The 115,224-nt window shown below is 42.4% G+C and overlaps 5 protein-coding genes across 5 annotated transcripts; all 5 read left to right on the top strand.

Annotated features, from left to right (window-relative positions):
• The first annotated feature begins 5,539 nt into the window (after nt 1-5,539).
• LOC118786927 (zinc finger protein 770-like) lies at nt 5,540-11,583 on the top strand. The gene is made up of 5 exons (XM_036542284.1): nt 5,540-5,557; nt 5,867-7,547; nt 9,519-10,531; nt 11,099-11,280; nt 11,565-11,583. The coding sequence occupies exons 1-5, from the start codon at nt 5,540-5,542 to the stop codon at nt 11,581-11,583; spliced, it is 2,913 nt and encodes a 970-aa protein (XP_036398177.1).
• A 12-nt stretch (nt 11,584-11,595) lies between these two features.
• Nucleotides 11,596-13,446, top strand: LOC118787430 (zinc finger protein 770-like). Its single transcript, XM_036542988.1, has one exon. It carries the CDS (start codon nt 12,143-12,145, stop codon nt 13,379-13,381), a length of 1,239 nt encoding a protein of 412 aa, XP_036398881.1. The 5' UTR covers nt 11,596-12,142; the 3' UTR covers nt 13,382-13,446.
• Nucleotides 13,447-15,692: 2,246 nt separating this feature from the next.
• Nucleotides 15,693-65,584, top strand: aqr (aquarius intron-binding spliceosomal factor). The gene is made up of 36 exons (XM_036542951.1): nt 15,693-15,796; nt 16,311-16,402; nt 16,830-16,886; nt 16,972-17,012; nt 17,205-17,240; nt 17,321-17,441; nt 17,903-18,043; nt 18,556-18,624; nt 18,851-18,951; nt 19,079-19,155; nt 19,830-19,894; nt 20,836-20,952; nt 21,840-21,953; nt 22,562-22,665; nt 24,688-24,790; nt 27,326-27,446; nt 27,732-27,873; nt 28,152-28,330; nt 30,335-30,502; nt 32,770-32,939; nt 34,900-35,141; nt 36,164-36,316; nt 37,240-37,309; nt 38,626-38,736; nt 40,849-40,958; nt 44,245-44,380; nt 45,202-45,411; nt 47,678-47,815; nt 48,115-48,186; nt 49,201-49,388; nt 49,507-49,678; nt 53,285-53,455; nt 57,204-57,289; nt 62,581-62,755; nt 63,989-64,102; nt 65,118-65,584. The coding sequence occupies exons 2-36, from the start codon at nt 16,328-16,330 to the stop codon at nt 65,355-65,357; spliced, it is 4,389 nt and encodes a 1,462-aa protein (XP_036398844.1). The 5' UTR covers nt 15,693-15,796; nt 16,311-16,327; the 3' UTR covers nt 65,358-65,584.
• An 11,944-nt stretch (nt 65,585-77,528) lies between these two features.
• LOC118786552 (actin, alpha cardiac muscle 1) lies at nt 77,529-80,821 on the top strand. Its single transcript, XM_036541661.1, has 7 exons — nt 77,529-77,557; nt 78,426-78,570; nt 78,853-79,177; nt 79,316-79,477; nt 79,681-79,872; nt 80,202-80,383; nt 80,521-80,821. The coding sequence occupies exons 2-7, from the start codon at nt 78,442-78,444 to the stop codon at nt 80,662-80,664; spliced, it is 1,134 nt and encodes a 377-aa protein (XP_036397554.1). The 5' UTR covers nt 77,529-77,557; nt 78,426-78,441; the 3' UTR covers nt 80,665-80,821.
• A 1,777-nt stretch (nt 80,822-82,598) lies between these two features.
• LOC118787330 (gap junction delta-2 protein-like) lies at nt 82,599-84,360 on the top strand. Its single transcript, XM_036542853.1, has 2 exons — nt 82,599-83,008; nt 83,512-84,360. The coding sequence occupies exons 1-2, from the start codon at nt 82,938-82,940 to the stop codon at nt 84,353-84,355; spliced, it is 915 nt and encodes a 304-aa protein (XP_036398746.1). The 5' UTR covers nt 82,599-82,937; the 3' UTR covers nt 84,356-84,360.
• The last annotated feature ends 30,864 nt before the right edge of the window (nt 84,361-115,224 follow it).

Below are 115,224 nucleotides of genomic sequence, written 5' to 3'. Positions count from 1 at the left end.
TGGGAAGGACTAACCACATTGGGATCTTTTGGTATTAAATGCCTTATGCATGATTGTAGAAGAAAAAACAAAGCACATCTTTCTCTCAGGTTGGAGCACACAGGAGGCATGTAATTACTCTTGTCTTGGATGGATGGATTATTATTACCATGTCATATCATTAAACAAGGATAATACAGTAGTTGAAAACCGTTAATTACAGAAATTTGTCTGGTGGCTTGTGTACATTAGTCACCATATACATTAATGACATCATATTTTAAATCTAGTTTAGTTGGTTGCTAGCTGGATGATGAATCTAGATGTATAATTAGCTGTCGTGACTAGCTGTTTAGCCAGCACTGAGTTTAATGTAAAGGAACAACATGTAAGATCAAACTTAGCAGTGTACTAGCTGTCTTGAGTGAGTCAGCTACTATTGCAGCAAATACAGATATTATAATAACATGGACACCTCATAGTGTCTTGGCTTTTTGAGATATTTTCAATCTTCCTCATTACTAATAGGAAATGGTTCTCTTATTTAGCAGCAGAAGGTGATTTCAGAAGAAACTGAACACTACTGGTTGTGTCCCACTTAATATCTCCTATGTCGAGCTGTGCGAATTGTTTTTGTGAGAAGTTATTGCCGTTCACACCAGAGGAAAGAAGTGGCGTAACATTTTATCCGTTCCCTGCCGCGAGCAGACGAAGAGATCCGTGGGTCCTCGCTGTTCACCTTTACGCGGAGCTGTAAAGGTTACCAAGCAGCAGGAGTGGAACGAGTGCCAGAGGGCACAGGACAGCACCGGGGCCAGCAGTGCCACGCTCGCACCGGCCACAAAGGCCCTGCTGCAAGGAGGAGGGCGCGCAAACAGGCCCAGGGTCAGCTGAAGGAGATGGATGCAGTGCTCTGCCCTGGCCTGGGCAAGGCCGTGCAGCTACGCCACGGCTGATCTGAGACCCACCTCCCCCTCTCGCTCAGAACCAAATCCTCAACCCTGCCACCTGTCCTTGCTTTATCTTATCCTCTCTTTCATCCTCTGCATTCAAATCTCTCCCCCTCCCTCCAGCATGGATAAGAAAGAACCCTGATACTGTAGGTTTAACGGTCTGCTACGCAAGCATTTTATCTAATCCTTTGATTTAAGGCTATTCATTTGTTTCACATAATAAAACACACAAGAAGATTTTTTTTTAAAAAAAAGGAGTTGGTGTCATCCCTTCTGCATTTTGTTAAATGTGTCACAGTGTGACTGCATTTACTTCACACAGCAGTCCCAGGTGTCCCTTGACACAGCAACCAAAGACTGAAAATGAATTCTTATAGCGAATAGCTTTTCCAGATATTTTGCTGTCATGACATTTCACAAAAAAACACAGCACCAAAAAACTGACCATCTCGCACTCCATAGAAGTGGCGCCCAGCGATGTGAGAGCGATCATGAGGTCAGTATGAAAGTCCCCAGAGGACGTATGAGTTATGACACACCTCACCACGGTTGAATGGAAACAACATATCTGTACAACACTGGTTGGATCAGTGCCATCGAAACCTTATATTCACAGAGTGACGGCCTTCATGACGATGAGAGAAAATCCAACTGGACAAAGGGGATGGGGGCTGGGGGTTTTTTTGAGAGTCTGACAGAAGATGAAGACTGTCATTTTGAATTTGGAGGAGAATGAGCTATAAGCTTGGAGGACAATAAACACTGTCCTGATTTTGGAGGAGAATGGACATCTTTTTGAGTTTGAAGGAGGATGAAAGCTGTCTTTCTCGGTTTGAAGGAGGATGAATGCTTTATTTTAAGTTTGGAGGAGGGTGAAAATTGTATTTTTGAGAGTCTGATGGAGGATATTGTTAATTGTTTGTGTCTGATGAGCAAGAATTGACTCTGGGTGGGATGTGGGTGTTAGGGGTGTAACAGTCAGCGACAATTTTCATCTGAGAACTGTGGCAACATCTGGCATTTTCACACATTCCACAGCACTCATACCGTGCACATCTGCTCAGAAAATAACTGTCTGAAACTTTGATGACCGTCTGGTTGAACTAGAAAAAAAAAAATCCCTTGGTCATTGAGTCTGCACTGAACGCACTGAACACTCACTAATAACCTCTACTTGGCCTGAGCCTTAGAACTGGTAAATCACTGTCTTAGAGATTTGAGGACATTCGTTTGGGAAAGAAAAATAATGGTATATATGGTATATAATAATGGCATATGGTATAGTCAAATACTTTTGACTATAGTAACAACAAAAGGCTCAACATTCCATGTGATTCAGTTCATCATCAGCAATGTCTTCATTGTTTTGGATTAAAAAACTACACTCCCCTGTGTGTGAATGCAGGGTTAACACTACTTTCTCAACCATGATGCATATCCATGCATACAGATTTAAGGCAACCTAATTACCTACTATTTTATGCAGTGAATCTGTGACATAACAAATGTATGACAATGAATGACAAATGGTATATTTTGTGTGTTTTCATCATTTATTATTTGACATCTTAAAACCTCTACGAACTATGTGACTCTCAATGACTGTTTAACATTCAGATGGATTTTATGACAAAATGTCATCATGAATGGGTAAAAACTACGCCATGATGTCACACAACATCAGAAAAAAGCTAAACTCTGGAGCCCTGCCTCGACTGATGCATTTTGACAACGTCCTGCCTCATGCTGGGAAAAGCAGGGATTTTTCTTATCATTTACTAAACATAACCTAAATTTGCTTTTAAGGAAGGCTGATTACTACTCCTGTTTAGAATACAGCTTCAGAATGTTAAATGAAAGGAAATTTTTAATATTCAACTGAAATATTGTATTGCCTTTTCCCATAAGGCAGTGCAACTTCAGTGACAGCTTGAAGATACTAAATTTGACAAACATTATTATTTTAAGAGATGTGTGGATGAACACAACGGCGGTCTGTAAGACTGTCACTTCTTAAAACTCAGTCTCTGTATTGACTGCAGCGTTTAATATAGTGTTAAAACTAGGAAGAGTCCATTCTTTCCACAAGATTCTCCTGCATTTCTCTCTTTCGCCACGTGAGGGTACTGTTTCAAAGTGTCCTTTTTGTCTTCAGAAAACTGTAGAATAGATATTTGCTTAAATTAATTCAAAGGTTAGTGGTGTCATTTTAGACACTCGTTATATAAATATTATTTTATTTAAAGGGATCTAAGCACCAGCAGAACGAATCTGCGCTTTTCGTATCCCTACCAGCGGACTGTGAGAATATGTGTAAAATTCGTGCTGCCAAGATGTGCCTCGTTTTTGTATTAAGTGCAAATGCGGTTGGTAGGAGATTTTGACAATATTAGTATTGGGTATTAGTAATATTTTATGTATGCAATTCCTTGCCAATTAGTCCAACAGTATGACATTTCCTGTATCCCTTTTATCCCAATGATAGAAAATCACGTATGCCAAAAGCCAAAGATATCATCATCGCACTAATATAATACATCGTGGAACTAGTTAAGTAAATAATATACATAATGTTGTCGTCGCTTATAAACAAGAAAACAACTATAACTACCACTACTAATTTACAATAAAAATAAAGTACCTTTTAGAAAGTCATTTGTACTTATTACAAATATTAGTAATCAAAATATTAATCTAAATATAATGAAATTTTGAAAACCAGGTAAAACAGATAATCCTATACTCGAAACCTCAATTATTCCAGGAATGAGATGGTTGGTGTCTAGAAGCAACATAGGTTACTGGTAGAATAGTTTTGTACAGTACAGAAATCAGTGCATTGAATATTCATACCGACCTTATTAATATATCTATTATTAAGGCTATTACACTATCCAACTATTTTTTTTATTATTAAATGTACACTAAAAGAAGGCTTAAAGTACTTTTGACTGAGGCTAAATGTAAGAGAGAAAAACGAAGGTAGGAACCAAAGCGTCTAACCATGTTTCCATCCGTTCAGAAAAAACTGTCTGGACATTTGACGTTTATTTTGAGAAATGTGAAGACAGCGAGCGGTCAATCAAGCGAGTGTGATGGATACAGCTTACCTAAACACGCTGTTCTGCTGATTGACAGACATGATCACACTTGTTTACGAGCTGGTGAGTCACGTATAGCCATTTCTTTACAATTTTGTTGCCAGTTGATCCAGTGGTGGTATCTGTTTCCGATATGCAAGTAGCCAGGGGAAGCTGGACAGCATGCCAGGTATCGACACACACCACGAAATATCAAACGTTACTAACCGACAAGCAAGCTTTCCCTGTTAGTCGCATGTAAGGTAATAGTTTGTCACGTGTCACGCCTTTGGTGCTGTTTCGCGTTCACACAAGTTGCATTAATAGTCACTGATATTTAAGGCAGCCCATACTATATGTGTGGTAAGATCAGATCTACTCATCTTAGCATAGTTTCAAATGCTGCAAGAATTTGATGCACAGCCAACTAGCTGTACAGATAGCCTCTGAATACATTAAAAGTAGCCGTTGTGAAAGATGATAAGTGCAGAACTCGTCATACATTCTCTGTGATCTCACCAACCACCGTATCCTGTAGCTGGTGAGTTTTCATTATCTGACGGTAACGTTGGCAAACGTTATCTGTCATGAAAGGCAACCCCGGATGCGTTGCCCACCCAGTTTTATTCCCTTGCATAAATAAGTTGCAGAACCTTTTCGTCTGTACTGTGAGGCTTATAACTCCCTTTGTGAAACGATTGCATTGTTTTATTAGATGCAAATTTCTTATTATTTTCTTATTCTCAAATTTCTTTCTCTGCATATTAAGTCACATGTTGGAAAAACAAACCTTTTTCTCTCTGTTTTATTTTAAGCTATTGTTTTAATTTGCAGAGAATGTCGTTGATTATTAATGGAGAAATTTAATTCTGATATTTGTCCCCCCAGGAGGAAGTTGCTAACCCACCACACTTAAAATGCAAATGTATTTTATGTCTTGAGCAGGTGGAAATTTCTGCAAGTTAATTGTTGAAAAATATATATCTTCTAAGTGTAAACTGGTGTGAAGGAAGATTCCCACAATCAAACTCATTGAAAGTTGACACCATTTATTTTGAATTACTGTAACATATTCCCTCAAGAAACATCTAGGAACTAACATAAGGCATGTCACCTGCTTTATGGTGTCAGAATGAGTGAAAAGATTAACTTCACTTTCCACTCTTCATTGTCATGTGAAATCAGTATAGAAAATAAAACATAGTAAAGTCTTAATTTAAATATTTAAGCATTTTGTGGTGATTGTGCATTAATGTAATGAGAGTGGTTTGTTATAACTTGTATGGATTCTCATTTATTTCCTAGGTTTAACATGCAAAAATGTCAAAATGAGGAAGACACAAGAAGAAAATAAGATTCTACCACTTTGTCATCAGGGACTTTATGAAAGGTACTAGCAGTAGCTATCAAACAATGATAACTCATGCAATCACCCTCCCTGAAACTGGCAGTGGTTTCCAAATGGTCAGTCGTTGTAGCCACCATTGACCTAAAAGGTAACACATGGATAAGACTGAAAGCAACACAATGGCCCATCAGTGCTCTGTGTGCCTGAAGATATTTAAGTGTGCATCCAAACTACAGCGTCATTATCTTATACACACTGGAGAGAAGCCGTTTATCTGTTCAGTGTGTGGAAAAGCTTTTCGGCAAGCCATACATTTGAAGAAGCACCTGGAAACACATACGGGAAACCAACATACATCTTCTCTCATTCCCTTCACAAGCAGCCTGAGGCATTTTCATTCAGTAAATAAAGGTGAATTTGCACCTGCTACATATCCAATAGTCCAGGAGGATACTGGCTTTAATTATGCTCCCAATATTCCATTGCAGCCTTGTGTCTCTTCTCAGGAAGGTGAGCTGGAACAGACAGAGCACCTTGGAGACTATGTTGTGGCCTCAAACTTTATTGAACAACCCAAGTTCAAACTGATATCCACCGATGGTGTGGTAAATGCTGACTGGTCATATCTAAGTACGAAGGAGACAAAAAAACAAGTTGTCCAGGAGCATCAATCCAGTTCATCTGAGGTGAAGAATGCTGTGTCACATACAGACAGAGTCCACCAATGCACAGTCTGCCTGAAACCTTTCAGCTCACTTGACCAGCTTCAGAGGCACCTCCTTGTTCACAGTGAACGGAAGCCCTTTGAATGCTCTATATGTGGCAGAACTTTCAGACAAATGGCACATTTAAAATTACATTCCCAAACACATGCTCAAATTGATTTGTCTCAACAAGTTACAGAGCTGAGTCCTGCAGCTGAAATGGTTTCTCAGTGCAACAAAGGAAAGATGAAGATAAGCCACCAGTGCCCAGAGTGTCCAAAATCCTTCTGTTCACCTTCCAAACTGAGGAGACACTGTCTTATTCACACTGGTCAGAGGCCCTTCCGCTGTTTGGAATGTGGAAAGACTTTCAGGCAGCTTTCCCATTTAAAAACGCACCAAGAAACCCACAAAAAAGCACTTAGCATACAGAGTTCTTTGTATGAAAAAGAGACTGTTTACCCACAAAGAGCAAGACTTGAGGATGAGAACCATGACATAAATCAGCCTTCAGACACCGACTTGCCCTCTTTCATCTCACCACCATCTCCCCAAGAACATAAGCCATTGGATTCTCATCAGCTGTTAAACACAGATTTTTCATTAAACATGACCTTTAGCCAACAATCTCTGCAGGTGGGACAACAACATGAAGAAAATACCTCAGCAGCACAGTATAAAAATGAGCAGAACACTAAGGAGCATCACATAACTCAAAAAGAAGCATTAACTCAAGAAGAAATGAGACCCCTTCAATGCCTTGTCTGTGGTATAACATTTCAACAGATATCTCATCTGAGAAAGCATCAATGTAAGCAGCTAAACCAGGACAAGTTTACAAGTCAAGATAAGGACATAGCGAGTAGTTTGTCTCTATCTGCTGAGCCTCACCAGGAATTGATGGAGCATAATAACGCAGAAGAGGTAAATGCTTTTGATCTCAATATAATTGTGAAACAAGAACACTGGGTTCCAAGTAACAGCGGGGATCAAGCTGCAGTGCCTGAGGGTGTAACGTCACCCAAGCAATCACAGCTACCGCCAGCAATGGATAACTTTAAGACTAAACAGACCCTCAAGAGGAGGACCCATCAGTGTGCTATGTGCCTGAAATATTTTCCAACTCCTTCCAAACTCCAGCGGCATTTCCTTATTCACACAGGGCAAAGGCCTTTTGGCTGTCATATTTGTGGGAAGAGATTTCGTCAGCTGGCACACTTGACGTTACATTCTCGCACACATTGTCGTGCAGGTCGTGCGAAACTGAAAAGGCCTATCATGCACAGCGGCTCATCTTCTTTCCAAATCAAATATGATCATGTGTCTTCAGCAGCATCATTCATGTCTGATTTTCTCCTGCATGACGACACAATTGAAAAATCTGAACCCGGAGAGCCTCTTCTGAAGAGCACTGACCTTAGAATGCCTTCAAAGAGAAGACTTTACCGGGACAATGCGATTGACTCTGATAAAAATAAAAATAGTATAAAACACCAGTGTTCGCTGTGTTTCAAAAGCTTTACATGTCCTTCCAAGCTTCAGAGACATAATCTGATACACACTGGACAGAGACCTTTCCGATGCTTTCTGTGTGGGAAAACATTCAGACAAGCTGTACATCTAAAAGTACATCAGCAAACCCACAATAAGTGGAGGTCTTTCAGAAGACTCTTATGGCAGGAAGAGGTTAAGACAAACAGATCTAGAGGGCAGCACCAGGGCAGGGAGTCCAGCTGCCAGGAGCAATATACTGTTGCTGCTGAACCTCCAAGTGATTTGCCTATATTCAATGGTCCTCAGCAGGAGACAACAGAAGAAAAGGATAGGTATCACAAAATGATTAGCTGCCAAGGAGAGCACATTGAAACTATTGTTCCTCAGAGTGATTTGACCCAATCCATCTCTCCTCATCGGGGAACAACAGGGGATAAAGATAATTCAAATCACCAAAGGAGTACTTCTGAACCTGGTGTGGATGCTCTTTCTGTGCGAATTGACGTCAATGCAGGAATTAAATCAGAAGACTGGCTTCCTAGGAGTAATGGTGGTATTCGGGGTACACCATATGACATTAGGGAGGGAACAACATCAGCTGAGCAGTGCCCACCTCAACTGACATCAAAAGATGATATAAATAAATATCAGAAGCTAAAGAGGAAGACATATCAATGTGTCACATGTATGAAATGTTACTCAACCCCATCCAAACTCCAGAGCCATATCTTCAGTCATACCAGACAAAGACCTTTCAGCTGCTATGTCTGTGGAAAGAAATTCAGTCAAATTGCACATATGAAATTCCATGTTCGCACCCATAATTGCCCTAGGCTTATGCAGCAGAAAAAGACCAGTGAGGACAGAGAACTATTTTCATTGCACCAAGGTGAACCTGACCCTGTGTCTTCTGTACCAACTGTAAAGTCTGACCTCCCACTGCTAAGCACTACTAAAAATCTTGGACCAGAGAAGCCTCTTGGGAATAATCTTGACATCATTTCACCTTCAGAAAGAGGATTGAATACAGACAATGCTGTCAGTAAAACCATAATAAAACACCAGTGTTTGTTCTGTTTCAAATGTTTTACATGCCCTTCCAAACTTCAGAGGCATCACCTGATACACACTGGACAGAAACCCTTCCGGTGCTTTCTGTGTGGGAGAACATTCAGGCAGGCTGTACATCTAAAAGTGCATCAGCAAACCCACAACAAGTTGAGGCCTTTTAGAAGAATGTCTCAGCAGGAAGAGGTTGTTAACACAGACATAACAAACAGTAGAGAGCAGCCCTTGCATAGGGAGTCCAGCAACCAAGAACAGTGCGTTCTCTTAAGTGCTCCTCAGAGTGATTTTACCACAACTGACAGCCCTAATCAGAGAGAAGTGAAGGATAAAGATTCAGATCATAAAATGGATACTTCTGAACCTAGTAGTGTGGATACTGTTGCTCAACAGTTTGTTCGAGATGCAGTTATGAAACCTGAAGACTGGCAACCTAGAAATAATGATGATTTTAGAAGTACACTACATGATGGGACATCAATTAAGCAATGCCAGCTACAGCTGTTATCAAAAGGAAAAGTAAATCAGTGCGAGAAACTAAATACGAGGACTAATCAGTGTGTCACATGCCTAAAATGTTTTTCAACCCCTTCTAAGCTCCAAAGGCATATCCTAACTCATACTGGACAGAGACCTTTCAGCTGCCATATTTGTGGAAAGAGATTCCGTCAGCTAGCTCATGTGAAATTACATATTCACACCCATAATTTGTCCAGACTTACTCGACAGAAAAAAAACATTGAGAGCATTTACTCATTTTTCTCACACCAAATTCAACATGACAGCTTATCGTTATTACCAACGTTAAACTCTGACCTCCTTCAGCAGGAGAATACACCTGAAAAAGGATCAGATGAGTCTCTTCAGGTGAGCCTGAGCTTGAGTGCACCTTCAGGAACAGGGCTGAACAATGAAGCTGCTTTTGATTCTGAGAGGAGTTACAGCCGTGTAAAACACCAGTGTTTGTTCTGTTTCAAATGCTTCACATGTCCTTCCAAACTTCAGAGGCATAATCTGATACACACTGGACAGAGACCTTTCCGGTGCTTTCTGTGTGGGAAAACATTCAGGCAGGCTGTACATCTAAAAGTGCATCAGCAAACCCATAACAAATGGAGGCCTTTCAGAAGAGCTTCTCGCCAGGAAGAGGTTGTTAAGATGGACACATCCAGTGAGCAGGAGCGGAATAAGCAGTCTAGCTCTAAAGAAGAGTGCAGTATCACAGGTTACCCTCAGAGCAATTTTGCCACATCTGACAGTCCTCATCACGGAACAATAGATGATGCACATAAAGATTCAGATTGTAAAATGAGTATATCTGAACCTGACTTAAATGCTCTTGCTGAGCAAGTTGAGCTCAGTGCAATCATTAAATCAGAAGACTGGCATCCTGCTAACAGTAGTGGTACACAGGGTACATCCAACAATGGAACAACACCAACTAAGCAAAGCCAGCTGCAGCTGCTATCGAAAGAAAAAGTAAATCAGTGCCAGAAACAAAATACAAAGAGTAATCAATGTGTCACATGCCTGAAATGTTTCTCAACCCCTTCAAAGCTCCAAAGGCATATCCTGACTCATACTGGACAGAGACCTTTCAGCTGCCATATTTGCGGGAAGAAATTCCGTCAACTAGCTCACGTGAAATTGCACATTCACACCCATAATTTGCCCAGACTTACACAACAGAAAAAGGCCAATAAGGACAGCAATGCATTTTCCCGGCACCAAATTCGACATGACAGCTTATTATCATTACCAACATTAAACCCTGACCACCTTCTGCATGAGAATACACCTGAGAAAAGAGCGGATGAGACTCTTCAGGTGAGCCTGAGCTTGAGTGCACCTTCAGGAACAGGGCTGAATCATGAAGCTGCTTTTGATTCTGAGAGGAGTTACAGCCGTGTAAAACACCAGTGTTTGTTCTGTTTCAAATGCTTCACATGTCCTTCCAAACTTCAGAGACATAATCTGATACACACTGGACAGAGACCCTTCAGATGCTTTCTGTGTGGGAAAACATTCAGACAGGCTGTACATCTAAAAGTGCATCAGCAAACTCACAACAAGTTGAGGCCTTTCAGAAGAGCTTCTCGTCAGGAAGAGGTTAACACAGGAAGATCAGGAGAGCAGCACCAAAAACAGCATATCATCACCAGCGTTACTCAGAGAAGTTCTTCATTAAAAGCAGGCTTGGCCCAGTCACAGTGTTCTGGCAAACAGGTTCCAGATGAAAATATTTGTGCTGGGAAAGAGATGCAAGAGGAGCATGAAAATCACATAGACATGGACACTGATATGGAAGGCATCCGAGGTCCTCAGTGCCTCAGTGCCCTATCCCAGCTAAACGGGCGTAACCTTGTTCACAGAGACCAGAGACCTTTCAAATGTCACATTTGCCACAGGGCCTTCAAACATTTGGCTCATTTAAAAGCACATTACAGCATTCACATAAATGCGTGTGCTCTAAAGAACAACCCTCCTCCTATGAAGAATGCAGACCACCAGGAGCAGACCAACAGTGCTGGGCTGCTTGAGAAAGCAGTGAATTATGGTTTAGCAGAAGAATCTCAGAAAGTCAACTTTTCAGCATGTCAACCAGCAGGCTTTTCCACCCAGCAGCTGCAGGCTCCCGGCCCGGAAACCACTGCCATGTCAGAGCCAAAAGAAAACAATCCACAAGATCAGACTTCACACGAATACTCTGACACTGAGGGGAAGAGCAGCCAAAGATGTGTCCATCAGTGTTGCTTGTGCAACCAGTGTTTTGACTCTCCATCAAAACTTAAAAGACATTACCTCTCGCATACTGGGCACAAGCTCTTTGGATGTCATGATTGTGGCAGGAAATTCGAAAAGCCAGTACAATTGGAAATGCATCAACAAACCCACAGTGAATTTGTTAGCTCTGTACAGCCCAGTGGGTTTTGCCATACAGGTCAGATCCTTACATCTAACACAGACCAAAATGTGCAAGGAGGCTCAGATTGGGGCATTCTTTCCGAAAACCAAAGCCTTAACCACTGTGCATCAAGTACAACTAACAAGCAGGAAGATGAACTTAACTGGAAAGGCTTTGCTACAGTGGATCAGGAAGACCAAGAATGTGTGATTATAGATAGTAAGGACACTGCAGAGGTGGCAACTCCTGTCACATTACGGAATACAACTAAAAACGCAGGAATTACATCAAATGTCGAACATACTTACCAGTGCCCTGTGTGCTCAAAGTGCTTCACTGAATCATCACAGCTCCAGCGGCATTCTCTCATCCATACAGAGCACAAACTGTTCAACTGTCACATTTGCTCCAGGGTGTTTATACAGCGGTCTCATTTAAATGAGCACCAGTGCACCCATGAAGAAGGGAGGGGTTCTGCCAACTACTCTCTGAGAAACACAGCACAGTCAGAGGATCAAACCGGACAGAACCTGTCGATCTGTGATTATGATGCAGATTTCACAGCTCAGATTTCTGTCCTTCAGAGTCTTAATCAAGACCAAACTGAGACCGTAATGAACAGCTGGCATCCAGTAGCTCCACACTATAGCTCAGATAGCACAACATCAGTCAGCAAGGACAGGTCCGGATCAAACAGCTTCACATCTACGAACAAAGTGAAATGCGCTAAAAAGCCCTACCAGTGTACAGTGTGTCAAAAGAACTTTGATACCCCTTCTAAATTATCCAGACACTTTTTCATCCACACAGGTGTGAAACCTTTTAAATGCAATGTCTGTTGTAAGTCCTTCAGACAGCTGTGTCATTTACAAAGTCACCAACAGACCCACAAGGGAAGGACAAGCGGGGATGCCAGACAAAGGGATGGGGAGAACCAATGGAATTCTGCAGAGAGCCCTCCTCCAGAGGACCCTTTGCCTGAGGAACATTTCCCTGCTTCTACTGTTCCACAGGAGGAGGAGCTACACGATGCATTACAGCTGCCAGACTGCACCTCACAGCCCTTCAAACCCAGCTCTATACACCAGTTAGCTATTAATGATAGCTCAGATCACACAACACAGAACACAGTCTCAGCATCCAATGGAACACTGGACCTAATCCCAGCAGGAGAACTGGAAATCAAGATCAAACAAGGAAAGGCAGACTATAAATGTTCAGAGTGTCAGAAAAGCTTTGTGTCCCCTTCCAAACTTGAAAGGCACAGCTTAATCCACGCAGGAGAGAGACCCTTCAAGTGCTCTGTCTGCGATAAGGCGTTCAGACAGGCAGCGCATCTGAAGGTTCACCAGCGAGTTCATGATAGAAAGTCAGAAGGCCCTAGTTCATTTTCACAGGAAATATTCAACAGTGAGTCTCACACACACAATGTATACCACGTTTACCAAATGGGAAACATCGCTGAGACCGATCAGATTTGTGGTACGAGTGAGGACTTTGAAGAAGGACAGGATAGTCAAGTTGCGGGAGTGGAGGTGTCCTTGGAACCTGAATACTCTGATGACTACTGGTGCAGACCTCTTGATGGGCTTTTCAGTTGTGAGGAATGTAACCAATCCTTTGTCACAAAGAAGAGACTGCGCACCCACAGGTGCTTTTCCAAAAGTCAAGCACTGAACACACGCTCTAGCTTTTATCAGTGTGCCATATGCTTCAAAAACTTCAAGTCTCCCTCTAAACTGAAAAGACACTATGTCATTCACACAGGCCAGAGGCCGTTTAAGTGCTCTGTCTGCAGGAAGACCTTCACTCAGTCAAGCCATTTGAAAACACATCAGCTAATTCATAAATAGTATAGAGATATATGTCTTATAATTAATTGCATCACTTTTTGTGATGTAAAATATGCAGTTCAAAACACCACCTGATGCATTTTTGAGGAGGTTTCTTCCTTTTACTTCACATTTTATACATTTTAGCACATTTATAGACACAAAAATGGACATCAGGTATAAATTAAGGCAATATTTTTTGTATGTAACTTTTTATCTTATTCTAAATGTGCATGTATTTTCTGTTACGTTGTTTTTGTTGAAGTTTGGATATTTCTGACGTAAAGGTACAACTGTACAGTTAATGTGACCATAACATTTGGATTTTAACAGTACTTTGGTTCTCTTGTGTAATGTCTGAAAATATATTTCAGAAGAATATTCTGTCTTTGTTTTATTTGTATTTAATTGGATTTGTGTAATTTACACATCACTACAATTGTATCTACATTAAATGCATGAAAAAATGTCTGTTTTTGAGGGGTGGGGCAAGATGTTCCATCAGAACCTTCATTGAATTAGGACTGATTTGACTGTTAATCAATGCTGATCTTTGTTTGTTATCTTAACATTTAAGCTGCTATTGTGTCAAATGTATTTTTGGAGGTGTTCGTTTTAGAATTAACACATTTCCAACAGCTCATCTGTAAAGAACAAATAGCTGATACATGAGGTGATGTTTAACTCCGATCAGTATTAAATTAACAGCTCAGTCAAACCTAATTAATTGAGAAATAAGCTGGAACAAAGACAGTGGACATGGCAGATCCTTTGACCAGGTTTTAACTAATGCAAGACATTTCTTTGTGCTATAGTTTGACTAAAACAGGTATAATAAGGTTTTGGTTACATTTCTGGCTCCTAGTTAATCTTCCATTACATTATTGGCATTTAGCAGACACTCTTACCCAGAGCAACTTACGCCAGTTATAATGTTATCCATTTATACAGCTGGATATTTATTGAGGGAATTTGGGGTTAAGTACCTTGCCCAAGGGTACAACAGCAGTGCCCCAGCAGGGAATTGTCCAGGCAACCTTTTTGTCACGAGTCCTGCTCCTTAACCACTATGCTACACTGCCTCCCTTGTAGTTATAGAACATTACATAAAAATGGGCATTTGATTTTTATTTATTCTTTTTGTTCAATTGATTTATATGTATGTGGATTTTACTCCAAATAGATATGGTACACAATGCACAAATATGTCATGTTCCCTTATTCTGTATAAAATACATACACAAAATACATACTCTTAAACAGTGTTCCATGTTGTTAGTAATGTATTTCACAAGCACTTTTCCTCTTTGGAGTCCTGTGTGCGTTGTTTTATATATGCTGTACATGTGAACATGTTTCATTTTATGCTGAATACTATTACTAATCAGTAACACAACCTGATGATAAGGCATTTGTTAGCACTCAACACTGCAGATGAAGTGGGCTGGTGAGCTAGAGTTTTTTGAGAAGGTGGATTGAAATCAAGCTGTTCTCTGACCGAATGAACCCAGAGTCAGACATGACTTCCACCAACAAATTCAGGTACCCTCATCGGGTAGAGATCCAGTCCAAAATTATAAGAGCATGTCATATATCAGATTTGTATTCTGTAATTATTTCTTCAAGCAATTAAACCATGTCCCAATCTTATTCCATGTTTCACATTCCATGTGATAAATGTCCACATTTCAGCATTATAGAATTAGTTGTAGAATGTGTTCAAAGAATGCTATATCAATAATATTATCTTGTACTTGAATTTGGATGGCATGTATGCCATCCAGCCAGATTGTGGGTATTGAGTTCCAATAACTATGCAGGACTGAGTAAGGCCCTTTTTCGGCAAAAATAACAACAATGTCCTTAATGCCTGAGGCCATAAAAATAACTTTTGTCTACCTTCATTTAAACACAGTATTTGGATACAACTTTGCAAGTCTGCACTATAAATGTAAAACATATAACTCTTTGACTGCCCTTTGCCATTGCAATTTCCTTGCCCTTTTTGTACATGCTAACTTGTGGACAATATACTGTATGTTTAGCATGCATGACAGTGTGGCATTTTTATACTTCGAAGGCATTTTTTGCATATATGTATTTGATGAGGGTGAAGGAATCCCAATGGCCAGTTCTATGATTGGTGCTGTCCTTTGAATTGTAAACAATTTGATTATAAATTAAAAGTATGAATGAAAGTAGTGAACGGATGTACAACACACACAACCACAACAGACCTGCAATTAGAATCAGAATTGCAGCGTCTAAAAGAGAGGAACCATATGACAGCCTATGTTTCTGGTGGGGCACAATTACGCGTGCACAGGAAGTTTGCCATTGTGAAGGCGAATGTACATGCTTTTGCGTGCGGTATACGTACCGCCAAATAGACTACATGTAGCAGTTTGATTGAAATTTGGTTCACTGGCTATCACGGTGAGTTATTTCATGACTGGATTCTTCATTTTATTTGTGTTTCTCTGGGTAAATTAATTTCCGAACAATTGCAACCTATGTCGTTAGCTGGGTAGCTACTTCATACCGTAAATTGACCACATATGCTACCTATTCAACAGGTGTTGAGTGATGCTGTCTGTGTTTTTATTATTATTATTGTTGTTTATTATTCATATGTTTCGCTAGAACCTTGAACATGAGGCTACAAATGGTACAACCCATGGCTAGCTTGTTTGCCTGGTTACAGCTAACTAGCTAGATGCAGCATATGAAAGGGCTTGCTTACTAGCTAGCTAGCTAAATAGCCAGCCAGCAAACTAATATGATGAAAACATTTCGCTAGGAAGGTAAGAGCCCCTTTTGCGGTTCTTTGGGGAACCTGGATGCGTGCAAACGGGGGATTCGAGTTAGCGATGCTTTGTTTTCATTATTACTGTTAACTAGTGCTGACATTTACTGTGCGAATTAGCAGTAGGCTATTTGTTTTTCACAGGAAAATTCTTCAGAAACATGGATAAAGTCACTAACGTGAAAAAGGCGTCCGCGCCTTCTGTGTCACAAATCAACGCGGAATATGTTACGCAGGTAAATATTAACTTCGTATAATAATTATTGCTTTGATGGACGTAAACAGCTAGCACTGCAACATTTTGCATTCACCTAACATTAGATATTATTTATTTCAGAGCAGTTTGCCAAATCTATCACGGGTGTTGTATTTATTTAGCAAGCTTGCGAGTAATTTATAACATTACAGTACAACGGGGCACTGGGTGATTCCATTTATAATGAGGTCTCAGATGGCTTCAACAAGTCCAGCCCCTTTCAAGTTTCAAGAAAGTTATCAATTTCAGATACGTCAACATTAGTTTGTTGTATTGTTACTTGACGGAGGTAATTTAATATATTCGTATGCCATTTTGTGAACAGCTTAAACAATGTTTTCTGTAAGGTTATTTTGGTAGGTCTTTGTTAGAATCAATAAAACAACCTGTTTCATCCTTGTCTACAGCTAGCAAATAAATATTGGGCCCCGCATGTCAAGAATAAACTATCCTTTGATCCAAAGGTAGGTTTTTGCCTTCTTCATAAATCAGTTATTCATCAGAGTGGGTTACTGTAATTCTTATGTGTTGCAATTTATCTTCATCAAGGTGATGGAAGATATTTATCAGAAGGAAATTCTTCAGTCCAAGTGAGTAAAGCCAGTCAAACAGAGTCAGACCATGCATTAGGCTGTAATGTTTGAGTTTTGTGTGTGTATGTGTGTATTAAATATAAATAGAATGTATGTGTGTATCTGTGTGTCTGTGTATCTTCTGGGAGCTGTACAGAGTGTTGATGGTACCCTAAATTGTTCATTTATTTTATTTTCTAACATTCACAGATTTGCAATAAGAAAAATAATGCTTCTTGAATTCAGGTATGTTGCAAGCTTTAAAATTTCTTTTGAATTCACAATTCAAATAATTTGTGACTAAGAGGCTTTTATATCATTTTTAGTCAATGCCTGGAGAATTACCTGTGGGTGAACTACACTCCTGAAGTGTCCAGCTATGCCTATCTCATGTCCATTTGCTGTATTATCAATGAGAAGTTCAGAGAGAATGTCCCTGCTTGGGAGGTAAGAGATTGTTTTCTTCAGGTGTTACGGTAGAAATGTCTAAACTTACCTAAAGCTAATGATTGTTTGATATATCTGTATTATGAATGTGTTTCCTTTTCCCATAAATCCCTGTGAATTAGATTTTTTTTCTCTCCAGGGGTTAATGATGGTCAGTAAATGTTGTTTGTGAGGTGCTCACAAGTGCATATGTCTTTAATTTGGGAAGCAATTGAGCAAAACAGTTTTGTATGGTAAACTGCAAAAATAACTAAATAAATAATGATGGTGACCACTGTACCTAAATTGTTGGGTATGTGTTCCAGAGGTTCTCCCTGGGTGTGATTTTGGTGATACCACAATGGTGTAAAAGTAGGGGTTCTATCAGTGTACTACAGTCAGGATGCAGGGAGCCATTATGTCAGCATTTGTTCTTTTTATCCTGTTTATATGCAACCCTCTGTATAATAATGTGTTTCCAGGTTTTTAAGAAGAAACCAGAGCACTTTCCATTCTTCTTCAAATGTGTAATGGATGCGTCATTGACTGAAGAAGAGGCTGGCCTCTCTCTGCGGGAACAGACAGTTTTGCTCCTCTTCCTTGATCACTGCTTCAACAGCCTGGTATGTACAGAACCACACGCAACCTTGTGCTTGTGACTGAGCACCCCTGGTCTTGAAGGGGCATACTGGCCTCTCTTTTTCATTTTTTGCAAACCCTTAATTGTGTCTCTTCAGCAGCCTACATTAGTTCATTAGGTCTATAGACTGTATGGAATTTAGCAGTTATTAATATTGGACGCACTCGTCAGTAATCAGGGTAAAGGTGGCTAACACTTGGATGTAGTGTGGGTGACCAGAAGTTAAGGGCGGTGTGCTGCTACCCCAGTGTCAGTTGTTTTATACCAACATTAATCATTTTTCTTGTACCAATGGTAGATGTGATCAGAGATGGTTAAAATTGGCAAAAATCCTGAAATCCATATTACATTACATTTATGATACTCAAAGACGTGTATTTACAGGATGTCTCACAGACTTCCAGTATGTGGAAAGAGTTTCCCATTGAATAACTGATAATCCTTGAGTCTTGTCAAAACTTGTCACCTGCATCTATGTATTTTTTTCCACCACAGGAAGTGGACTTGATCAGAGATCAGGTGCTGCAGCTGTTCTCCCCACACATGTGGATCTGCCTGCTACCAGTAAGTTGCTGAAATATTGTAAACACCCAATAAAAGTCCATTCTTCTTTTGCTGTTATATTTTACGTTAAACTTATAGGAAATGTAGAGGGTTTTTTTACATTTCACTTCTGTGCTCGGAGCATGTTACACCGCATTCTTTCTCATTACGTTCCTGCCATGCACACACACAGTCCATGTGGTGTGTAAGATGCGCTGTTAACGGTCACCCTGGCTCTCCTCCCCAGTCGAGACTCCAGCAGGAGCTGAAGAAAGTGCCAAAGCTGCAGAAAGTCTGGAAATCCATCAAGAAGAATTTTGACAAGCTGGATGAGAAGGCAGCAGCGCAGTAAGACAGTTCATCCTTACTTTGCATGCTCACACAACCCCTCTCCAATGTGTTTACTCATTGTTTTTCAATGGGAAGAAATGGATGACTTAGACTGAGTATTAACTGCATGTCATTTGTCTTCCAGGGCTGATAAAGAGAGACGGTTCCTCTCGTTACTCATTAAGAAATTCCTCGGAGTCCTGATGTCCATCTCACCATCAGGTGCCTGATTAATGTTCTTTTAATTGCTGAATAACATAACCCCTAAGAACATTGGTGCAGTACATAGTGCAGAGTAATTAATCTCATTATAAAATGAGCAGCTCTCACCCTTTACTCAGAGGTGCAGTGAAAGCATTGAAGCCCCACTTAAGGTTCCTTCTGTTTTGGTGATCATCATCCCTCCATACTCCTTACAATGATAGTCTTTATTTCCGACATGACCCAGCTTTGACTATGTAGCCAGTCCAGCCCGTGGCTGTTCTCCCAGTGCAGTAACGCAGGGCGACATGGGCACCCCCCACCTGCGCTCTAAGAATAGTGGCAGGGGCCTGATGCACAGCATGGCGAAGAGTCACGCCGGAGCGAGACTGATCTCTTCTGTCAGCCCCTGCCTTGGCTTCGGACCGGGCCCACGTTTCCCAGCATGCCTCCGCCTGTGAGACGGAGCGGGGTCCGGGCGAAGAGGTCGCTCGCCGGCTCGGCAGGGTCCCCCTCACTTACAGTCGCAGCATGGGGCTATTCCGTGTCTGCACTTGTTTGTTGCTCTTGCGTCAGGAAGTTGAGATTTTCCTCCCCACCCCTGGCCCTTGACATGATGGCTTTGACATATTGTCTCCCCTGTTTCTGCACTTTGCGCATGAAGCACCAGGACTGAGCTTTTGTGTCTCCTTCAGGCCCGATCTCCATGGAGAAAGTGCATTACTGTGAGAGATTCGTCGAGCTAATGATTGACCTGGAGGTAGGAAAGAACCTGTACTTTCGTGTTTTTGTAGTAGAAGTACCTGCACAAAAATGCTTTCAGCTTACAAAATCCCAGGTTGCTCACACGCACAAAGCAAATATCATCTGATAGGTTGCAAAAACACTAGCCAAAACATTGACAGTGTCTGCCATTAAATGAAAAATGCAGTCATATTACATTAAATGATCTGAGCTATGTTATTTCACACAAACTGAACTAGCACTATGCCAAAGTGAACCCACCCACTGTTTCCTGAATTCTTATGTGTAACATGGCATGTGTTTATTCATCTGAAGAAAACATGCTTTTATGGCTTCCATTTGTTTTGTTTTTTTTCCACATAGTTGGAACCAGACTGCATATCATTCATTTATTAGCTGTCTCTTTCTCCTTTCCTCTGTATTATTTGTCTGACTTAAAGCATTAAATTTCACTTTAATACTCATCATCAGAAAACACTTCTACTCTTTGCATGAAGGCTCATTGATTTGTCGGGTCTGGTGACAGACTTTCCCTCCTTCATGGCACAGCTTCTGCCCTGTCATTTTAAAGAGGACAGCTTGAAGCAAAGTTCATATCTCCTGAATGAGATCTGAAATTTTTCAGTGAAAACTTTCATGTGCTTTTGTGTTGAGTGTCACTGTCTGGGTCTTAATATGCCTCGCGGAATGCTTCCATAGTTGACCAAAAACCCCTGACAGTTGCCTCAGTTACGCTATCTTCCAACTCAGACAGCTTTGTGCTTTTATTATTCTGTACTAGTCTAGCTAGTGCTGGCATGAATCACTGTAACCACCAAGTGATTTAGCATTAGGTATACACGAATATCTAAAGCGCTACACTGTTTACGTTTCTGTTCATTCGTTGTCGATACATATTTTAAGAAATTTGCATGAGGCAAATCGAAGGGGTTGAATTTGACATTCCCTCTCTGGCAGGCTCTGCTTCCAACACGCCGCTGGTTCAACACTGTGTTGGACGACTCCCACCTGGTGGTCAGCTGTCACCTCTCCAGCCTCACCAAGAGGGAGAAGGAAGGGCATCTCTTCTGCCAGGTGATAGAAACAGCAGAATAAAACCTTTGGTTGAATGCGGGTCGTCAGGGGCTTTAGTCTGGTGGAATTGGGTGCTTGTCATCTTAAATTCGGGCAAGGACTATATAATCAAAGCAGAATTGATCATGTGTAAAGAAAACAAAGTGTTGAATCAATTTACATTTAACATCATATTGCATTTCTATTTACTGAACAGATACTCAGCCAAGGTAACCTTCAGTTTTAGATTTTAAATCAATGAAGGAAAAAAATAAAACAGGCAATGATATGTAGGAGGTGCCTCCCCGAGCTAAGATCATTAGGAAGGCCCATCTGTTTACCGTGGGTATTCGGGAAATACATTCTTTAATTTTCGCATGTATGTACACTTGTAAATTGCTTTTTGCTTTCCTTGACAATGGTGACAACACCAAGCGACAATAAACAAATGTTGCGCTGTTCAGTTTCTTCAGTATCTTACTGTGTACAGAACAAAATGAAGAAGTGAACATTTGAACACGTTCAGTCGCAGTGGATTATTGGTTCTGACTGTCAGTTAGAACCAAATACAGGAGTACTAATCTGTACAAGTAAATTAAAAAATGCATTAAAATCTAAAATAATGCTCACATACACAGTAATATGTAATATAATCATTATTTAAAAATGAGCAAAAGCATTTCCTGCGAATGGCAGTTTGCCAGTGTGCCAGTTTTAATGTTTTTTTGTGATTTTTATTCGCTTGAATGTAACTTGATCAGGTGTGTTCAGATTTGGCTACTCTGTCACTTCAGCAAGCTCCTGCTGGAGGCTAACACAGGCCTTGGAGGAATGACCTCGCTGTGCTCTCCCACAGTTCTCTGGGTTAGTGCAAAGTGCAGCGTTAACGGTGTGTGACGTGTTTCTAGCTGCTGGACATGCTGAAGTTCTACACTGGCTTTGAGATCAACGACCAGACCGGGATCGCCCTCACAGAGAACGAGATGACCTCGCTGCACTACGAGCAAATCCTGTCTCTCCAGGTAAATGGGTCCAGCATAAGGCCTGTGTGGTTTGCTGTCAGTAGCTCCACTTCAGAATGGAATGGTCACGCCTCGATGGTGATTGAACATATAATTAAATGTTCCAGATACGTTTTCCTTTCTGCCTCAAATCCTCAGCAGTGCTGTAGGATTCAGGAACTACTTTGGGGACCATGGGCTGTGTCGTCCACTTTCATATTGTAATTGCATAATTTAGCCCTCCATCTGTGGCTTTCTTTAATCAGATCTACAGAGAGGCTGTGGCAGTCTGATTAAAATTCGCTCCCCCTGTGGAAGTGTGACTGCGCAGACAGATGTTGGATTAATAAATTCAATTAGAGAAATCAAAAGGTTGCTCACATTGCTGTGTGTGTGTGTGTGTGTGTGTGTGTGTGTGTGTGTGTGTGCTCTGCACCTGCCTTCTTCGACTCAAAGTCGTATTTAAACACAGGCCTATATAAGGTGATGGTCTGAATTCAGTGGAAATTGTTTTAGTTTGTGATTTCGTTTCATGATCGGTGGCCCTCAATGGCTGTCCCTTTAGCACAGTTGTTTGTAAGTGTTTGAATGAGGCGGACGCTGAGGTGTGAAAATCGTGTTTGTTCCAGAGGGCTGCTTTCGCCCACTTCCCCGAGCTGCAGGACTTCGCTCTGTCCAACGTGGCTGCAGTGGACACACGGGAATCTCTGACCAAACAGTTTTCTCACCTCAGGTATGTCCCAAATTCTCTTTTACCCACACCTCTTAACAACATCTCTTACAGCTACACCTCAGGTATGTATACAGTTATCGTGTCCACACGTCATACCCACACCACAGGTATGTTCATATCTCTTATATCCACACCTTGTTCAACCACACCTTATCCACACATCTTTTGACCATCTCTTATATGCATGACTTTCAACCATGTCTCTTATAACTATATGGCTTAACTATATGACATCCACACAATGGAAACCAGTCATCATATGCCATGTGTTATATAACCATATATCAAGTATGTCTATGGCTCTGAAGTCCACACAACATATAACTGCACTTCATATACCAACTTCATTCCCAGTCAGGTCCTTCAGCAGCGTTTAGCCTTTCGCCTAGAGGTGATAAATGACAAAATCGGGGAAAAACAGCATCAATGATCCATTATTTTCTTCCAGGCTGAGCTCTGACATCTGTGATGGTGGCTAACACTGCCTCCACTGAGAGCGATATAAATAGCACTTTTTAAATGGCATCTTTATCAGTGAATCATAACAATGGACAGATTGCAAAGTGAGAGCCTTTGCGTGTGCAAATCCTGAAGTCAGGGCGACTTTGTTACACCCCGTTAGAATCGTCCGGCAAGTTTATTTCATGGAGATGCTGAAGCTGGAGAGTGAGCTGTTTGATCAGCTGTGTTTGTCAGATCACATCAGTGGGTTGATGAGCCCCCTCTCTCTCTCTCTCTCTCTCTGTCTCACACACACACACACACACACACACACATACACACACACACACACACACGCTCTCTCGGGCCCACATTTCTGAAGAGCTCAGGTCCTAATGAGGGGCCCTGCTCCACTTTGTGACACATTTGTCTCGCTCAGGGTGTCACTTGAGCTCAGATGACCTGTGACTGTCTGCCGCTCCGCTGATTGCCCGCGTTGTGTGTGTGTGTGTCTTTACTGGGGGGGGGGGGTTCTGCCTCAGGCCACACTGGGCGTTTCACCACTAACGGCCTCCTGTCTGCACTCTGCTTGGCTGAGCATCTGGGCTCGGTGCTGTCATTCTCCACAGTCCGGTTCTCCTCCCGGTTCAGTGGTGCCAGGTAGCGCAGAGCTGTGCCCTCAGGCTTACAAGAGGCACAGATTCTGTCCTGAATTAGTGTGTTTCAGCTGAAGATGGAGCAAGCGCTACGTCATCAGAGGCGCACTCCCCTCCATCATACTGCTGTTAATGTGCGACACAGCCACAGTCTCTCCACCCTCTCCTCAGGGTCCAAAAACTCGAGTGGCATAAATATTCATTGCGCTATGCTTTGTGTTCCGATTCAAATGCGTCTGTTAGCTTCCAAGGTACGCAAACCCAGTGTGATTACACAGTCACATTGCTGCCCGTTTTCAGCCGGGTTTGCAGCTGGCTTTTCTCTGGGTTTTGGAGATGAGGGCCCTGTCACATGCAGTCCACACACGTGGTCGGCTGACTCGCCGCCCGGGTGCCTGTGTTGCCCGTCACGTGGTGTGGAGACGGGCCCCGGTCAGCGGCACGTTTAGGAGCTGATCCGAGGACAGCCGCTCACCCTAATTTAAAGTGAGCCCTCGGATGCTCGCACGTCCTCTTTGTGTCCGCTATAGGCAGAATTTTGTGAAGTAAGCATCACTCGTGAAGGAGGCTATAGATCATGACATCTGTCATGGGAAGGCCTTTGTCAAAAGCGCAGAAAACTCTGTGTCATCATAAGTCCATCTGATTAGCCTGTGCCTTTGCGGAAAGTTCTCTCCAGCTCTGAGGGATGCAAACTGCACTTGACTTAATAATCCTGCTACGCTGATGTGTTTGCAATGTTGCTGACCATGCAGGACAATTGTGTCAGAGCAGTTTGAGAAACTAACCGGTTGCAAGGGACAAAACAACTGAAAGGCAGGTGTGCTTCGTAGATGATCGCCTAACTGGCATTATTATTTGGGTACCAAAACAACCTGTAGTAATTTGTGTGGTGCTGAAGTCGGCTGTTCTTTTGTTTCTGCAGTCCCAACACTCTCCACCAGGTGGCATCCTACCTCTGTCTCTTGCCAGAACTGCCTGAAGGACAGGACACAACCTATGAGAAAGAGGTCCTCCTTGAAATGCTGGTAGGTACTCAATGAAGGATATCCTCAAATCTAGCAAAGCCTTTTTGTTGTGTTTGTAGGATAGCTGAGTAATGTGTGCAGTAGATGATTAATATGCGTGTTAGTACATAAAAGAAAAGCAGTATAATAGGATTTGCATGGCCTGTAAGCATTTGTTGAGTTTGACCTTGAAGTACATCATTCTCCTCTGTTCTTCTGGTTTGGTGGAGGAATATTACCAGAATGGCGTGCATCTATCGCTGCACACAGCTTTAAAGGAGGTGGTCTGCATAAGCCCCCCAGACAGTCTGCAGGGCTCTTCCGGAAGCACCCGGCAATAATTGAAGAGGCCCCTCAACATTAGCATCAGGAGTTAAAAGGCTGACCTCCTTTAGTCGTAATGATGCACTTGGGCCTTTTCAGAAGGCTGCGGAGGAGCGCACAATAATTAACTCAAGATATTGTTTGAGCCAATGTCAGGGCACTAATTTGTGTGCCCCGGGTTGCCCAGGGCAACTGAAATTTCATTTCGCATTCATGTGTATTCGCCAAGGGCAAACAATGGGGCAGAGCAGGTCACATGCAGGATGGATAATCAAGCTACGAGAGATAGCGTGCGCTCAGCGCTCGAATAATTGGCCTTCATCCCACATTTATGTAGCTCATTTTTAGAAGATTTTAACTTCCACTATCCGAATCATTTTTTGAAGATTTTTTAAATGATGTATTGTAATTCAAGATTAATTTAAAATTCATATTTGGTTTGCATATGTCAGCCAGGTGCCTCGTACTAGAAGATGAGTGAAGTGTGCTTGTTACTTGCAATCATTATTCATTTACTTGCGTAACAGGCACGTATATCCAGACGTGCTCACTGTTTTTATATTATCCAGCTGCATATTCAATGAGGCAATTCAGGTAAAGTACCTTTGCTCAGGTACGACAGCAGAGACTCACCAGTAAATTGGACCTGCTGTCTTAGGGCTACAATTCCAGCTCTCTAACTACTTTACTTCCTTCTGTGTATGCGCGTGTGTGTATACATATACAGAAACAGTGCCCTCCGTATACACACCTCATATGAACAAAAAATGTGGTACTATTGGAAAATTCACATTTACATTATTGTACACTATTTAGATCTATTGTTTAGATGGTAGTTTTAGATTTTTGTAGACAAAGAACCCATGGCTATTTTGAAATATAGTGGGCTTCATTATTGTTTTGGGGTTGTTTTGCATCTGCAGGTAGTTTTGAGCGTACCACGGCATTTTGGCCAGAAACCTGGTTCACTCTGCCAAGAAGTTCAATCTTGGCTAAAAATGGTCGTTCCTCGAAGCCAATGATCCAACGTATTCATCCAAATCTACAAAGAAATGGTTACCTAAGCACAGAATAAATCTTCTCAGCTCATCCCAGTCACCAGACCTGAAACCAATCAAACGTTCATGGTTCAAACTCAAGAAAGCAGTTCACAAATTAAGTCAAAATATATGAGGAACCCAGAGCAATTCTCTTAGGAGGAATGGACAGAAAATCTCCATCAAAAGTATCAGAACTTCATAAAATTCTGCAGGAGGTATCTTGTTTAACCATTCTCCATGCCCGAGGGGCATTTATAAAATGCTGTGTATAGGGGAAGAATAAATTTGACCTCCTTGTTTTCCGGAATACAGTTTATTATTTCGGAGTAATATGAGTTTGCTTTGTTCAAAGATGCTACAATGAGAGTGAACTTTAAAACATTGTGACCCTCAGGCCACTGTTCCATTGCCCTGAGTGCTGCGCATCGCAGTCCCAGCTGAACTAGAGCAGGGGCTAAGACTGTGTGTCTGAGGATTGACACCTCAGTCAGAGCTCCGTCCAGGAGGTGTGAATCTCTGTGTGCGCTCTCTCTCACTGCCAGAGAGATGATCAGGCTGGGAAAGGGATTGGGCCCAGGACTCATTTGAGCGATTATGGAAATCTAAATGAAAATCACTGTAAATGAAATATCTTTAATCTCTGCCTTTGGTTGAAATTTTCCAATTACAGTAATGGATCAGAGTGGAGGCTTTAGTGTGGCTACCTGAATCCCTTCCCCAGAAGTGTGTTTGAAGAGCCTCACACTTATAATTACGTCCCAAAGTTCACTTGCTCAGCTGAACTTTTTCACATCCAGTTGTCCATATTTTTGCAGAGTATAAACTTTTGAAGAGGTGTTTGGGTTGTCAGTTCATTCCATCAGAGCACCTCTGTGTGTGCTGGTCATTGGTTATCCCATCTGTCTGGAACAGGGTATATTCCACAGGTAGTGTACATGACCAATGCAAAGTCACACTCCAGAACTGTTTGCGGTCTCCTTTTGCTCTGTTCTGTGAATACAGTGGTCAGCGGTAGTCTGGTCAGAAATTGGGTTAGTGATGTGGGAGTTCTGTGTTTCGAGGTATGTTTAGATTTTTGGAAATGGTGGTCATGCTGTGACTTGTCACCCTGTGTTTTACAGTGTCCTCAGTTTCATTGTGAGAGAGGGAAGTGCTGAGAGCGTTGGCTTATGAATCTCATGTTTGTTTTCAGGTATCGCGGCACGAGAGGCGAATCTCCCAGATCGAGCAACTCAACCAGATGCCCTTGTATCCAACTGAGAAGATTATCTGGGATGAGAACATTGTGCCTACAGAGTATTACTCGGGCGAAGGTTGGTGCTCCTGGGAGGTTCCTCCCTCTTCCTTTTGAAGTGTATAAAAGAGACAGTACCACTGGGAGCACTGGCGTGACCTCAGATGGGATCTTGCTAAAGTGTTTGTTAGACGCCTCCTCTAGATGACATTTTAGTTTATATTTTTACCAGCCCATGGCAGAAGAGCTTATATTTGCTAATTCACAGTTCTTTCGATCAGCACGAAAGGTTTAATGCCTTCGCAGGCAGTGAGCGTTTGTGTATGCATGCATGTATGGTCTGATTTTATCTCTGAATTGACAGGCTGTCTCGCACTGCCCAAACTGAACCTGCAGTTCCTCACTCTGCACGACTACCTCTTGAGAAACTTCAACCTGTTCCGCTTGGAGTCCACCTACGAGATCAGGCAGGACATCGAGGATGTGGTGTCCCGTATGAAGCCATGGTGAGTTGGGGGTGGGGGGGGGTGTTTTTAAACTTATTACGTGGACAATTTCATGGAGTACTATGTAGGATTTACGCTTGCCCAGGATATTACAATGTAGAATTCTGGGAGCATTGCAGCAAGTGCCACTTCAGATTTGCTTTTGAAGGTGAGGTGAAGGTAGCTATGACCAGCAGGAGTCCTATTTAAACAGTCCTGTTCGGACATACCCACTGTCTGGTGAAATCAGGAGCCCCCCCCCCCGCCTGCAGTCGCTGACCGTGGTATCTCCCTCACAGGCAGTCTGAATACGGAGGCGTGGTGTTCGGCGGCTGGGCCCGGATGGCACAGACCATCCTGTCCTTCTCCATTGTGGAAGTAGCCAAGCCCAACATCGGGGAGAACTGGCCGGCTCGCGTGCGAGCAGACATCACCATCAACCTCAACGTGCGAGACGAGATCAAGAGAGAGTGGGAAGGTCAGTGTATCTGCGTTATGAAAACGTGCTCCGGCAAACGCTATAAAAATTTGATGTGCCACCTACAGAGATCCACAATAAATTGAGTCAGTTCAGCCCACTCTTTCCTTGACCTCTGCCCTTTCCCAGCTTTCTTTGCTCTTCATTTAGGGAAGACCTTCAGTTGTCTCAGGCACGTACTGATTTTTCAACAGATGTGCTCCCTTTATAAATTTCATTTACACCTCCTTCACACCCGCACATGAGTTTGTGAAGAAAGTGTCTCGATAATTTTCTCTTCCGTTAATATTGCAGACCAATGAGCTTTCAGGCACCTCTTGCACAACATATCGGATATTACAGATTATGTAAATTGTAAATATGCAGTAAATTGAGCAGACTTTACTCTGCAGTGGCCTACTTTAACATAAACACCACAGTGTGAGAGGCATGCAGAATCAAAAGAACCATCACTATTTCTGCAAGTATGTCCATGAAACAATATGCAGATGTCAGATGTTAATTAAGTGTTAAGTGATAATTTATGACTGTGATGGACTTGAGTGACTTTGACTGAAAGCTCTACACCCTCATTAGTCAGGAGTGATTTGGCACAGGCAATGAGGAGACTTAATCTGCTGCCAGATTTGAACCATAAAGAAATAAGAGCGCAGAAATGGTATTTCCCTGTGCAAGGCAGTGCCTTAATGCCACGGTGTGCTGGCTGCTTGGCTCACTGTCACTCGCTGTCCTGTATGTTTGTAGGCAGCTAATTCTTCTTACTGAACCTAACGCCCCAAAAAGGGCTGTTCTAGCTGCAGTGCACTGCTTTTGTGCTTGACCTAAGTGAACTTGCTACCTTGCTAAGAACATCAAGCTATCTAGTTTTAAGATTTGCGGAGATCCAGCCGGCCAGGAACATGTCACGACTCACTTAATATGCATTTATCCCTGCTGTCCCTGCTTCATAAGAACTCTCTGTCTACAGGTTTCCTGCCTGTTTTTTAGTTTGCATGTACCTTAGTACAGTAAATACTTATATTTCTCCAAAATCAAAGTTGCTCCTGTAGTGAATTAAAAAGCCTTACCTCCACCTGTGATTATGCTGTCATTTCAAACAATGTGGTATTCACTTCTGATAGGTGCGCATTTTTTTTGTGGATTCCCTCATTAGATTACCTTACATAAGATTATTTGTTTAGAAGATGCTCTAATTTAGACGAGCTTACATATCATTTATGTATTTATACAGCGTGATATCTAGGGAAGCAGTCTGGGTTAAGTACCATTCTCAAGGGTACAACAGCAGAGCCCCATCTGAGAATTTAACTGACAACCTTTGGGTAACAAGCCGAAACGCCACACGTACCACTACGCCACACTGCTGCCCATCTGCCCACACTGCTGTCATCTAGAAAAACACAGATCTGGACCCCTTAAAAGAAAAAAATGAAAGAAAAAAAGATTCTGTCCACTGAAATTAAACATTTCATGTTTCAGTGGACTGATGCATTTGTCCCAGGTATAACACTAACTTGCTCATTCATCAGCAGTACAGCTTGAAGTTGCCTCCAGAAATAAGGGTGAACCCCCATAATTTGTCCAGGAAAGCAATGCATAGTAAATTGGGTCTATTTTGTGTTCTGTTTTTTGTTCTATATTCTGCTCTGCATCGTACAATTTTGCGGTGGCTTTGCTTGTAAATTCTCGTAAACTTTGCTTCTGATTTTCTGATTTATTAATATGATAGTTACCCACAGCAGTACTGGTAGGGTGAATGTTACATGAGGGCATCACAGTGTCCTTGCTGGGTGCAGGAGAGGGAACCTTACTGCACCTTCTCTCCGTCTGTGCTTTAATGGCTCCGCATTCTCCTTCCCCTCTCTGTCTCTGAGTCCTGGAGGGGAGCGTAATTCTCTCTGCCCCCCTCCTTCCCTGTATAATTACAGCTTCATGTTTTAAAGATCAGCAGGTGCTGACGGTGTGCTTTTTTTTTTTTTTTTTTTAACGGGGGCTCCTTCGCAGGGCTGCGGAAGCACGACGTTTGCTTTCTGATCACGGTGCGGCCCACCCTGCCCTACGGCACGCGCTTCGACCGGCGCCAGCCCTTCCTGGGGCAGGCGGGCCTGGTGTACGTGCGGGGCTGCGAGGTGCAGGGCATGCTGGATGAGAAGGGCCGCGTCATCGAGGAAGGTAGGCCACGCCCCCGAGCCCGGCCGCCGCATGACCGCGTTCGTTGCAGCAGAGAGTTATCAGGCTAAACTCGTCTCTTCCGGTCTGAGTGTTACAGACGCCTGGAGGACCCCACGTATTAACCTTGCATAGTTATGGCCATTTTAACATTTGTGTGTCTTTATTGTTCGTGATTACATCACTGTGTGCTTTTTATGGTGCACGTTGTATGTTCCGAAGCACGTGCACAGCTGTTCTGCATCTGAACATTGTTTCACTGTTATGAGGGATACTGTGGTCCTGCGGTATGTTTTCCTTCAAATTCCTATCAGCATCAGTGTGTGGAGTTTTGCTCCTTCTTTCGATGTTCAGTTCAGCATGCGATGGGGGAAAAACTGTCTGTATGTTTTGGTGTCTTAACATGAGTGGTAGGAGGTCCTCTTGCTGACTACCCCGAAAGACCGTGGGATGAGGCACACAGCCATATGCTCCATTAGCTTGCAGGAAGGGGTGCTGGAGTTTTTTAATCATCAGAAAAGGAGAATGTTTTCCCCCTCGATGCCCAAAATGGCACCCGTGTTGCCAGACGGATGCAGGTGGAGGGTATCTGAGGTAAGCCGCAGCACAGGTCTCAGCAGGTTCAGGACATTCTGTTTGATTGGATATGATGTCAAAGTCACCTCCACTTTGCTCATTCAAGTTGTTTGTCCCTCCTGACCATGTAGTCAGGCGAAGATCACTCCAGATCAGGGAGAAGTCCCCTCTAATCTCACCGCATTAAAGATGCAGAAAGATGCAGACATTTGCTGTTAGTGCTGCTGCCGTGAAACCCAATGTCGAACCCCCACTGAGCACAGCTCAGTTTCAAACGCATGGACACAACATTAAGCACTAGCAGATACAGTGGTAAAGAAAGATAGTGTAATATCTCCATTATAAACATTATGTTAGTAGTCTGGATGAATCCTTGGGTTGTAGTCTTGGATTAAGGGTCCAGACAGGGACTTCATTTAAGCGTTAGTTAGCTGGCAATTCCACACCCAATGGCACAAATGCCTGCCGGTGGGTGAACACTACATGAGGAGACCTGAAGAACCCCGCCGGGTCCCGGGGAAGTCGCCTGTGCTAGTCTGACCTTGTCCCCACATCCACCCGCAGAACTGCAGAGTCATTTTGGGAGATGGGATTTCAGGGAAAACGCGCAGGGGCGGGATCCCGTTTCGCTACGAAACATTCCGCCGAGGCTTTGCACACCGCGGCATGTAGGCACGTCTCACCTCAGGCTCGGTGACAGGCTGGCAGACCTCGCCGCCGCCGCTCACCTCATTTATTTGTGTGAAAGGTATTAATAGACAGTAAATATATGTGCTGAGCGTGGGAGTCTTGCCCCAGGGGTCAGGGTAGGAGTGCTAAGCATTTTGGGGGAGGAGGAGTGAAGATATTTTGGAAATGCTTTTCAGATAGTCTTCCAGAATTGTTTAGGCATATTGACATCACTGAATACGTCTGATGTCATGGCCAGCGGCCTTCCCCTGAGCGTCACTTATTATGAAGAGGCTTGATTATATTTTACATGAGAACTACGAAGGGGATGGTAAATTAGTTCTTGATTGTAGTGTGAAAATTGTAAGAGAATTGAGTAAATTCTATGTAAATTGTAATCAAAGATAAGCATTCTGATCCCGATGTGCTGCTGGCAGATTTCCTGGGTCTCGTAGAGTGTGGGATCGTTTGGCCACATGGTCAGTTGGTCTGTTTCAATGTGATGGTTAATGGCCTGTTTCACAGTCTGAAGTAGCGGTTAAATTGTTTTACAAAGCCACAAATTGAAATTGATTCTTTTGAAGACTGAAGCTACTACGAGAACATTTATTATATGACGTAAATACTTAAGAGCATGCTGTGCACCACTCTTGTACATGTAGCTGAAAGCACTTGACCTTTATATATTAACTGTGTACTCCTATAATGATTACGGGAAAATACTATGACATATGATACATTTCTAAAGCAAGTTTAATTACATATTTTAGCTTGAAAGCTGTGGAAGGTGTTTTGGGAAGTGGTCAGCATTTGTTAGGTTTTGGTATGTTAAATAACAGTTTTCACAGATTGTGGGTTTCGTTGCTGTTTTTCAAGTGCATATCTTAATGTGAAACAGGCCTTGTGAAAAGGGTTTTGGCAACACGCTTATTCATAGCTTTTAATTACTGTAATAGGGAGAATGTGCCAAGAAAGATGCATTACTGAGATTCATCTAAATGATTGGTCATCTTTTCCCCATTGAGGTCCTGATCCGAAACCCAAGCTGAAAGGCGACTCCAGGACCTTCCGAGTGTGGCTGGACCCGAACCAGTACCAGCAGGACATGACCAACAGCATCCAGCACGGGGCAGAGGACCCCTACGAAACCTTCAACATCATCATGAGGAGGAAGCCCAAGGAGAACAACTTCAAGGTCAGTGGGAAAATCTCGCCTAATCCGTTCCCCAGGAGATCGCCGCGGGGCCTTGGAGTAATTCTCTCCGAGCCTCGGTGATCAATCATCCGGACTCTGCTGACAGCGGCCAGGAGCCGGGCCTGGAATCGCACGGGCTTCCAGCCTCCGGTTTCTCGCGGCGATCCAATCCGGAGTGCCACGATGGTGACCTTGTGCTCATCACACTCCAAGCATCTGAAAAGCCTCCTTATCTGATGAGATCGAGTTGCGCTCTGAGGGTGGCATCTGGCTTTGACAGCTTCCTAAAAGCGTTGTGTCCTCCCCTCAGAGGGGACAGGAGAAGCTGTCCGACGAGGTCTCCAGGGAAATAAAATTCCTGTTTGTGGCACGAGGGCTGGTCTCACAGACAACTGTGACAAATCCGTAGTGATTGATTCATTTAGGTCGCTAATTTAGTCCAAGTCTGTTGAACATTTCAATAGCGGTGCAGCATTGTTTGTGAATCAAACACGAATTTTGCATCGATGTAAAACCAAAAATAATAAATTCACCAAAACAGCACACAATGCTTAGACGCCCCTCATCCTCTCCCCCCTAGCTAAAGAGAATGGAGTTTTTTCCTTGAAGGTTTCTTGGAGATGGTGATGGTTCGGGAGGATTTCAGCAGCAGAGCTCGGGGGCTGGATCGAGGTCATCACGTGCGCGCTCTTCCGCAGCACTCGCTGTCAGACCTGAGCTCCCGCTCCGCACTGCAGGGCAGACGCCCTGCCACATTCGAAAAGGAGGCTGTGGCCAGGTCCCCTGCTCAGCCAATGTGTGGCCTAAATATAAACCGAGGGGGGAAGAAAAAACATTGATATTCATCCAATCGGACAGGAAGTCCTCTCACTGAAGATCTCCCTCTGTTTCTCCCTTCTCCCTGCCACTTGGGTCATGTTTGGTGCTTGTCATCTCTCCCAGGTTAATCTGCCCTGTGCAGGAGCCTAGTTTGCTCCCTTGCTCCTGCTGTGCTTGCCTTTCAGTGTGTTTAAGCTTTAAATTTAAAAACTATTTCGTTTTTTTTTGTCATTCTTAAGCTTTTTTCCCCCCAGCTCCAGGAAGAACAAGAAACCGGAAAATTTGACTTTGCAAGACTAGCAGGCAGTTACTGGAGTAGTTCCAGACATTAGGTCTTTAAGTTAGTAATGCAAATATTGTGTCAAAAGCTCTGTCAAATAACCAGTGTGAAATCCACAACTTATGATACAAGCACATTGCTCAGATCTGTATGTGTTACATAGGTGCAGTAGCACAGCTGTATGTGGCAATTGGAACTTAATGAGATGCACAGAGGCTAACGCAGTACACCAAATACTTTGAAGGATGTCACAAACCCGTATGGGTCAGCGTGCAAAAGAGCTGGGAGACTGGTAGACTACACTCTGCTGTGTAAGTTTAACATAAGGAAGAGATACTGTACATTCATTCATTCACTCATGAGCAACAAATTGAACAAGCTGAACTCTCTGTGAGCCTTTCTAAGACCTGTGTCCCGCACGTTTCATTTCCAGCAACCAGTCCTACCAAAATCAGAACTAAGAGAAATCAAGATACAGTACAAGTTGTTACATATAGTTTTCCACACAACGGCACCATTACTAGCTGTCCGATACACAGCATAGTTTTCATTCACGTTGCTGCCATCTCACCAGCTAAGAGATATAATGAATACACACATTCAGACTCAGCTGGCAGTCTGTGTCCTTGACTGTGAGTGTTGCAATTGTCCTCAGCATAAAAAAAGGTTTCTAAATACTAAAATAAAACTGAAAGCAGTGCCCACAAAAACAAAGGTCAGATATATCTCCCTCCATGCGACAATGCTTAATAATGCAGTCACACATGAATTCCATATGGTCTAGACTGAGGGCTCCAGTGAAGCAGACACACACACAGTTATCCCATTGATTAATGATTGATCATCCTTCTCTCTGCACAGGCGGTGCTGGAGACCATCCGGAACCTGATGAACACTGATTGCGTGGTCCCAGATTGGCTCCATGACATCATCCTGGGTTACGGGAATCCGGGAAGCGCCCACTACTCCAAGATGCCCAATCAGATCTCCACGCTGGACTTCAACGACACCTTCCTGTCCATCGACCACCTGAAGGCCTCTTTTCCTGGGTACACAGTGAAGGTCATGGAAGAGAACCCTGCTCTCCAGGTCCCCCCCTTCAGGTCAGGAATGCATTCAAAGGTGGAATGTGAATGTGCAGTTGGACCTCAAGCCAGGTTACATACAGTGGACAATATGGCTAGCGTATGCTGCAGTAATTAAGCTGGGCTGGTGTTCAAAGTTGGCTTGTTTAATTCCAAGGTGGGCATTGCCAGGGCACTTTAGAAGGAGGTACCTAATATGAATTGCTTCATAGATCTTCATATTTATGATGGAATACGGTATTAACGTAAGTGTAAGGTGACACTGATCATAAGGTGACATTTCTCACTTAACCTAAAAGTAAAGAAAGCTTCCTTTCTGGATCACTAATTCCACAATCGTTGCATCTTTCTCTTCAAAATCACCTCTTAGAGTTGGCATTCAAAACGGTCTGTTTGCCTGCCTCGTTGTCGTCTTGGTTTTGGTAACACTGTATTTTTTAGCAGCAGCTGAGTTGTTTGAAGCTTCTGCTTCATTTACTGCAATAATCTTACACTGGCATTAAAAATCCTTCTCAGTCCCTTAGTTTCATTTTTCCTGGGGCTACACTGTTACACACATTTCCACCACATCATACTGCACAAGTGCTATCTCAGAGTCACTGACACAAATCATATGAAGTCATACGTAACTCAAACATTTAATCCAACAAAGAGCAAAAACAATGAATGGTATGATATATGGAACAGTACAGTAATTTGGCACTCGCCATAGTTCCTGGACATGCACAGATAAACTATTTCAAAATCTGGTATCCTTACGTTTACACTGCCTGACAGTTGCTTTCACTGTTGGACCTGATTATCTGCATTCTGAGCCATTTTTAATACTGCGTAAGAGTAAAATTTCTAAATAATTAAACTGAAGGTTGTCTAAACTGTTTATCAAAATGAAAGTCAGAAGAAAATTCTAGTCCTGTTCAGTACAGTAACGCAGATCAAGCCTACATGTTAAGGAAATAATTTATTTCTGTGTGAAACGACATTTAGTAAACATTTTGACAAATATGTCTATATAAGGCCTCCTTTTCTCCTTCCTTCAGAATCAAATTCCCAGTGAGGACTATGAAAGGGAAGAAGCGGAAAGCAGACGAGGACGAGAATGCCCCGGAAGAGGAGGAGGAAGACCACACACTGGTGGTGGAGCCTCACGTTATTCCCAACAGGGGGCCGTACCCTTACAACCAGCCCAAACGGTGAGCGCAGTTCACACTGTCCCTCCACAGGTCAGTCACCGGGGGCAGGAGTCCCCAAAGCGGCGGTGTGTCACGTTCAGGCAGAGTTCAGTGCTCCTGACAGTTGAGCACGCTGCTGAGGTCAGGGTTTACCGTCATTACCGCGAGTCGGGTCTTACATCCTGTAGTGTCCATAGGCCAGTGATGAACCACCTGCCTTTTATTGAGCTCTGTCTCTTTGTACACACCCCTCAGCGTGCCCCAGTTTGGCCTTTCAAGCTCCCAGCAGCCACTTGGGCTTTTTTTTCTGGAAGGCAGTTTCAACAGACCCCCTGCAGCGGTGTGTCCGCTTTTCAAATCTGCCACGCTGAAAACGCTCACATATCACCCAGAGCGATGTCAATTTTACACTCCTTAAAGGTCCATTAACCTTCCTCCATGTACCGTGAGGATGCTCATTACACCATTAAATAATGCGGACACCTTCGTCTTTATCAGATGTAATCTTTGTGCTTCAAGTATTTCTTTAATGTTTAGAGATTGTTTGGTTAGAGGGATGTCCCAGCTTTTCTGCCTGGCCACATAGACATCTCTGTGAAAGTAGGTCACGCTGCACTTTGTCAGATTTAAGTGTTCTCTTTCATTTGATATCTCACTGTTCAGTTTTAACTGAGAATATATTTTGGAATTGGATTTTGCCATGATATTTATAACAAGCATATGTTCATTCAAACTGGTTTAATTTAAGTTGAAATTCTCTTAATTTATCTGGAGGAACAGTCCTTTTGGGTGCCAGTAGTTTGAATTTTCTTCACTGAATGTTACAGAATTACATCACAAAAGAACAAGTATGCAAACAGTCTTTATTAATTGAACCATTTTTTTCTGTGTTAAATATATTTTTGTACATCCACTTACGTGTTGGTTAATTGTTATTTTTACAGCAATACAATCCAGTTCACCCCAACACAAATTGAAGCTATACGTGCAGGAATGCAGCCAGGACTTACAATGGTAAGGAGCATATTTATAAGGTTCATTGTTGTTGTTTATGCCATTATATCATGATGCTATTTTAACATGGTTGTTCATTTGGTATACTGGACCTCACGGTTTGGTTAGCTAACCTTTGGGCTTCTGTTGTAAAGAAATTAGTTTTTTTGTTATTGAAAAACATTATTTGTGATAATCTTAATTTAATAGTATGTTTACCTGAAGGTTGGCCATTAATTAGCCAACTCCTCATAATGGCTTGTGCTCCGTACTGTTGTGACCTTATGCACTAAACTGAAATGCACACATTATTGTAGTTAGTCAAGGCAATGGAATTAAAATGTAGCCAGCTCTGTAGTGTACAATAAAATGGAGTATGCAGTTATCCAATGTGCAGTTACAGGGAGTGCACTGTAATTGGAATGTCACCTCTGCTCCACAGTGTAGTTGTGAGAGATGTCTGCCGGAAAAAAAAAGCATGTTTACTGGTGATTGGTAGTTGGCAAAAAAGCACCGCGTGTTATTTATCACGGAGCTGCCGTGGAGTAACGGGCAGGTTGGTTATCAGCACAGTCATAAAACAAGTTGACGTGCGGCCCTGTTTTCCTCCGCCGCACAACATGTGCTGGGATCATTAGCCGCCAAGGAAAGATTCCTGGATCCTTCCCCCCTTCATTCCCTGCCAAGAGAAACAGAATGGGGGGGGGCGGGGGGGGTTCAGGGAGGGATTTCATATACAATAGTGCAATATTCCCCACCCTCAAGTGCTGTATAAATGAGAAAATGAAATGGTACGGCCTGCCCTGTGGGGCGCCCACACAATGGCAGCTCTGCTGCGAGGGTTTAGAGCTGCTACCGGAAGGCCCTGCTGGGAGAGTTACACCTGAAAGACACCAGCATATTGTTCATTCGTATTATTTTACTATCCAATAAGTATCACATGCATGCTTTACTGGAGAGCTGCTGCTGAGATGACCATCTGGCTGAGGGACAGAGAATATAGGAACAACCTTTCCAACTTGAAGGTTTTTACGCAAAACCTCTTATTGCGCTGTGGTTTGGGGAGCTAAATGTAGTCCAGTTACGAGGCAGAAAATCCGATGACTGGCCCATTTTGCGGCTTTGTTCATCGTGGTCAGACGTCCTCGCACGGGGAAACGGTTCGGGTCTGCCCAAGCGCCTCTCTGCTCTGTGGAACAATTCCGTCTGAGCAAAGGCGAGTTTCTGGATGCAGAAGCAGTTGTGACAGGCGTGGGGCAGCGTTGTCAGAAGCAGTATGTGCTAAAGCAGGGCGTCTGTGTTACCTAACCCCTGCTCCTCCTCCTCCCTTTTTCTAGGTTGTTGGGCCTCCAGGTACAGGGAAAACAGATGTGGCTGTGCAGATCATCTCCAATCTCTATCACAACTTCCCAGAGCAGAGGACGCTCATAGTAACACATTCCAATCAGGTACGTGGCGGAGCCTTGGTGCAGAGTCTGACCTCTGCACCGAGGCCACTGCTGGTGGCCTTAACTGTTCTGTTGCTGTTTCTGAACTGTGGCTTTCACTGTCAAAATAGAGTGCCTTTCTTTAATTGTGTTTGAAAGTTTGATGTTTTTGAAGTGTTTGTTTATTGATGGTCATTGAAATCCAAAAATCAGATGCAGCTTGGGTTGTTTGAGAAATTCCCAGAGCCAAAGTCATTAAAAATCTAGTGAAGTCGCACCATGTGAGAATCCAAATATACCTATATCTAAATTGAAAATTTACCCATCTTAAGTATGTTGAACTGGTGGGCACCAATAATCTTGATGAATTATTTAGTTGAGCAGTCAGTGCTAGTCTCTGAATGATATGTTGAGTTTTGAATTCCCCGTACCTGCCACTGATTTATTCCTGAGAAGTTTGAACACCTCTTGGATGGGTTCGTTTCTTTGTCTTAAACAAGTCATCACGAGAGCACAATTCCTGCAGTGTATCATTTGCAAAGGAAACATGTGATGCGACTGAAATCATGAAGTTCAAATGTTACATTCCTGATTTCCTCTTAGCACTACATTTTGACAGCCAAACCGTTTGGTTAAACAGATGCTTTGTTTAACAGGCAGGTTAATTGAGCAATATGATAGTGTGCCACAATGGCAATCATGTGTAACAACATTCTTTGTAATTACTCAGGCTATGTACGGTGAAGATAAACAGCTGAAATGTATGTAAGGTGAAATTTGCGAAACATCTCCAAAACAGGAGCTTTCTCCAAACAAATGTGAGTGGGTAACAAAAAAAGACCAAATGCACAGCCAGTTAATGAAATATTAAAACCTGCAATGAGGTGAAGGTAGGTTATATGTCATATAGCCACCCACAGAGATATGGAGCCAGCAAACCCACAGAATACATCTAGTGTATCCATCCATTTTTAATTGAGTAAACCTCAGCTGTTCCGTGTGTGTACCTCCATTTACAAATGTGCATTACGCAAAAGAAAGGTGGGAGTTGATGAAATGCTTTGACGCCTTCATACATTTTTTTAAAGCAGGCTTGCCGATAGCATTTAAGAGTAAACTTTTAGATAAGAACATTAATGCTAAATTAATAACAAAAACGCATGAGTGATTGTCTAAGATTGGACAATTATTTGTCGATGATGGAACATGAAGTCAAACTGTTATATCACAGTGTCATGCGAGATTATTAATGGAAATGATCTTTTAATGGTAGTAAGCAGGCGTTCTCGCCAGCAGCCACAGTGGGTTTATCCAGTCATAACCTAACCATCATTTAATTACGTGCACATCTCCCAGTGATTCATTAATCAGATTAAAACTAAAGTGATGCCGTATGAAATCGAAGAATCTTCTCTGAAGTTTTCCTCTTTACTGTAGATTACATCAGCATTTCCCCACGCTACCGTTCATCTCGGTACAGTCTTTTAAGTTTAGTGTTTCCCCTCCCGGTGGGGATTGCTCCCAGTCTGTGCTCCTCTTCATAGCCCCTCAAACGCAGGCAAGTTAGGATCACATATGTGCAGATAGAGACTTTTAGTGCATTACACTCCTCCTATTAACAAAATGGTAGGTTAATGCAAACTATATAGTTGATGTGATTTGAAAGCAATTTTATCTTAAATCTAAAACACAACTGTAGCTTTAAAAATCGATACAAATATACCCCACTGTAAAAGTGAGAAAAGTATGAGAGCAGTTAATTGGAGAAACTTTAAGGTCATTCCTCGGGGACTACATTTACCACTACCCCCAAAGTGAAAAGAAGGTTTGAGTTGCTTGTAACATGGATTGGTCACTGTCTGATCACTTGCCATAAGTCCTTTCACAGGAGAAGTGTAGCACTTATTTCAAGCACAGTTACAGCACTCCCTGCTCGCCCCTGCCTCCTTTCTCATGGAGATCCTCTGGTGGTCTAATTTGGGAAATGCCCTCCACAGGGCAGGCTTGCTTTGCATTGCCAGACTGCCCCCCCCGCCCTGTAAACCTCCTCCCTGGTGTGAGGAGCAGCCTGTGCCGTACCAGCAGGGCTTCTGTACACTGAATGTCCCCTCTGTCCCCGTCACTCCCCCGCAGGCCCTCAACCAGCTGTTCGAGAAGATCATGGCGCTGGACATCGACGAGCGCCACCTTCTGCGTCTGGGCCACGGCGAGGAGGAGCTGGAGACTGAGAAGGATTTCAGCAGGTGAGAGGGGAGACAGGCGTTCCCTCACGCTCACACACGCACGCGCACGCGCACACACACACACACACACACACACACTCACACACTCACTCACACACACACACACACACACACGCAAGCCCAGCTGGCCAAACATGTAATTAGTCAAAGCAAACAGTGTGACAGGGCCACTCGATACCCCCCTCGGGCCTGCACCCATGGGGTTAGGACATGTTTATCTTCATTAAAGCCTCTACTCATCGGTCCGCTTGTTAGAGTAGCCAGTCGTTCCCCCCTGTCCCGTGGCCATTCGATCCCAGTCAGCCTGCTGCAAGCCTGCATTTGACCAGGCCAGGTGCAGGATCCTACATGCATATTTGGAGTTAATACGTGTGGACAGGTGGAGAAAGGGGAGGTGCTTTAGAGTTAGATCTTTAGAGATAGATTTTGTGTGTGTGTGTGTGTGTGTGTGTGTGTGTGTGTTCAGCAGAGCACTTTGCCACGGGTGGGGGTAGGCTGTGAGCACTCATGTCAAAACACCACCAGAATTATATTTAACTTCTAATGCTGTTGTAAGAAACATCTAGCCACTCACTTGTCGACATTTTTAAACAAGAGTCAGAACAGGTAACTTTTGCCTTGTTCCCGCTGGTTACAATCAGGTATGACTGAAGTGTTCATTTTTGACTCGGCATGGCTTTAATTCACAGGACCTCCTCTAGCCACACACACTTCTTTGGTTCCCTTATGAATACATTATGCATATCCATGGATCAAACTACCTAACAGACATGTTAGAAGGTTAGCTACAAGGCCATCACTGAGAGCATGCCAGACACTTTTACTGCACTGAAGTAAAGTGTGTGGTTTACTTTATCTGAGCTGCTGACCTCTATTTTTGCCATGTCACCCTGATAGTTGTCATATAAACTATTTTAAACATGCTATTAGTTTTTGGCTGGCTCTGCAGCTAATGTTTAATAAACATTTAACTGGCCAACCATAAATTTATTACTGTTGGCTAGCTAGCACATCAATCTTGTCTGCCATGGTTGTTGAAAACTTCTTTTTGAGTTGAATCGTAACTCAGTGAATTCTGGGATGTCTGTCCTGGCAGCATATATGTGCATGCAGGCTTAGTCAAAAGGAGGAAAAGAGGTAAAGCAAAGCTTCATTTGCTTGCCTGTTAACAGTTAGGATAGCCCTCAAGATGGTGGTCAGAGTAACTTGTGTGTATGCTGTGTGTAGAGGGTGTTGCAGAAATGCTCACCTTGGGATGAAGCACTGTACTTTGTGTGTACTCAGAAGAAAAACAGGCCACTTACTGGTATACTTTAATTCAGACAAGTCTAAATCCTGCTCTTATCTGAATGTTGTTAATAGTGGCCATTTCTATGGAAACCAATTTCTTCTCCATCCAGCAAGTGGTTGTCTGCAAAGCGATTGCTGCCAATTTTGCTATTGGCTATCACATTGGCTTTCAGGGGAATTGAATGGAGAGTGGTCCTTCATCGTGTAGTGCTTCTGCAGCATCAAAAGGAGCAGTCTCACCACTACTGCATGCCACTGCTATAGAGCAGGCAGAATCTGTTTCAATGTGTGATCGTGACTGTGATGTTTGTGACGGAACTCGGGGACCCAAAATTCAGCATGGCCTCTTCCGCTTCCTCACAGGGTGCTGCGGTTACGTCAGTTTGCCTTCCTCATTTTTCAAGGAAGTGTCTACATCACACTACCTAAAAACTCATTATGTTACGTAACAAATTGAGCCGTTCATGAACATACTAGAGATGTGCAAAGCATGTGACGTATCTTCAGAATTCAGCACATTTGTAAATGGAATTTCTTTCGGCGTATGTCATCATTTTTGTACATGAAAAAACCATACCTTTCAGTCCTCTCATTTTAGCTATTCAGCGCTAGCTACGTTCGCTATTCAGGCTTGAGCAACATCCTGAGCGTCTAATTTCGACACAATGGGAGAGTATTTCTGCACAAGCACGGAGTCGCGGGGGTTATTCTAATGCGTGGTCCCTTTTTGCACAGTGGGTGCATCCTGCGGCTCCGTGTCCCCCCTCTAATGGAAAGCGGCCCTTTGAAGGAGCGAGATTAGTGATGATGAATGTGTGTGACGGGACGCGCCTTTCGGAGGAGCGTGATTGCATTATGCAGATGGGAGGAAGCGAGCACAGAGGCGGCAGCCGAAGATGCTAAAGATATTCAGATTCCATTGAATTTCCGACTGAATGGGAAATGGGGGAAGTGGCTGGAATTTAATTAATGCTACATAAAGTGAAAAATGAAAGCCCTTTCAGATTACGGCGAGGGGAGTTTACAATGTCACAATTTGGTTCAGTGTACAAAGTCTGTGGCCCATTTTCATCTCCCCGAAACTGAATGGGTTTTAATGCGTGTTTTCTTGTGACGGTTGCGCACGTTAAGAAGAAATGAAAAAAAAAAATTGACCAAATTTAAAAATTTTTGAATTCTGAGGGCCCGGCGGTGTTCTCCAAGGTCACAGTGGGCTGTAGTGGTGAGCTTGGCCAAAACAAGGTCGCTGCATTTCATTTTAACACGTGCTTATAATTCCGTTTATGAGTCATCAACCAAGAGGCTTAGCGTAATCTTTAAATAGTACTACCTCAAGTAATTCTTCCTCTTGGCTTTGTGACACAGCAGGTCCTGATGGCTGTTAATCGCTGCTTTGTTGTGTTTGAAGCTAGCGTAGAACTTCTTACAGTGTACTGATAAGTAATCCGCGAACCGATATTGCATCAACTCAGATTTTACCTGAAATATGAGAGTTGAAATATGAATTTTTGCCAACGGCATAAGAACCTTGGGTGTTGAGTGATAGAAACAAAGTGAAAATAAAAAAATACACTCCTTTCCCTGGGATATAACATCACAGGTCTCAGATCTGCCTGCGGCCCCAGCCTATCACAGTGCAGAGAATTGGCAGTTCCCTCATAACAGTCCAGTGCTAGGCCCTGATCAAAGCGCACTGTCAGTCCTGCCCTGGGCGAGGGGTCTGATATTCTGTTTGCCAGTCCTCGTCTGATCAGGTCCGTCACTTCACTAAGCAGATCAGCCTTGTCAGTGTGGTGCAAGAGGCTATCTGTTCTCCCACAGATGTAGTGGGTTCAAGAGAAAGGCAACAGACATGTGGTGTAAGAGGGTGTGTGTGTGCTCTAACAGTGTAATGTGGACAGGACGGGGGAGTGCTTCTTCAGCGTGAGTAGGAAAAGGCAGCAGGTGTTTCAGCGCATTTGTCTCAGTGCATGATGGGAATGCTCTCTGTGTCCAGGTACGGGAGGGTGAATTATGTGCTGGCCCGGAGACTGGAGCTGCTTAGAGAGGTGGGCCGCCTGCAGGAGAGCCTCGGCGTGCCAGGGGATGTGTCCTACACCTGCGAGACCGCCGGACACTTCTATCTGTACCAGGTAAGACCACAAGTCTGAGCTCTGCAAATCTGCTCCTGTAGCATCTTTGAAACAGAAGTGTTCTTTCCAGTTAGTTACTGATCTAAAATTCGTCTGTGCAGACGTGCATAAAGCAGACCATTATCTATCATATTACATCAGAGGTAGGGATTGAAATAGAAAACATATTTCCTAAGAGTGGAAGCGGACTATCAGCTTGAGGGGCAGATACATTTACAGTAGCTTTGAGAAAGGGAAGGAATCTTGGCTGTCAGTAAGAAGGGACTGAAAGCTGAGTCGGGGTGTTGGCACCCTGCACACTTGGTTGGGATACCAGACATACTCCGTCAGCTGGAATATCTGGGTTGTTTATGGAACCCTCCCAGTAGGTGGGCTGTGCTCATGCCAGCCTTTCTCCAGCACCCTAAATCCTCAGTTCAAGCTTGCGCTTGTGCTATTTCATATTTTGAGCTCATTTTTATCTTTTTAATATCTCCTGGTCCTTGTAGGTCTTTTTTTTATCAACTTTTTGATCAAGTCTACAGGACAGTACCATCATAAAACCAGTTTCTGTGTCTTTGCCCTTTCAGGTCACAGTTAAAACAGGGGAGGTCCAACTAGAGTGGAATTTTTGGTCTTTCCATTGCATGTTCTATGAGAATTATGGAGCAACTAATCCTTGTAACATATGTCAAAAATATGAAAAGGTGTCACTGTACGTACAAGGCTGTGGAAAGGAGCAGCCATGGTGAGACAGGTTTCCCTTCCCTAAGGGCAGTGAGAAGTGTACACAATGCCGAAGGGCCAGCAGGTAACGCTGGTCACGTGGTCTTCCTGCCCAGGTGATGTCCCGCTGGGAGGAGTACATGAGCAAAGTGAAGCCCAAACCTGGCCGGCAGGTAAATGTGGAGGACGTGTCTGCGTTCTTCCCCTTCCACAAGTACTTCTCGAACGCGCCCCAGCCCGTCTTCAAGGGCCAGTCCTACGAGGAGGACATGGACATCGCAGAGGGCTGCTTCCGCCACATCAAAAAAATCTTCACCCAACTTGAGGTAAATAAGCCACACTTCCACCTTTTTTATGCAAATAAGCCACACCTCCACCTTTTTTATGCACATACGCAGTGTTCCCATAACCCAGCTGTTTGGGCAGGTGGGAGCGTGCATTACAGTGTACCCCTGCTGGGCACGGCTGCAAACTTAGGGTCATGATAATTGAACAGACTTTGACTACCCAGTGGGTGTCTTTCAGTCTGTCTGTCACTTGTCAGTGAGAACGTCCACACTTAAACACTCTGAAAAAGCTTGAGTTCACCCACAGCAGATGCGGACACCAGGTTAGTGTATTTTCCCAGAACTGAATGCATATATGAGCTGTATTTTTGTCTCTCTCTCTCTCCATCTTAGCCGCACGTCCCCTGTATCCGTCTGTCTTCCTCTCGTTCACTCTCTTTCTCTCGCGCCTCTGTGCTGTTGCCTGTGGGTGAGCTCGCTCCGTGTGAGATGTGGGCTTGAGTTACATGGCGATGGCTGTCATGTCATGTGCCGGTGCTCTGCTCCTATGGCTCTGACACATGGCCTGCCGTGTCCCCAGATGCACATGTAAGATTATAGGCCTGGCACACACGCGCCATTCCTTAGCACCCCCTCGGCCTCGGCAGCCCGTCTCTATATAGAGATAACAATAACATTACGGATTTATGGTGTGAATCTGAAGGCCTCAGAAAGCAATAAAGAAGATATTGGTTTGAGGTAATATCAGAACACGTATGTTTGGCGTGATTTATCTTCTGCTCTGATATTAGTATGGTGAACAGCCTCACTGCCTTACAGCAGCTGTGTTTTGCTACAGTTTTTTTGTCTCGAGTATTTTTTTTTTGCTTTATTTTTTTCCAAATACAAATTAATTAAGTTGTTCTCTGCATATAAATCCTATAATGATTTAGTAAACATGTAATAAACCAGTAACCATGTAATGTGTTTGATGAACTAGAACTTAAATGGTTGTGCATTTTCTGGAGTGAAAGCACATTTCACTGTCGGTTCAACTTTACAGCCAGTTAGTGTTTTTATTGGTAGACAACATGCAAGGGCACATATACAGTTCCCTGTTGAGTTTCTTGGAAATAGAGCTGTGGCATATTTCTTTCAATCTGCGAATCCTCAGAGGAGGAGTCAGGCCTTGTTTCACCCTTAACCATGGAAGAACCAGGGTTAAAAATAGCCTTATAAATATTGCATGGTTTGATCGGTTAATATTAATGTTAGAATAGTAACGCATCAAATATTTATACCGCGGTGCCCTTAGAGTTCTCTAGTCCTGACTGCGCCCGCGTCTTCCAGAAATAGCATGCCGGTTACCCACGGTCTCCCAGCACCGTTAGCACCATCGCTTTGATGAAAGTGTTCCACTAATAGAGCCATGATACCGTGCGGAGCAGCGGTCTGCAAGCCCCCGTCACCCCCAAAACCGACCAGATTTCAGCTTCTAAATCAGGAGCTGAAAGCAAGTGAACCTGCGCAGAAGTGCACACTAAGCTCGTATCGAGCGGAAAGCAACACCCCCGGTGCCAGGTCGCGTGGCCCGTGGCAGCCTGAGCGGGGAGGGGGGAGGCAGGAAACAAAGGGATTATCTTAATGAATCTTGAAACGGTTTGCTCATCAGAAACCGTGACCCGGGGATTCCCAAAGGGGGAGACGCCTGCAATGACAGAGGTTCGGTTACACTTGGAGACTTCGTATTTTGCAGTGTTTCAGTTCAGTAGCGCTTCATGGTCATAGCACATGCATGTGGTCCTCCACAGTTACTCTCTGAACACATGAATAATGAATTGATTTGGCAGAAAGCATTGTAGTGGAAGGAAATAGGAGTTAACTCAAACAATTAACTTGCTAGTGTCTCTGAGTGTTGGTGCCTTTCCCAGGCAACTTAAAATGGTAGGTGTTCAGAAACACTTTTTATATTATTATTATATTACGTATTTTATAGACCGTCTCATGGACTGCAGCGGTTTTGTTTTCATTCTATGTGCACATAATTAGAACATAAAGGAAAAAGATTCAGAGAGAGATTAACTTTAGATGGTGGTGTTATGGTTTAATCTGGAAAAAAATCCATATTTGTACAATGGGGATATTCACAAATCCATTAGAAATACTTGATTTACTAGCGGTTTGATAATCAGTGAGGCCACAATTTTTGTGCCTTGAATTGTGGTCTGACGCGGTCATTGAGCAGATGGCAGTTCACTGGCCTTTGAAGTCCCTCGTCGCTGGAATGAGCAGAGAGTGTGTGAACCCGTTTTGCACTGTCCTTCAGGAGTTCCGTGCCTTTGAACTGCTGCGTAGCGGGCTGGACCGCTCCAAGTACCTGCTGGTGAAAGAAGCCAAGATCATCGCCATGACGTGCACGCACGCCGCCCTCAAACGCCACGACCTCGTGGAGCTGGGGTTCAAGGTGAGCCAGAGCGAACTCGTGTACACCATGCATACACAAGCATGTGTGCACACACACACACACACACACCCACACACGCACAGCCTCAGCAAATATCCAGCTGTATAAATGGGTAACGTGTAAAATTGTAACTTATGTAAGACGCTCTGCTAAATAATGATAATTTAATGTAATACACACATACAGAGTACTGCAGAACACTGTGAAAACTGCTTCATACCCATCCAATCTCTGCAGGTGGATTTAATTTTTCAGTGTGTTGATTCTTAGCCATTCATGTTGTTTCTCATTTGTTCTAGTATGATAACATCCTGATGGAGGAAGCTGCTCAGATCCTGGAGATTGAGACATTCATCCCTCTCTTGCTGCAGGTAAATCACACCAGCAGCTTATGTAAGGGCCCCCAGCAGCTCCCGCTCCCTACACCAGCTGGAAGCCACACAAATTTCCTCAGCCCGCTCATTCAGATTGGACTTCATGGTGACAGATTGGTAGACATCTGTCTGCCGCCACAAATACTAACCAGGCCACCGTTGGGGTCGTTCGCTTCCTCCCCTTCCCGAAGATCACAGACACAAGCCTTAATGTCGCACAGTGAATTATGCAGGAGTTGACTGTGGTGGAACTGGGGTGCACATTCCCCATGCTTGATCAGCAGTGACAGTGTGCCAGTGGCCTGGGAAGGCATAGTTTTGTGCACCCCCGAGTCGGAATATTTCATTACCATGAGAAGTTCACCACGCGGGTAATCGACGGGTCAGGAGAGAGGGTAATGGCAGTGGGGGAACAGATGGCGTGCCACTCGGGCGGGTGAGCGACGGGCCTAACGTCCCGCCCGTGCGCGGAGGGAGATCCAGCTCATCTCCAGGGGCTATTAGCCCGGAACGAGCAGCTTAGGAAACATCAACGCCCACCCGATTGTAACGTGTCGTCAGACCGGGGCTCGCGGCTGCCGCCAGAGGCATGCTGAGCTGGTGCTGTGGAAGAGAGCTCCGCTGTACGGGAAGAGAGAGGCACCCGCTGATAAGCAGACATCACACAGCCCCACATCCAGCTCCTCTAAAGCATTGAGCTTCCCTGCTGCCTCCAGCATGTCTCCCACTCTTCTTCCTTTTGTGTTTTTGAGTTAAGTCATGGTCGTTTTCGTGTCTCACTCAGCAGTTACAGTATAGTGTCGCTTCCCCTGTGTTTGCTTATTTTTATGGGCTGTTACAGTTAACTGTAGGACATATTTGACATGTTTTTGTACATTGACTTGGAAGGCGTAGTAAATTTTGTATTGATACTTTTGGTCTGTATCCGGCCTAGCTGCTAGACTGAAAGTTGCACAACACTAAGTGGTTCTCAGAAACTTACATTCTGTTGTTGCTCCTTCCCCTGCGCAGAACCCAGAGGACGGCTTCAGCCGACTGAAGCGATGGATCATGATCGGGGACCACCACCAGCTCCCGCCCGTCATCAAGAACATGGCCTTCCAGAAGTACTCCAACATGGAGCAGTCCCTCTTCACCCGTTTCGTGCGCCTGGGCGTCCCCACGGTGGACCTGGACGCTCAGGGCAGAGCCCGGGCCAGGTGAGGGCTCTACACGTCCCGTTCCCCCTTCCCACGCTGCCCCGTGCAATTAGCGTGTTAGCCTTAAGTGTGAGCACTTAGCACTGTGTGGTAACGGCGGCCATGTTTGTCCCCCCAGTCTGTGTAATCTGTACAACTGGCGCTACAAGCAGCTGGGGAACCTCCCCCATGTCCAGCTCCAGCCCGAATTCCGTGCACCCAACCCGGGCCTCACCTTCGACTTCCAGCTCATCAACGTGGAGGACTTCAACGGTGTGGGCGAGTCAGAGCCAAACCCCTACTTCTACCAGGTATGCGTTTCCCCCCGTGTCACACCCAGGCTTGGAAGTGGCCTCGTACACGTTAATTATTCATTCATACTTAACTATAATGGATTCCTGACATCTTTATATGATGTATTAACTACCCCTCGTACTGAGGAGGGAACAGTTAAAAGTCACATGCTGGAATGGGAAGGATTTTTGTCTGCAGTGAGCCGTAAAAGAATCAGAGAGGTGTTGTTGTTGATGGGAAAGTGGCTTGTGGGTATGTGGGGGTTTTCTGAAGCTGCTCATTGTCCTGTAGAGGACCATGTGCTGCAGACATCATGTGTCTCTCTCTCTGTGTGCGCATCACATGAGACCCGCTGTGTTGCGTCCTGCAATTTTCAGGCGCCCGTGGGGAACAGTCGCGCATCTCCCAAATTCTTTCTCCCTCAGAAAGCATTTCTAAGCACAAGCGCGTTAGCAGAAAGGCGAAGGGGTCCCTGTAGAGGCGATAATGAAGGAACAATTTGTTTTGTGCAATGCTTGCTGCAGCTGTACCGGGCAGCAGGGGGGTTGAGCTACGCTGCAGCATGGCTCTCAGTGGAACGCCTGCAACACATAGGCGGATTTCACTGCCACTTTGTCACACCGTGTCACATGTTCTCTGCACACCTTTGTCTGGTGCGAACATGTGAACAATATGACAAAGGCGTCATAATCCCCTAAACTGGGCGGCAGTGTAGCATAGTTGTAAGGAGCAGGAATTATAACCAAAAGGTTGCCGATTCAGTTCCCCCCGGGGCGCTGCTGTTGTACCCTTGGGCAAGGTATTTAACCCACGATTGCCTCAGAAAATATCCAGCTGTATAAATTGCTAATATTTAAAAATTGTAACATATGTAAGTCGCTCTGGATAAAAGCATCTGCTAAATGACAGTAATGTAATCTAATGCAATGTAAATTCCTGCTGCTGCCTTTTCCCTTACTGCATGTCCTGGATAGTTTAGTTTTCGGCAGGAGCGCGGAGTGGGGTATGTATTTATAGGCAGAGCTGCCACGCACTGAGGCCTGTGTGTGCATTCTCCAGGCATCCTACAGTGATGAGCTCACTGTTGATTCAGTTTCTCTCCTGATCCGGACACAGTTTAACCCCCCCCCCTCATGCCAGGGAAAAAAGATAGGAGGCCTTCTCCTCCCTGGCTTCTCCACCATGTGCATTCCCAGCCACATGCCAGTCCTCTGCCGTTACACTCAACGTGAAGTAATGCTTTGAGGCAGCAGCGTCTCCATGGTTACCAGGACCTCTCGAGAGTTTCCACACATTGGATCCGATTTGTATTATGAAACGAGAGAAAACCAAAAAGCCATCCGAATGTCAGATCTGGTGTTTGTGTATGTGAGTGCGTTTCTGTGTGAGCGCGTGTGTGTGTGTACGTGTGCGTGCGTGCGTGCGTGTGTGTGTGTGTTTGAGAGAGAGAGTGTGAGTGTTGGGGGGTGGGGAGTTTCCGTCATTCTGTTTTACAGTTGTCAGGGATTCAGGAATACAGATATAAGTAGTAAATGTCACTCTTGTGCGCTGAGTGCTAACCAGGTTTAATATGTAGCTGTACACGTTAATGGCCGTGACCTCAATTGTCACTGTGACAAATGCACTTTTAGCTAGCTGGGCACTGAATTAAGTGTACAGTTTTTCCCTTCCAGCACGTTCTAACCTTTGCAGTATGTAAAACAGAGAGTAAGAATGTAGATACATTCAGAACATTGTCTGTTTTCTGCCCTGTTGGTGGATTATAAATTGCATTAATTTATATTCACACAGGTGAAGCTAACTGGGAGTAAATTCCCCCAGTGTTGTTGATGTGACATATCTGGCCGTAAAACACAGAGATTGTTTCTATAAATTATTACTGGAGGCATTAATGAGAAGCTTTACTGGACTTTAATTGAAAATATATGAATAAAACATAATGTAGTCTTTTTTGTGACATTTGGAGGGCAGAGCGCTCAAAAACAGTGCTGTTTTCTCTGGGGTGGGTGCAGGGAAGGAGCAGGCTTATTATATCTGTATTGAAAATCAACACATCACAGAAGAATGACCGCAAATGACAAATGATTAGGCACGCTCCCAGTCTTTTCTCATACATTTCCTGAGTAGGGCCCCAGTTACCAGTTTTCAACTGGAAGAGATTTATAGCAATGATGTGCATTAAAACGTAATATAAAGAAAGGCTGTACATGTGCCTTCTTTTAAAAAGTATATATACTGCTGTCATTTTGACCTCCGTCTAAATCTATCAGTAACATTGTTCAGATGAGTTTCTCAGTATGTCATGAGCATTTGCACAAAGCCTACATTAATTCAGTCTGCATGTGAGGGATCTGCATGTTGTGAAAGGCACTCTGTTAAAAAGATGCTTACTGCTACAGATGCTTGTGAGATGACAAAGTACTGCAGCTCAGTCATGGTCATTACAGAAACATTCCTCTGGTTGTTTGTCAGATGAATGGATTGTTTATTTTAAAGGGGAAACGAGAAGCTGGTGCTAACATTAAGGTTTACCTTTGGCCTGGTCTTTCAAGCCTTTCGGTTTCCGTACTTAAAGCTGCCGAAAAACCCAGGTGACTGTGTGTGCCCTGTGAATTATTTTTTAACCACTCAGAAATGGCATCAGACCCTGGTGTTCTCACTCTTGTGTAGTCGCCGTGGAATGAAAGGCTGTGTGCGCTCCACGGTTCAGCAGCTGGCCAATGAGGTGCAGCTCGGCACGTTGCTGAAGGCAGCGCTCACCCTCTTCCTCCCTTGCTCCGAGAATCATTTGTCTTCTCACCAAAATGAACAGCAAGATCAGCACAGAGGAGCAGCGGGAAGTGGGGCGTTGTGAGATTGGGATTGATTTGTTTTTTGTTTTTTCATTTCTCATCATTGCATTTATCAGATCGGGAGCTTGTGTGGTTGAGGACCCGCCACTTGGCTGTGGGGAAATTTAGAGTGCCTCGCCGCAATTGGAATTTGTTAATATCCTTTTTTGTCGAAAGTAATTACTTACCTCAGCAGTTAGCCAGATGGAATCCCTGTTTGTTTCCACACTGATAAAGCTGTAATATTTGCCCCCACTTCGATCCAACGCCCTCTTAATATGATACAGTCAAAGAGTCAGATTTATATTCTGCGTGCGTGTTACCAAACCCCGGAAAGTGTTGGGTGTGCTGGCAGCAATCCCTGTGGACAGTGGGATTTGCATTGTAGAAGGAAGAGTTTTCCTAGCTCGCAGGCCCTGCATTAGGGAGACCAGCCCAGAGCAGCCAAGCCATGCTGTGTACAGGGTTCTTCAGATTCCCCAAAAGCCACTCCATATGCTGTGTGCGCATGCTGTGCTGAGTCTGTGTTTTAGCTCTTCTCACTCAGGAAAAGTGTCAAATATATGGTCAAAGACTTATATGTAACGACACATATACACACAATATTTACATATATACAGTTTACATATATAGTGTTTGCTGTTGCTCTTTGCAGTTTAAAAATCATACATGTCTCTGTGTAAATGTGGCTAAGTCTTTCCACCCTGTCAGAGCTGTATGTGACAGTGCAGAGCCTCCGGGAGAGCCCCCGTGGTTTAACCTCTCGCGCGTTGTCTCCTTGCTGAACTGCAGAACCTGGCGGAGGCGGAGTACGCCGTGGCGCTGTACATGTACATGCGCCTGCTGGGATACCCTGCGGAGAAGATCAGCATCCTGACCACCTACAACGGGCAGAAGCACCTCATCCGAGACGTGGTCAACCAGCGCTGCGCCAGAAACCCCTTCTTCGGCCAGCCCAACAAAGTGAGTGATCCCGGCGCTGTCTTTCGCATTTCGCAAAACGCCAGCTGTGGCTATGTCAACGGTTGTATGTTGTGTAGCAATTTGTATTATCCACAGTCTACATAACAGGATAGCTAAGTGGAGTGTTTTAAATATTCTAGCCAATGCTATAGCTAAGTAGGAGGTAACTACATGGTGATAGACAAGGGAAATGTGCTGGAAAAGTGCAAAAAACCGTATGCTTCAAATTCAAAGCACAGGCCGGTGATGCTAGTAGCAACTATTAACACATAGCAACACACCAGAGTGTATAGCTACACGCTGAATATGGCAGGCTATTTTGTTGCCATGGCTGCCACACTAACTGCACCATCTTGCAAAACAGAACAATGAAGAACTGAGCTTGCAATAATATAAGCTGTTCAAAAAATGTCTACTGCGTGAATTTCGAGCTGAATATACAACTGCACAGATTCAACTTTTTTAGCATTACTTTGCTAAGCAGATGCTTTTATCTACAGGGACTTGCATAGCTTACAATTTACAAAATACAGTACAAGCTTACAAGTTTTTTGGCGTGTTTGTTTGTTCTATATTGTAACTTGCAAGGTATTTAAAACACTAGAATGTATTTCTGTTTTTTCCGGTTGAGGTTCAGACCCAGTTTTTGGCAACAAAATGCAAGACTGAAACAAGCCAAGCGAGTAAATATTATCATACTTAGAGACAGATGTTAGCTACAGCAGGAGGTAGGAGCCTTTCTGTGACGTCAAACCATATCACTGGCTTTGAAAATAACCTATTCTGTCATTTCATTAAAACAGGAGAACTGCCTCTTTAAATGTTGAAATTTGTTCAACTTGAACACATGTAAATATAGCTGAAAGTTACTGGAGTGATTCTGGAAAATTACTGGAGTGAATGGGAGTGTGCTGACAGTCTTCTTTTTTATTATCTGCAGTAATACCTGACTTGCCAGCTTTTCAAACTGTGTAACATTACCTTACATTACATTACGTGTGAAATGATTTTGAATTTAATGTAATGTAACATAACAGCGTTTGAACTTCATTTCCCATGTCAAAGCAGGAATAACAATGTCTTCACTTCAGCAGTACACTCACTGAGAGGGTTTGTTTCGTGAATTGTGTCTCTTTTTGTATTCACTCCACATTCATTTAGTTTGAGGAATTCCATTGTTGAATCCTTGTCTAGAATGAACTGCCCTTTTAATTCTTGCTTTTCATAAAGTATTCACATTTGACCGAAGCAGGTTAACACCAAAAAGTAAACGGCCGAGCGGAACGAGAGTCGCGTGTTTGGCATAGTGCACAAATCTCCCCTCCACTCCTCCCCGCAAATTCGATTTGCAGCGATAACGGCGCAGTGTCTGAGCGCACCGGAGCGGCGGGGCCATGTGCTCTTCATTACAGCGAGCGGTCACCTGCGCGGCCGGCTGCCGCAGATGCGCGCCTGACCTCTCCCAGGTGACAGGTTGTTAGATTCAGCAGAGAGGGCGGCTTTGCAAACTGCTGAGCCGGAGAAAGGTCACGCCGGCGTACGCCGGGCAGACCTCATCTGACAGACTGTCAAAAACACTAAAACACAATAAATGTCACATCTGAGAGGAGCCCACTAATTAAAAACCAAGACAAACACACTAATGAACTGGGAAATGTATTCACATTACAGCCCAGAAAACATCTGTGTGTGATTGTTTGGCATATACAAGACATTTTTAATTACGTTGGGAGCAAAAAGATGCCAGAGTAGTAGTCTAGGTTCTGCCAGTTGGTGTGATGGTTATTTTAAACACAAAAGAACTCAATTTTCTTTGTGTGGTACTAAACATAGCACTAAGAGTCTCCAAGAAATGCAGAATCACATTACTTCAAACTCAATTTGCAACAATGATCCCTGCACGGTTGTGTGGAAATTAAATTGACATTGATAGAATACTGAATGAATGTGATAAGGTTAATCAATCTTACCTATTTTATATTCACCGCCGAGCCAGCGCGGAGGGGATGGAATTGGACGTTAAGAGCCAGGGTGGAAATCAATCGTCTCTTTCCCAGAGGGATTCCCTAATTTCCTGGAAGCGTGCGGTGCGCCATCATTAGTAGAGGAAAATGGAGGTCTAGTTTCCGGGTCTGAACGCAGCGCTCTTTTAAATGTAATTGTTTGAAAGGGGGGAAGAAGGGGTCAGAAATAAGTGAGTGCAGTAACACAAAGCCGTGTGGTGCAGCTACCAGGAGACACAGGGCCATAGCAGACAGGCCTTCTCAATGACAGGGTTTCTCCTGCTCACAAGCGAAGCCCTGAGAGGCCCGTAAAAAATGGGACAATTAACAATTCTGACTTTGGTACCTTGAGGCGTCTGCGGATCATAAATTAGGCAGGGAGAGGGGCGCACTTGCTCAACATGCCGAGATCCTACAATAAATATTTAAAATTGGTGACCATCTGCTGAGACACAACTTGTCAGTTTTGTGACTAGGATATATCAGGGAGGCAGAGAAGGAGGGAAAAATAATATATTGCAAGTTCATCTTCTGTATCACTCCTTTGTAGTCATGTTCTGTATTAAAGTGTTCACTAATGATCTAGTGGGACAAACATTTCATCTCCAAGGTGTCAGTACATCTGGTCATCTGGTATTGAGAGGGGATTATCAGTAGATTTAGTCTTTAAAAAAACAGATGAATATGTATATGATGACATCACGAACCAGTCCAGAACAAACTTCATTCCACAGTGATTTTATGTAAAGCAGCTACTTATTAGAATGCACCAGAAATGCTGCTGCCAAAAGTTCTTTTGAGAGCTAGAAAATAATGCCTGACCATCTTGCTCTGAAAAAAATGTAGTGTTGGATAGAAATCGTGCACCATATTTGCCCCTTCAGATTTCAGGGGGCTGTGGGGGGGTAGCTTGGGAGTGATTTGGGGAGCATGGAGAAGGGGGTGAGAGGCAGAGCAGTGGTGGGGGGAGGGGAGGATTGTGGGAAAGCGGCGCTGTGGTATCTGAGCAGACAGATCGAGGCGCTTCACGCTATTGTAAAGGACATATTGTTGCTCCTGGTGCTGCACCTGTTCTGTATAGCAACAGGGAGCCTCAAATAAATATTGTTCTACTTCTTCATCTCTCTCCTCCATAAGGGATCTAGAAGGCCTGCTTGTGGGACTTAAAGTCAATGAATAGTACATTGCACCGGTGGGAATAGAGCGCAATGATTTATTTAAAGCGATTGCTGCTTTGCTTTAGACAAATATATCCCTTACGAGTGCCGTTGTTGCTGGCAGTGTATTGATCTGCAAGAATCACGAGTCCCATTTCATGTGCGCTTGTTTTGGGGCCTCAGCAGGTCTTCTCTACTTTGCAAAAAAAAATAGCAAAGAGTCGATGAGAACTAGAGGGCAACAATAAAGAAATCTGCCCTAAGTACGATGTCGCTGGTCTGAAAATGCAAGCAGTTTCATTTTGCTCGGTTTCCCTAAGTGCTGTCGACGTGGCCCGATCTGCCTGCGTTGTAGCCCGAGCCTTGAAGACTCAGGTAAACAGCTGGCTAAATACCCCTAAGCTTTATCCCCGCCAGCCAATGTGGTCTGTCATGATAACGGCAGCAGCAAGCCCCCAGCCGCTGACCGAGGAGACACGAAAGCATACAGTCTTAAACATTTTAACTAAATCCCCTTTAGCGGGCGCATCAGCATGGCACTTTGGGACTTTTGGCAACAGCGGTGCTAAATAATTTGTCTCCTTGTAGGTGACAACAGTTGACAGGTTCCAGGGCCAGCAGAACGACTACATCATCCTCTCGCTGGTGCGCACTAAAGCCGTGGGACACCTGAGGTAAGCAGCTTCATTAAGAACCCTTTACTCTTTCCAGGGCCACCTACAAGCTCACCAACGCACTGACGACCCTGGAGCAGAGACACCCTTAAAAGGATTTAAAAAAAGAGTGTACATAGTGGTAAAGCTAATTCTAATCACACGGAAGAACCACTTTGTCGGGAAGACCAGAAGAAGAATGCAAGCAAGTTTCTTGCTCGGTGTGAAGTGATGTTGGTTCTTGTTCAGGTGGTTCATTGGAAGGGCTCATAAGGAGAAATACTAAAAAAAAGCAGCTTCATGATCAGAGCTGAGTCTATAAAACAAGCAATTACAAGGTGTAAGAGATACAACTGTGAATGGAAATTTGTGGGTTCAGTTCGCTTGAATGCAGACAGAAAAAAGCTTTTCTTTTCTAGGCTGTTATCTGACTCTGAAAAGTTTTTATTATTTTTTTAATACAATGCATATTTAATATCAGACTAAGCACTGCCACAATATTTCGTCTGGTTAATACAGTGCTTGCGTCTGATGTGTATGGCAGCATAATGTGTTTATGTGGTGCACTGACAAGGTCTCGGGCTGGCTCGGCTATTGAGGCTGAAATTGAAGTCTGGCGATGAATAATTCATGCATTTTTATCTGTGCTCTTTGAGCTTAATGTCACTAAAAGCACTTAGAGGCTATCCAGAACACTGTGAGTCCCTCCTGAAAAACTAAATTGTTGGGGGAAACAGCACAAAATGCTCTGCAGATACAGTTTTGTCTTGTACGCTGTTCACATGCACACATGAGTGGTGAACGGGCCTCTATTGGTGAGAAAGCAAAAGCAACATGAATATTATATACACAATATATACACATCCACCTCTCTTGTTGCTCCTGTCAGGAAGGCTGGAACAGGTTGGCTCTTACAGCCTGCTGGTGGTCTCTCGAAAGCCGTCAAAAGGCTTGCGTTATTCACAGAGGAGCACTGGTGGCATCAGCGTTTGTTTACATCACCGCGGAGCAACACAGAAACTTTTTTTCACCTTGTTCGTGCGTGTGTTGGTGTCATTGGAAATGGCGCAACGTTCCTAACCGCGCTGACAGCTGAGCTGGCTCCTGCTTCCCTCCCCGTTCAAGGGCAGCTCTCTGGTTCACAGGATTTTTATGCCCGCGCGTTATCCTCTGGAGCTACAAAAGAGGCGCCTCGATCCCTTGGGTTAAGGCGCAGTGTGAAAGCGGGGCGCTAGTGGCCTCTCAGCCGGATTGATGCGCAACGCTCAGAATCGTCTTGAGCTGGAACGAATAAGACAGCAGCTTTGTTGCCGGCAGCTGCTATTCTATTCAGTACAGAGTTTCTATTATTTATCTCACTGTATTTGTCTCTGGTCGACCTCTTGTATGTGGATTACATTTTGTCCTCTACCCAGGATCATCCGAGATCATTTAGGTAGCACACTTCCCGCTGAAACGGGCAGGTCTGTGAATTCCTCCAGGTTATTTTTCCTGGGGTGATCAGGTGAAGCATTTTAATCAAGGTGAAAACAGCATACCATAACTTTCAGGCTGAGTGGCATACTCAGCCTTTCTTTTGTAACAAATATATTTGTAGAAAAGCACATTCTGCTTTTTCCGTGTGTTCTGAGCCAATCAGAACTGACTGACGCTTTATTAAGAGGAAAACCGCTTTCTCCAAATGTTGTTTTTGTGGTTGAATTATTTTGTTCCCTCATTTACTAAATTTGTATTTTCACAAAAACAGTGATATCCTGGGGTGAAAAACAGTTGCAGAGGTCCTGTTTTTTTACCTTGAAATTAGAAGCGCATCCTTCCAAGATGGTTTTGCATGCCAAGCTTTCTGTGATTAGTGAAAATAAGGTGTTGTTATCACAGGCTTATTTAGGTTCAGTGGTTCAGAGTTTATTTTATTCTGATGGGTAATCAACATATTGTGGATGCTTGAAAACCCACTGGTTCATGAGAAATTCTTTCAGTACTGCCTGTACTCTCTCACTAACACACACTGAGTTCACTCTCCCATGCAAAAACCTGTTACATCACATGGGACTCCCACTGATACCAAGTCATTGTTGTGGTAGTCAGAGGGACACACATGACCAGGTGACAAGCTAACCAAGGTCTGATCATGAAGGGCCCTTCCTGTGTGTGAACACTCCTGGTGAGCCCCATACCTCAGAGCAGCCCCAAGCTTTGAGGTGGCTTCTGATTGGTCACTTGAATGTCTGCACCCACACTGATTGGTGGCTTGGTCTACTGTTTGTTTCTGTGTCAGCAGCACTCTGGCTTTTTCACTGTTGATCTGTGTCCGTGTTTGCCGCTCGTTACTGTGGAGACGCTGCGGTTCAGAGGGGGGGTGGAGGGTGTGGACGAGCTTCACCCTCCGCAAGTTTGTTCCCGACATGGCTTTTCCAACATTTCTTCACAAATGCTGTCCTTCCTAAATCCATGGAGTTCCACATCCCTGTTTGTTTGTATGTTCTGGTCTGTTTGTGTGAGGATGCCTGCAGAGCTTCGAGGACTTTGACCTGTATTTGTTTGACCTCAAAACCACATTCCTGACACCTTGTTTATGAAAAGAAAGATGTTTTAGGGATGCAGTGCTGTGTCAGTATAATACTGAGCCAGGTGTAGGTATATGGTAAAGACTGCAGCATGCATGCATGTAGGCAATGCGGAGTCTTTTTAATAAGCGAAACAAGGTTCACATGTTCACTGTGTGGCTCCAATAAGAGATTGTCCTCACAAGCACAGTCCCTTACATTTCTAATGGCTGAGAATAAGTTTAAGATCTAATTGAATCAAGGCTGAATGTGCTGTCTTTAGAATGCCTTCATCAGATTAAGGATTTTTGCCAAAAATCCAGCTTGCCAGAAGAGAGACACCAGTGTTATATGGAAGAGGTCTACAAAAGGCCTGTTATTCATGGAGAGGATCAGAAAGGGTGGGGGGACCAGGGTCACAGTGGCAGTTGGACCACCACGTGGGGATTCTGGTCCCATTGTAGTGTGTCCATTGTGTAAAGTGGTGGGACATGGCATGGGTCCAGCAAGGAGTCCTGCTCATGAGGCATAAGAGTAGGGACGCTGTCTGCAAATAGACCACTGCCTGACTGCTGCCAGTTAATAAGTATTACTGCATAAATGATTAAATTAAAATCACGCTCTGTGAGAGACTGCCACTGATTTTATGTCTTACATAAACTTCAAGGACTGCAGTGTATGACAGGGCTCCAACACACTACTTGACAAGTAATAGTAGTAGTCAACCTCAAGGTGTGATCAACCAGTGACCTTCATAGTGGAAAGCTTTGTAGCTTCTTTTATTGCTTAATTGTGAATGCTTTTGAATAGCCATCCCTTTGATGTGGTTCCTTTAAACCTAAGGCCACCAGCAGGTCACCATGCCGCTGATGCTTTTGGTGATACTGTTTTGTCTGCGTTTCAGGGTTGGCAATTTGAGTGACTTTCAGTTTTCAGCCTGAGGTACAACCATTGCTATTTGTTCACCACTCAGCAGGTGAATGGGTCAGGCTACACAGGATTCAGAGCATTCTCTCAGCAAGAGCATAACATACTATTTTGCCTGAGTAGCTAAACATCACAGAAAGTATGTCTTGTTATTTTAGAAGTTTAACAGGGGTAACACTGGCTAATATTTTACGGATATAGTTTACCCCCTTTTTGGATTGAGATAAACACGCACATTAAGTATAATATGTAAAATAAAATGCAAAAAAATTAATGTTAAGTGTGATTCTAAATCAGTTGAGCCAGCCATGTGCTAGTATCTGTATTATTTTCATTACTTAAATGATTTGACAACAAAGGTAATATATGTACTGTTGAGTTAGAAGCTTTTACATGCTAAGAGAATTTTTGTTTCTTTCGTCAATTTTCCTTCCTCTTTTCCTAAGCCTCTGTAGTCATGTTGAGAACCAATGAGTCAAGGCAAGCAGCTTCATTAAAGGTACATGGCTGATCCCAGTGGGAGTGCTACAATAGAGTGAGGCTAGCTTAGTATTGTTAGACTCATTTCTGGCATCTTTGGAAGGAAACCAGTAACATGGAAAATGCTGGTTATCCACCAAAGCAGTCTCAAACCAATGTGAATTGGACAGCCGCAAATTACTGCTATCGAAACCGTTGCACAAAATCAAAATTCATGAATTCGACGCGTCCTGTTCTCTGTTAGGTCTGAAAGAATAGGTTACACGTTGGTGAGAATTCTCACTGGAACTGTCTGCGTGTTGTCGTTTTAGCCGTTTACACTCCTCACCGTTCAGAGCGCTGGATGAGTCCTTATCGCTTTAGAGCACACGCTTTCACGTGTTGAGCGGAGCTCTGTTTTCCACTGACTCGGTGAGGACGCGGGGGTTCGATCCAGCTTTCCCTCTCAGAAATCAAGCATATGGGCGCATGCAAGCTTTGAGAAGAGGAAGGAAGTTACGCTAAGTAAGTCAAAGCCAGTAGAGCGGTGGAAGCGGCTCGAATGGCTGTTTGCGGAGGGAAGGGGTTAAAATTAGAATTGAGTTGAGCTGAAACTCGGGTTGTCTTATCAGGGTGGCTGTTTAAATTAAACGGATTGCCTCTATTAATGTGCCTGTCCCCAGGGACCAGCAAGACCAGCCAGTGAAATCTTTTATTAAAGAGACCAGTTATAAATGGTAAACGGAGAGTATTCCTGACTGTGGAAAACCTCTCCGCTAATCCTTTAATTCCAGATGATGAAGGGAAAGGTAACCAGGCTCTCCCTCCTTCCCATCCCCCATTTTACCCTGTGCTGTTTCCCTTTCTCCATGACTGAGCCCCCCTCTCTGCCTCTATCCTTCTACACACACATGTATATATTTATATAACATGAATGTACATACAGTACCAGTCAAAAATTTGGACACACCTAATTAAGATAATGGGAAACATGCATTCAAAGACATTTTGATGCAAAGACTTATGCTAAAATGCTTGAAATGTATTCCTTAGACAAATATAGATAGTGAAGTTGATGCCTATATATGAACATCTTTCCCAAAAAAAATGAATTTTAAAAAATATTTTTTTTTGCTACTTTGAGGAATCTAAAATATAAGAGAGTTTTGATTTGTTTATAACATTTCTTTGGTCACTGCATAATTCTATTTGTTATTTCATGGTTTTGATATCTTTACTATTTTTCTAAAATGTGGAAGATAGTGGAAAAATATAGGAAGAAAAGTGTGTCCAAACTTTTGACTGGTACTGTATATACATACATATGTATGGTCTCACTCCTGTACCTCATATCTCTCCTGTCTTGTCTTTTCTCAACAGAGATGTCCGGCGACTGGTGGTGGCCATGTCAAGAGCCAGGCTGGGCCTGTACATCTTCGCCCGTGTGTCGCTCTTCCAGAACTGCTTTGAGCTGACCCCGGCCTTCAACCAGCTGACAGCCAGACCTCTGCAGCTCCACATACGCCCCCAGGAGTACTACACCCCGGGACAGCTGGTGAGACAGCCCCCCCCAGAACACAGGGACAGTAGTGCCCACTGTACCCTTATATCCTGTACTGAGATTGAGACTTCTGAGATTGGTTCTCTGAAGTGCATTATTGTGTATTCATTTTCACCAATGAATGAATGTCATTTCATTTTTTGTTACTATAATCAGGAAAAAATGGCATATTATTGGATTATGATTACATAATTGGTGGTTAAAGGTCCATGAAGAGGGTGATGCGATGCCTAACAATGGGGAAGAGCTGGTGCCATAAAGCCACTGTCTGCTCTACTTCATTCCAGAGGCGCGTGACTGAGATTTAGGGTGTCTGACAGCACCTTCCCTCCTGTCCCCCACACACTGTACCACATGTCCTAAGGCTGACTTCTTTTGGGCTCACATCTCTTTGTCATTTGTCATCAGTCAGTGTATTTCCAAGGTTATATCCCTGCAATATGATACCCCAATTTGACAAAATTGTCATGTCAGTAGCTGTAAACAATAGAAAAAGTGTGGCAAAGCCCATTTTCCCCTCTAAAAAAAGCCCCCTCTGTCATTTGTACGTGATCAGTACTCACAGGTTGCCTTGCCTGTGTGAGGCAATGTGCACCATTAGTCCGCTCCCTCTGCCTAATGCAGGAGGTGCAGTGAAAGCCCCAGTTCCCCCTCAGAGCAAGAGTCCACTGGCCCACTGTGATTTCAAGCGAGGAGCATTACTGCACCTGAGTGAGCAGGAGGCCTGTCTCCCTCCCTCTCTCGCTCTGTACCTCCTGGTTAGAGCAGCGTTTCTCACACCTGCTCCTGGAAACACAGAGTGTAGTGTGAAGGTGGTTGTTTCTGCTAAGAGGTCGATTCTTTATTTTTTAATTGAACATTGGTCTGGATTTAACCTTGCTTAACAAGTGCTGTTTGTTGGTTCTGTGTTACAGATGTGGGTTGTCAATAATGAATGTCTGACAGAAAAATACAATCTGTGTAAATTTATTCTTTCTCACAGGAGTCTGTTAAACAAATAGTATAGACAAGGTGTTCAGCTTTAGTTTTTCATAGGGGCCCGGAACAAGCTGAACCACTAGCCAAGCACAATTAAGACATGCACCAGATCTTCTCAAGGGGCTGGTATTTGCAGTTATTTATAAGGGGTTTGAGAGGAGTCAGTGGGAGTGGTCTGAGTTCATCAAAGGAGGGGTCAGGCAATGTGTCAGAGAGCTGATGGGAAAATGTTTATACCTCTCTCCTCAGAGCGAGACTCGCTCCGCCCACCCTGATCAGGTGATTCAGAACATGCCCGAGATGGCCAACCTGGTGTACAACATGTACATGCACATGATCCAGAACACCCAGCAGTACAGACAGGTAAGGGCACGGCAAGACATCCAAAAATCCTCCAAACTCCTCCAATCCTTTCATTATTCATCCGCAAAGTACACTGGCTTTAAACTTTAATGCCGAGCTGAAAATAGGTCAGATGTGAGAGAATTGTTTTAGTTCTGCATGCTGGAACTTAACAGGCCATGAACCCAACATTTTAGATGAGAAATTACTACTAATTAAGGCAGCGCTACTGCCGTGAAGCATTGTGGGTCCACGGCAGCGTGAGGGCGGGCGGGGGGAGGGGAGGGTGCGGGGGGGGGGGGCTGCCTCGTGCAGGCCTGAAATGTCAGAGGTGCTGCAGCGGTGGTGCTGGTCTCCCCAACGCGGCGAGGAAGCAGCTCTGCACCTCTCTTGCCCCCCCAGGGAGGCCCTGCTGCGCACCAACACACGGGCATTAACAAGAGAGGATGCAGGGGTGTTTCTGTGTGTGTGTGTGTGTGTGTGTGTCTGTGTGCCTGTGTGTGTGCCTGTGTGTGTGCCTGTGTGTGTGCCTGTGTGTGTGCCTGTGTGTGTGTGTGTGTGTGTGTGTGTGTGTGCCTGTGTGTGTGTGTGTGTGTGTGTGTGTGTGTGTGTGCGCGCCTGTGTGTGTGCCTGTGTGTGTGTGTGCGTGCGCGCGCACATCTCCATTAAGCAGCTCTGCGCTGAACGAGCGAATGTGTGCCGATAAATTGATGAGATTAGACTTGATTGAATCGTAAATGAAATTGCATGGTTTGACAGCCTTTGCCTTATTAAGTCAAACAGTCCTGGCTGCAAGTCGTACACACAATTGTGCTACAGCGGCATAGCGTATTGTTGTTTGTGCGTATGAGCTGTTGAGTGCAGGGGCATGTATGTTCTACTTAGGCTACGGCAACAAAGGCTACGGCAACCTGCTTGGAACCTTAATCATATTCTTGAACAACTATTGCAGGTTGCTCCCAGTTCGGTGGGAGGAGTGCGGTTTTGTGGGGGGGGGAAACGTAACTCACTCTCTCCTTCTGTTTCCCTCTAACAGCAGCAGGCTCTTCTCCCTCCCCCAAGCCAAACAGAGGCTGCAGCCAAGGCGACCGCTGCAGCTGAGAATGCGCAGACGCAGCTGGAGCAGATGGAGCAGGAGCCCAGCGCGGAGCAGACACCCCAGGAGGCCTCAGGGGAGCAGGCAGAAGAGCACGGGGAAGAGGAGCACCCGCCGATGCCCGAGCACCCGGGCAGAGACAGTGACAGCGAGGACAGTGGAGCGGAGGACGGCCCTTAGGCTGTTAAGCCCCGCCCATTTCCCCCTGACAGAGCAGCCTCGGCCCACCCTAGAACAAGCCGGAAGACTGATTTTTTTTCAGTTAAATTTTTTTATTTCTTTTGGTAGTTGTTGAAAAGATGTTGGGAATTTTAAAATGAAGCCCAGGGTATGTTCATTCCTTCAATGGAATGCCTTTTCTGTACTTTTTATAAGTAAAAGGTGAAGATACTTGCCAAATATGCTGTTTCTTTACCACCTCTGTAATATTAAAAAAAAAAAACATTTGTATCCTGTTGCATTTTCTGAGTTTCTTATGTCATTGGGTTCAACTGTGATGCTAATAATATGTGAAAGTTCAAATCACAGACAGCTTGCTCAGAGTTTCCATGACCTCCAAATCTTGAACCTCTGATACCAGCCTCTTTATTCATATACTAGGTGGCCATCTGTCTGCATACTTTTGGAAATGAGAATATCCATGAAAGGTGCGACCGGCGCTGGCTCTCTGCCCTGGCCTTGGGCCATCTATAAATACCTTTTTGTGACACATACACACAGAACCCCCCCCCCAATTTTAACTTTGATCTGCCAATCCGGTCAGCTAGACCAGCAGGCTGACCTGGCCCTAAGCTACTCACACAGCCACATTAGTAGGTCAGTTACGCTGCGGAAAGAATCATGGTAACTGGGGGTAAAAAAAAAAATGCTACCTTACACAGCTGAATTTTTGGTCTCTGCACACTGCAAAATTTTTATGTTTATATGTTAATCTGCTGAGTTTAACCAGAGCTGTAGGTTGATTTTTTTTTTTGTAGACTAATCTGTCCCGTTATTTTCTGATGTCTGGCTCTATACCATAGCCATCTGAAAGTTCTCAAATGCAGAGTTTAGGAATCGTAGTGCACCAGGGATTAGCCATTACATCATTCTAGCTTGCCTGTAGCTACCCGCTGTCTGAATAAGAGGTCGTGTCTGCAGCAGCTGCATGCCACAGAGCAAATGCACGTTTGTCCCGGGGCTGTTTTTAACGGAGTGAATACAGCATGAATAGGGTTTATTTTAGAGTTTTGGTCACATCGTTAGGCATTTTATTGCATCTCTTCTGGGTGGCTGTCTTGATTTGTTGCGGTCACCCCACAAGAAGACAGCCAGTGTCCTGCTAAGTTAAGCATCGACAGACAATTACTGTTCAAATGAAACGTGGTGTGGAGTATATTAGTGTTCATGATGATCTCCACATGCAGATCCAGTATGGGCATCCCTGTACAAATTACACACGCTTAATGACGTTAGCCCATGAAGTGGACATTGGTTTCAGGAGTGTAGCTGCTGTTTGTTCAAGTGATAGTTCCTGCTCTCCTGGCTGTTGTCTTCATTCAGGCCCCTTCTCTCATTTCTTTCTTTTTTTCTTTGTTTTTTTTTTTTTACTTCAGCTGCTGGCATAAAATTCTATAAAGCATGTAATTCCTGGTTCTTCCTATTGGGAATGTGAAATGTATGACATTTCCTGAGCAGAATGACATTATTTGTTGTTCTGGTGTTTCACTATTCAGACACATTGTAAATGGAAATCCAAACTGTAGTGTTTTTGTATTTGATGTGGAAACAGACCACTGCACCAATCTCCAGCGATGGGAACTTTGCTTTGATCTCTGAATGTGCATGCAATCAGAAGTTAATCCTTTACAAAAAAATAGATTAATTGCCAAGATGGGTAAAATCCACTTAATCTCTATCACAACCTGCTGCGTTTCTTCACTAATACATTTGCTCTGTTTGGCTGTGCGTGTATTTATTGATTACTATTGATAGCATTATGATACCTTAGCAGAGTACTGATTTTTACAGTATTTTATTCATTGAAATAATGGAGTGTTAGTAAACAGACGTTCAGCTGTAACAGAAAAACATGCATCTCTTTTACCAGCTGCTATACAGAAGCTGGAACAAAAAATAGCTTCTTCTTGTGTTGAAAATTTCCTAACCAAACAGATACATCTGCAGTTTTAATTACCAAAATGTTCAGCCAAAATGGCATTATCATACATGAAAAAGCTGAAACAGGAAACATTTTGTTGATGTAAACAGATAAATAGGACAAAGCTTTTATCCCTAAAGGTTTTGGTCTCACACCAAGTGAACACCATAAACTTCAAAAAGCCTACAACAAAATCTCAAATGCAAATAAAATAAAAAAAATGGTTGGCTAGGAGGGTCTACTCAAATCTGCACAAAATGATAGTAAAAACATTTTCCTGTTGCAATATTTGATCTTTTTCTCCATGATGTGCGTGTATCTCTGTTCTGTGATAGAGTGAATCCCAGGAGCAAAGGAGCAAAGTATGTTTAAGCAGGCTACAGGGCACCATGGAGGCTCCAGTAAAACCATCTACACACGGTTTTGAGCAAAATGAGCGAAATCTAAAATAACTATTGCAGAAAAATGCATTCTGAAAATATACTAAAATATGCCTATAATTCCTTAAAAAATTTGTAAGGTTAAAAATTAATTTCATCATCCTTGTTCACATACATGTATATGATACATGACTTTGGAGGTCAACAAAATACTTAAAACACTGGACCTTCACAGAGCAAATGATTAATTGAAAATTGTGTGCTCCCAGGGGAAGCCTATCACAGATTGCAATCCTCCTTGCTTTTTTTTTCTCCTGTACTACGTTGCTGCAGTAACAGGGAGGAAGTGTCTGCAGGCACTGACTCAGACCAAGTCACTTGTCAACCCCACACCGGAACGATTGAAGTGGATAGTGGAGATCCCAGTCCAAGGCGGATTACAAACTCTCAAAGGCATACAACTCTCAGAAACAGCATTTATCTAAAGGTGAACATCTCTTTTGTTCTCATCATACTAAAGCTTCTGCATGACAAGCAGTGCACTAACTCTGTCTTTCCCCAGTTTACCCACTTGCAAAAGTGGTTTTTCTCAAGATGACTGGAATGCATTTCTATGTTTAGCTTTGATTTAACTTGAGGCAGTGTTCATCTCACATAACTCAGATTCCCTCTGTATTCTGAGGTCATTTCAACAGACTTCTTGTCATGTATCACGTAGAAACTAACACATCTCTAGCTGCATTTGAGGCTATGTTTTGTTTTGGTCTTATTTTTTTAGTTCAAGTTCTGGTCTGAAAATTCATTTTCCTTGCTGTGCATAAATGTGTGAAATTTGCACTCGAAGTTTTCATTGTTTTTAGGACAGAAAGTCTGGTATTTGTTAGTAGTGGGACTAGCGTCTGTGATGGAGCTGAATGCTTGTTCTGTTTTGGAGGGAGTCACCCAGAGGCACGCGATTAACTCGAGATTAGCAGCGTGAGCTCCCTCAGGTTCTGCTGCTGTAACAGGAAGTGGCTAAAAAGAGGAAAAAGAAGAGCTGTCAGGGATTTAAAACGTCTGCTAAAACAAAGGCCCAGTGGTTAACAGATTAGCCACTGACAAGTTCAGATACAATATGGAACTGAATGAACAGAATGAATTTGGCTGAAGAAAGGTCACAGAATAAGTAGCTCCCTGCTGAGTAAATGTCCAAGAATGTTCTTCCTCCATTTTAAACCTCCTACCAAAATGGTGGAGCTACCATGTGCGGTCAATCACAGAACCGTATGAGCCAATCAAAAGACGAAAATGGTAATATTGGATCAAATCAGTGAATCACTGATTGCGCATGACAGCCAGACCCATTTTGGAGTTTATGAAGCCTCACGTTGGCATAAATCCTGACAAGTACATCCAAGACCATGCAGAGATAGTGATGGAGTGATAATTTCTATCGAATCATTCATTTTCATGCTTCCTAACAGAGCACCTGGCTTTTCTTCCCGGTCACTTTGCTTTCCCCAAAAGCATATCCAGCTCTCCAGTGACAGGGGCTTTTTATGGGGGTATTGATCTGATTAAATAGTCTGATGAGCTGCCTGCAGACAAAAAGAAAAAAAATAAGACAGGGACCAAAGTGAACTTGAAAATGAAACTAAGAGAATACTCTGGAGGATACATCGCTTGACAGACAGATGTCAAAAATTATTGATTTTTCTGAGCAGAGATTGTTTAAGGAATCTGTTTTCTCAAAAATGCTTTGGAAAAAAAGCCTTCTGTATGAACATGCTCTGTATGGTTTTGTGTTTATACATGCAAGCTTGGACAGTGTTTTACTCATGCAAAAGTTTTTATTCACTTGAAACGAGACCAATTGAATTACAGACTCACCTGACTTAGCCCATACTGAGTAAAAGTCTATACTCAGTGATGGCTAAACACAGATCATTACATTACATTCATTTAGCAGACAGTCTTATCCAGAGCGACTTCCACCACAAAAGAACAGAAGTGTGTCCATTCAAGCTGAATGAGCAACAGTGTCAGCCCAGTGAGTGTGATCATAACACTATTCAAGCCCTACCACAACTTGTGCAACCTGACTAGACAGCCTAGAAACTAAGGGAAGCCAAGTACACACACTACCATACATCACAGTTCCTAAATCACAGAATCCAAAACACACTGCGATACTACCCGTAATACAAGTAATACAAGTAGAAAGCGTTAGGAGGTGGAGAGTGAGGTGAAACTGAGATGCAGTCTGAAGAGATGGGCCTTCAGTCTGCATCAGAAGTAGGCCAGTGATTCCGCTGTCCTAACCCCTGTGGTGAAATCATTCCACCACTGAAGGACCAGCAGATCAACAATAAATGATAAAGAGTAAGCCAGTACCTAAAGCATGATAAAATGCCTGTTGTTTCAGTTTAAAAGATTTTCCTGTCAATCAGAATATACAAATCCACTGCAAATGATAATTATCTGCCAACTAAAATGTTAAAGTTGTTGATGTATTTAGGTGTGGGAAATCTCAGTTTTGCATGTACCATTGTCAAAGTGAACATCTGGGTTGCCAAGCTCAGGACCATGGCTGCATCCTTTAAACATAGCAATGTCAGACTAAAGGCAATGTTTGTGGTTTTGTTTTCTGGGGTGTCCCAGACGAGAATGGCCAGCTGTGGGTCCTGCTTCTGGTCGATCGTGTGGCTCATCGTGCTCCTGGCTCTGGGGTGGCCCCTCAGCATCTTCCTGGGCGGCCTGTACGGATTCATCGCACCTCTGACCACCTGCGTGGGCCTGGACCGTCTCACTGACCTCCTATTGGAAGGGGCCAACTTAGGCCGGACCTGCGCCCAGAACATGAGGCACGGGAAGGCAGTCTGCTGAAGGCGGGAAGGGGGCTCTTCTCTCCACCTTCTGTCGCCATGGAAACATCTTCATATTGCACAGATGCTTGTCAAGACAAGTGTTATGCATTTTTAAACTCACTAATAGGCACCAGGAGAATAAAGTGTGTGTCTGAAACTATTGCTCGAGACTGCTCCAAATGCGAAAACCCCTTAACCACATTAACAATGGGAGTCAGCATCATCAATGCATCATTGCTAGGCCTTATCAATGCTTTTTTATAACTTTGATATAAAATGTTGTTTGTTATTTACTTTCAATTTTCAGTGAATCTCTGTCTGGGCTTGATTAAGATTTTCATTTGTTTCATCACATTTTTATTGTTATAGAACTTGTAGATCAACTGGAAACAACACCACGATGACTATTCTGTCAAAAATGATCAAATATGTCTTATACATGTGGTAAATGACAAATTACATATGACAAAGTATCATGTTTTTTCTGAAATATGTCAATCCATTGTAAGTTATTTAAAAAATTGTATTTGGAAAAAGGTATACTACTGGAATGTTGAGAAAATGTTTCTGTCTAAAAAGTCTAAAACCATTAAACCAAAATAAAACAGTAGCTGTCATCAATGAATTTACATTATGTTGTCAATCTGCTGAAACTAAATTACATTGTAGTGCACATACAAAAGAAGGTTGATTATTCAAGTGTCTGAGGCCAGGAAAAAACAGGAAGTGACAGGGAAGGAGAATAATCATAGAAAGTCAAATCAACCTGTGACCAAAATGTTTCCCTCAACTAAGGTATAGAATAACAGCACTTTTAATGTTAGAGTATGTATTTAGCTGACAGCCTTATATATTCAAATGTTACATTGTTATCAAGGGTTTGGGGTAAGTACATTAAACGCCTCAACATAATGAAGAATCTTTCATCACTTGCACCCAAATGTGTCAACATTTTGTAAAATTAAATTTTACAACATAAACATATTACATCTCTTATGTATTCTGATCTTGAAATGTATAAACGTGGATTTGGGGGAATTTTGAATTATCTAGATATTCACATTAATAACTGGCATAAAAATACTCTTTTTCATCTGCTCTATGATGTATCCAGTCCTGGTTTCACAGATATTTCTGAATTTTATTAAATTTCACGTATGGGTGAGTAAAAATAACACAATAACAATGTAACCATTTTGAGAGAAAGCTTTCTAACTTTCTTTGTAGAGAACTGGAAGTACTGTACACCTGTGTAATGAAAAGTGTTTTAGGAAAAGAAAGATTTCAGAGGGAATTGTATCCTTACCACCTCTCCAGACCTCAAACAAAAGCCCATGTAGTGCTTTTCCACTGTGATCCTACAGCATACAGTCTCACAAAGACTACGAACCCTTAAAAACTAAATAACCAAGGACATTGATAAAGCACAAAAGCTGCAGTATAGCATCACCAAGAGCTTCTGCCTTTCATCTCAGCTTATTCTTGGAGGAAGTGTATGGCAACCTGAAGACATGAAACGGATTTCCAGTTCAAAGGTACCCTTTGAGTAATGTGAAGGAGATTTCATGGCTGTAGACTGCTATCTGAAAAATATGGACCCACTGTAGTGTACTGTATCTGCCAACTGCTTTCATTTGAAGAAAATGCATCACAACAAAATCAGAAAAGAGTGGATTGAAAACACTAGAAAAGCACTCAGAAAAAAATAATGTTAAATATTCTTTACCACCAATGTAATACTGGTAGTGTTTCCTATGAATAATGTTTGCAGCAGTGGACCGTAGGTATACAGGTGATAGGTTTGTATCTGGCACTTTTTTAGGCTGTCAGATTTTTTAGTTGTTAGTGCTACATAACTTATTCATGCATCATTATTTCCATGGGACACAATGCCTATCTATCATTCACCTCTGAAAATATTCCCTGTTTAAGCACCTAAGCAAAATCCTCTGAGGGATTTATCCAAAACACCTCACTGAATGTACACTGTCATTGGGGAAGTTACGCATTCGCAGATTAAACTATTCAAATTTGATTCATGAATATTTAATGTTAATTTCAAAGCTCTGTTTAACCTCGTTTCCCCACTCTCGCTATTGATTGATACACAGAATGACAATAATTCTCTCATGCTTTTAAATGGTGGGTCTTGATCCTTCAAAATTCCTTTGATATGTGGCTTTGTCCCAAAATCTTCAAGTGCAATATTTATGCGATTGCCATATGAGACCTAGTTAGATTGCTTTTTGTGGACCCAACTCGGCTCACAGATGTCCTGAGGGCAAAAACTGCGAGCCAATATTGCCCGATTTTGATTTTTAATTTTCTGTTTTTTTTCCAGATCCCTTGGCAACAGATGAAACTGCACTAGCTCAGGCCAAAAAGTGAGGCAAACAGACAGACAGTGTGTGTGCGGAGATGCTGAAACGGCTGTAAATATTTCATTTGGATGCGAGGCTGGGGATGGAAAAAAGGCAGGGCCGTCCTCACTGCGCTGCCACGCGGGGGACCCTGAGAGAGGATATGAACTGAGGATCCAATTAGCCTCACACAGCTTTTTTAATTTCACTCTCTCACACGCTATGGAGGATCCACTCCACTACCACTGGCTCAGGAACGGCAAACTTGCTATGATTGATTCAAGGGGGAAGAAGTGCACAAAACATGCAAGTATCAGGTGTTACTTGATAAGGTGGTGCCAGTGTAGCATAGTGGCAAGGAGCAGGACTTGTAACCAAAAGGTTGCTGGTTTGATTCCCTGTGGTGGCACTGCTGTTATACCTTTCAGCAAAATACTCAACCCAGAGTTTTCTCAGTACATACCCAGCATCTACTACATTCCAATAATATAATAAGGTACTGCTTACTGTATGAGTGCATACCTGTAGATAAGTATGCTTGTGCATGTGGGTGTATGAATGCATACATGTCTGTCATGTGTGTTGTGTGGGCTCTCAAGGGGACTCACTTCATATTTTTTGTAGAGCCTGCCATGAGCAATGTGTTTTCCATCCCATGTGTGAGGCATATTTTACCACCCCTCCAAAACCCTGTGCGCAAGGGAGTAAATCTGCTTCTCATGGCTGCTACAGCTCTCAGCTTCAGAGTGACATATGTGTCCATATGTTTTTTAAATATAAAACAGTCTGCATTCTACTGACCGGTGCTTCTCAGCCAGTGCACGCTGAAAAAAAAGCATTTAAAACTTGTCATCTACGACAGCACAGAGTGTAATGGATTGTTCTGATTGTACTTGTCTGGTGTGGTCTTCAAAACAAATCCAGAGCTGTTGACTAAAAATATGGTGAGATCTTTTAGTCAAATATTGATAAATATGCTAGACGTATGGCTCTTTTTTTGTCTTTGTGTTTTGGCATTTATATTACCTTGAGGTGTACTTCAATCTGCATAGGGACCGGTCTCTCCTGGCTTACTTTCTGATATACTATATATTCTGATAAAAGACATGGCCAAAACTGGCCCAGTGGAAATGAGTCTGTTTTGTAGAATGAGGAATCAGTGTTTTCATTCAAACAAGCCTCCCATAACTGAACAGTGCAGCTAAAAGTGGTCTTTGAATTATGTTTTATGGCATTACTGCCAGAAATATTACAAAGTGGTGTGAAGATGGAAAACTGAGCTACAGACATGATCCAATTTATTGCTGTAAATTTATGCCACTAAACAGCTAATATCAAATCCTTGATTTCCACAAATGAGCTACTTTCAACTCATTTCAAACTAGAGTTATTGCAGATCTACACTCAAATGCCAATTGTAAGTGATTTTACTTCTGCCAACTAGAATTAACTAGAATTTATGTGTGGCGTCAAGAACAGGAAGTATGCAAAAAATTATGTACTGTAGAGAATCAATTACATCTCCCTCAGTTTCCATGTTTTGGTCATTTTCAAACCACCTTCCACACAGACAAATGTATGAGTAGAGTGAAGGGCAATTAACCTCTGACATGGCTAGAAGCCACTTGTGCTTTGTTGGTCAGAAACTGATACAGACCAACTATACAACATAAAACTCTCACACTATATAGTGTACACTTTTGCACAGAACAGAGACAATGATATGAACAGCAGTGCAAGTCAATGTGTTTATGGATAATTGGGAGGATTTGGTATGACAGACAGGAGACAGACTTGACCAGCCTGAGCTCCTTGAAAAATATTTATTCATTGTATCATTTTATTTTTTTTAAATAATGACTTCTGTCTTCAACTTCAAGATCCTACCCATCAAGCCTTTCTTATATCTGATTTTCCTTTTAGTGATGCATCATGAAAATTGATATTGCCAGAAAGAACTCTCACAAAGCAAGGAGCTTAAACCACAGCCCTGGACCTAGCTGTCACCTGAGGTGGCTTTTAAGTTGATTCCTCAGAGCTAAGTCACAATCAAGACAACGCAAATATTATTGTAGATATTGCAGTTCCTCATGCTGGTCATGCCATAGGTATCGTTTGTGTTGTCATTATGTTTCCACCCAGCAAAATACATTAGAGAAGAAAACACAGCAGAACATTAGTCCCCTGTGATAAGGCTGAAGAAAAGGAATATACATTCTGTACAGATTTGACTGAGCTTGACTTTTATTTTTGGTCAGCTAGCTACTCTGAAATGAAAATGATTCTTAAAGGTTGATAAACTTTTCTTTGCAGCAAGACATCCTGCCGTAAAGGAAAGAGCTGCTGTATTCAGTTTTCCCTGCATGTTGTTTCATACACCTTATGAATTCAGAAACTTGCAGCTGCTCTTTTTTTATCAATAATATGAAATGAGCCTCTGATTAACACCTTTTAAAGTAAATGTGCATTCCTGGGTGTTTGAAAGAGTTAGAACAGTGGATGGGCATGTCCACTTTTTAGTAGGCCTGTTTGGTCTGTGTGTAAATAACTCCTTTATTCAGTACATAGGAAGTCAGATTGGAAGGAGAAAATGATACTGTGATATTTGTTTGACTTCAGAGAGTAAGTGTAATGTAGAAATCCCAGCGTGATAATCTTTGAACCACTACCAATTTTTTCTGCATCTTGGCAAAGCGAAGAGTCATTCACACACACTGAGTGATTCACAACACACTATTCTCTCTAAGCAATCTGAGCCCAATCTAGTGATTTACCCTTTACTTCCAGTGACGATAATCTGCCAAATTCACCAGTCTCCCAGGAATGCAAAAAGATAAGCACATATGCCACACATACATTTCGAAACAAATAAATATTTACTTGTAATACATAATGTTGAGTGGTTGCTCACGCAATGATCAAACCATACAAGAGAGGAATTTACAAGTTAATGGAATGTAAGGATGTAAAAGCACAGCTATTATATATTTAATGCAACATTTCTGGATATTTGCTTACCCAGTTTTGTCAACACGAAAAATAATTAGCTAGGCTGCACTTTTGTTTTTCTAGTTGACTAGAGGCCATGTGAACATTCAAATGACAAATTAGTATATTATTACCAGACCACTCCCACAAAGTAAACTTGAATATAATCCACTATAAAAAGCAAAAGTATATTAAACATAAAACGTATAAAATATATCAACAAGTAAAACAGCATGATTCATTACTAGCCTCAAACGTTTATTGGTTCATGTGAAAGTGAAATATTGGTTAATAAAAATCGATTGACCATAATTTATTTCCATCATATAAATGCATAAAAACGTCAAGCAAATTTACAAACTTCTTGAAATTTATGAACAGAACTATTTTGAACAACATATAATTGGGAGGTTTCCAAACCTAACGCAGCTGATTTACTACAACAAAGATAAAAGCGTTTCAGATACATTTGGGTATAATATTATCATCTGAAAAAATACAGATTCAAGACTCCTTTAAGGTACGGTAGGAGAATCCTTCTTCTGGGTAACTTTTCACTGAGAATAATAAAAGACAATTTGAGTGGGATGGAAGAAGAATGCCTAGACTGTAATAGGCAGCTGTCGAGCCAGCTGTAAGGCGCAAGTGTTATTTCCATTTGGCAGAGCTTCACACTCCATCTCGTTGTAAACTGTACTAGTCTGCGGCCGCCAAGTAAATGGCAAAGTCGTTCACGTGACAAACGTCATCTCTGGTGCTTTCGAGACATGAACAATAATATACATTACCGCTTAAGAAGATATGACTATTGAAAAAATGTAATGTAAATACAATACTAAAAGATGAACTATGCCCTTAAAAAGATGTTTCATCACCTACTTCATCCACATACTTCATCCACTCATTTAAGAACCAAAAGCATACATAATGAGATTAATTATGTATCTGTTTTTATTTTATTTTTTTATTTTTTTGTTTATTTTTGTTTTTTGGAGGGGGGGTCCTTGAAATGTAACATAATTAACTCTCTGAGCAAGTGATAACTAACCAAAATATTTACTAACCAACTAACTAACCATACTAACCAACAAAGCTATTCCCCTGCTATCTTCTTTTTAAAAACTGTATTAATATCCCCCTGGCAAGTAGTTAGTGTGAACAATAAATCAAAAAGGGACGACTGAGAGACAACGAAAGTACCCGCTTCCATGTTGAGATGTGATGCAAAATGTACATGTCAGTGTATTCAAATATCACAGTTCGTGATTCATCACAGTGGTTGAGCAGAAAGAAAATGAGCGTATAGTACCGCGCATTACACAGGACAGTTCATCCTATTATTACTAAAGTTCCCTAATACTGTTTTAAGCGATTGTTTATTTACTCCCACCCCCATCGCAGCTATTCTCCCTGAACTGTGCCCCCCGCCCTTCCATACAAGGGCTGCAGTCTTGAAAGCCTTGCTCTGGATTCTCCTCTCCACACCATTCCATTAATGGCCTCACCGCTTCTCAATGGCGCGAAGGCTACCAAATAAGGAGACAGTGGTCTGCTTCCCCCTGAGAGCCTCTCGACTGCACTGTCACTTGTCAGGGTATAAATTGGCGTTTCTTCTCAGCACCCTACCCCTGCTTTTTCTCAGGACCCGGCTCCAGGTGCTGATCTGGTGAGTACGCGTCGAGTCTGCCATTTTTTTCCGACTAGCGCCAACACTAAGACGCCACCTACAACGGCCGCAAGGCGAGGTGTATGCGGGGTTACAGGATTCACAATGGACTGCAGTACTTCACACTGCAACTAACCAGCAACCGCTTTCTACGTGGAACTTTTCAATACTTTAATGATTTCCTCATTTATATTTTGTATTTTACTGCATAGTGAAGTAATGGAAACTAAAAATAATATAAATAAGATCATGAAAAGAAAAGAACTCCAACGGCAAAATTACACTTCTAATACATGTTGATGAATTCACCGAACTACTCCTCTGGACTATTCCTCTATTAAATTTGATTTTTTTCTTAATTACACACTTGAAATATTCTGTGATAATGGAAAAAAAAATGGTGACGTAATGACTAGCAATTTATCACACTGCAACAACCAAGGCTTCTTGGAATATGTGTATTATCAAATATTGTTGCGAACAGACACTTTTATCAGAATTTCAGTGCAGTAAAAATCATTACGGCAAATGTGGAGCTCTGTCATTGATGAATACCTTTGTTGGCCTCAGATGAAATGAAAATGTTTTTTTTTTTTCGTTAAGTTAAAAAGCTTGCATGCACTGACTACTTTCCCTGCCTCGTCTTATTGAACATAGACAATCTGCACCGCCACTTAACTTCAATTTATCTAACAATGTTTAGCAATTGCTGTGTGCCCACCAAGGATAAAGAACCCAAGGTTTACTCATTGAACATTTATGCCAATGATTAGTGATTTAAGGTCGCGGAAGCTGAAACATTTCTGAAAAATATTTTCGTATTTTTCTGATATTTATATAATGTCGGTGTTTTGGTTCATAAAATCAGATCCCCAGCTGATACCATGTGCGACGACGAGGAGACTACCGCTCTGGTGTGCGACAATGGCTCTGGTCTTGTGAAGGCTGGCTTCGCCGGAGATGACGCACCTCGTGCTGTCTTTCCCTCGATTGTCGGTCGCCCACGTCACCAGGTACAGTATGATAGTCGTCCTAGGGATGGCTAATATGTAATTATTATGTGTGATTATACAGCTAACTGTCACTAAGCATTACAATACTAATTTATTTTAAAACTACAGTTTGTGCACTCTCAGCTTTCAGATGGCTACAGAATAGTTTTATCAGTTTACTGTCTTTGTAGAATAAACAGCATCATTGTTATAACTGCACACGTGAATATCCAAGTTTCAGATGGAATGCAGTGATTTTAAAATCATTTGAACTTACCTTTTCTATCCCCACCTGTCCCCCAGGGCGTCATGGTCGGTATGGGTCAGAAAGACTCCTATGTTGGTGATGAGGCTCAGAGCAAGAGGGGTATCCTCACTCTGAAGTATCCTATCGAGCACGGCATCATCACTAACTGGGACGACATGGAGAAGATCTGGCACCACACCTTCTACAATGAGCTGCGCGTGGCCCCCGAGGAGCACCCCACCCTGCTCACCGAGGCTCCCCTCAACCCCAAGGCCAACCGTGAAAAGATGACCCAGATCATGTTTGAGACCTTCAATGTGCCAGCCATGTACGTTGCAATCCAGGCAGTGCTGTCCCTGTACGCTTCTGGCCGTACCACAGGTGAGACACTTTTAAATGATCTAAAGGAACTGGATGCCGGTTATCTATGAGCAAGACATATATTTCAATCGTGTGCCCTTAAGAATGTGGTATCGTTGCGTGTGACTCACCAAAGCATTTGAATTCGCTCTGTTTTAGGAATTGTGCTGGACTCTGGTGACGGTGTGACCCACAATGTCCCCATCTATGAGGGCTACGCTCTCCCTCACGCCATTATGCGCCTGGACCTGGCCGGTCGTGACCTGACAGACTACCTCATGAAAATCCTGACAGAGCGCGGCTACTCTTTTGTTACCACTGGTAGGCACTGTGTATTTTCTTTAAAAATATCCAAAGGTTGTTTTGTGTGTAAAACTTTTTCTCCTGATAATTTATTAGCTCAACTGTACGTCACACCTACTGAAAAATGTCAAACTGCTTTGACAAAAATAATTTCAAGATCCACTTGAGATCTGTCCTTTTTCCTCAAAAAATGACCATACTCATTGCTCCAACCCCAACAGCTGAGCGTGAGATTGTGCGTGACATTAAGGAGAAGCTCTGCTACGTGGCCCTTGACTTTGAGAACGAGATGGCCACAGCGGCCTCCTCATCCTCCCTGGAGAAGAGCTATGAGCTGCCCGACGGTCAGGTCATCACCATTGGTAACGAGCGTTTCCGCTGCCCTGAGACGCTGTTCCAGCCTTCTTTCATTGGTAGGTACAGCCAAACATCCTGAGTGCATGTATCGCTCATCAGTCTTTCACAATGGCAACACAAGACGTTCCTTGCAGTTATTATTTGACATGAAGGAAAATGAGACACATTTAGGGCTCCTTCAAAAAAAGTTTCTGTAAATGCTATGTCACTAGGGGCCTGCTGTGATGTCTGTGTACCCAGCTGCTAGGGAGCTGTCCACTTCAGCACCTGTTAGCCCCCATCACACATGGCCACCTGTTCCAACAGTTGACTACCAACTGCATGTGGCTGAATGTTTCTGTGGGGGATGTGAAAATTGACAGCCCACACTTCTCTTTTACCACAGGCATGGAATCAGCTGGTATCCATGAAACCACTTACAACAGCATCATGAAGTGCGACATTGACATCAGGAAGGATCTGTACGCCAACAACGTCTTATCCGGCGGCACCACCATGTACCCCGGTATCGCTGACCGCATGCAGAAGGAGATCACTGCCCTGGCTCCCAGCACCATGAAGATCAAGGTAATATTCTTCAAATCGTTTGCCACCAGCGACATCATTACTGAGATCATTTTGGGCAGTGACACTGGAGAAGGCTTGTATTTACAGGGGTCATTCTTTTACCATCATGGATTTTAACGCTACTTCACTTTTTTTAGATCATTGCCCCACCTGAGAGGAAGTACTCTGTCTGGATTGGTGGCTCTATCCTGGCCTCCCTGTCCACATTCCAGCAGATGTGGATCAGCAAGCAGGAGTACGACGAGGCTGGCCCGTCCATCGTCCACAGGAAGTGCTTCTAAGCGACAGCTTCCAATTGTTACCTCCCCCTGCATATGCCAAAGTTAAGGCTTCTGGCAAATCCAGACGCCCTTTCTTTAATTCTTGTCAATGTACAGTTTGTTTACACAGAAGTGCAATTTATATTTGGATATTTATTGGTTTATAAATAAACAAGACCCGGGACTTACTTTGTCTTGAGATTCTTTCCTTATGCTACAACTGTGATGTATCCATTCTAGTATTTACCATGTACAACTTACATCATGCAACTCTGCAGTAAAAAGGCTGGCTCTGGTTTATGTTTTAAAAGCCTGGGAGTCAGGGCGGTGTTACTACATTTACTGTACATATTCAGTTGTAATTGATTTACCTCCATATGGCCAATACAGAACAGAGTAGGGCACGTTAACAATCTCTCAGAAGAAAATAGTGTAGGGTCTGTAGTCTATGACAGGTGTGGACCAGACAGAGTATTGTAAGCGTGCCATAATTCATTCTTGCTTACTCACTCAGTGACTATTATGCTTCTATTTGCCACATTTTGCATTCTATGCATTTTGTGTACCACACACATTTGAATGGCATTTTTTATTTCTGAGTATGCCTTATACACACACACACACACACACACACACACACACACACACACACACACACACATATATGATCCTGAGTCATGTTAATCTGACAAACACAAGTTTATTTCTTAGTAACATACAAGCAATACAACAAAAGATATATGGTGCCTGCATCAACAAAGACCCCCTTTTCACTTCCTTTACATTAATGGATTGCATTTTAAACATAATTGCACGGCGGCACATAAATTTACTATGCATGTGGCAGGTCGCATGTCATCTGATAGACATATTTTACGTATAACTGACTTGTTTTGGACTGTCAGTATTTCTTTAACTATTAATAGTTGATGCAATCAATAGCTTGTATCAAAAATACACGAATTGGGAGGAGTCAAGAAACGGAATGCCAGCTAGCGTCTTTTGAAAAGGTGTATCTATTCTAATATGCTCTTGTCCACTGGTTTTCAGGAGGGCATTCTATTGACATTCTTATTTTCTGAGCCACTGTATCGGTTTCAGTCACCGCATGCAACAAAGCGCAGTAGGCGTGTGGCGTGGTTAAACCTATTGTGAAACGTTAAGTAATACACGCTTAAAACCCCATCTATTTGTTGACTCCGTTTTATCTGTGGGCCTATACGCTTTGCAATTCAGTTCCGCTGCTTTACATGACTATCTGATTTTGCTAATTTGGCAATTATTCTAACACCTCCAGGATGATCTTAAAGCGCACGAGCTAATAAACTTACCACTGTCTTAAGATACTCCAATTACTCCATGTGAACAGGTTCCTTGCACTGTAGTAGAGTTGATCGGATCTAGGGGCGAAATGCAAGGCGGAGCCAGATAATTTGTTTCTATTTTTGAATATTAGCAGGCAACCCCGTAAAGCGATTAGTTACTCGGGATAGTAGTTTCACTGTCAGAGCCTACCTAATGTAATATCGTTGCCAGCGGTAAAAGCAATACTGTACCTTAGCGCAAGGCGTGGGACCGGGAACCTCACGGGCAGTCAAGGACATTTGTTTGCAACAGCCACGTTGTCATGATTATAGTAATAGCAACAAGTAACTGCCTTAAAACTCGTTCAAAAAAATTTCAGGACACCATACCTTGACCCGCAGCCTTAGGACACGGCGCGCATACAACTACACTTCCAAAACTGGAGTTTAATCTGTTTCATCGAAATCGGACATGATTCTGTCTGGCTCAGTAAAATTTTATGTGTTGTAAACCAGAAACACCCCCGCGGTGCATTGAGCTTATCACCAATCATTTTATTACAGATTAATCTGGGTTCGGGGTATATTTGGAGAATAATGAAAATGAGAAATCCTGGCGCTTTGGCCGCACTCCACCAACCTGTCTGTGTGTGACGCAGGAGGAGACTACTTAAAGGGGGATTAGCGCTGGCAAGACATTAAATCCAACCTCCCTCCATCCAGACACCGCGCGACCCATCAACCTGATCTGAAGATCGAAAATAGGAGGGCTTACACTAATCAGCACTTCAGACCCGAAGACAAGCAAAAGTGTCGGATCCGTCGAGCGAGCTTTCAGCAGAGACACGGAGCCGAAGGGGGCAGCTGCAGCTCGCGATCAATGCATTTACCAGATAAAATCGGAACCTCTGGAGAGTAAAACAGGAAATAATAACATTTCGTAGGAATTCGCGCAGAGTGCTGTGTGCTCTTGTCTCCGGATGAACAGAAATGGGGGAATGGACCATACTAGAGAGGCTCCTGGAGGCTGCCGTCCAGCAGCACTCCACTATGATAGGAAGGTAAGAGGAAAAAGTGAGCTACATTTGCTTAAAGTACTGCCGAGATGTGTTTTATTTAAGTGTTGATGTGGAAAGCGAAACGATGCTACATACTGACACAAAAACGTTGATACAGACGGGGACGTACCGATACAGCCAGCTTTATTCCTTCTGTTCTGTGAAATGCATGTAAACAAAAGCATTTTTTATCATAAATCAGATAAAACAGTTTTTTTCCACTACTATCTGCTCGCTGTTTGGTAACATCCACACTTTAAACAAAGACAGAATGATACTTTGATATATCTTTAGATGGCAACATTTTAATCTCATACAGAAAAGTACAGCCGAGCAATACAAGCGCGAGCTGTTCAGCACCGGACAGCTCCCAAAACACTGACTAATTCGAGGCTGAAATGTTTCAGATTAACAGTGGGTTTAAATGAATAAGCACCGAATGAAATCAAACCATAAACCCAAGACACATATATTTATGGACTGTCTGTCTGTTTGCTTGCTTTTAGGATCCTATTAACAGTGGTGGTGATCTTCCGGATTCTAATCGTAGCGATAGTTGGAGAAACAGTCTATGATGACGAGCAAACCATGTTCGTGTGCAATACCTTACAACCTGGTTGTAACCAGGCGTGCTACGACAAGGCATTCCCAATATCCCACATCAGATACTGGGTGTTTCAGATCATTATGGTTTGCACCCCGAGTCTCTGCTTTATCACTTACTCGGTGCATCAGTCTGCAAAACAAAAGGAGCGCAGATACTCCACCGTGTTCCTTACGTTGGATAAGGACCAGGATTCAATGAAGCGAGAAGACAGCAAAAAGATTAAAAACACAATCGTGAATGGAGTACTTCAGAACACAGAGAACTCAACCAAAGAAGCCGAGCCTGACTGCTTGGAAGTCAAAGAGATACCCAGTTCAGCCATAAGAACTACTAAGTCAAAAATGAGGCGGCAGGAAGGCATCTCCAGATTTTACATTATCCAAGTTGTTTTCAGAAACGCGCTGGAGATCGGTTTTTTAGTGGGTCAATATTTCCTGTACGGATTCAACGTGCCCTCAGTGTATGAGTGTGATCGATACCCCTGCATAAAAGATGTAGAGTGCTATGTTTCCAGACCAACGGAGAAGACCGTGTTTTTGGTTTTCATGTTTGCGGTCAGTGGGTTTTGCGTGGTGCTGAATTTAGCAGAACTCAATCATTTGGGATGGAGAAAAATCAAAACGGCGGTGAGAGGAGTGCAGGCCAGAAGGAAGTCCATTTATGAAATTAGGAATAAAGACTTGCCCAGAATGAGTGTACCGAATTTCGGTCGCACTCAGTCAAGCGACTCCGCTTATGTGTAGCACAAAGCCACCGATGGGACTATGTATGATGTACAAAGACAAAAACCAAGATTATAATGTAATGGACAATTTCGCTCGCCAGATACGTTTCATGAATTGGGCGGGTGGATGGATTTTTATCCATTGTTTTTTTATTTTGTTTTTTGTTTGTTTGAATTTTTTTGGACTACAAAACAAGCGTGGGTTTCGCGTTTGTTTAATTTATTTATTGTATTGCACTGATGCAACTTTTTAGTAATGTTTATACTTTGTAAAACGCTAAATAGAACGCACATGGAGGTGTTCATGTATTTACTCACTGTAGGCTACACTACATATATAGGAACTTGAAGAGTAAATACAGATTGCACTAAATTGTGAACACCGGGAGCCAAATATCCCCAATATGTGCTGTCGACGGTGTTTTTTAGACCTTTTCCACCGATTTTAGACATCATTCTATTCAAGCGACATAATACACACTAGTTGACTATATCTGAAACACAGTTTATTCAGATTTATAGGAATATATAAATCAGTTCTGACAATGGATCGACTTAGTTGAAATACATTAGCATTCTACATATTTTTTGTTGCCTGTGTTCGCACCACTGACCTTAACGTATGTAATCATTCCATTGCTACATCGCTGAATTGCAAAACAGTATCGGGGTGGATTTGCTGCAAACGCTAACGTCTGTGACTTCCTTAATTTATTATACACCAAAGCGCCCACTGCTCTCATTTGTGAAACGTGTTTATTGCTTTCGTGTAATCAAGTGCCATATCTGTACATAAACATATATATGTATATATACATATAAATATATAAATATACTATAATCTTCATCATAAAAGCGAAGTCCCTGCTTGGATTATGCTAAATGCTGCCCTTTTTGCTTTAATTGTATTTGTTGTGATTTAAAGTAAATTAAGTTCTCTCTTTCTCTTTCTCTCTCTCCCTATCTATCTATCTATCTATCTATCTATCTATCTATCTATCTATCTATCTATCTATCTATCTCATTTTACAAATATTTGGAAAAATAAAGCCCTAGGCTTTTTATATACAGGAGTATAGAGGGGAAATCAGTTTATTCATAATCATTATGGAACTCAATTCTTGATAGCACAAATTTTGATTTTAGATTAAAGTATGGGCAATAACTACCCACTCTGGTGCTACAGTTTTTCAAATAATGGTTTCAATTGTCAATGTAATCAAGACAAACCTAAAACAATTGTCTTTCCAAAATAAAAATGGAATTCATGTACACTAGAGATGTGTGAAGTGCAATACTTTTAGTTAAAAGTGTCATTAAAGTGCATGAAGTCCAAGTTAGTTCCATGGAAACTGAGGAAGTATTTTCATAAACTCTAATGCAATGTCATGTTAATGTAGGCCTGTTTATACACCCTCAGTTCTGTGCCATTGTTCAAAGAAAATATGGGCTGTATCCACTGCATTAATCAGATCTAACAAAAAGCATTCCAGAGCTAACTCACCTGGTAATTTCTGAACTCTGCTCTTTCCAGAAATATGGTTGTGCACATTAAACATAAGGGTGTTTTCAATATGCCACACATCAATATATTCAACAGCATTGTTACTAGGGGTGGCCCTGTTGGAAATGATCTGAAATCCAACCCTTTGAACTGGATCTTTTCAGCAAATTCAGATGGTGTGTGTTTTGCTAAAACTGCAGATAACAGCACTGGCACAACCTAATGGACACTGGACAGGTCATTTCAGAAATGTCCACTGCAGGGATGCCCACCTTATGCCACACGTGTTTGGGGGTTGGCTTTTTTCCCCCCTTGCCCTCTTCTCTTGCTCAAGAAAGAGCATGGAGCATCTACAGCAGAGGGGAATGTCATCCGTATTTCACGAAGGTCACCAGAAACTGCGGAACTCCACACCCTGTTGGATGGAGTGGCTACAGGCAGGCCATGCAGCAGCGCTCTGGGGAAAATTTGGAGGCACATCTGCCAAGATGACTCGGCGGCCCAGGAGCAAAATCGAAGAGCAGACTCTAAAACATCAATCTCGAATTCAGTAGGGACATGAAATTTCTCCTAAACACGAAAACAACAACAAAAAAAGACCTGCTGGCCTGCTTGGCCTGATGGTGTGGTGCAGTGCTAAGGCTCTCTCTCCCTCTCTCCCTCTCTCTCTCTCTCTCTCTCTCTCTCTCTCTCTCTCTCTCTCTATCTCTCTCTCCCTCTGACATTTGCAGACACTGATCAACACTCCAAGATCTTGAACAGTCAGCTTATACCAGCTCTGTGGGATCCAAGTGTTCTGCAAAGTAATTTGATGAAAACTAAAAATAAGTTCTTGATGGAATTCATCCTCTTCTGTTTCATATATACTGTACATGAGAAGAACTGAAAGAGTATTGCAACAGATCCAAGCATTTTTTTACTATAAAATTTATTACATGCTCCCTTCCAGAAAGTGCTAGGCGTGTACATAGATCTTGTACAAGAGAGCTTTTTATTCCTATGCCATTCTAGTAATATTCCTGCAATATTCATTTCTGTATTTTCACGGCTACTTCTAAATGCCAAAATTATTGGGTTATGTATGAATGCAATTATGCATGCTGTGGTGCATTCTACATCATTTGAGTGTTAGGAGGCTTGGTTAAATATTACATGGTACCTGTATTTCTCTCTATCTCTATCTCTATCTCTCTCTCTCTCTCTCTCTCTCTCTCTCTCGGCTTTGTTCATAAAAGCAAAGAGTACATTCATTTTACAGTCTTGAATCAAATGGAAGTTTGAACTGGTAGACAGCAGGATGAAGAGATGAAAGCGGTGAGAGCGTCTTCTATTAGTTACCATTTGTGACTCAAAACTCATTCAGCAAATAAAAAAGATAAGACATTCAGCATGCATCTCAGTTGTACCATTTTCAACTTCAGTGACAACAATGTAGAAATACATATAATTATGAACAGCAATTTAAAGGATAAAATAAAACTGTAAAAATTTCAATTAGTACACGATTTAGTGACCATTCAGTGATTACTTGTTCATCTCTTAAAAATGTGTTTGTTTAAAATGTTCTTTGAAAGCACTCCTTTTGAGAGATGGGCAACACTTGAAATAATTAATATCTCCATGAGCTTTTTCCATGTTTTCTATTCTTGAAATTCAACACTCAGTGTTTTTGTATTAAAGTTCAAATCTGAATCAGGGCCAAGTTAAGAATATGCACAGGATACTACAATGTTTTTCTAAGCAACCAAGCCTCCAACTCTCATATTCAGGTAGTGCTGGTCCTGTAAACATGTAAAGTGAATGGATTTAAACTGGAAGAAGTGCTGCAAATTAAATCACCCTCTCACAAAGATGAGAATCTATTTATGGAGCCTCTGCAGTCTTTTATTCAATTGTGGTTTCACTTTTCACTGCTGACATCCTTAGTTATTTGTGGAAATCTGTCAATTATGAAAACCTTGTCTAACATAAGGGGTCATGCTTGTTTTAGGATACAAACCTCTCACCATTAAATTGTTGTTAAGTAATACAAGATTAAACACAAAATTCCCAAAAAGAGCATTTATGACAAGATTCCACCAATTGAATGGGTTACAAATGAACGTATGTTTATTCTTGACATCTTCATGTCTGCATTGCAGAGCCATAAATACTTATGCTATGGCTAACAAAACATGACTGATGATGAAGGCCACTGAACATCACAAAGAGAAAGAGAAGCCCACAGCAGGCTGAACTGAAGCAGAAGATACACAAACAGTATAAAGCCCATCTTCAGCCACTAACTAAACTTACAATTGTATTAAACTAAGAAAGGATGCAAGCATAAAACTTTATAGATTTGCAAATGCGGTTTTAATCTGCTACCTGTCTTCCGAATTTAGAGGTGCAGCTTGTATGATTGAATTCAAGAATGTAGATTTTAAGCTGGGAGAGTGTGAAGTACTTTTCAAAACAGCAGTTTAGTCTTATGTAAAAATAATACATTTTATTTTATGTATTTAAATCCATTGGAGTTGGTTCTACAAAAACTACATTAATAACAATCTAACTAAATACAAAGGAATTACTGTTGTCACCATACATGTTGTTATATACTATTTTGTAGAAATGCTTCTTATCCAGTTTACTATTCTGTGAAATCTGTTGGCTTTTGGGTTGGATAACTGGAGGTGATGTAGAAACAGTCTCACCACCATTCAAAAAGCGAATTGTTTAGGCCCTGTTATCAAAGCAGTGGTGTCCTGTTCTCTGACCCGAATATCCCCAGTCAACAAAGTCACAAAACTTAATCTAACCAAAATCTGTATTTCATAACTAAAACAGGATTTATTTATAATTTAGGGAAAAAAAGTCAACAGATTGAATAATACCTCGTTACATTTTGCTTGACTTCACCACCTAGCACTGCTGCATTAGTGTTAGACTCCACACCAGTCCATGTCGTAGATGATGCTACACAGAATGAGCAGGTAGTGGCGATTACGTCAGCTGGTGATAGCAATGTCGGCAGGGCTATGATTCATAGTGGCCAACTGTTGTTAAGGGGAATGGAACTGTTACACGTGTGGCAGACACATTGCTTATTCTGAACAGCCACTGTTTGTCATTATCATGAGAGAAAATTCTGTTTAAAAAAGGAAACGTGCAGATATTCAGAAGCATATGAAATATTGATTTATTTGTATTTTTGCTTTAATGCATGAAAATTCAGTTGAAATTATGTTGCTGAAGTATTTCAGTTTTAGCTTGTCAATTTACTTGCTTTTGCACACTAAATATTATAAAACTGGTAGCACTGAGGTTATGTGCCAACAAAATCGTCCCCACGAGATGGATGAATATAAGCTAGAAACACTGACAAATGCAGGCAGGCTAATACTCCAGTATCTGTGAGCCTCGGGCTGCAACTGTATACCATGCAGGTTTCTCTCAATTATGATGCTGAAGAAAGCTGAGCTAAATTATCAGAACTGCACACTGAAGTCCGACACCTTTGCAGGTGATTAGGCCTGCTTGCCTCTCTGCCAGTAAAAGTTGCTGGAAGTTGGAAAAGTGACGAAGAGGTCAGTGAAGGCCCGTGTGCCAGCACTGCTGCAGAGATGCTGGTGCTCCATGGGAATTCACACACTGCATTGGTATGGACATATCTGAAATAGCACAAAGCTACTGTACTTCTCGAGACAAAAAGAAAATCAACGGAGAGTGTACTGTATCTTCTGCTAGAGACAAATTAAAAGTCTCTAATAATAGAATAGAGTACAATTTTAAAAATAGATATAAATTATCAAATGCAGTCAAATGCACACAGCTCCCCCAGTATAATTTAATTCCAATTTAATGGATTCTTACAAAAACTAAAAATGGCTTGAATTATACATGTGAGTTGACAGTGAATCAGACAGAATGTTTGCTGGGGCAAGCTTTACTTTAGAACTCTGCCCAGAAAACCTCTGTTTTTCACCCAGAGAACATACAAACCCAGCTGGTGAGGCTGAAGCCAGCTGCTCCGTCAGACTAATAGATTGTGAAAACAAATACTTACACTGAACATGTTGGATGCAGAAGCTGCTGAAGAAAATACACACTTGAATTACATATCCAAATAAGAAAAGGGTAAATTTTATACCAATACTGCTGTGCTGTAAAGTCAGATCTGTTACTCTGGGATATAATGTGGTACAGTGATTGGAGCATTGGACCCTATTCCTGAAAGATGTGGGCTTGTATCCAAACTGGCACAGTATGTTTTATCTGATCAGGATACAGTAACTTATTTCATTTTCACCCATTAAAGTCCAGCTTTTTAAATGGGTTAAAGCAATTTGAAGTGGTTAACACTGTAGCTACCCTGGATAAGGTGGGAAATAAACGTTAACAATTAAATAAAAGTAGCCACTAGTTTGTTAGAGTGGTTGAGCATTTTGAAAACAAAATGTAAGGTGATTTCAGATTTGTATCATTTCAGAATGCCAGACCTACATTTCACTCTGTGCTCTAACCTGCACTCAAAAATAGACATAGCACAGTGAACTGCAATTCAGAATACTTATTTCAATCCTTTTTTTGTTAAACTGTTTGTAATAAACACTTTCACCTCATTTTGATCAATGCACAACTGAGATGAGAACTATTTATTGAAAGTGGATGGGAGATAGGAATGTGTCTGCCATAGTTAAAGTAACACAACAAAAGTAAAAAAAAGAATACTCCAAGCTATTCTTGGACCTTCTTTGTCCTGACAGCAATAACAGTCTATTTTCCTTTGTTTAAACAATCGGAAAGGAAAAGACTTGCTCCAGGGTGGAAATGTTTGATTCTGGTTATGCGTAGATTATGGATTTAAAGAGAGAAAGAAAACATAAAAAACATTGAATGCAGGCCTTTTGATCTTATGAGCCAGAGGCTACAGAATTAGTCTGGTTAGCACTGCCTGACAAAGGGCATGAATTCAGATATATTACATCTTCTGAAACAAAATGTTCAAATTGTATATTTTTAAAGGGATGACATTTATGAATGCATTCATGTTCAAACTGTAATGGCAAGAGAGGCCACGAGAATAAGAGATCATCTGCTTTATTTAACACTCTTTAAAACAAAGCAAGATCTATTAGTGCATGCTGTATATCCTCCAGAGGAAGCAATGGCCGAAACCAGGAAACTCCTGCATGGAGCCATCCATTGCCATCTAAATATACCGTGCATGTCCTCAGATGACATCACAGTTATGAAATACATGCGTTAGGCAGCTTGGAAGGTTGTGAAAGGGCCATCATGTGACCCTCCTGCTGAGACTGGGTGGTGAGTCAACCATAATTGGTTATCACCACTGTGAACCAAGGTGGGGCCAGATTAATTCTTGAGACCAATTTTAATATCTGTCTGAATTATGAGCTTCATTGGTTGTAATTGCATTTCACTCCACAGTTCTGCTGTCACTGGACTTTATTAGTCTCACCGCACCTTATTTGAGCAGTTCTGAACCCAAAACTGATGTAATCATTTGTTGTCATCAAGATACAAAGAGATCATACAATCACCACTAATTGCAGTGCAATACTGGCTTACTCTTTCAAATGTTAGAAATGTGTCTCTTCCCGTGAATCATTAGAAATGCAGCATTCCTGAGAGAGATAAGATCTTATCTTAAAAGATTTTATAACTGCATTCTTGGAAGAAGAATTATGTGTGAAAAGTAGGTATGGGTCTGCAGAAGTTGCTGTCAAGCCTTAGACAAATCATTAAAATATTTTTGAATGTATGACATAATGTTATGTGAAGCAGTTCTATGTTAATCAAGATACATTGCACAGTAGGTGATTGACAGCAATATAAGGCAAAGGAATATTTCATAATTTCCCTCCAGCATTGCAAATGTAATGTTCCGTTATGTTTCTCTAGATGGGGATAATCCTGGGAATATTTTTGGCTGCTTTGCTGACATCTGCCTTAACATGTGACCCTGAGGACCGATGTTGCAATCAGCAACTAAGACCTTCTGTCAGATACACTTCCAAAACCACTGCTCACAGAACAATGCCTGAAGATCTTTTTCAGGGAGGTTGTGAGTTACAACGTTCCAGCGCACTCATAAAGCCACAAACTGTTAGCCAAATGTTTGTATCTCGTCCATTTTGTCATTATGTCCTTGTGATTGAACTGGTGTCCTTATAAGACCTAAAGACCTTAATTCCACTTTCAGAGTGACACAAGTGCAGATGTCACGCAGCACATGTCATTATAGCACACAGAGCTTCAATATTATATGACCCTTTCCCAGGAGGAGGAGTGAGGACAGTCTGAAACTATAAAGGGTTTTGGACATGATGTGCTGAAACAGAAATTATCAATAAAAGAAAACTTGTGCGAAAAAATCATCATGAAGAGATCATCCAGTGGAAACAACAATGTGCACTTTCCCCATAGCCGGCAAAATATTTATCCATCAAAAATGGTAATGATGTGTTTGTGCAACATTCATTTTAATTCTGCCGAGACAGGTTAAGCTGGGTCTTAGGACAAGATTCAATCATTTTCAACAAACATGTAAGTTCCGCACCATTTGGCAGCCGAAGAAATCACAGGACAACCAGCCTTAATCAGCCGCAAAGGTGATTGTTGTCTAATGGGATCAGCGCCAGCTGACAAGATACAGTGCACTCCGGAGTGCCATAATCACCTGCAGAGACAACTCAGCCAGAACGGAAATTTATGCACTCCACATTCAATGGGATGGGAGGGGTTGCGAATAATGCTGAAAAGCACCTAACCGTATAGTGTGATTTTCTCAATGATCCGAATGATAGTGAAACCCAATCATCGCAGAAGCTGGAAAGACTGTGTTTCAGCGACAGGATCTGAACTCTGCCACTGCTCCGATTGGCTTTGATTTTCCTTGCTGCATTTATAGCCAGCAAACTCTGTCTCTCTCTCTCCCTCTCCCTCCTTCTCTGTCTTTCTCTCTCTCTACATTCATCTCCAAGGGTGAAGTGGATCTTGTGAATCACATCGCCTCTTGTGGAGCTAAATGTCTTCAAGGGTCAAGGGTGATTTCACAGGAGCATTGCTTGTTAAGGCTAATTGTTCAATTTCGGTATGAAGAATGGAAACATAAACACTCACTCGCATAAACATTACGTTAATAGCTGATTTACCAGTCTATTTTTTTCAGCTATGCCCGTCTCTGCTTAAATAAAGCACATTTATTGTGGTGAGATCTGTGATGTAATCGGGTTTAATGAGGCTTAATTTTGTCAGCCACCAGATTTCTTTGGCCCTCAGTAAATTTCTGTCTGCTACTGTACAGTGAGCGGACAAATGTCATACAGCTGGCTCACAGCCTGCTGCATACCAGACATGCCCAGTCATCAACAGATAAACGCATTACAACATGGGCAGCAATAGCCAATCTGAATGCATTTGACAATTGTTCATCAAGACATTCTCAGTTGCTCACAAAATATAGATATCTACTTGCTACTGCAAAACAACTGAAGGTGGTGTATGAACAAACTTAGGACATAGTACTTGTACAGTAAGATTTTCCACATATTTCTCTACAGTTCAGATGCTATTCTGGTTGAGGAGTGTTTTCTTTTTTTTCCACTATCTCTGATCTGTATGTTAAAGATGTAATGACAACCTGGTCATAAGAAAAAGAAAGCAATAAATATAATCAATAAACACATTGAACGTGCAGGGCTACCCTATTAATCCGTTGTGAAATCATTACAATCATACACACTACATTGTATCTGAGGAATGCCCCTGCCTTCACTGGAATCAGGGACTCTAATAAGATATAAGACATGTTTAAAAACCTTATGCTAATGCCAGATTTAAGACGTTAATTAGACTGAGAAATCTTGTGTAGTCCATACCTCAAGCTTGGCCAACCAGAAGACACTTTAAGTACTTTAAGCTTCTTGAAATTTGCATCAAATTCAGTTGATCAAAAGACTTCAATTAATCTGCCTAAGTGCGATCTAACATCTTCAAATGCCCACATTATGCAAGGGCAGAGACTCTGGGCAGGCTAAGGGTACGGAGCCCTGTCTTTATGGACGCCTTTCAGATTCCTCACCCATTTGCTGCCAGTGCTGGGACTGGGTGTTCAGAAGAAGTATACCAAGTACATTGTGGGTGAGGGTGAAGGAGGACAAGAAGCCAACCAAGGTAGATGCTGATGTTGTGGAATCCTTCAAGAATTGGCATAATGATATTCTAGAATCAATACACTGCTTGCAAACAGATCAGCAAAACTTGCTGAAAGGCCATTTCTTGGGCTGTTACCCGATTTATATTCTTAGGTGTGGAAGAAGAGGACAAAATCTTGGTACAAAATGTTAATCAGTTAGATTTTTTTTTTTTAAATCATTTATTTATTTATTTATTTATTTTAATAGAAGTTGGACCCTTTACATGTATTTACATATGTAACAGAGCAGAGTGTGTTCTCTAATTGTGAATTTCTTGTCGGGACCTATAATTAAATCACAGTACAGAGGGTCTTTGATATAGAGTGCGTACTGACCTACAGTAAGGAAGTGAAAGCCAGAAGCTCACCTTCCAATAAAAATTCCACACAATAAACCATATTGTTTTAACAAGTATTTGCAATTAATATGCTCCATTAAGCCTCTGTCTTTTGACACAAAATATTCATAGGAACATGTAAACATGTAAATACGTGTGCTGCTGTTATTACTACTAATATTACTACTACTATTACTACTACTACCACTACTACTACTACTAATAATAATAATAGCAATAATGACCAAGAATGTCAGCATCCTCAAAATAATAATTAAATCTAAACAATCAAAACAAAAACCAAAAAAATATAATCGATGTCATTATTGTATTCATACATAACATGCATTATTATTGCATTGCTAATTCCAAGCAGAATTGGGTATAGTGATATTTGTGCTGTTTGGGGAATTCTCTTTGGCCTTAAGAGTCCCAACTGGAGGCAAGCTGGTTTCTCTTCAAAGAGGGTTTTATGGTCACATGACACAAGGGAACAGCTGCTCGGCTGCTGTAGCCAAGGCGGGGTGGGGGAGGTCCTGCACAGAGCAGCGGTGGTATATGTGTGTGTGTGTGTCTGTGTATGTGTGTGTGACAGGAATCGTGTGTAGCGTGCATGATGTGTGAAAATATGTGAATTAGTGTGTGTGAGACTGTGTGTCTGTTGTGTTTATCATATGAAATATGAAATATAAACAAAAGCCTCTGCTTCTAAAAAAAACAAAAGAAAGAAAAAACAGAAGGCCAGACACCAGTCTAACCTTCAGTTCAAATCATTGATGATAATGAGGTGATTCATGCAGAACTCGGCCTGCGGTTTGTAGGGCGTGTGTGTGGTGTGTGTCTCCTGCGCATGTGTTATGTGTATAGTGCGTGTGGCGACTGCCGCAGAACTTCCCTGACAGTGGAATTAAAGTGGATTTGTGACTACCCAGTGTTACAGCACAAATTGAAGCAGCTTCACATAGCTAAAACAACCCTTTTCTACAGTTTTAAAAGAGTAAACCATATTCAGATTACATCATTTAAATGTCTGGATATGTATTTTTCATTATGTACTGGTACTGTATATTGAGAGCATCACCAGTGCCAGTGCACAGTGCATGAGGGACACAGAAAACACTGATGCCACAGCTCACCACACAGTGCATGAGCCTCGCGTGGAGATGGGAAGAGTAAGAGCACGCCTTGTTACACAGCAAGTTGTGCTTTATGACCTGCTAGGTCATTACTGGGAGTAGATTGTGCCTCCTTCATTTGTCTTCCAGTATCCCACCATTCCCTGTAAGTGCATAAGTAATCTCCAGGAGACCTTGGGCCGAGGAAGTCAATCAGGGCTGCCAGCTGAGAGATTGGAAAAGACATTACCACGCAGGGGCCCCCGCGAACCAATCGCTCCCGTCCAATCACGGGAGCCCACCGCGCTCTCTCCTACGTTCAGGAATCGAGATAATAAAAGGACCTTTCTATCCCCCAGCATATGCTCGCCAATCATACCCCAGCGCTGAATTAATGAGCGCGCTAGTACCTCTGCCATTCCGTATCGCTATGGAGCTGCGAGCCGGGAGCGTACGGGAGACCCCTCCCTCCATTTCATTCCCTCCTATCGAATTCCATTTATACCTATGATTCATGTGCCTCTAGCCCTCAAACCCTCCAGCGTCAATGCGGCTTGATGATGAAATTTATTCTGGATGCATTTCAGAAGGAAAGCTATCAATCGCGATACGTGGCTAGGGGTGGTCGGAAACCTGCTTGAGCCAAGCGGCGTGGTTCTTACATGCTCTGCGATTATCCATCACTACTGTAATCTTTGATGGCTTTACTGAGGCCTGTTTTAATTATGTTATCTTTTATACAAATGATTAATCTTTGCACGCCCGGAATCCCTTGTGGAAACAGCACACATCTGTGGAAGGCAGCACCTGCTCTCTGACTGGGCTGTGGGGGTGATTCCCATTCTCTCCTCTTGCCTTTCCATTACAAGTCCTGATGTGGTCACACCAGCTCAAAAACATGCTTCATTTCATTATTTCCTATTATTAATATGATGATGATGATTCTTATTATGATTTCAAAGTATATTTACTCTGCATCATTTCATAAAATAAGAGAATGCAGTATTCCTTATAAAGATTTTGTGTTTATTTACAGAAATATACAATGTTACCACTAATTTTTGAAGCTTCTGTGAAGACTTCTGTTCCCATCTAAAATCACTGCTCTCCTGAACCCTAGTGTCAGTGTCAAGTTATTTAATTCTGTTGCCTAGAAACACAACTGTCTCTCCATTTTTTTCCTCTCTCTCTTTTTCTGTTTCTCTCTCTCTCACACACACACACACACAGTAAAATGTAATCTGTTCATCCACTTTGGTCGCGTTGGTTGGTGCCACCGGGCTGGATTGGGGCCTGAGAGAGTCCTTTTAATCCCATATTTCAGTAAGCCTTCCCTCACAGAGTCTCTGGCTTCCCCGCGACTAACAGGGTTGAAATAGACTGTGAAATTCCTGCTCAAACATTCATGACTGCAAACCTGCGTTACCCCACCTATAGTGTGTTCTCAGGTTCATGAATAAAAGACGGCACCGGGGATACGAGACAGAGAGAGAGAGCAGGACGACGCATACAGCTCTGTGCTCCTCTGAGCTCATCTGCCAGAGATGGCAGTCTCCAGGCCTCTCCGCCAGAGCCAGACATGACCTCATCTGCTATAATTTCACTTGTAAATATGACCTCCCTGGGCAGACATCACCGCACTTCACAGGAAATAAATTGCACATTAAAATCATGCACGTTACTGTACAAATGTTACATACTGAACATTGTGCACATTGTCGTCGTCCACAACATGCAGTGTGGGTGCATGCTGTGCTTTGTGCTTGATCCCTCATCCAGTGTTTAACACAGGTGTAATACAGCTGGCTATTACTTTAAAAAGCTCAGCTCCTTTTGGAATGCATTATTACGCACATTCGGTATTTCCTGTCCTCTCTTGTGCAACATGCTAATTGCAGCATACTGTCACTTCTTCAGTATCTAAACATTTAACATCCTCAGCCATGCAGTGTTATGTTTTTGTTGAAACAACTTATTTTCTGCAATATTTTTGGTCACAAACGCTATTTCAATTACTAAGTAGTAGTTTACACTGTATTTTAAATAGTAAAACAAGTGCTTATTTTATACTATGTATAAGTTTACATCATTTCTGTTATGTCATCCCTCAACCCTTGCTTTCCACTTCCCAGTGATTTTCAAACTGACGCATATTTTCATGAAATTAAGGAGCTTAATATGGTAATATTATGAAGTAATAGCATACTCTGGATTTTTTTTTCAAACGTTAACATTGTTTGTAACTGTATGTACTGTGTCATCTCATCTGGTTGCCTGCATGTAACATATGCATAATGACTGTCTCCATGCTTCACTTCCTAAATGTGATAGCTCAGTAGTTATCATGTAATTACAGAGCTAAACTTCCTCCTTGATTACCAAATCATGGAATTCATTATAAGCTGCACAGAAATATACTTTGTAGAATATCAGTACAAAGATGTCTTGAAATATTTTAAATATGTATGACATACTAGAAAGTACAGCTCATTTCCTTTTCTCATGGTACCATATGACTTGGTTGCAGTCCTGACCCTTTGTCAACTGGACAGGAGAGCAATGGTGATATTATAGGTATATGTCAATAGCTACATAAGCCTTTGAATACTTACCTCAAATGGCCCCAACTCAAATACACAATGTTCTCCAGTGCATCCAAATAGGGCCAAACTTCACCCCTCAACCCTACCTCTCCTCTCCTCTTTTCAACCCATACCTCCCTTGCTGACTCATGTGTCTCAGCATGTCTGTCTGATGTCATTATTCCAGACATTTCCATACGCCCCCAGACCCAAGAGAAATAGGACTACTTACTGTCTCTTCTATCCCGCTCTTCACGTTGAAAGTAAACCCCATGGACCAGCTTCACCAGTTCAGGAAGTATACTCAGCAGGTGCCGCTAAATATGTTAAGACATGGCAACAAACAAAGTAAGGAAAGGAGGCAGGAATAGGGCTCTCTCTGTGGTGCTGAGAGACAACTGTCAGAGTCCGGACTCACCCTCTCTCCTCAGGGGAACGCTGTGGGCCCCAGAATCGCCAGGCTTCCCAAGCCTGATTCATCCTCACACCTGCAGTCCCCCGCTCCCTCACAGATGGCTGCTGAGCATCTGACACACTGCCCTCTAAAACAGTCACGGGCACCAGCAAAAACTTATCTTAGCATCATACTAAACATGCCCACCATTTGCAATTTCTTCTTTTTCTCTCCTTTTTCTTTCTCATACAGAGAAAAAAAAAGCAGGGAAAAAAACAGTCCTTGCTGGAGTTTCAGCAACTCTAAAGATTTGAGAGTGTTATGTCACACTTACTTAACTTCTGAAAGTTGTTCTCACACATAGAAAACTGCAGGAGTCATATTAGCAGATGGTAAACAGAAGACCTCTCACTGGCAGTGCCTGCAAATGTCTAGCAAAAACTGGAGTCTTTCTTTATAAACAAGCTACAAATGACCATCTGTGGGTTTGAATACAGAATAAAGAACAACCAAAGCAACAGCTCTACAATCAGCTTTCCTCGCAATATTTCAGAAACAGATCTACTGTGAAAAACAGGACAGCAAAAAAAAAAAAAAAATGAACCACAGTTCAAATTAGTTTATTTGTCACATGAATGCATTGATCTCTGTAAAACACTGCTCATGATAAGATGGACCCTGGATATCTGCGGATGCATTTGTTGATTTTCAGATCAGAGGGAGTTAGCAGTGACGGATTTGGTTTGACAGCTGTCTAACAAGGTGACACAAGTGACTAAACTGGGGCAACCTGCAAAAACATGCGATGCGTCTCTCGAAAACCTCTGAACAGACTTTTTCCACATATCAGCAAACAGCTTCACCAAAGATGACCTCAGCTGAAACATGTGCACTTTATATCACATTGTATTTAGCCGCTGAGTGTTCTGCAGAATGAGCTGCTGTCAGGCAGTAGCCCAAACTGAGCAGCGCCCGCTCTCTCATACAGCCCGAGCATGTCTGCAATGAAAGCTCTCTTCTGCTTGGGATAATCTGACTCTTCAGCTCCACTGAACAGCATGCAATATCTTATTCTGGAATAAGGTGCACTCCAGCTCCTCAATCCTAAATCCTTTTAGCAAGAAAACAGACACACTTCACATCCGTTACGTAACTTGCAAAATTGTACATTTTCAATGTTGCCTCATGAATCGTGGTGTCTAGAAATAAAAAATAAGGTAGCACAGCATCTGATCTGCAGCTCCTTGACGTCTATGGTTGATTCCCGATCTTACGAACGGTTCTGAAGAACCAAACAACATCTGAGCTGGAATAAGGATGAGAAGCATGTGGACTCCCAGTGGACACAACTAATGTCGGCCATACTATTGTATTATTGACTTAGAAAAGAAGGAAGGCATGTTGAGAGTCCTGGGTTAACAGCAGGTAGACCCATAGACTCCTTAGCACCGATGGCCCGAACAACCTCCACCATGACTGTTGAGCTCCATTGGCTCGTCTGCACCATGCTGCCTGGCTTTTCTTCTGTGGAAGATTAAAGCAGAGATGGATAGAGGATATGACTCTTTGAACACTGCGGGTCTAAACTGTTTTATTTTTTTTCACTCGCACTCACAGATATGAGTGCTCTTGGTTGCTGTTCTTTGTCATTCTCTTAATTATCCCCTCCTCCAGCCACCCCTTCAAAACCCCACCAAAACACAGAGAGAGGCCTGCTGGTTTCCTTTGATTTTCAAAGACAGTCTGTATAGACACCCCTCAGTGACTGTAAAACAAAAGGGCAAAAACTGAGGTATTTGGGGTCAATTCCACTTCACTTCAGTTAGTTCAGAGCCTGAACTGAAATTAGATTTGTTCATTCAAAAGCCTTCATAGATAGTGGGCAATTTTCAATCAATTAATTGAATTTAATTCATTCTCATTCTATCTGAATTGAGATAGAATTGACCCTAATTCCGCACGACTCATTGAATGTGTTTCACATTAGAGCCTTAATGCAATGGTTTTGAAATCATCCATTTCTATGTGTTATTCCATATTCTTACCTACAGTATATTAGGAGTAATTCCACCTAGAGTAATACCATAAAGCAAGAAAAAACCCAAAAAAGAACCAATACGCATACACACACAAACACACACACACATACATGCAGTGCCCTCCATATTATATATTACATTTACATTTATTCATTTGACAGACGCTTTTAAAGCCATTAAATTTATTCATACTTAGGATATAGGAACAAAAAAACAAGATACCATTGATTATGACATTTAAAGATTTAAGCCGAGCAAATATCCAATGCATACATTTTTTTCTGTTATATTACATTTTTGTTTTTATTTAATCAGGGGTATGAATAAATATGAAGAGCACTGTATATATGAATGCTGATTCAATTGAATGCCCTCTATGAATTATCCTGCTTTAATTACAGTCACATACACTTTACAACATGGGATATCCTCTGGGAAATTAATGAAATTAAAAATCACATTGATCTTCCTGCATGTGTTCATATTATCATTTGAATTTGAACAGTACTTCCGGCAGAGGGATTTTAAAATGAAGGAGGGAACAGGTCAGAAAATATAGTAGTGCAGTATAGGCATTTCCCTAAAGCACAGAAAATCCTAAAAGCTATGCATTCAAATAGGATTTATTAAATACATGTTTTAAAACGCACAGCTACAGGTCATGTGTTTGAGTTGAACTGAAGTGCATGATTATATAGCTTGAATATGTCAAAGTAAAACACCTTCCATATTTTTGCAGCAGCTCAGCTGTCAGGAATGTTAAAGAGTATCTATCTGCAAAGATAGGAAATTTATTATTGTGGGATTCAGCCAAAGAGACCAATCTATTACACATATAGGTGCTAAACTAACCCACCCTTCTAAAAATGGTTTAAAGCATACTTCAAATACCAACATGGAAGTTACAGAAAAGGAGTCTACTTACCGGGAGTGTTATTTGTAATCTAAAGTCTCGGATCTGAATGACAGGCAATTTTATCTTATAAAATTCATGCTTGTGAATTAATTTTGTTACTGTTTACATAATTTGAACATGCAGCGAATATGCAACTCCTGCTACTCTCTCAAATTGGCCTCATAAACCCACAACCACGACAGACCTGGCAGTAGTTTTCCCTGGGTTCTGGGTCTCGCTGAGAGGAGCAACTTGAGAGCTCAGTGGCTGGACGCTCTAACAAAATCTCCCAGCATCCCTTCATCAATTTCCATGATATGACACTAAGTGTTTCAATTATCCTACACAAGGTTAGAAAAAGTGAGTTACAGCCTCACGGCAGACAGAGGGGTGCCACAGTAGTCATTGCTTTACAATTGCTGTGATTTGAGCCCTTGCGCTGTTGTTCTTCGTGGTCTACCATCCAGAATTAAAAGAAAATAATAACATGAAATATGAAGCACACTGAATTTTGTGCCTTTTGGTTGTGAAATCACATGCTTCACTCATTAACTTGTTCCAGCTTCCAAAGAAATGATACATATTCAAACCTGACAGGGACAGGATAACAGGAGTTTGGGGGATTACGGTTCTTCACAGAGACTATCATGACTGATTCAGTGGTATTGTCAGAGACTATATTCATGTAATTGAGGATCACACGCTGAAGCCAGCTGACAAACACAATACATCTCTGGATACTTGCAGCTGTTGAGAGCAGAGCAAAGCAGCAAATTCCTTCCAGTAGAGCATAAATACTGTACAAAACATTCTCTTGTTTTCATCTTAGCTTTTGAGAACAGAGCTTACTGCAAGATCAAAAAGAGTTTCCCCCTGATCTTCTCACACAGTATTATTGGTCCACAGAGAAATCCCTTACTCCACCAATATGCACTACTATGCTTTGTGAGTCATATGCCAGAATGTATGTTTTCAAAAAAGAACAGAGAGAACTAACCAGAGAAGATCAATGGGTGTGAGCGTTGAGCTTTATACTTGCTTTATACTCAGAGACAATTTCTGCAATGCTGTCTCAAACATTATCTCCCACTGTTTGCTATCCCCACACACAGTGCTGTTCTGTAGCCATATCTACCGCCAATGAATCTGTGTCTGAATGGCATGGGAGAGGGATGTGGGGAGGGGTCCATACTGTGAGGAGCGGCTTCCCGGCCAGCCCTGGGACCTGAGCGGGGCTCCCGCAGCCAGGGTGCTCTGAGCCGTCACGCGTGACACGGGACACCCAGTGGCGCCGCGCTCTCTCGCTGGCTCTCCCCCCTCGCTCGCCCGCTTGGCCGCCCGCGGGCTTCGCTGCTTCCGCAGAGTTCCCCCTTCCACTTCCGATCTCCAGAGCAGCGAGATCGCCGGCACCCCTGGGCCTCTGACTGAGTGTAAGCACCGTTCACATCTCCGCCGGGGGCTCCCGCCTCACTCAGCGGCCCTCTCCCTGGGTCCCCACTGCGTTTTGTCAGGGCACCAAACATAGCAGAGCCCGCAGCTCAGAGAAAACCACTTCCATGACATCGTTCATTTTAACCCTTTCACTATCACCAACCTATAATACTGCACAAAGGCACATTATATTTGATTTTTATAATGCCCTCAAATGTCAGATGGCACTTCAGTCCGTTTTCCACTGGAAAGGATGCCGAATAGTGATAGTATTACTGATAGTAATATTTTCAGCCTGGCATCACAGATAATTTGTTTGAAATATATGAAAGCAATAAGCGCTTCTTGCTTTCTGCCAGCTGCTATCTTACATGCATGCCTCCTATCTTTACTTCCTTTTCCTGCTGATGTGAAATGATAACACAGTGCACCCAATGACCAAAGCAATTTCACCCATCCTCTTGATGTTCTCTATAAGGTAGAAACATGTCTACACTCTCTGCCTGATTCAGCCGTGCATGGTTATTGTACTTTACACCTCCTTTTTGGGTTGAATGTTTTTTCATGTACAACACTCATGGCCCATTTAATCCAGCCCAATTATTATTGAAGGCCCAGCGGGCAGCATGACGGATAACACTGTGTTTTTGCTTCACTGTCACTGACACATGTAATTTGCAATTTATTACGTGCTTAGACAGAGAACCTACAAGAAATATGACATCTGCAAACTCCCGCAATAATATTAACAGTGACAACTTAATAATATTTGAATCATTTGATTGTCATGACTGAGTGCTCCGGGGGGTGATGTCATGGCCTGACTCACACCTGTTCTGCTATGTCAGTCCCAATGGACATTGCTCTTAACTGCTAGCTTGCATACAACTTCCCATCCACCTGCACATGGCACACTCTCACTGTGTGCAGTCCGCTAACAAAGTGCATTCAGATTGTGATTGAACTCACTCAGTGAACATGAAATGCTCACATTTAAACAGCCATCAGGAAGGTTCAATGCTAAGTCATGCCTTAGCCGTTGTGCTTGTTTTTAGGTAAAGTGTTTGCTTTTTGAAGTCTGAAGTAAAAAAGGCAGTACTGCACTGTGCAGGTATCTATGTCATCACACAATGTTCTTCACAACCTTATGTAGGCAAACCTAATACCTCATGCTTGAGCTGATGCCAGCTACAAGAGTATAATTCATTAGTGGGCAGATAAAGTAGTTCACAGCACCGTGGTTGAGCTTGAATAATCCCCTCAAAGCATTTCACAGCTTTTCTTTGAATCAGCCAACATGATCACTGAGAAAGGGCCTATTTATAGCTGTCAGGCAGAAACACCTCTGTATGATTCTGATGTGCTGTGAAGGCTGGTCAACACAAGTGCTGGGACACTGGATTTCTGCTGTTGTGGCCACAGGTTTCCCTGTCACTTTCCAATGGCTGCATCACACATGCAAATGTCCTCTTTGACAATGTGATATATTTTCCTGTGTGCTTATCATCGTGAAGGGAGCAACTTGCTGGCAAATCACACAGCCATCACTGAAGTAATAACTGTCTTTTCCAACAGTCAACTATTACTGGTGTGTTATAATGTCTTCTAGATTAAAAATGTAAACTACTTGTAAGGGGAGGGTGGAGGGCCAACTGTACAGTAAGGCCCTCTCTTAGCCACTTTCAGCAACAGTGCTGAGGATTGATACTGGATAACTCCACGGTTCCCAGCATCGGCCACCAGAGTGCTGATGTAGCACTGTCCTTCTGAAGGACCCCAATGGCAACCCCACCCCCAACCTCAATCCCAACCCCACACCCACCCCTCTTCTCCCCACCATGTGACCTTGGGATGGCCAACTTCATTGTGAAATGCAGAATGTGCCTCGCTCAGGGGAAACTGACCCCCCCCCCCCCCTTCCTCAACATACAGACGCAGGAAGTGTGGATTTTTAGCTGGAGGCGAGAGAAGCTTAAGTGGGATCGTTTCCAAGCGGACCCGTTTCTCTCAGGAGCCCAAAATAGAACCCCCCCTCCCCTCCCTCCCCCGCAGGGGTTAATCCCTGAGCAGATTACTGACTGCTGCTTCACGGCGACGGCAGCTCGCTCACACTGATACACATACCGCAAACCCGCTCCGCAATCCTCACAGATCACATCCCGACCAGGAACGACCATCCCGGACCATCCCCCACACCAATCTCCACAGAGCCAAAGCAGGACACAGGACCTCATCCCACCAGTTTCACCATTTAAACTGAGGCAGAACATTCTTCCCTCTGTATTTATGGATTTACAACTCCGTAAATATGTGATTTATGGATTTTTACCAGTGTAATCAATGTTCAACCCACCTCAAGCAGTAAGCCGGTTCCCCATTGCTCTGTTGCTCCAGTCTCTCCGGTTAGATCACTCTGCATATACATTGACTCAGATAAAGGCATGAGTTTATAATGTTTATTTATTCAAAGGTTAGAAAAATGACTTCCTGGTTTGCGTGTGCCGCTTGGATCTGTGGAGCATGTTAAATGAAAGCCTAGTGTCAATAACATGTTTTTTTTGGGTGGAACCTTCAGAGAGAGAGATGATCTCTAATGATTTGTAGCACTGGTAAGAGACAGGGCCACCTTCCAAAACACAGGCCCTGATTCCTCATTTCTCTCACATCTGTGGAAAGGATGGAGGTTTACATTGCTTGATCATAATTGTTCCCTGAAGTAGACTTGAATGGGGGAGACCAAAATTCCACATTTTGAGCTGCAAGTAATATTAATGTCTTTTCCCGGTCAGACCTGGGAAAGCCACAAAGGTGTGCTCAATGTTCGCGGAGTGTTCATTTTTCATTTATCCCATGGAGCTTTAGAAACAGACCTTACTGCTTGTCGATAATTTTGAAATTGCTTTTTATTTATGTTTGAAGGTGAATCAATACTGTTTACATTCTTCAAGCACTGTTTTACAATACAAGTCACATTGTTCAGGCACTGTCACGTCAGTCTAACCCCTCCCTCTACCATCCTTCACTGAGTTCCTCACTTCCTGATTTTCCTCTCACATGGGATAGGAAACAATTTGAACTAATAAAAATCTTGAAGAAACTTGAAAGAAAAGATACTTGAAGAAACAATAAAGGGGTAAAAAACTAAAATAAGGAGGCAGATGTTTATGATTATAACAGGCCTAGGGGACCTAGGTGGTCAAAATATTTCTGCACAGATAATATCTTTGATTTGAACTATAATAACCATTTCTGTGTTTTAGAGAAGGTGTGATGAAAGGTGCACCTGAACAACCATCTTCTCAGCATTAGCCAATCCTGCACATTTTCAAAAAGGGGCATTAGGTGCCATTGAATAAAAAAGACAAGAAAAAAAGCCTTCACCTGTAATATTGGAGATTGCATTGGTTGCCAAACCCCACAAGTACTGCACATCTTAACGATCCTGAAATGTGTGCAGTAATATCTGAGGCAGAGCACATTTAGGAAGCATAAAGTAGTATTTGGGGTAGGATTGAGTTAAACCTTCTCCCAAGGAGTTATTTATTTCCTGCAACATTTCAAAATATATCAACATAAATGTCTTTAAAGTCGGCTATTAAAGCTACAAACAGAGGGCTAAAATGCAGCAGCAGCATAAAAAGTGAGGCTTAAAAGCACTTTTCGGTGGAAAGAGATTAGACTCTTTTGCCAGCCACATCAGAAGGAATAGCTGACAGACACTCTGATCCACAGTGTCACGCGTCTGATATATAAAGTATATAAGTTCATTACCAAGCAAATCATTCCGAGCCGCGCTGGAAATCCTCAAGCCTTCATTTCTGTATCCTTATACAGACAGGCCAATGAAAGCCTGCGTGCTACACCGCCATCATTAGACTCTCAAATCCCTCCGTGTGCTGGGTTAACGCTGGCAGGCACTGTGGATGTCTGTAAGAAGTAAGAAGTAGTGAAATGTACAGTCCGCTGTGAAGCATTATGTAGCGCAGAGTTCCCTACTTTTAGACCACACGCATCATGCTGTGCTGATAGTGCTCATCTCTTATTCAGTGTGTGGCAGAAAACACAGGGACAACAGGGGATGTTGTTCTCTCCTTGGCTGAACTCTTGGCTAAAGAGCATAATTAGCTTGTTAGCACGACACAGAGATGATTAGGTAATGTTATGCCCACTGATGAGGCTATGGCAGACACACCCCGTCATCCAGCTGACTTTGGGAGCACTATAAATTACCCCGCGCTCCCATCAGGGGTAACCCCCCTCCGCATCAGCCTGCGCCATGAGTCACCTGCTCCACCCTCCTCTCGGCGGCGACATCACAAAGCGCCGGCTGGCCACAGGAAGTCCTGGCGTTCACCGATCCCACTAATGACGCCGCCATCACGGAGCTCCCGCTTTTCATTAGGGCTAACAGTGGGCGCGGGGTGTAGGCGCATAATCAGGTGGGGAAATCAAAGGAGAGGACACGCTGGCGCTGGCACATCCTGCCAGCTGCGGGTCTACATCACCCCCCTGTGTTAAACTCCACATCGCTCCGAGTGATTAATGTTTGCTGGGAACCTCGGGGGAGTAAATCTTTGTAAAAGACTCCCAGGTATTGCACCTCAATAAAAAAAAGGTTCTGTGGGAAGTAAACCTGACTGATTGGTTTATCAGGTCCAGTCTGTTCACCGTGCGGCACACACTCAAGGATAAGCATCATGTAGTGGATTGGCAGGAAAGCACGCAGTGAATTATTTTAGTGCTGTGTTCCTCAGAGACGGTAAACACCACTTTCACAACCTCTTTGTTTGTGAAGTTTGGAAAAACCTGTTTTACATGCAATTACAACATTGAACAAAAGCACAGACTGGGAGTGCGTGTGTTAAGAAAATGGGCTTGCACAGAATTATCTCAGGCAATGCCATAGGTTTTCTGACTGAGGTATTTTTGTGTTCAGCATCCCTTGAAACAAAACAGGTCATAGGCAGTTGAAAGGTTGAAGTGAGGATTAGCGTCACCTGATCACAGCTGTCAGCAGGAATCCTGCCAGTTTCCCTGTTTGCTTGCACCTGAAATGAGCTAACGAGCACTCAAACCAAGAACAGAAAGGTCTACAAAAAGCAGAGGCTCAAAATTCCCTTGAAGTTAAGTAATTTCTGTCAATTACAGAAAGGTTGCCTCAGTACACAGGGTCCTGCCTTAACTTATTAATCAGCATCAACTTGTAGGCAAAGTAGTGTATGTTAAATAATTGATGGAGAGACAGTCAAATAACAAAGGGCCAATACAATATATACTGTATTCCACTGTTCCTGCTGTTTAAAAGACAATTCTTCTATACGTGCCAATTGTGGCCTGCATGCTGATGGTGAGGGAAGGATACAGCCATTCCTGTTCTCACTGCACACCTCCCGCACACTGTGTGCATTACTTGTCCCCTCTGTCTACTCTTCTGTCTCAAGCATGCATAGCTCTTTGGTCCCTGCTCCTCTCAGCCCTTGTGAGTGTACCCCTCCAGCACTGGTCACGGAGGGCCATGAGACAGACATGAAGCCACTTACTGGCTCCGATCATGCCATTGCCTTCTTTGCAGAGTCTCTGCTCTCACTGTTCCTCCTTTTTTTGCCAATCCATCATCACATGGACATCGCAGCCCACAAACAAAGGCATTGCACAAAAAGTATTGCACAGTTGCCTTTGAAAACCACAGCAGAAGAGCTAGCCAAGCTAATGCTATATTTCCTCTAATGTGGTGCAAAACACATGCAAATGAATTCTCGTTTTATTTCACAGGAAAGAAAGGACACACACACACACACACACACTCACAGGCAGGCACATCTATTGATTTCCATACACTCACAGCCCCTCTCCAGAGCTTCATTATGGGAATTTGCTGGATTCTGACTGATCGCCGACTGACTCCGTTTCAGCAAAGTGAGATGACCAGATCTGAGATAAACAAACCTGACAGAGAGGAGACGGGGACCCCTCGAGATGGCGTACCATGTAGCATGCATAACAACAGCAAAGGCTTCACTGGAGGACAGTCAAAACGACTGGAAACACTCAAATTAAAAAAAAAAATGAAAATGGCTAAATCTGTTATTCATACATTACAAGGATGTTCTGTGTTGCAGTGAACGCAGTGAATTCACTTGACACTGTCTCTTGCCTCGGATTCATCGGCAGAGGGAAAGCTCTCTCTGGAATAGCCTGGGAGCTCGTCAGCAGCTCTGCTGTCATTTAAGGGTCTGGGAGAGGAAGACAGCATACATGAGCCAGTCTGTCAGATTGCACCAGGTGCATCCATTTGCATCTGTAATGTCAAGTTTCAGCAGAAAATGAATGCAAAAATCGCAACGAAAAGGAAATGATTGTTACCCTATTGACTAAAATGTTACGTTTAAGTTCATTGCTGAAAGACCAACAGACAATTTCACGTTGTCTAAATCTTGAATGATTTGACCAAGGAAAAGGTAGTATAAATTTATTATGCACAAGCACTATTCCAGTTTAACTAGTAACAAAGTCACCCTCTACTTTCTGTCCAAATCAACATGATGCATTTATATGATAAATTTTCCCTTCTACCAACCTTTCACACAAAATCTGGGTCTGACCTTCTAGTCCTCATCTTGCTTCTCTATACCTGAAATATTTTCCCTGTGATTCTGAGAATTTCAGAATGTGCAAATATGATCAAATCAGGCTCAGTAATAACATTTTGGGATGAAAAAAATAAATGTGACAGCAACATTGTGAATATATAGGTAGACTTATTATTACTTGATATATACCAAGCAAAACGTTATTGTGTTTGAGGAAATTGCAAATGAATGTTTATGTTCATATGTACTACTTACTATGATTTTAATAAGCATCTAACTCACATCAATCAGGCTCATCTTTTTTCGGGGGGTTTCAGTATGTTTTTCTTCTGAAGCAATTAATCCTCTAAGCCTCAATCAGATAGCTGTAGAAGAAAAAAAAAACATAACTGGGTCATGGCACTTTAAGATGCTTCCACTTATAGTGGTCTCATTAATTTTACATAAATAATCTGATTCAAGCCATTGATTTTGGCAGCACTCGTTATAAAGAAATAAAATGTGTGCTTTGCTCTTTTTGTTTTGCTATACCTGTTAATTCATTTCTTTCATGAAATATCTAAAATGAGAATGTTTGCTGAGACCCTTGCAAAACCGTGTATTAATGTTGAACAAAACCACAAAGATTGATTGATGTTTATTTGTATGATTCCTCTCACGCCGTATTCCTGATCTCAACCCATCCAGATGATATAATGGTTAGTGGATTCAAAATTCAACACAACTGTAATGCAAAAGGCCAAGGCTCCTCACTTGATGATACACCTCCATGAATTCTAAGATACCTTGCAGCCTTTAATGGGTATCCCCTCCAAGGCAATGAAGTGAGTGACATCTGACAGAATTTCCTTTTGGATGTCTTCCCCTCAGCCCATACTGACCTTATTTTTCAAAAAACATACATTGCATAAGTGCATTACAACTATATTTCTGCATTTACAAGCTCTGAGAGAATTTTGAAGATGCACAATGTATATTTATGTATGATAACATTTGAAAATTGAAATAAAACCTTTTTCATCAAAATTATGAAAAAAATATGCCCTGTCAGTCATATATAATATCTGAAATACAATCTGAAAAATATTTGTATTACATTTTGCTCTATTTGCAAAACATATGCCACAAGGCTTAAAATAGTTTGACAGAACATAAAGTTATTAACTTAAACCAAAGTAGATTGTGTGCAGCAAAATCATTCTTAGGTGCCTTTTCCTGTAATATGCTCACAATTTCACTTTTTTCCTAATCGTAATAAAGTATCCATATGAAATTACAGGAGTTAGAACAAGCTTGTTTTTGTGGAATCACTGTAGTTTGGGCACCTACACCACATAAGTTATGAAGTTAGAGAGTCATAGAATGGCATTGCGATGGTATGTAATGCCAGATGGCTAAAAATATGTGAGTAGTTTGCTAGTTTTTTTCACTGTCAGTAGTAATCAACAGAAACTGATGTGGACAAAACCATAATGATTCCCAGATTTCGAATGATTACTAAACAATAGTATGTTTTGTGGTTAGGAGTGGTGAACCCACACTGAAATGCCATCATAAATAGGGCCTGGAGTTTGTCTCCACTTGTTTTCTTGCAAGTACTTCAATTTTCCATTACAAAGAGCAAAATAAATTAGTTTCATCGGTATGAAGTGTACCAAACTGATAATTATAAACTTGCTCACTCAAAGGAATACTTCTTAGTGTTGTTCATCTACCCATATATATATCATATCTTCCTCTGTTACCCATAATGCATTAGTTTTTTTCATTTTGCACCATCTAAATGGTACAAATTTACAATTGACATTTGCACGATTATTCACATGCCTGTTCTGATTGTTCCAGGACTGCTGTTACTGGAGTGTCTACAGGGATGCCTGGAGGATAACACTTAAAATATATGTTGAAAGGCTCGTGGGTCAGGTGGTGGAAAAGAACACCAGGTCCTAGTCACACAGCATGTTCATTTGAGGTCAGGCTGAAACAGACCAACTTCAATGAGGTGTTTTGATATGGCTGGCTTTGTGAGCAGCACTCAGTACCTTCTATTCATACTGTTGGCATGAGAATTACTAGAACTCAGAAACCAGTAATATTTGAAGATGTTTGGAATATTCAAATCCCTGTTTCATAGAGTATTGTTGGTAAAAAGCATACATCACCTTACCAGTTAGTAATTTATATATAACAAGTTCACCTTGCTAAAACTCTTTTCAAATGACAATAAAGGGAAATGTTATGGCAATAATCACATATGTGGTATTTATTTGGGGGCAGAATGAAAAGTTATATCAAAGACTCAAATATGTCAACTACTACTTGGCAAGAGAAATGTATGATGTACAGTAATTTTACAGAGAAATTTCATGCTTATTATTTACTACACATTTCATGAGACATATAAAAGCTATTTGTCCATATTTCTCTGGTATTCCTGCTATTAATTAGGAATTCATTTGAAATTATTATGAGGTCTAAGCCCTTCTTTTTCCACAGCTTCAGCACTGAGTGATTGTGGCCTGGAGTTTTTGGCCTGCCAAAAGAAAAGAATGTGCTGGAGCTGGACCAGGTCCAGCCTCAGTAGTAAGATGCGATGTAAGATAGGTCCCGAACAAAGCCGGGGCGCCTGTAGTCCAATAAAACACACCATCCACATCCTGTAATCTATGCCATTGGTCCTGTGGGGGCCAGCATCAGGCAAGGCGCTTAAGCCACTCACAAGCCAATCCCCACTTTATTTTTCCTAATGGCAGGTACATTCAAATTGTGTGCCGTGGAAATCATCACTCAGCAAAATGTTACTTACCCTGGGAGATGGCAGAGAAAAACACCTGCCGTAAACATTTTACATACTACAGTGTCTATTTATAAGAGGCATCCTTGCTGTCAGCATCCAGCTGACAAAACTAGATCTACATTAGAGAATATGAGCAGAGCAACTTCTTGAAATGCAGAATGCCTTGCAGTGGCTAGAGTCAGAGAGGCTGCCTGTAACTTTCATTAATATCAAATTCCACTAAGCATTACCATCTAAAAAATATGAATCTGACGAAAATATGAAAACTGCAATGATCAGAAGTCCTTTTGTTTTGTGAGCACTTGTTAACAAAACAGCAGCAAATGTAAATTCTGTGCTAAATGTGTAGCAAAGGATTCATTTTTGTGCATAACCTGTATCAATGTGTTGAGGTATACAGTACCAGGAGGGAAATATGTATTTTGCATGCAGTAAATGAGTGCTTCGTGCACATTACATAAATTATTGTACAGTTCATCCCTATCTATCTGTAAAATACAAACTATATGCAAAGTGTCCACATGCTTTTGTGAAAGGCTGATCCCATGTTTGTGTGAATGGCAGCTACATTCATCTTGCCCCTGTTTGCGGATCAGCACACTGTCAGCAGGGCAGTATATCTCCATGAGCCCTTCCCCCCCAGGGGACATACACCAGGGAACCCTCCTTTCACACACCTCTGCAGCGGAGGGACTATTTGACCGGGTGCGCATTCATCTCGATAATCACCCCAGGGAGCCAGGAGTCCTCTTACTGCAGGGGCACCATTCGAGCTGACCTGACGGAGGTGAGCCCTCTGAAACAGCCGTGCTCTCACCCACCATGGTCTATGATGCTTCACATTCTGCCGCAATTACATTACATTATTGGAGTTTAGCAGATGCTCTTATCCAGAGTGACTTACATAGGCCACATTTTTTTACATGTTACCCATTTATACAGCTGGCGGTTAAGGCAATTGTGGGTTAAATACCTTGCCCAAGGGTCGAACAGCAGTGCCTCAGTGGGGAATCTAACTGGCAACCTTTTGGTTACAAGTCCTGCTCCTTACCACTATGTGACATTGCTGCCCCTCTGCAATAAAGACAATAAAGAGCAACGTGGTCATGGAGGGACCAGCCTCATGACTGGAAGCTCCTGGTTTCAAATCCTCGCTACTGCTACTGTGGAGTTCAGGAGTGTGGGTGGGCACGTGAGTGCTTGCTAGAGAAGGTGATGTCACTCCCTGGAGCCATAATAAGAGTGTGATTAGCGAGGTAATCATATCTCATAGCTTGGCAGGCTAATCATATACCTTGTTGTGCTGTTTAGACAGCAAGGGCCACAGTACAGGCAGCATGCTTACCTCCATTACTTTGTTAACAGTGACTCAAATAATTTGACTGATGCCTGTCATTTGGTTGAGGCTGTTTAGAGGAGGAAATGCAGACGACCTCTGAACCATGAGTTAGCACAAAAAGTCCTGTAAAAAAAGGTGACCTCCCTCTTTGGTGTCAAAAAAGTACACAATTAGTCCTCTTGGTTGGAGAGACTAAACATTTCTTGCTGTGTCATTCAGACAGATCTTTATATTGGAAATATGGACCCCCACAGCTGTGTCGCTAAAAACAGAGCTCTAAATGGACAAGCTTAGTAAACATAAGAAAAATAAATATCCCTGGCTAATGACTTATTTTTTTCTCCAAGAGAGTGACTGTGTGCTAGTGGCTCAGAATCATGCAGCCTCTGGCGTCTGCATCGGACAGCTGATGCTCTGGCCGATTGGTCTATTGGCTGTGACCTCTGATCAGGACACTAAGCAGCAACAGCCCTCAAGTGCAAACCTGCTTCTCCTATTTGTGGCTTCGCAGCCCACTGACTCGAATCTGAAGCTGCTCTCATCTGTCTTCTCTGCCAGTGGGAATGGTATAATTCAGTTTCATGTAATTACATCAAGAGCCAACAGCACTGAGCTCATGAAAGACATTCAAAAGCTAGTGATTGGAGTGATTGTCCAGTTTTCCATTTATTTGTAAGATTTCTGGATTGAGCAATTGTTTCACGCGAGTAATCTTGCAAAAGGAGCAATGGCTTCATCGCTGATTATCCTATTGTTAGAAAAGACATGGTGTTCAAAACCTGGCACTACTCCAAAATTTTGTATGGTAAACTCTCTTTCGTAAACAGGACACAGTTTAATTTGTCAACACGGGTCCCTCATATATGAACAATAGTATGCCACAAGACCTGCGGGACAACTATAGGTGCTGAGCAATTGTTTGACTCAGAGACAGCTTTGTGACGTGCGTTCGAGTTCGCAAAGCAGGCTTACAGTAAAAGGATTGCGAGAGTTTGCTATCTGAGAAAGGGAGAGTAAAGTGGATTATCAATGCAAATGATTATTCTTAAGATCTTTTAAACGAAAGGGTTTACACCCTGTGTACGACCTCTCGCTTTCCCATGTGTCCAGCCATTGTGTAACAGGGATGGAAAATGGCCAGCAGCTCCAGGCCTTTCTACTGTACAGTCACATCCAATGCTCTGTGCTGCATGATTCACACCAACAAAAAAAAAAACATCTACTCCGATTCTAAATAGCTCTGGTGTGATGTCTTAGAAGCATTCATAGTTAAGCCCAGCTCAGAAATGATCCAGCCTCAATTTTCACATGTTCACAGGGAGGCTGAAAGGAAAAAAATTATCTGTGCCAGATCCTGAGATCTGACAAATGGTCAGCTTTGCTTGAAATAACGAGTTGCTGCTCGCGGCCAACTGTAAAATCTAATTTAAACTGTTTTTTTTTCTCTTCCTGTTTTTTTTTTCATCCAATGCGGCCTTTTGGCACTTTGTTGAGGGGTTTCAATGATGTAATATGCCTTTTAGTCTATTCAGATGTCTATTTTTAGTATGGGGGAAAGCAGAGGAGATAATAAAAAGTCTTTGTGCTGGGATACATTAAAGCGACATCCATTTTCTTATGTATATTACATGTACATTTATTCTAGATAATGGAATTGCTGGGTA

Source organism: Megalops cyprinoides, chromosome 12 (genome assembly GCF_013368585.1).
Source record: "Megalops cyprinoides isolate fMegCyp1 chromosome 12, fMegCyp1.pri, whole genome shotgun sequence".
Classification (NCBI taxonomy): Eukaryota; Metazoa; Chordata; class Actinopteri; order Elopiformes; family Megalopidae; genus Megalops; species Megalops cyprinoides.
This window is presented reverse-complemented; position numbering and strand designations above follow the sequence as displayed.

Excerpts from the sequence above, each read along its gene's own strand:
- LOC118786927 (XM_036542284.1), top strand. Across the intron at positions 7,548-9,518 it reads CTCTGATAAAAATAAAAATA|GAACAGGGCTGAACAATGAA; the intron begins GTATAAAACACC and ends GTGCACCTTCAG. Across the intron at positions 10,532-11,098 it reads CTGAGAGGAGTTACAGCCGT|AACAACCCTCCTCCTATGAA; the intron begins GTAAAACACCAG and ends TGTGCTCTAAAG.
- LOC118787430 (XM_036542988.1), top strand. The coding sequence starts at position 12,143 with ATGAACAGCTGGCATCCAGTAGCTCCACACTATAGCTCAGATAGCACA.
- aqr (XM_036542951.1), top strand. The coding sequence starts at position 16,328 with ATGGATAAAGTCACTAACGTGAAAAAGGCGTCCGCGCCTTCTGTGTCA. Across the intron at positions 38,737-40,848 it reads TAGTAACACATTCCAATCAG|GCCCTCAACCAGCTGTTCGA; the intron begins GTACGTGGCGGA and ends ACTCCCCCGCAG. Across the intron at positions 64,103-65,117 it reads ACACCCAGCAGTACAGACAG|CAGCAGGCTCTTCTCCCTCC; the intron begins GTAAGGGCACGG and ends TCCCTCTAACAG.
- LOC118786552 (XM_036541661.1), top strand. The coding sequence starts at position 78,442 with ATGTGCGACGACGAGGAGACTACCGCTCTGGTGTGCGACAATGGCTCT. Across the intron at positions 79,478-79,680 it reads CTACTCTTTTGTTACCACTG|CTGAGCGTGAGATTGTGCGT; the intron begins GTAGGCACTGTG and ends CAACCCCAACAG. Across the intron at positions 80,384-80,520 it reads CCAGCACCATGAAGATCAAG|ATCATTGCCCCACCTGAGAG; the intron begins GTAATATTCTTC and ends CACTTTTTTTAG.
- LOC118787330 (XM_036542853.1), top strand. The coding sequence starts at position 82,938 with ATGGGGGAATGGACCATACTAGAGAGGCTCCTGGAGGCTGCCGTCCAG. Across the intron at positions 83,009-83,511 it reads CACTCCACTATGATAGGAAG|GATCCTATTAACAGTGGTGG; the intron begins GTAAGAGGAAAA and ends GCTTGCTTTTAG.